The 144,179-nt window shown below is 43.2% G+C and overlaps 3 protein-coding genes and 1 pseudogene across 10 annotated transcripts; 2 read left to right on the top strand and 2 right to left on the bottom strand.

Moving 5' to 3' along the window:
• The first annotated feature begins 28,977 nt into the window (after positions 1-28,977).
• ETFBKMT (electron transfer flavoprotein subunit beta lysine methyltransferase) lies at positions 28,978-43,054 on the top strand. Of its 2 annotated transcripts, none has more exons than XM_004052941.5 (4): positions 28,978-29,174; positions 31,632-32,058; positions 37,566-37,696; positions 39,124-43,054. In XM_004052941.5, the coding sequence occupies exons 2-4, from the start codon at positions 31,745-31,747 to the stop codon at positions 39,465-39,467; spliced, it is 789 nt and encodes a 262-aa protein (XP_004052989.1). In that variant the 5' UTR covers positions 28,978-29,174; positions 31,632-31,744; the 3' UTR covers positions 39,468-43,054. The 2 variants fall into 2 exon arrangements, with proteins under 2 accessions (XP_004052989.1, XP_055213909.1); XM_055357934.2 differs by lacking the exon at positions 28,978-29,174 and adding an exon at positions 29,411-29,603 and having other exon boundaries at positions 39,124-40,564.
• AMN1 (antagonist of mitotic exit network 1 homolog) lies at positions 42,616-100,607 on the bottom strand. Of its 7 annotated transcripts, none has more exons than XM_055357939.2 (8): positions 100,477-100,582; positions 86,388-86,457; positions 80,816-80,948; positions 73,393-73,537; positions 69,286-69,503; positions 68,906-68,962; positions 60,527-60,638; positions 42,616-43,857 (listed from the first exon to the last, which is right to left on the bottom strand). In XM_055357939.2, exons 3-8 carry the CDS (start codon positions 80,930-80,932, stop codon positions 43,784-43,786), a joined length of 723 nt encoding a protein of 240 aa, XP_055213914.1. In that variant the 5' UTR covers positions 80,933-80,948; positions 86,388-86,457; positions 100,477-100,582; the 3' UTR covers positions 42,616-43,783. The 7 variants fall into 7 exon arrangements, with proteins under 7 accessions (XP_055213914.1, XP_055213910.1, XP_030856780.1 ...); XM_055357935.2 differs by lacking the exon at positions 100,477-100,582 and adding an exon at positions 90,747-90,880; XM_031000920.3 differs by lacking the exon at positions 86,388-86,457 and having other exon boundaries at positions 100,497-100,607.
• Positions 86,467-90,752, bottom strand: LOC129525840 (stathmin-like; annotated as a pseudogene).
• A 25,665-nt stretch (positions 100,608-126,272) lies between the features above and the next one.
• On the top strand, positions 126,273-126,752 carry LOC101143671 (putative dispanin subfamily A member 2d). The gene has a single exon (XM_004052942.5). The coding sequence runs from the start codon at positions 126,273-126,275 to the stop codon at positions 126,669-126,671; it is 399 nt and encodes a 132-aa protein (XP_004052990.1). The 3' UTR covers positions 126,672-126,752.
• The last annotated feature ends 17,427 nt before the right edge of the window (positions 126,753-144,179 follow it).

Here is a 144,179-nt window from a genome sequence, read left to right as displayed (position 1 = left end):
GGCGTAAATCCTTCCTTATTGGAGACAGCACTTGCTTTTTGGCCCAGAGAAGGCACCAGCAGGCACCAGCGGAAACTGGGAACAGATTTTGCTCTCTTCCCACATGTATTAGTCAGGATTCTCTTAGAGGGACAGAACTAATAGGAAAGATATAGATAGATAGATAGATAGATAGATAGATAGATAGATAGATAGATAGATAGATAGATGATAGATAGATGCATACATACATACATACATACGTAGATAGATACATAGATACATGGATAAAGGGAAGTTTATTAAGTATTAAGTTACACAGTCACAAACTCCCACAATAGGCTGTCTGCAAGCTGAGGAGCAAGGAGAGCCAGTCCAAGTCCCAAAAATGAAGAACTTGGAGTCTGATGTTCAAAGGCAGGAAGCATCCAGCACGGAAGAAAGATGTAAGCTAGAAGGCCAGGCCTGTCACACCTCTTCATGTTTTCTGCCTGCTGTATATTCATTGGCAGCTGATTAGATTGTGCCCACTAGATTAAGGGTGGATCTGCCTTCCCCAGCCCAGACTCAAATGTTAATCTCTTTTGGCAACACCTACACGGACACACCCAGGATCAATACTTTGTATCCTTTAATCCAAGCAAGTTGACACTCAGTATTAACCATCACACCACATTTTTCCGCCTTTGAAAAGACTGGAACTGCTCTCTCTTTCGTCTTGTCACTATGTAGGATTTATGGCTGTTTGTTAAACTATGATTTAAGCAAAGCCCCTAAGCCACTGCCTTGAGAGAGAAATACTTTTGAACGGAGGCCTCTCCCATGTAATGGGTATTGCATGCATTAATACATTTCTACTTTTTTTGTTGTTGTTGTTAATCTAACTTTTGTTTTCAGGAGAGTATCTCAACTAAAAACCTCAGAAAGAAAAGGAAAAAATGTTTTCTCCCCCACAATGTCCACCTGCCAAACAGACCATTTCACAGCAAAGCAATGCCTAACGCAATGGAGTGAAACAAAGAAGAGACCAGTGTGTAATCATGCCCATGCCCTCAGCACAGACAGAAACAAGTGCACGTACTGTGTAAACTACAGAAGCGACCAAACACCTCCCTTTCCTGGCTACTATAAGCAGCTGAGGCTTCTTTATCAATGAGGTTTTGAGTGGGGCTTGGTTCCTGCCACTTTCTAAATAAAAATCATTAAGATACTCAATCACCAAATTGCCCACACTATCTGACTGCACCCAGTCCAGAGCAGGCCTCACTCTGCTGAGCCCTTCCCCAAGTCATCTAACATAAACTCAAACCCTACTATAAGCCCCTCCTAATGCCCTCTTACCTAGACCACACTTCCCCAGGGTGTGTAAACCCAAATCACAAAGCTGACTCTGGCCGCAGGTGAACCAAGGGACTGGTGAGCTTCAACACAAGCTTGGCCCCATCTGCGCGCCTGAACGCAACGCTTTCCCATGCGTCTCCCCGTGGATACATCCCGTAATGGAGGGTGCTCTGACTTCAGCTGGTTCGGGAAAGGCCGCTCCTGGGATTGCGTCCTCTTTTCTGCCCAGCATTTCTTCTTCTTCTTTTTTTTTTTTTTTTTTTTGAGACGGAGCCTCACTCTGTCGCCCACGCTGGAGTGCAGTGGCGCGATCTCAGCTCACTGCAATCTCTGCCTCCCGGGTTCAAGATTCTCCTACCTCAGCCTCCATGTGCCACCACGCCCGGCTAGTTTTTTGTATTTAGTAGACATGGGGTTTCACCATGTTGGTCAGGCTGGTCTCAAACTCCTGACCTCAGGTGATCCACCTGCCTCGGCCTCCCAAACTGCTGAGATTATAGGTGTGAGCCACCACACCCAGCCTTCTTCTTTCTTCTTTACTCTCCCAACTCCTCCACTGCAACTCCCATTCTACAGAGAAGGCATTATCTCCTTTGGGCTAATGTTTTACCATACTGAAAAGACCTCTCTAAGTTAGTCCTCTTCACCTGTTTCCCAGCTGGGAAAGCTCAAGCCCAGGCATTGTAGGTCCCTGTGGCTTTACGTACACCTGAAAGTGGCAGGGCTGGGTCAGCAGAGACCCTGATCCTACCATTAGGTTCTGAATGGGAAAAGGAACTACAGAAGCATCTCCACCAAAGCTCTTCTTCCCAAAGTTTACTTCTGTATTGTTTAGGCCTTGGAGGTGAAGGATAAAATTGTCCAGACAGTTAAATTATTTTCTTCAGGTGGCTGAGGTGGGAGGATAGCTTGAGTCCAGGAAGTCGAGGCTGCCATGAGCTATGATTGCACCACTGCCCTCCGGCCTGGGAGACAGAGCAAGACTCTTTCTCTAAAAAAAAGAGGAAAAAAAAAAAGGAACGAGATTGTGTCTTTTGCAGGGACATGGATGGAGTTGGAAGCTGTTATCCTCAGCAAACTAACACAGGAACAGAAAACCAAACACCGTATATTCTCGATTATAAGTGAGAGCTGTACGATGAGAACACATGGACACATGGGGGAAACAACACACTGGGGCCTGTCGGGGGGTGGGAGGAGGGAGAGCATCAGGGAGAATAGCTAATGGATGCTGGGCTTCATACCTAGGTGATGGGATGATCTGTGCAGGAAAGCAACATGGCACATATTTACCTATGTAACAAACCTGCACATCCTGCACATGTACCCCAGAACTTTAAAGTCAAAAAAAAAAAGAGGCCGGGCATGGCTGTTCAGACCTGTAATCCTAGCACTTTGGGAGGCCAAGGAGGGCAGATCACTTGAGGTCAGGAGTTTGAGACCAGCCTGGCCAGCATGGTGAAACCCCATCTCTATTAAAAACACGAAAATTAGCCAGGCATGGTGGCAGGCGCCTGTAATCCCAGCTACTCAGGAGGCTGAGGTAGGAGAATTGCTTGAACCTGGGAGGTGGAGGCTGCAGTGAGCCAAGATCGTGCCACTGCACTCCAGCCTGGGCAACAGAGCGAAATTCCATCTCAAAACAAAATCAAAAACACATACCATCACACCGGAGATTAGGGCTTCAACAGAGAAATTTTGAAGGAACACAATTCAGTCCATAGCAAGTAGTACAGTGGTTTTTTAAAATTTTTATTTTTAATTCACATGTAATAATTGTACATATTTATAGGGTACAATGTGATGTTTTGATACATGTATATATTGTGTAATGACAAAATCAGGGTAACTAGTACACTCACCACCTCAAAGATTAATTTTTTTTGTGGTGGGAACATACAAAATCCTCTCCTCTAGCTATTTTGAGATATACAATACCTTATTGTTGGCTACAGCCACCCTACTGTGCAATGGGATGCGATAATTTATTCTTCCTTGTTAATTTTAACTTTAAAAGTTTATTTTTGGCCGGGCACGGTGGCTCACACCTGTAATCCCAGCACTTTGGGAGGCCAAGGCAGGTGGATCACCTGAGGTCAGGAGTTCAAGAACAGCCTGGCCAACATGGTGAAACTCTGTCTCTATTAAAAATACAAAAAAATTAGTCAGGCATGGTGGCAGGCACCTGTAATCCCAGCTACTTGGGAGGCTGAGGCATGAGAATTGCTTGAACCTGGGCGGCAGAGTTTGGCACTGAGCCGAGATCACGCCACTGCACTGCAGCCTTTGCGACAGAGCAAGACTCTGTCTCAATAAAAAGAAAAAAAAAGTTTATTTTTGTTGTAACATTCTTTTATTATTTCTAGAGGCATGTAACAATGTGCTATATAACAATTCAAGACTGTGGCCCAGATGAAATAATGATAGCAGCACATATCTGGAACTTCTTTGGTCACATGAATGCATAATATATGAAGTGGAAACTCAATTCTATGTAGTATGACTACAGCAGACTAAAGACAATAACCAGGCCGGGTGTGGTGGCTCACACCTGTAATGCCAGCACTTCAGCACTTTAGGAGGTCAAGACCAGCAGATTGCTTGAGCTCAGGAGTTCCAGACCAGCCTGGGCAACATGGCAAAACCCCATCTCTACAAAAAGTACAAAAATTAGCTAGGCATGCTGATGTGCGCCTATAATGCCAGTTACTTGGGAGGCTGAGGTGGGAGGGAGGTGGAGACCATAGGGAGCAGAGATCGCGCCACTACACTCCAGCTTGGGTGACAGAGTGAGACCCTGTCTCAAAAAAAAAAAAAAAAAAAAAAAATGCAATGACCACCAAAAACTACTCTCTGCAGTAACATGGCAATGAAAATAGATGCCATTGTTATGTACTTTAACTTCTACTATGATTATTTGACATGAGATTCCTTTCCTTTGCTTTCCTTTTTTTTTCTTTTTCCTTTTCCTTTCCTTTCTTTTCCTTTCTTTTTTTGGAGACAGGGTGGGTCTCACTCTGTTGCCCAGGCTGGAGTGCAATGGTGCAATCTTAACTCACTGCAACCTCTGCCTCCCTGGCTCAAATGATCCTCTTGCCTCAACCTCCTGAGTAGCTGGGACTACAGGTGCCTACTACCATGTTCAGTGATTTTTTTTTTCCTGCAGTTTTTGTAGACAGGGTTTCATAATGTTCCCCATGCTGGAGATTTCTTTCTTTCTTTTTTTGAAAAACAAAAAACAAAAAAACAAAGTCTTGCTGTCGCCTAGGCTGGAGTACAACGGCACAATCTTGGCTCACTTCAACCTCTGCCTCCCAGGTTCAAGCGATTCTCCTGCCTCAGCCTCCCGAATAGCTGGGATTACAGGCTTCGTGCCACCATGCCTGGCTGATTTTTGTATTTTTAGTAGAGATGGGGCTTCACCATGTTGGCCAGGCTGGTTTCAAACTCCTAACCTCAGGTGATCCACCCGTCTGGGCCTCCCAAAGTGCTGGGATTACAGGTATGAGCCACCATGCCCAGCCTTCTAAATTTATTTTAAAAATAAACGTATTTCTTACAGTTCTGGAGGTTTGAAAGTCCACAGTTGTTGGGCTGCATCTGGTGAGGGCCTTCTTAAACCGCAGCATAACATGACAGAGAGCATGACAGGGCAAGAGGCCATTTTCTTGTCTGAGAGTTTGATTTAGTCTAGAATCTGACCCCATCTTGACATAAACACCACTGGGTCAGATAAATATTAAGTGCAACAGTTTACCTAATTTAGTTATTTATTTGTATTCTTTTATTTTTATTGAGAGGGGTTTTGTCATGTTGCCCATGCTGGTCTTGAACTCCTGGACTCAAGCGATCCTCTCACTTTGGCCTCCCAAAGTGCTGCGATCATAGGCTTGAACTACCGCGTCCAGCTAGTTTATCTAATTTAAAGACATCAAAATCTAAAGTCAGATTCTTACTTAGATTTGGTGTTTCAGACTTCAAAGAGATGAGATGTCACCAGATAAAAACTACTAGGTGGTAACCAGGCGTGGTGGCTCACGCTGTAATCCCAGCACTTTGGGAGGCTGAGGCGGGCGGATCACGAGGTCAGGAGTTCAAGACCAGCCTGGCCAACATGGTGAAACCCCATCTGTACTAAAAATACAAAAAAAATAGCTGGGCATGGTGGCAGGCACCTGTAATCCCAGCTACTCGGGAGGCTGAGGCAGGAGAATCATTTGAACCCAGGAGGTAGAGATTGTAGTCAGACGAGATCTCACCATTGCACCCCAGCCTGGGCGACAGGGTGAGACTCTATCTCAAAAAACAACAACAACAAAAAAAAAAACGACCAGGTGGCTCACACCTGTAATCCCAGCACTTCGGGAGGCCAAGGTGGACCGATTGCTTGAGCTCGGAAGTTCAAGATCAGCCTGGGCTACATAGTGAAACCCTGCCTCTAAAACAAACAAACAAAAAACAAACAAACAAAGCTTAGCTGGGCGTGATGGCGCATGCCTTTAGCCCCAGCTACTCAAGAGGCTGAGGAGGGAGGATCACTTGAGCCTGGGAGGCAGAGGCTGCAGTGAGCTATGATCGTGCCACTGTACCCCAGCCTGGGTGAGAGAGTCCCTACCTCAAAAAAATAAAACCAAAAAACTACGGGGGCCATGTCAGAACTGAAAGAGTTCTGCAGGCCCTTCAGAGAAAGGAGAAGTGAGAGTCAATTAACCTCAAGATTACATTTAAAAGCATTCTCCTCTTTAGTATAGCGGTGTGTTAAAAAAAAAAAAAAAAGCATTTATACGAGGTATGTAAGTGAAACAGCAAAAACCTAATTATATCCCAAATAACTGGCACGCTCTAGGTTACAAATAGCAATTTGTAAAAGACCCATTGAATGAACACATTAAACAGCAGGTTGCTTATTCCTTCTCAAACCGCACTAAAAAATTCCTCTCTCGCATGTGTAGGTCCCAGAGCCAGACAGTTATGAGATGATGGTGCCCCCTGGTGGCCAATGTGGGGAGCCACCCGGCCAGGCGTGCTTCCTGGCTTTGTGCCAGCCATGCCTTTATTCTTTGGTTGGTTGGTTGGCTGGTTGAGACAGAGTCTTGCTCTGTCGCCCAGGCTGCAGTGCAGTGGCGATTTCGGCTCACTGCAACCTCCGTCTCCCAGGTTCAAGCAATTCTCCTGCCTCAGCCTCCGGAGTAGGTAGGACTACAGGTGCCCACTACCAAGCCTGGCTAATTTTTTGTATTTTTGGTAGAGACGAGGTTTCACCATATTGGCCAGGCCGGTCTTGAACTGCAGACTTCAAGTGATCCACCTGCCTCAGCCTCCCAAAGTGCTGGGATTACAGGCATGGGCCACCGTGCCCGGCCAGACCATGCCTTTACTTTTGCACATATGCACGGTATTTCTGAAAATCAAGTGAAAAAGTTGGATTTATATACTCTATGTGAGTTTACATGTTATGGGGATTTCCATTTCCAGAGAATTAAAATGGATAATCAAATTTTTAATTTCATTTCACAATTTTCAAATATTTCTTTCCTTCCCTCCCTCCTTCCTCTTTCTTTTTTCTTTCTCTTTCTTTCTTCTCTTCCTTTTTTTTTTTCTTAGACAGAGTCTCACTCTGTCGCCCCAGCTGGAGCTCAGTGGTGCAATCTCGGCTCACTGCAACCTCTGCCTCCCAGGTTCAAGTGATTCTCCTGCCTCAGCCTCCTGAATAGCTGGGACTACAGGCCTGTGCCACCATGCCCAGCTAATTTTTGTATTTTTAGTAGAGACGGGGTTTCACTATGTTGGCCAGGCTGGTCTTGAACTTCTGACCTCAGGTGATCCACCCATCTCAGCCTCCCAGAGTGCTAGGATTACAGGCGTGAGCCACTGTGCCGGGGCAGTAGGCCTTTCTTGACTGCAGATTTTCTAATACATGAAAACAGCCACCAATTGCAAAAATATATTAATTTTCGACAGGTACAAAAGGCACTTTGTGAATATCAACATGCAGTTGGGTACACTTATCCGGAATTAAACCTGTCTCTCCTGGAGCTACATGCCACAGGCATCTCACACAGGGACCGCTGTTTTGGAATACTTCTGTGAGCCAATAAAGGATCAACAGCTTCTCTTCAGGCCAGGCGCAGTGGCTCACACCTGTAATCCCAGCACTTTGGGAGGCCGAAGGGGGCGGATCACCTGAGGTTAGGAATTAGAGACCAGCCTGGCCAACATGGTGAAACCCTGTCTCTACTAAAAATACAAAAATTAGCCAGGTGTGGTGGCGGGCGCCTGTAATCCCAGCTACTCCGAAGGCTGAGGCAGGAGAATCGCTTGAACCTAGGAGGCGGAGGTTGCAGTGAGCTGAGATCGCACCACGGCACTCCAGCCTAGGAAATAGGAGTGAGACTCCATCTTAAAAAAAAAAAAAAAAAAAAAAAAAAAAGCTTCTTTTCAAGAAAAAGCCATCCAGTGAATGGGTACCACTCACAGAATGAAGTTACTCTTTTGTTTTTTGAGACGGAGTCTCGTTCTGTCGCCGAGGCTGGAGTGCAGCGGCGCAATCTCAGCTCACTGCAAGCTCCGCCTCCCGGGTTCAAGCCATTCTCCTGCCTCAGTCTCCCGAGTAGCAGCGCCCGCCACCACACCCGGCTGATTTTTTTTTTTTTTTTTTTTTTAGTAGAGACGGGGTTTCACCATGTTAGCCAGGATGGTCTCGATCTGCTGACCTCGTGATCTGCCCACCTCGTGATCTGCCCGTCTCGGCCTCCCAAAGTGCTGGGATTACAGGGGTGAGCCACCACGCCCGGCCTTAATATTAAGCTTGTTTTGCTATAGAGTTGAAACTAATTTGTTTGCAGATTGGGCACAAACTCTCTCCCCCTGCAAAACCAAATTGTTCGGTAAGCCATGAATTACCTCTTTCATCGACCTCAGGCTTATTTTGGCATATTCAATAGGCTGATTTAAGCCTTTGGAGCCACTTCTATAAGTAGTCTGTAAGAAATATACACCTTAGCTGGGCGCGGTGGCTCATGCCTGTAATCCCAGCACTTTGAGAGGCTGAGGCAGGCGGATCATGAGGCCAGGCGTTTGAGACCAGCCTTACCAACATGGGTGGGGGAACCCTGTGTCTACTAAAAATACAAAAATTAGCCGGGCGTGATGGCATGTGCCTGTAATCCCAGCTACTCGGGATGCTGAGGCAGGAGAATCCCTTGAACCCGGGAGGTGGAATTTGAAGTGAGCCAAGATCACCCGCCACTGCACCCCAGTCTGGGGGACAGAGACAGACTCCATCTCCAAAAAAAAAACAAACAAAAAAGAAATGAGTATCTTCCTTCTCCAATGCACCAAAGGGACACCAGTCACTATTCCTTTTCTTTCTACACTGAAGCTAAGAAATGCCTTTTTCAGTTAATCCACAAACAAATGATTAACATCCCTACTTATTTTTTTTTTTTGAGATGGAGTTTCGCTCTTGTTGCTCAGGCTGGAATACAGTGGCGTGATCTCGGCTCACTGCAACCTCTGCCTCCCCGGTTCAAGCAATTCTCCTGCCTCAGCCTCCTGAGTAGCTGGGATTACAGGCATGTGCCACCACACCTGGGTAATTTTGTATTTTTAGTAGAGATGGGGTTTCTCCATGTTGGTCCAGCTTGTCTCAAACTCCCAACCTCAGGTGATCCACCTGCCTCGGCCTCCCAATAACATCCCTACTTTAGGCTACACCATATATAATGAGTTTAGTTGGTTAATGGCTACCCAAATTCAAGTAGTAAGCAAAGTACCTTTATGCCTTGAGAGGCATGAAAACAGCAGCCTCCAGGCTGAAATATATAACATGGATGGCTGCCACCCAACCAACGCAATCAAACCCTCCCCTTAACTGATCAGATGTGGATAGGACAGCAAAATACATCTCTAAGATTGGGTGCCCATTCCTCTCCTTGGGGATGGTTATGGGCATGTGAGTCTCACAGTTGACCATATCCACCTTACATTTGGACTGGACAATACACTTGGGACTGTCCTTATCTCCCAGGTGTCCTTACACATCTAGATCCCCTCCCCACCAATTGGGAAACAGTGACGGCCCGTCATAGACAGAAAAAGTGGGCTTCTTGGTGATTTTATTCTATGGCTGTCTTCTCTCCTCAAGCAGTGGCTACAGATGTTGAATTACAAGTAGAAGCCCTGGCAAAACACACAGCTGCAGCTTTTATTTATTTATTTTTGAGAGGGAGTCTCGCTCTGTCACCCAGGTTGAAAAGCAGTGGTGCCATCTCGGCTCACTGCAAACTCCACCTCCCAGGTTAGCCTTAGCCTCCTGAGTCGCTGGAACAACAAGCGTGTGCCACCACACCTAGCCAATTTTTGTTTTTTTAGTGGAGACAGGTTTTCACCATGTTGGCCAGGCTGGTCTCTAACTCCTGAACTCAAGTGATCCACCTGCCTCAACCTCCCAAAGTGCTGGGATTATAGGTGTGAGCCACCAGGCCCAGCCCACTGTAGCTTTTAATAATACTCATCAGGGCCAGCAGCGGTGGCTCACGCCTGTAATCCCAGCACTTTGGGAGGCCAAGGTGGGCGGATCACGAGGTCAGGAGATCGAGACCATCCTGGCTAACATGGTGAAACCCCGTCTCTACTAAAAATACAAAAAATTAGCCAGGCGTGGTGGCGGGCGCCTGTAGTCCCAGCTACTCGGGAGGCTGAGGCAGGAGAATGGTGTGAACCTGGGAGGCAGAGCTTGCAGTGGGCTGAGACCACACCACTGCACTCCAGCCTGGGGAACAGAGCGAGCCTCCATCTCAAAAAAAAAAAAAACAAAAACAAAAAAATACTTACCAGGCTATCACCCTTCTGACAGAAGAGACTTACCAAATAAGACAAATGGCTTTACAAAACTGTATGGCTTTAGATATTTTAACTGCAGCCCAAGGGGGAATTTTTGCCCTGATCAAAACTGAATGTTGTATTTATATTCCTGAGTATTCCCATAATGTATCCCAGGCTACAAGTTCCTTGGAAACTCACATTACAGCATTAATTCTCTGTCTCAAGGCCCCATAATGGCCTGGTTTGTTAGCTATCCAGTACTTGGAAAACATTTCTTTTCAGCATGCTTGGTATTGTAATACTCGTTATTATAAGTTGCTGTGCTTTTTACTTCTGTTGCACTTGTTTAGGGTTGCAAGATAAAATAACTCAGCAACTTCTTTGCCCATCTATTTATTCATTTCATAGTTTACCTTTATAGGACCTATTGGGACATCGCTCAAGCAAGGAACCACCTGGCTCCCTGAGGAGGCTCACTGCATGCTTTCGTGAAAGGACCCTGTCCCAGCAATCGATGTCCACTATCAGCAGGAAGAAGTTACAGAAGAATGACATTCGCCCTCCTCTCCTCTTAAAATTAAGGGTTCTCTTAGCTGGGCATAGTGGCGCACGCCTGTAATCCCAGATACTTGGGAGGCTGAGGCACGAGAATCGCTTGAGCCCGGGAAGCAGAGGCTGCAGTGAGCCAAGATCGCGCCACCACACTCTAGCCTGGGTCGCAGAGCGAGACCCTGTCTCAAAACAAAACAAAACAAAACAAAAAGATTAAGGGTTCCCTCAAAAGTAGTGGGGGTAATGTTAGGGAACCAGGAGCCTAGGAGGGCCAGAGTAGCACCATTTTAAGTTCAGCTCCATCTTGAGAAATAGTAAAGCCCATTCTCTGCTGGTCACGACCCACAGTCATGGGCTGTTTACAGTGGAAGAAACAGCCTAAAGATACCTACAAGGACACACTCCTACTACAGCCAAGAGTCCAGATGTCCAATACCCATAACAATCTCTGTTTTCAAGATAATAATAGTTTTGCTTTGATGTATCCACACACTAGAATGTCAAGGCCAGTTTTCTTTAAATCAGTAGTCATACATTCTGTCATGCTGTCTGCTCACCCGCACGTGGACACAGCTTAGCTTAGCCTTTATATAGACAAGATCTCTAGAGAAGAAAAGCAAAAAACAAAGTCGAGGCGTTCCTCCTCTTGCTTTCTGAGGATGCCCTACTCTAATAGTGTAGTTTCTAATAACGTTGCTTCTTTCACTGCACTCTGTGACTCATTTTGAAGTCCCTCCTGCTCGAGATCCAAGAACGTTCTCTTGGGGTCTGGATAGAGACCGCTTTTCCGGTAACACAATCATTGAAGGTATAGAGGTCCCGGACTGCTGGGAATATTTTATATTTCCTTTTGAAGACTCTCCATCCTGCCCTTATTTCTTAAAGCTGAGTTAATTCCATTGCACATGATTTATTTCTCCCTCCTGTATACATATCTTCCTTTTGTCCTCTTCTGTCGCTTTTAATACCGTGTGGAGGTGCAAAACCCCTTCTAGTAATGGCTGGGGAAAAAAAGCCATGTAAGTCCCAGGGTGAAATAAGACTTTCTAAAAAAAATACTTGAGTCTTAACCTCTAAAACCTTTCAAGTACCCCGATATTTCTTTTCATCTTGTCACAAATTTTTATATTCCTCTTCATCCTGTTAAAATCTACCCTGTTTTTCTTAAATTACCAACTTTCAAGGTAAATAAAATGCTGCTGGTTCTCTTTTCATCAGTGTGCCATTTAATTTTCGGTTATTACAATAGAATGGTCTTAAATTTGTCTTTAAACTGAAAACATGCAACTCTCAAGTGATAACACGGCTTAGAGAACCTTTTGTTTGAGAGCCTGGAAACTAAGTGTCTCCATTACAATGTTTCCAACTCCCAAGATAACCAAGAGATGAGGTCTCCTTGTGCCAAGTTTATAAAACTCTTGGTTGTTACGTCTCATGCAGAGACACAATATTTGTTGATAGTTTAAATAATAATAATTATTAATATTAATAGAACATTTTCTATGTTCCAGGCCTTGCTTTAAGAAGTTTATAGGCATTGACTCATTTAATCCTCACCACAACCTATGAAGTAGGTACTTCTTGTTCTCTCATTTTTCAATTTTATTTTGTTTTGTACTTTTAGTAGAGATGGGGTGTCGCCATGTTGCTCAGGCTGGTCTCGAACTCTTGAGCTCAAGCAATACACCCACCTCGGCCTCCCAAAGTGCTGGGATTACAGGTGTGAGCCACCGTGCCCGGCCTTGTTCTGTCATCTTGTAGACAAATTCACCGAAGCACAGAGAGGTTACGGCACTTAATCAAGCTCACAGAGCTAGTAAGTGGTGGAACAGATTGACTTTAGAGCCACTCTGTTCTGCCCTTTAACAGAATTCATTCTGTAACATATGGATTATTTTGAGTCTCATTAGGCATATTTTGAAACTACTCAGATTCATATTAAAACTCCATGAAGGTAGGACCGAAGGCTTATTCATTTTTGTTTCTCCCACACATTCTTTTTTTTTTTTTTTTTTCCTGAGATGGAGTCTCACTCTGTTGCCCAGGCTGGAGTGCAGTGGCGCGATCTCAGCTCACTGCAACCTCCGCCTCCCGGGTTCAAGCAATTCTCCTGCCTCAGCCTCCTGAGTAGCTGGGACTTCAGGCGCACACCACCACACAGGGCTAATTTTTGTTTTTCATTTTTGTTTGTTTGTTTGAGACGGACTCTTGTTCTGTCACCCAGGCTGGAGTGCAGTGGTGCGATCTCAGCTCACTGTAAACTCTGCCTCCTGGGTTCAAGAGATTCTCCTGCCTCAGCCTCCCGTGTAGCTGGGATTACAGGGGCATGCCACCACGTCCGGCTAATTTTTGTATTTTTAGTAGAGACAGGGTTTCACCATTTTGGCCAGCCTGGTCTTGAACTGCTGACCTCAGGTGATCCATCCACCTCGGCCTCCCAAAGTGCTGGGATTATAAGCGTGAGCCACCGCAGCTGGCCAATTTTTATATTTTTTTTAGTAGAGACGGAGTTTCATCATGTTGGCCAGGCTGGTCTCGAACTCCTGACCTCAAGTGATCCGCCTGCCTCGGCCTCCCAAAGTGCTGAGATTACAGGCATGAGACACCGCACCTGGCCCCCTAGCAGGTTCTTGATAGTTGTTGACAATGGAGCTAGCTGGGGATTCTTTCCTCCGATGGTCATTATGCATTATAGACAAGGTTTCTGTGTTCTCAATATGCCCCCAAGGAACACGCTTCAGCAAACGTGAAAAATGCCAGAGCCATACTTTTTTTTTTTTTTTTTTTTGAGACAGGGTCTCCCTCTGTCACCCAGCCTGGAGTGCAGTGGCATGATCACTGCTCACTGCACATTCATCTGCCCAAGCCCAAGTTAGCCTCACACCTCAGCCCCCAAGTAGCTGGGATTACAGGTGTGCTCCACCACACCCGGCTAATTTTTGTATTTTTTTGTAGAGCTGGGGTTTCGCTATGTTGCCCAGGCTAGCCTCAAACTCCTGGGCTCAAGCAATCCTCCCGCCTCGGCTTCCCAAACTGCTGAGATTATAGGTGTGCACCACCATGCCCAGCCCAGAGCCATACATGTTGGTTTAACCAAAAGAGCTGAAGGGTGGCTTGGAGCACTGGCATAAATGATGTCCCTTTAGCTGTCAGGGCTGACCGGGAGGGAAACAACCCTGCAACCCGTAGTGGTCCTTGGCTTGATCAAAGAGCACCTTGTACTTGAGGTACCCTCTTTGTCCTGGTCCCATCCATTCACCAGCAGCCTTCACACATCTGTCCTAAAACCTTAGATTTTACCTATCTGTTGCTGCACATACAGCAGTGCCAGGGGACACTGTCGACCACGCCTGGTTAATTTTTTGTATTTTTAGTAGAGATGGGGTTTCATCATGTTGGCCAGGCTGTTCTCAAACTCCTGACCTCAGGTGATCCACCTCCTTCAGCCTCCCAAAGTGTTGGGATTACAGGTGTGAGACACCACGCCCGGCCTCAAATGTTCATCTCTTCCAGAAATACCCTCAGAGGAACACCCAGAGGAATGTTTGACTAACTATCTGAACACATTGCAACCCAGTCAAGCTGACACATACAATTAACCCTCACAGAGCCAATAAGGAAGTGGAAGAAAGTGCTTCTTTTGCTACAGGATGAGGTGGGAGCAGGGATTGTGAGAGGCCCCCCTGGCCACCATCTCCAGTGTATTGGGTTCAGCTCATTTCCTCCCCAGCACTGCTACTAATGTTCAAGGCATTATTTGTTGAAGCCAGGTGCCGTCTAAGCAGGCTGTTGAGGGAGAGCAATTTTTTTTTTTGAGACAGGATCTCTTTCTGTTGCCCAGGCTGGAGTGCAGTGACATGATCTTGGCTCACCGCAGCCTCGACCTCCCAAGTAGCTAGAACCACAAGTGATCCTCAGGTAATCAGGTGATTCTTTCACCTCAGCCTCTTGAGTAGCTGGGACCACGAGTGTGTGCCACCACACCTGGCTAATTTTCTTTCTTTTTAATAGAGATAGGGTCACCCTATGTGGCCCAGGCTGGTCTCAAACTCCTGGGCTCAAGTGATCCTCTTGCCTTAGGATCCCGAAGTGCTGGGACTACAGGCATGAGCCACTGTGGCTGGCCCTTTTTTTTTTTTTTTTTTTTTTTTTAAGGAGAGCAATTTTGGTAACTAGAGACTGCTGGGAAAGAGAATGTGGGCGATCAGAGAGTGCAAGGGACATAGAAGGAAGTCTTTAGAACTTGGATGGGAGTCCAAGTTCTGCCACTTCCAGGCCTTTGTGCATTCAGCCAGTTACTTAAACTGTTTGGCCTCAGTGTCCATATATTGCATTAACACTGGGAATAACAATTTTTACCTTACAAGATTGTTAAGGGAATTAAATGAGATCATGTGAATAAAGAGCCTGCCATAGAGTTGCACTCAATAAACACTATTTTACTTTCCCCTGAATTCCCTACCTGTACTTTTGGCACATGAAAAAATAATTAGGTAGAAATAGGCTGGAGTCCAGCAGGGGAAGACAAACTAATCTTTCCTGGACTACATTTTTACATGGATAAAAATTTTTGCCACTGCAACTCTAAGCAGCACTCAGTATCTTTGAGATATTAGTGATATTTTTCTCTGATGTTCTTTTAGCTCCTGGGGTCACTGTGGGCTAAGAGAGGTGGAGATAGGCTTTGTGCAATGCTGCCTTGTCCCCCTGCTCAGAGGCAGATGTGACTTAATAGGAAGAATCCTAGAGGCCTTCAGATGCTGTAGAGAAGATTCATGTTTGATGAGAGTTAGCCTGGATGACATGAAAGTTGTTGTTTTTTTCCAGAGAAAAGGAAAGAGACATAACATTCCCCCTACCCGCCCAAGCATCAGCTTCCTCTTCTGAACTGGTTGCTGTGGAGATTAAAAACTTTGTACACAGCACATTGCACACAGGCGATATGCGGTTGTTAGAATCTCATTACCATTGACAATGGCTAATTATAGATGTGAACATCTAAATGTGTCTGAAGGGGACAGGGAAGTTTGGTGAGGATAACTTACAATCTTTCCATCTTTTGTTTTGTTTTGTTTTGTTTTGTTTTAGAGAGGGTCTCACAATGTCGCCCAGGCTGGAGTGCAGTGGCACGATCTTGGCTCACTGCAGCCTCCACCTCCCGGGTTCAAATAATTTTCAAATCTCAGCCTCCAAAGTAGCTGGGATTACAGGCACATGACACCACGCCCAGCTCATTTTTGTATTTTTAGTAGAGATGGGGTTTCACCATGTTGGCCAGGCTGGTCTCGAACTCCTGATATCATGTGGTCTGCCCACCCTGTCCTCCCAAAGTGCTGGGATTACAGGCGTGAGCCACCTCGCCCGGCCTTTTTTTGTTTTGTTTCTTAGAGACAGTATCTTGCTCTGTCCTTCAAGCTAAAGTGCAGTGGCTTGAACATGGCTAACTGCAGCATCAACCTCCTGGGCTCAGGTGATCCTCCTGCCTCAGCCTCCTGAGTAGCTGGGATGACAGGTGTGCACCACCATGCTCAGCTAGTTCTTACAATTTTTGTAGAGACCAGGTTTCATCATGTTGCCCAGGCTGGAATTTTCGTATTTTTTGTCACAAATCCTCGCTATGTTGCCCAGGCTGGTTTCAAACTCCTGGCTTCAAACAGTCCTCACACCTTAGCCTCCCAAAGGATCTTGTGCTGAGATTACAGGCATGATCCTCCATCTTTTTATATTGTGTAATTATAAGGCAGAGTAGTTTGAGCTTGGTGATGAGAAAGCTTTCTTTTCGCCTTCCTGCCACTCATTGTTTGTATACTTTATTTTCAAAGGCCATTAACATGTCGACAGCCACTGAGCTGCTGTTTTTGTTTTATTGTTCCCTTGACCACACACCAACCAACCATGACTCCCAATTAATATTCTTAATGGAATCCAAGCCTCTAAGCCTGACAGTGCAGGCCCTCCACCAGCCTGCCTCACCCTATCCTCATTTCATCTCCCGCAACCTGGCTCCGGTGAGTGCTCTTCGTAGTCAGACTGGGCTGTTTATTTTTTCTGCAATGAACTTGTAAATCCCTGCCTTTGGCTCTGTGCTTGAAATAGCTTCCTCTTTCTCATTACCGAGTCTACGTCCTGTGTTTAAGTGCAGCTCTGGAACCAGACGACATGTGTGTCATCCCAACTCTACTGCCAGCTATTTATGAGCCCTCAGGCAAGTTACTGAACTTTCCTGTGACTTCACTTCTTTACCTCTAAAACAGAGGTCATAATAGTATACCTACATCCTATACTTATTTTGAAGCTTAAAGAGGTAATTTAGGGGCTGGGCGTGGTGGCTCATGCCTGTAATCCCAGCACTTTGTGGGACTGAGGCGAGTGGATCACCTGAGGTCAGGAGTTTGAGATCAGCCTGGCCAACATGGCAAAACCCCGTCTCTACTAAAAATACAAAAATTAGCCAGGTGTGGTGGCAGGTGCCTGTAATCCCAGCTACTCGGGAGGCTGGGACAGGAGAATCACTTGAACCCGGGAGGCGAAGGTTGCAGTGAGCCAAGATCACGCCACTGCACTCCAGCCTTGGTGACAGAGGGAGACTCCATCTCAAAACGAAACCAAAGAAAACAAACAAACAAAAACAAGTGTTGATAAGAATGTGGAGAAATTGGAACCTTCATAAATTGCTGGTGAGAATGTAAAATTGTGCAGTCACTTTGGAAGACAGTCTGGCAATTCCTAAATAATTTGAGCGTAGAGTTACTATATCACCCAGCACTTCCATTCCTAGGTATATACCCAAGTGAATTGAAAGCATATGTCTCCACATAAATGTGTACATTAATGTTCATAGTGGCATTATTCATAATAGCCAGAAAGTGGAAACCACCTTAATGTTTAACACAGATGAATGGAGAAACACAATATAGTACTGAATATTCACATAATGGAATATTATTTAGCCACAAAAGGAATGTAGTACAATTGTCCGTCAGTATCCACAGGGGATTCGTTTCAGGACCCCTGAGGATATCAAAATCCGTGGATGCTTAAGTTCCTTATATAAAATGATGTAGTATTTGCATATTACTTTAAATCATCTGTAGATTATAATGTTGCATATGATGTAAACAGTTTTTTTTTTTTTTTTTTGAGATGGAGTCTCGCTCTTTTGCCCAGGCTGGAGTGCAAAGGCACGATCTCAGTTGACTGCAACCTCCGCCTCCCAGGTTCAAGCGATTCTCCTGCCTCAGCCTCCTGAGTAGCTGGGATTACAGGCATGGACCACCACGCCCAGCTAATTTTTGTATTTTTAGTAGAGACGGGGTTTCTTTTTTTTTTTTTTTTTTTTTTTTTGAGACGGAGTCTCGCTGTCTCCCAGGCTGGAGTTCAGTGGCGCAATCTCGGCTCACTGCAAGCTCCGCCTCCCGGGTTCTAGCCATTCTCCTGCCTCAGCCTCCCAGGTAGCTGGGACTACAGGCGCCCACCACCACGCCTGGCTAAGTTTTTGTATTTTTAGTAGAGACAGGGTTTCACCATGTTAGCCAGGATGGTCTCGATCTCCTGACCTTGTGATCTGCCCGTCTCGGCCTCCCAAAGTGCTGGGATTACAGGCATGACCCACCATGCCCAGCCATGCGATGGGGTTTCACCATGTTGGTCAGGCTGGTCCTGAACTCCTGACCTTGTGATCCACCTGCCTCAGCCTCCCAAAGTGCTGGGATTACAGGCGTGAGCCACCACGCCCGACCAATAGTTGTATTTTTTTTGGAGACGGAGTCTCGCTTTGTCACCTAGGCTGGAGTGCAGTGGCATGCAATTGGCTTATGGCAACCTCTGCTTCAGCCTCCCAAGTAGCTGGGATTACAGGCGCCCACCACCATGCCGGGCTAATTTTTTGTATTTTAGTAGAGACGGGGTTTCACCGTGTTGCCCAGGCTGGAGATAGTTGTTATATTTTTTAGGAAATAATGACAAGAAAAAAAAAGTCTATACATGCTGTTCAGTACAGATACAAATTTTTTTCCCCAATTTTTTCAATCTGTGGTTGGTTGAATCTACGGATGTGAAACCTACAGATACAGAGGTCTGACTGTACTTATTCATTCTACAACATGAATGAAGAAAACATTATGCTCAATGAAAGAGTCAGTCACAAAGGACTACATATGGTATGATTCCACTCACAGGCATCCCTCTTTTTACTGTGCTTGGGCTTTATTGTGCCTCACAGATATTGTGAATTTTACAAATTGAACGTTTGTGGTACCCCTGTGTCGGGCTAGTCTATTGGTGCCATTTTTTTTTTCAAACAGAGTGTGCTTACTTCATGTTTCTGTGTCACATTTTGGTAATCCTCACAGTATTTAAATTTTTTTCATTATTATTAAAAGTCATGGCCAAAACAACAATTACTTTTGCACCAACCTAATATGATTATCTGTTCTGGTAATCTGTGATCATAGATCTTTGATGTTTCTATTGTAATTGTTTTGGGGCACCCATGAAAGATGGCGAACTTAATGGATAAATGTGTGTTCTTTTTCTTTTCTTTTCTTTTTGAGACAGAATCTCTCTCCGTAGCGAAGTACAATGGCATGATCTCGGCTTACTGCAACCTCCACCTCCCAAGTTCAAGCGATTCTCCTGCCTCAGCCCCCCGAGTAGCTGGGATTACAGGCACGTACCACCACACCCAGCTAATTTATGTATTTTTAGTAGAGGTGGGGTTTTGCCATATTGGCCAGGTTGGTCTCAAACTCCTGGCCTCAAGTGATCCACCCTCCTCCCAAAGTGCTGGGATTACAGGCGTGATCCACCACGCCTGGCCCCCACCCCCCCAGCTTTTCTTTTTTTTTTTTTTGAGACAGAGTCTCACTTTGTCGCCAGGCTGGAATGCAGTGGTGAAATCTCAGCCCACTGCAGCTTCAAACTCCTGGGCTCAAACAATCCTCCCACCTCAGCGCCCCATGTAGCTGGGATTACAGGTGTGTGCCACCACGCCCAGCTAATTTTTGTATTTTTAGTAGAGATGGCGACTCGCCATGTTGGCCAGGCTGGTCTCGAACTCCTGAGCTCAAGCGATCCACCCACCTTGGCCTCCCAAAGTTCTGGGATTCCAGGCATGAGCCACTGCACTCAGCCCTGCTGTCAGAGGCCTTTGTACCAGAGCAACTCCATCTCGAATAGGGGCTGGTTAACCTGAGGCTGAAACCTGCTGGGCTACATTTCCAGTAAGTTAAGGTATTCTTAGTCACAGAATGAGATAGGCGGTCGCTGTAAAGACTTTGCTGATCAAACAGGTTGCAGTAAGGAAGCCAACCAAAACCCACCAAAACCAAGATGGCAACGAGAGTGATCTCCAGTCATCCTCACTGCTACACTCCCACCAGTGCCATGACAGTTTACAAATGCTGTGGCAACATCAGGAAGTTACCCTATATAGTCTCAAAGGGGAGGCATAAATAATCCACCCGTTGTTTAGCATATATCATCAAGAAATAACCATAAAAAATGGGCAACCAGCAACCCTTGGGGCTGCTCTGTCTTTGGAGTAGCCATTCTTTTATTTCTTTACTTTCTTAAGCTTGCTTTCACTTTATGGACTTGCCCTGATTTCTTTCTTGCATGAGATCCAAGAACGCTCTCTTGGGATCTGAATCGTGATCCCTTTCCAGTAACACTACTAGAGGGTTTTGAGTGGAAGATTGAAATGACCTGACTTTTTTTTTTTTTTTTTTTTTTTTTTTAAAGAATCACTCTGGCTTTTCTGTTGAGAAGAGACCAAAGGAAGCAAGGAGGGATAAGGAGGTTAGTTCAAAGACCTTTGCAATGAGAGTTAAGGACGTGCCACCCCCAAATATGCCAGTTTGGCATACTGATTATTTCAAGCTGAAGGTACTTGAGAGACTGTCATTGCAGGAAGAGCTAGCTCACTGTTTCACAGTGGACAGGGTCTATGCAAACCTGCGACCAAGGAAGCTGAGAGGTGGAAGAAAGGCTGACACATCCAGTTTCTTAGGAAGAAACGTTTACTAGGGACTTAGAACAGAAGCCATGTCTGTATCTCAGGAAGCAGTGAGACAAGATGGTGGATCCCTGCACCATTACCCCTCAAACCCAGGGCTTATATACCCCAGGAGAGGAGTGATTCAGAAGGGACGTGAAGAACAACTTAAGTATGATAACATCAAGGCCACTTGACCTAAGGGCAGGATTTACAGTCAGTACGTGCTCTTACACAGGGAACAATAGATAAACTGAAAGTCTTACAAGACTTCCTGGAACTGGCGTTAATCAGAAACCAACATGGATTAGCATCCAGGATGGAGTTGCTTTGCCCTCCCCACTGACGTGTCCATTCCTACCTTTAGGAAGCTATAAAAATTCCTTTGAGAAAGATGCCTTCCCTTTTTTTTTTTTTCTTTTTTGAGACGGAGTCTTGCTCTGTCGTCCAGGCTGGAGTGGAGTGGCGCAATCTCGGCTCACTGCAACCTCCACCTCCCGGGTTGCAGTGAGGCAACCCAGGTTCAAGCAATTCTCTAGCCTCAGCCTCCCGAATAGCAGGGATTACAGGCGCGTGCCACCACGCATGGCTAATTTTTGTATTTTTAGTAGAGACGGGGTTTTACCATGTTGGCCAGGCTGGTCTCGAACTCCTGACCTCAGGTGTGAGCTAGCCGCCTCCGCCTCCCAAAGTGCTGAGATTACAGGCATGGGCCACCGCGCCCGGCCGATGCCTTCCTTTAGTAGAAAGAGAAAATAACCCTTATCTCCAGAGACTGGGAATTGATGCTACAATGGACCTATACAGATAAACTTACTAAACGAACACTTACTTTTCACTAGCTTTGCACTTCACTGATACAGGGGTTTAGAAGAAATCACTTAGGCAGATAGTAGGAGTATGGGAGTCCTCAGTAAGGCTTTTCTTTTTCATGAAAAGCAGCCCCAAATCATTTTCTAACAAAGAGCATTCTGTAAAGCCAAGCTGCAGACACAGACAAGCAAGCTGGGAGCTTGCACGAGTGAACGCAGGGAGGAACTTCGGAGTACACATGTTCCAATTGGAGGCTCCATCTTCCCTTCCCTTTGTCAGCCACGTGTACTGTAAGGAGCAGACAAGATGGTGTTGATCAACTAGAAAGTCTATTTCCATAATAAGATTAGGGTGGGGTAACCAGGCTTCCCCTGCGCACAGTGTAAAAGTCATACCTGATCAAACCAATCTATGAGCCCTATGTAAATCAGACACCGCCTCCTCAAACCTGACTATAAAATTCGGCGCATCCACTGCTGGCTGGTCCTTTCCACTCGCAGATCCGTTTCTCTGTAGAGAAAGCTGTTTCTCTTTCCCTTCTCTTCTGCCTATTAAACCTCTGCTCCTACACTCCTTGTGTGTGTCAGTGTCCTAAATTTTCCTGGGGCCTGACGACAAACCCCGGGTTTATACCCCAGACAGTGTAGCCCCTTCATCACCATATATCTCCTAGTGATTCCCCCACAATTTACTGCCCCTAGTCCAAATCTCTTTGTCTTATCATTTCTTCATAAATTTATCATTTCTTTGTCCAAAAGGTATAAAAGCTTTCTGTTCTGGCCATTTTCTTCAGGTCGTCGCCCCTTTCATCTTGTGAGAGTCTTCATGTGCAAGTAAAAATTAGTAACACTTGTATGCTTTTCTGTTAATCTGGTTTATGTCCATTTAATTCTTAGACTTAGCCTTAGACGATCCCAAGGGAGTAGAGGAGAATTTATCCTCCCATCAGCAATAATCCAGGCTAGAGATGATGGTGATTTATATTAGAGGAAAGCAATGCAGGTGGTGAAAAGTGGTCAGATTCTGCATAGACAGTGTTTTGGATTTGCTAGTGGGTTAGTTGTGGAGTGTGCACTTGTGTGTGAGAGAGAGAAAGATTGAGAGAGAATGTGTTATAGATTATACGAAATCTTTCTTAAGCTTTAAGCCTGAACTATTTATTACCAATGATAAGTATTTCCATCATATCTTACAACTAAAGAAATGTGCCAGGCCGGGCGCGGTGGCTCACGCCTGTAATCCCAGCACTTTGGGAGGCCGAGGCTGGCGGATTGCCTGAGCTCAGGAGTTCGGAACCAGCCTGGGCAACACGGTGAAATCTCGTCTCTACTAAAATACAAAAAATCAGCCGGCCTTGGCAGCATGTGCCTGTAGTCCCAGCTACTCAGGAGCCTGAGGCAGGAGAATCACTTGAACCCAGGAGGCAGAGGTTGCAGTGAGCTGAGATCGTGCCACTGCACTCCAGCCTGGGCTATGGAGCGAGACTCCGTCTCAAAAAAAAAAAAAAAAAAAAAAAGGTACCAGTGTGTAGTAACATTGTGGGTGAGAATCTTTGCTCTTTATACATAACTGTTTAAGTTTCAGTTTTGTTTTTGCTTTTACTGTTTTAGCTGAAACGCACTTGGCCGATGTTAAGCTAAATTATCAGTAGATGGCACCACAGTCTTAGTTAGCTGAAGATTTCTGGGTTTTGCAGGGAGTGAGGATTCCCTTTTGTAGCCAACTGGTCTTATATAGTGTCAGTTGTCGGATGTTTAGGTGTGACTCAGTGACCTGTGCTTAAAAGTTTGCCTGGTTACTAACTGAGGGAGCAACAAGTACAAACTGCAGATAGGGAACTGAAAAAAGGAAACACACAAATTTACACAGACACGGTGCCCATAGATTTGTTGCAAGGGCAGTTTGGTAGAGAGAAGCTAGAAGGAAGCTGAAGCTCCAGAAAACCCAAAACTACAAACTTCCTTCAAAAGTCTAGGGAGAGGCCAGGTGCGGTGGCTCAGGCCTGTAATCCCAGCACTTTGGGAGGCCGAAGTGGGTGGATCACTTGAGGCCAGAGTTTGAGACCAGCCTGGCCAACATGGCGAAACCTGTCTCTACTGAAAATACAAAAAATTAGCTGGGTGTGGTGGCGGGTGCCTGTAATCCCAGCTACTGGGGAGGCTGAGGTGGGAGAATCACTTGAACCTGGGAGGCAGAGGTTGCAGTGAGCTGAGCTAACGCTACTGCACTCTATCCTGGGTGACAGAGTGAAACTCTGTCTCAAAAAAAATAAAAAAAAGAAGACAGATAATAGCAAGTGTTGGCTAGGATGTAGAGCAATTGGAAATCTCATACAATGATGGTGGAAATGTAAAATGACACAACTATTTTGTTTTATTTTATTTCTGAGACAGAGTCTCACCCTGTCGTCCAGGCTGGAGTGCAGTTGCACGATCTCAGCTCACTGCAACCTCCACCTCCCAGGTTCAAGTGATTCTTCTGTCTCAGCCTCCTGAGTAACTGGGATTACAGGCACACGCCACCATGTCCGACTAATTTTTGTATTTTTAGTAGAGACACGGTTTCACCATGTTGGCCAGGCTGTTCTTGAACTCCTGACCTCAGGTGATCCTCCCACCTTGGCCTCCCAAAGTGCTGGGATTACAGGCATGAGCCATGGTGCCCAGCAGGCACAACCATTTTAGAAAAAGTTTGCAGTTAATCATACACCTACCATATGATCTAGCCATTGCACTTCTAGGTATTTATGCAAAGGAAAGAAAGCATAAGTCTGTACAAAGACTTGTACACAAATGTTCACAACAGCTTTATTTGTAACAGTAAAAGAAAGAAAGAACTCAAATGTCCATCAACACGTAAATGGATAAACATGGGAGCTTATCTATACGTACAATGAAACACTACTTAGCAATATAAAGGAGTGAATTATTGATGCAGGAAACATGGATGAATAAAAATAATTACTAGTGAAAGAAATAAGACAAAAACCGTATAAACTCTATACAATTGCATGCATATGAAAATCTAGAAAAAGCAAAGTAATCTGTAGCAACAGAAAGCCAAGCATGGTTGTGGTAGAAGGGAGAAGGACTGGACGGGTGCCGTGGCTCATGCCTGTAAACCCAGCACTTCGGGAGGCTGAGGTGGGCAGATCACTTGAGGTCAGGAGTTAGAGACCAGCCTGGCTAACATGGTGAAACCCTGTCTCTACTAAAAATATAAAAATTAGCCAGGTGTGGTGGCTCACGCCTGTAATCCCAGGTACTCGGGAGGCTGAGGCATGAGAATTGCTTGAACCCGGGAGGAGAAGTTTGCAGTGAGCCAAGATCGCACCACTGCACTCCAGCCTGGGCAACAGAGTGAGACTCTGTCTCATGAAACAAACAAACAAACAAAAAAACGAACAAAAAGATAAAAAAAAAAAAAAGTAGGGGAAGAACTGGAGGGAGGAATTACACAGGAGCACTGAATATATTCACTATCTTGATTTTGGTGATGGTTTCATGAGTATATACTGTAAAGGAACATAAAAACTCTCAAAACCCCCAAACTCATTATGCCAAAGGGAAAGTTAAGCCTGCTTACTTCACAACCTTGTGTCAAAGCGCTATACATTAGCCAGATCCCTACAAAAGGAAAAGGTCTCAGGCATTTCAAGATAACTGCCCTCACAAATCGCTCCTAAGAAAATTCTTTCCTGGCTCCTAAACCTTTCAAGGTGTATAATAAATCCTCCCATAAACAAGGACATGTCAACTGTCACTTTAAGTCTGTGACTTAAGTCTAACTCCTTGTCCAGGAACCTAAAGTCTGGTAAATTTCACACCGACTGTGTCAATTATCAGCCTTATCTTCCCAAGTGCAAAAACAAAGATGACATCCATTATTCTTCTACCTATCCTGAGAAGTCTAAATAATGAATTCTTCCTTTACTCCCTATTTTCGAATGTTTGCCTTATCTCATGTATAGCATAGATTTACTGGGCACTAATTAAAATCTCACAAGAATGTCATCCTTTGCTTCACGCCTATCTCCCTTTTCCTGCATGTCTTTTCTCTTAAAGAAATGTGTAAATACCGAGTCTCCTGAAGCCTTTCCCAAGGAGCACAGGCCACAGACTCATGTTTTTGTGACTCAGGGTTTTCCTGGGCACACCTTTAAGCTCTGGCTCAATAAACCTGGATTGATTGAGATTCTTGCCTCAGTCTCTCATTTGGGTTGACAATACATATGTCAGGACATTAGATTGTACTCTGTAAACATGCAAAGTTGCCAATGTGAAGTCAAATATACCTCGATAAAGCTGTTAAAAGTAAATTTTTTAAATGAGATACTGATATGTAATGTTTGTTATTTTACTCATGTATTTGCCTTTTCTTTCATTTAACAGTTTATTGAGTGTCTGTGCCAGAGGCTAAAAGAGGTATGACATGGTCTGCTTTCAAGTCTAGGCAGTGACGGTTCTGCTTGATATGCTTGTTGTACATGCCCATAGGAAGGTAAGAAAATAGGAAGATTAGTGTGTAGGCTGGCGTGTTGGGGAAGGCTTTTCAGAGGACCTTAACGTTGAACTGAGTTCTGAAGGACGAGTAGGTGGTTTGGACAGTGAGGAGCGGTTAGCAGTGGCAGCTTTCTGTCTTCAACAAGGCCTAGGGAAGAGAGAACAAGGCGCTGTGGGAGGAAAACAAATTGCAGCAGAGAGGGGAGAAGAGGAGTGTTTTGAAAAGAGGCAGGATAGGTTAAGTCGGGACTGATTAGCATGGGCCAGGAAAGCTGTGGTCAGGAATCCGGCTGTACCATTGAAGGTCTGGGGAGCTAGAGCAGGTTTTAAGCAAGGGAGAACACAGATAGCCTGCTGATGAACAGCACAGGCCAATCGAGTGGAGCAAGAGAAACCTCTTGCCCTTAGATTGGCTAGCATTACGGTTAAACGAGTGTATTTAATTAGTCTCCAAGTCCTGCTAATAGCTCATCCTTAATCATTTTCAAATGTTCCAATTCTTTCCATCCCTATTGCAGTTATCTTAGTTCTGTCTCCATTATTGTTTGCTTGGATTACCATAATATCCTCCAATGGCGGTTTCCTTGTCTTCAGTCTTGCCCCCCCTTTAACTCTTTGCTACCTGCAGCATAAAACATTTTTCTAAAATTCAAGTCTGATCCTCTCACCTTTAACTGAAAACCCGATCTGCTGCTCATCAACACTATCTCTGTGTTTCTAATAATGATCGTCACTGTAATAGCACACTTAGCAAGCATTACTACATGCCAGGAACTGGGCTAAACAAGATGTGCTTTTATCTTATTAAATCTTCCTAAAACATTATTATCATCACTATTTTACAGATGAAGAAACTGATTATTAAGAAGGTTTAGCAATGTGTCCAAGATCATATAGCTAATAAGTGTAATTGAATAACTTGTAGAAAAACCAAAAAACCCTTAAAGACAAAGTTGGGTAGGGAATAGAATTTTTTACTTGCACCTGCAAGAGGGACCAATTATTAGAGAACTGGCTTTGTAAACAAAAATGTAGGGCAGGTATTTAAAGTAAAAAAATCACAAGGATAGACAACAGCTCAAACTGTTATCAGTTCACAGGTCTGCTTGGATGTATGTGGGTCAATTTTGTTAAAATCTAGACAGTCCTTTCTATTAAGACATTACAATGCATCAACACCAAACAACAGAAAAGAAAATCCATATATCCCTGTTTTTCATGCTTTGTCTGGGACTACAGGAAGGGTAGGCCTTTTCTAGACTATGGAATCTAAGTTTCAGAAAAAAATCATTTAAGCTGCAATATAAAGAATAATTTTGGCCGGTCGCAGTGGCTCACACCTGTAATCCCAGCACTTTGGGAGGCTGAGGTGGGCGGATCACGAGGTCAAAAGTTGGACACCAGCCTGACCAACATGGTGAAACCCCGTCTCTACTAAAAACACAAAAATTAGCTGGGTGTGGTGGTGTGCACCTATAATCCCAGCTACTGGGGAAGCTGAGGCAGGAGAATGGCTTGAACCCAGGAGGCAGAGGTTACAGTGAGCCGAGATCATGCCACTGCACTCCAGCCTGGGCGACAGAGCAAGACTTCATCTCAAAAAAAAAAAAAAAAAAAAAAAAATAGTTTTAAGGAAGGCAGAATTAGAGATAGGCAAGTTATAGGAACCCAGGCAAGCCGTTATAATGCCAAACTAAGGCAATGGCAGGAAGGATAGAAAGAACTGGACCAGTTTTAAAACCATTATGGAACAGGAAAGGCATGTTGCAGTCCCTTCAGCCAAGTTGCAAGTTTTGAATGAGTTATCCAAACATTATTAAATGCATCTTCAGTGATGACTACCAAGCTTTTTTCCAGGAACCAACCCTCTTTTGTAAAAATGTTAGGTTAGCCTGTTCGTTCTGGTTTCTTGGGCAGTAACTGGGATGTTCAAACTATTAATTGGGATAGAACACAGAAGCTGGTTAAAAACAATATTTCTTATAGAAATTGATCTTGAACATGGATCAAGGTTCACTGCTAGCAGGAGAATCGGAGAGTGTGTGGTAATGAAAAGTTATAGTTGAGAAAACAAGCGTTTACATCAGCAACTAATTAAGAAAAAAGCAGCTCATAAGTGGATGAATGCAGTTCATAAACACATTATATCAGTTATTACACAGGAAATCTAAGGCAGAATACTGTGAAATGCAAGGTGTATAGCTTATCAACAAGAATGTAGCAAATACACCATTCAACTAAGAAGGAAATGATAAGGCTGCATCTGGGGCTGTTGACTGGAAGCACAAAGTTTCCTTTCCTTGTAGTAGTTCCTAAAGATTCCAGTTTACACGGAAAGACAGAAAGCTGTCACACCCATGGCAGGAGCGCAGAACCCAAGCGACAAATTCTAATTTTGAACAGGCAGGTGCCAGTGCATTTCTCAAACTGCAAACTAAAATGCAGAAACACGATTTTCCTGTTTCTTAGTTTTGGACCATTTTCCCCCCTCTAGCACGCCAGAGCAGGTTTTAATTGTTGTCAGGTCAGGTGGTGAGTTAACTTTGAGTGTTGAGTTGAGGGGCCAGTGGGATGTGGGTCCAGTTGAAAGGTGGATATATGTAGATCCAGACTCGAGTGATATAGGCTGCAAATAAATTGATAGTGAATTTATGAATTATTAGAAAAGAAAGGACATTCATTATGATTTAATCGCAGTTGAATGTAGGCAGCACAGAGGGCTTATACTGTGTCTTTTTTTTTTTTTTTTTAAATATACGGTGTCTATTTTGCTCACCACTCTATGCCCGGTGCCTGGAAGTGCGACTGGCACATAGTAGATGTTGCATAGTTTCAGAATGAACTTTTTAGGAATCAAAATTCTACAAACATTGCACACAGATTTAACGTTCCCTTGTTTTCCAGGTGAGGTCAGGGCGCCCTTTGGTTTCGCGCTTCTGTCCCTTTAAGAAAGTGGAGGAGAAAGAAAGTGCTGCTGGGAAAAAGGGCGGGGCCGCGAGGGGCCGCCGTCCGTCCCGCCCCTTGCCGGGCCGCGGCGCTCTGCTAGAGCGTGGCTCAGTTTTGGTAGCGGGACCCCAGAAATGTAAAGCATGAGCGGGAAGAGTCGCCAGGGCGAGTGACAGGCGAGCCCTGTGCTTTACTTCCGAGGGCGGTGTCAGCAAAGCTAGGTAAGGAGACAGGGGGGACGGTGCCTGCCCCTTTAAGATCGACTCCACCCCGCCTCTGGAGGAAAATGACGCCGCCGTCTATCCGTTCTGGAACGTAACACTTTTCATCCCGTCAGCTCTTCTTCTCATTAAGAGAAATACCAAGTGGTCACCACAGTCACATACTTCATAACCCATGCCTCATCGGTGCTGGGACGGGAGAGGGAAGCGCCGATCTAAATGACATGGGGTCCAAATCCCAAATAATCTCTATTTGCTCTGCGTTACCTTTAAACTTAGGCTGCGGTGTGTGATTCAAGTGACAGCCTAGTACTGCTTAACAGAATTAGTCTAGTGGGATACCAGGCCCTGAGAGACCCCTACGATCCCAGGACACTGATGTGGGGTAACTAACACCCACTGGAAGTCTACGCTGCGTTCACAGGCTATGTATGACCTGACATGCATTTTGGCCTGCCCTGTGTTTTGATATTTGAATGAGTTGCTGATGTTTACAAGCCGAAGCTGGCCGGGCGTGGTGGCTCGCGCCTGTAATCCCAGCACTTTGGGAGGTCGAGGCAGGAGGATCGCTTCAGGTCAGGAGTTCCAGACCAGTCTGGCCAACATGGCGAAACCTCGTCTCTACTAAAAAAAAAAAAAAAAAAAAAAAATACAAAAATTAGCCGGGCGTGGTGGCACGCCCCTGTAATCCCAGGACTCGGGAGGCTGAGATAGGAGAATCGCTTGAACCTGGGAGTCGGAGGTTGCAGTGAGCCGAGATCACGCCACTGCACTCCAGCCTGGGCAACAGAGACTCTGTCTCAAAAAAAAAAAAAAAAGGTGGAAGCTAATGTGTCAATATCTAGATTTTTTTGATGATTTTGAGAAATCAGAGGATCTGGCAGCATGTCCTGCCTAGCCTTGTTGAACTGTTTGAAAACAGTCTCCAGCTTGCCACAGCCCCTCTGTTATTTTACAGCCAGCCTGCATCACTCATTTATGATGTCCAGCCCCTTGTAGGGATTTGGATTTTTGACCCCTAAATACTTTAGTGGATTTAAGACCATTTAAAACATTTATGCAGAAGAGATCCGAGGTCCCCAAACAACTGGGTGTATAAGTTGTGTTTAAGTTGTTCCTCATTCTCATTTATTCTTATCCGGGTGTTTTTCTATATATATATATATTTTTTAAACAAATCTTAGTGATCAATTGCACAGGTGTTTTTCTGTTGGAGCAAATCTTTTCAGTTTAGGCTTGGTAAAATCGAACCATCAGATACTTTTACAGAAAGAGATTTAGGAGTTGATGTTCTTTTATTACAATTAAATCCATACAGTATTTTTAAAGGGAAAAACCTGAATCTTGATTGCATTGTTTTATGATACAACAATCTTTAATGAAATAGAGTAGTCAATATAATTTGTATTAATATATCTCTGCCCACAGACAATTATAAATTCATTAACCCCCAGAACTCTTGGCTAGACTTCATAAAGGCAAAAAACTGTGTTTGCCCTGTTAACTGCTTTATCCCACCAGTAGAATATAAGCTTCCTGAAGACAGAAGACTTCTGTTATTTTGTTCACAGTTACCAAGCATGCCTACTTTGTTAAATTTATGAAAGAACTTTAAAGGTACAGTTGGCCCACAATATAACAATATAGCAATATAAAATTACAACAATAAAAATAACACAAAAATAGTGTAACAACTACTTATATAGCATTTACGTTGTATTATGAGTCATCCAGAGATGATTTAAAGTAAAGTATACCACAGCATATGCCTAGTTTATATGCAAATATGATGCCATTTTATATAAGGGACTTGAGTATCCTCTGATTGTGGTATCCTGGAAGCAGGGGATACCGGAACCAATCACTCGAGGATACTGAAGGATGACTGTATGGCTGATTTCCTGTAAGAGGCATTTTCTTGAGGATTCTTTCAAAATCAAATGCTTGTATATTTGTTGTGTTAAATTACTAAAAGGATTCTCTTGTGAAAAGTATCATTTGAAAAGATTGGATTTTCCCAATTGACGCACCAAAGCTTTTATCTGAAATGAACTTGCACATGTGAATAATCAGATACAGTAATATACACTGTAATATTTTCTTTTTTTTTTTATGAGACGGAGTTTTGCTCTTGTTGCCCGGGAGTGCAATGGTGCGATCTCGGCACACTGCAACCTCCGCCTCCCGGGTTCAAGCAATTCTCAAGTAGTGAGATTACAGGTACCCGCCACCACGCCTGGCTAATTTTTTGTATTTTTAGTAGAGACAGGGTTTCACCATGATGGCCACGCTGGTCTTGAACACCTGACCTCGTGATCCACCGGCCTTGGCCTCCCAAAGTGCAGGGATTACAGGCATGAGCCACCGCGCCCGGCCAATATTTTCTTATTATGTAATAGGATCTAGAAACGTTGCTCTTCCTCAGAATTCTCAGTATTACTTTTTTTTTGTTTTCAGAGTCAGAGGTTCCGGTTGAGATCAAGTTGGGAGACACACCCTTGTTCATTCTTCTTGAGAAGCAGCCATTATCAACAGAACATTGACAGAACCTGTGTTTGGGGAAAGGACTGATGGCTTTGAGTCTAGGTTGGAAAGCACACAGGAACCACTGTGGTCTCCTCTTGCAGGTTCTGCGAAGCAGTGGTCTTCTCTTGTTTCCCTGTGGCCAGTGTCCCTGGAGAGGAGCTGGAAGCTTTTTGGACCCTGAGATAAAGGCTTTCCTGGAGGAGAACACTGAAGTCACCAGCAGTGGTAGCCTCACCCCTGAAATCCAGTTGCGGCTTTTGACCCCCAGATGCAAATTCTGGTGGGAGAGAGCTGACCTGTGGCCCCACAGTGATCCTTACTGGGCAATCTACTGGCCAGGAGGCCAAGCCCTGTCTAGGTACTACCCTAATGAAACCTTTAAGGCGCTACAGATCTTTGCTGTTTTCAGTTCCCTCCAACCTCTACAAAAAACCAGAGCAATGCTAGGCATGGTGGCTCATGCCTGTAGTCTCAGTACTTTGCGAGGCTGAGGCTGTAAGCTGTGATCCTGCCACTGAACTCTTGCCTGGCCTATCTCGAAAACAAAACAAAACAGAAACCGGCAAAACTGTCTTCTTTTCTTTTTTCTTTCTTTCTTTCTTTTTTTTTTTTTTTTGGTAGAGACAGGATCTTGCTATGTTGTCCAGGCTGGTCTTAAACATCTGGCCTCCTCAACCTCCCCAAGTGCTGGTATTACAGACATGAGCCTCTGAGCCTAGCCTCAGGTTAGCCATATTTTTTGGTTGCCTTGTTGCATAATTTCCCATTCTAACCCAAGCTTATCAAGCTATTTTCCCAAGTAACTGTCTCCCCAAGAGAAATCCTAGAGTCAGCTGTCAAGACCCTGGATAGCTATAAGTGATCCAGAAATCTCACCTGTTAGGAGGTTCATAGTTCATAGTGCATGACCATTGCAGAGTTCCTAGATGGAAGCTAAACACCCAGTCCTTCCGCTCTCCTTTAATTCAGTGAATGTCACTCCATAAACCTCACATTCCTTCCAGAGTTGCTTATTTTCCCATAAAACAGGAGCTGTGAGTGAGTGGGCTGTTCAAGGTTTCCCTCCTCTGTTGGGTGCAGTGCCTGTAATCCCAGTGCTTTAGGAAGCCAGTGCAGGAGGACAGCTTGAAGTCAAGAGTTTGAGACCAGCGTAGGCAACATAGTGATACCCCTATCTCTATAAAAAAAATTTTTTTTTTTTTTTTGAGACAGAGTCTCGCTCTGTCACCCAGGCTGGAGTGCAGTGGTGTGATCTCGGCTCACTGCAAGCCCCGCCTCCCGTGTTCACGCCATTCTCCTGCCTCACCCTCCCGAGTAGCTGGGACTACAGGCTCGTGCCACCATGCCCGGCTAATTTTTGTATTTTTAGTAGAGACGGGGTTTCACCATGTTGATCAGGCTGGTCTTGAACTTCTGACCTCATGATCCACCCTCCTCGGCCTCCCAAAGTGCTGGGATTACAGGCGTGAGCCACCGCGCCTGGCTTAATTTTGTATTTTTAGTAGAGACAGGGTTTCACCATGTTGACCAGGCTGGTCTTGAACCCCTGACCTCAAGTGATCCGCCAGCCTCGGCCTCCCAAAGTGCTGGGATTACAGGCATGAGCCACCGTGCCTGGCAGTAGCAGCTATTTAGACAGGGCATGTATGCCTCTACTTTGCCATAGTGTTAACTGGTTGATGTCAAGTCCCAGGTTCTTGGTGCCATCAACAAAGAATTGGACATGACACATACAAGTAGCAAGGCAGCAAACAGTTTGTTAAGCAGAATGCAATCAGCAACGGATCAGGCTGACCTGCGAGTGGTATCAGCCCCAGTTTGTTACAGTTCATGGCCTTTTATATGTTTTTTCCTCACTTGCTTAACCTTACTTTGTTTTTCATAAGTGAATTGCTCATCTTTGCCTTTCCCTCATTGTGCCTAAACCGCACTTTACTTCTCATAAGCTAATTGTGCATCCTTGCTTAACCTTATTTTATCTTTTCTGACAAAATTGCTCATCTTTACTTTTAGTTCTTGTAACCAAATTGCTACTGCAACCCCTTTCCACTTATTTTCCTTATCTTGCATGTTCTAACTCATTGCTTACTCCCGTATCTCTTACTGCTTACTGTCTTATTTCATATGTCCTGTTTCTGCTATCTTGTATGTTTTGCTTTTGGTATTGCTTCAGCTAGCCTATGTCCAACGGGTCCCCTTCACCCCTGACTTCCTCTGCCATTCTCCTGCCTCAGTAGTACCCACTGTTCCTTATTACTCCAATCCTAAGATCAAGAGTCAGCTGAAATTTGTTATTTCAGCGTTTCTCCATCCATCTTCGCTTGTTTGGTAACTATTTAGCTCCAGTCCAAATTCCTTCGTTGAATTGGACTTTGAGTTTTACCAGAGAGGTCATTATACTACATTTCAAGCAGCAGGAAAATCACTCTATGATGGAGTCAAGAGGAGACAGTGACTCTTGGATTGAGTTTACTTAATTTTAGTCTTTGTTTTAGCAGTATTTTGTCAGTCTTAATTTGTGGTGCTCGGTAGTTTCTGGAACATACTAAGTATTCAATACTTTGTCAGCCCAAATGAGAGACTGAGGCATGAGTCTCAACCAGTCAAGGTTTGTTAAGCCCAAGAAAAATGCAAGTCACAGAAAAGTTTGTGGCCTGTGCTCTTCTAAGAGGTTTTTAGGAGGCACAGTATTTATACATTTCTTTTTCTTTCTTTCTTTCTTTTTTTTTTGAGATGGAGTTTTGCTCTTGTTGCCCAGGCTGGAGTGCAATGGCACAATCTTGGCAGACTGCAGCCTTCCCCTCCCGGGTTCAAACGATTCTCTGCCTCAGCCTCCCGAGTAGCTGGGATTACAGGCATGTACCAACACGCCTGGCTAATTTTGTATTTTTAGTAGAGACAGGGTTTCACCCTGTTGGCCAGGCTGGTCTCGAACTCCTGACCTCAGGTGATCCACCCACCTTGCCTCCTAAAGTGCTGGGATTACAGGCGTGAGCCACCACACCTGGCCATTTATACATTTCTTTTCTTTCTTTTTTTTTTTTTTTTTGAGACAGAGTCTTACTCTGTCACCCAGGCTGGAGTGCAATGGCTTGATCTCTACTCACTGCAACCTCTGCCTCCTGGGTTCAAGCAATTCTCCTGCCTCAGCCTCCCAAGTAGCTGGGATTGCAGGTGCCCGCCACCACACCTGGCTAATTTTTGTATTTTTAGTAGAGATGGGATTTCACCATGTTGGCCAGGCTGGTCTCGAACTCCTGACCTCAGGTGATCCACCTGCTCAGCCTCCCAAAGTGCTGGGATTACAGGCGTGAGCCACTGCGCCTGGCTATAAATTTCTTTAAAGAGGAAATGGCATATAGGAAACGGTGGGATAGGCAGTGAGGCAAATGATTACATCCTTGTGAGATTTTAGTCAGTGCCCAGTAAATCTATGCTCTACATAAGGTGAACATTCGAAAATAGGGAGTAAAGAAGAGTTAATTATGTAGGTGTCTCAGGGCGGGCGAAGGAATGATTGCTCTCATCCTGTTTTTTTTTCTTGAGACAGGGTCTCACTTTGTCACCCAGGCTGGAGTGCAGTGGCGCAATCATTGCTCACTGCAGCCTTGACCTCCTGGGTGCAAGTGATCCTCCCACCTCAGCCTCCCAAGTAGCTGTGACTACAGGCATGTACCACCATAAGCAACTAATTTTTGTACTTTTTGTAGAGACAGGGTCTCACTATGTTGCTCAGGCTGTCAAACTCCTGATCTCAAGTGATTCTCCCCAGTTCAGCCTCCCAAAGTGTTGCGATTACAGATGTGAGCCACTGCACCTAGCCTCGTCCTGTTTTTATTCTGTACCCAGGAACATAAGCTTGTAATGGACATTGTTAGTATGAAATTTAACACTTTAGTTTTGTGGACAAGGAGTTAGACTTAGGTAGCAGACCTAAAGTTACAGTTGATATGTTCTTGTTTATGGAAGGAGATACATCTCGAAAGGTTTAGGGGTCTGCACAGAATTTATGAGCAATTTGCAATCTCCAGTCATCTGGAGATCCCTGAGACCTTTTCCTTTTGTAGGGGTCTGGCTAATGAATAGCGCTTTGACCCAAGGTTGTGAAGTAACAGCTATCTATTCACGAGAAAAGGACAGTGTTCCCTAACTCGGCCTCCAGGCTTAACTTTCCTTTTGACATATTGAGTTTTGCAGGTCTTGAGACTTTTTTTTTTTTTTTTGAGACGGAGTCTTGCTCTGTTGCCCAGGCTGGAGTGCAGTGGTGCAATCCCACTCACTACAAGCTCTGCCTCCCGGGTTCACACCATTCTCTTGACTCAGCCCCCCAAGTAGCTGGGACTATAGGTGCCCGCCACCACGCCCAGCTAATTTTTTCGTACTTTTAGTAGAGACGGGGTTTCACTGTGTTAGCCAGGATGGTCTCGATCTCCTGACCTCGTGATCCACCCGTCTTGGCCTCCCAAAGTGCTGGGATTACAGGCATGAGCCACTGCGCCCGGCCTGAGACTTTTTATTTTCCTTTACCACTTTTTTTTTTTTTTTTTGAAACAGTCTTGCTGTGTCACCCAGGCTGGAGTGCAGTGGTGCAATCTTGGCTCACTGCAACCTCTACTTCCCAGGTTCAAGCAATTCTCCTGCCTCAGCCTCCCAAGTAGCTGAGATTACAGGCACCCACCACCATCCCTGGCTAATTTTTGTATTTTTTATTTTATTTTTTTAATTTTTTGAGATGGAGTCTTGCTCTGTCACCCAGGCTGGAGCACAGTGGCATAATCTCAGCTCACTGCAACCTCTGCCTCCTGGGTTCAAGTGATTCTCCTGCCTCAGCCTCCTGACTAGCTGGGACTGTACACACACACCACCATGCCTGGCTAACTTTTGGATTTTTAGTAGAGATGGGGTTTTGCCAGATTGGCCAGGCTGGTCTTGAATTCCTGGCCTCAAGTGATCTGCCTACCTTGGTCTCCCAAAGTGCTGGGATTACAGGCGTGAGCCACCGTGCCCAGCCTACAACTTTTTTTTGAAAAAAATTGACTTGAATAGCATAATCAGTCAGTTGTGTGGTACTGTGCTTCACACCTGCTGAAGAGAAAGACCAAATGACTAGGTCCTTTCTTCTGCCACCTCTGCCCAGCTCTGGAGATGGACTTTTTGTGTCACTCTAGTCAGACCAAACTTGCCAAGGTTGGACCAAGTTCTTCTGCTACTTTTCACTATTTCTTTTGTCCAGTCAACCTAAAGACATCTCTTTTCTTTCTTTTCCTTTTCTTTTCTTTTTTCTTTTTTTGGATACCTCTTATTTGCTGAGACCAGCTCGGTTGGGGAGACCCTAACCCAGTGACGCTAGAGGAATTAAAGATACACACACAGAAATGTAGAGGTGTGAAGTGGGAAATCAGGGGTCTCACAGCCTTCAGACCTGAGAGCCCCGAACGGAGATTTACCCACATATTTATTAACAGCAAGCCAATCATTAGCATTGTTTCTATAGATATTAGATTAACTAAAAGTATCCCTTATGGGAAATGAAGGGATGGGCTGAAATAAAGGGATGGGTTGGGTTAGTTATCTGCAGCAGGAGCATGTCCTTAAGGCACAGATCGCCCATGCTATTGTTTGTGGTTTAAGAACGCCTTTAAGCAGTTCTCTGCCCTGGGCAGGCCAGGTGTTCCTTGCCCTCATTCCGGTAAACCCACAGCCTTCCAGCGTGGGTGTTATGGCCATCATGAACATGTCACAGTGCTGCAGAGATTTTGTTTATAGCCAGTTTTGGGGCCAGTTTATAGCCAGATTTTGGGGGGCCTGTTCCCAACATTTATTTTTCCTCATCTCTCTGAGACATGTTTCTCCTTTTTAATTTAGGTATCTTTTGGATAATCCTGATGTTGTCAGAGGAAAATCTGTGTTAGATCTTGGGAGTGGATGTGGAGCTACAGCTATTGCTGCTAAGATGAGTGGGGCATCAAGGATCTTGGCCAATGACATAGACCCTAGTAAGGATTCATATTTTAAAATATTTAAGGCTCATCTTTTTTTTTCCTCCGGGATAAATATGTACACGTGCTCAGTGTGGTAGCTTATCATTATATGTATTTTGTGATTGGACATTGTGAATCTCTGTGCACTGGGACATTATCTGTAGGAATCCCCTGAGGTCTGAGTAGATGGTGCATTTTTCCCAAGAGGATTTGTGTCTGCCAGACATCCAGAGGGAGCACTTATGTTAATTTATGGGCTAGGAATTCCTGAAATATGTAAATAGTGTTTATTTGACCCCAAACCCAAGTGAGTATTGGCCTGTCTTTGAGGGTTATTTTTATTCCATTAGAACCCAGGCTGAGACAGGTAAGTTTTTATTTGATCTGACTTTCTTCTGGCCTACCCTTTCACTGAGAATATAGTCCTTGAAAACCTTTATTTAATTTAATTTATTTATTTATTTTGAGACAGAGTCTCTCTCTGTCACCCAGGCTGGAGTGCAGTAGCACAATCTCAGCTCACTGCAAGCTCCGCCTCCCGGGTTCACACCATTCTCCTGCCTCAGCCTCCTGAGTAGCTGGGACTATAGGTGCCTGCCACCATGCCTGGCTAATTTTTTTTTTTTTGTATTTTTAGTAGAGATGGGGTTTCACCATGTTAGTCAGGATGGTCTCAATCTCCTGACCTCGTGATCTGCCCGTCTTGGCCTCCCAAAGTGCTAGGATTACAGGCATGAGCCACCGCGCCTGGCTGAAAACCTTTATTTTATAAAGGAGTCTCAGTTCTTTTTTTTTCTTTTTTTTTTTTGGATACAGAGTCTCACTCCATTGCCCAGGCTGGAGTGCAGTGGCACGGTCTTGGCTCACTGCAACCTCCACCTCATGGGTTCAAGTGATTCTCCTGCCTCAGCCTCCCGAGTAGCTGGGATTACAGGCATGCACCACCACGCCCAGCTAATTTTTGTATTTTTATTAGAGACAGGGTTTGACCATGTTGGCCAGGCTGGTGTCAAACTCCTGACCTCAGGTGATCCACCCACCTCAGCCTCCCAAAGTACTGGGATTATAGGCGTGAGCCACTGCGCCCAGCCAAGGGGTCTCAGTTCTAATTTATTGCCATGCTCAGTCAAGCCCAAGTCTCGTTTCCCTGTCCACAGTAAAAATCAAAATCTTTTGGTTAATGAAATCAGCAAATATTCCTAAAAGTCCCAGCATTTCTAGGTGTTTTGAATTGTTTGTTTTCAGGATATCCAGTCATGTATTTGGAAATTGTGGTATAGCTTATATTGGGATAACCTTTATACTTCTTTACTTTAAAAAACAACTTTCATCAAAAAGGAAGAAAAATATATTGTTAGCAGATCTTCTAAATTATTTAATCAACATGGAATTATAACAGCCTAGCATATACCAATTCATTTTGTGCTTTTTTTTTTTTTAAGTTGCAGGAATGGCTATTACACTAAATTGTGAATTGAACAGACTGAATCCTTTTCCTATTTTAATCCAAAACATTTTGAATTTGGAACAAGATAAGTGGGACCTTGTTGTTCTTGGCGATATGTTTTATGATGAAGACCTTGCAGATAGTCTTCATCAGTGGCTGAAGAAGTGCTTCTGGACCTATAGAACTCGAGTACTGATTGGTGACCCTGGGCGGCCCCAGTTCAGTGGACACAGCATTCAGCATTACCTGCACAAAGTGGTAGAATATTCACTTTTGGAGCCTACTAGGCAGGAAAACAGTGGACTGACAACAAGCACAGTGTGGGATTTTCAGCCTTGAGTTGTCAAAGTGCTTCCAAGTATGAATATAGTAATGTTTGGATCTGACTCTAAAAGTTTTCTCTATAGGAGATACTCTCCAGTTTAATGAATGTAATTCTTGTTAAATGGAAAATCTTGTTTTTACAATATGAAGGTTTAGAGTTTTGTTTACTTTTGTCATGTAACTGGTTCTGTATTTCTATGCATGCCAATTATACACATCTCTATCTGCACTTTTTTTTCTATTTTAACCGCTGAAGGAATATGATTATACAATGCCATACTCAATGGTGGCAGCATTTAATTTAAGTAATGGAGAAGAACTAAACATTGTAGCTGGATCTGTTTCTGTAGTCGAGGACAACTGTGATGTAACTTTGAATTAAACAAACAAAACAAAACATAGAAGAAGACTATATATATATTTTTTCTTTTTTTAGAGACAGTCTCACTTTGCTCCCAGGCTGGAATGCAGTGGCTATTCAGAGGCTTAATCATTGGGCACTGCAGCCTTGAACTCTGGGCTTTTTTTTTTTTGAGATGGAGTCTCAGCTCTGTCGTCCAGGCTGGAGTGCAGTGGCTCATGTCTCGGCTCACTGTAGCCTCCACCTCCCCCGTTCAAGCGATTGTCCTGTCTCAGCCTCCAGAGTAGCTGGGATTTTAGGTGTGCACCACCATGCCTGGCTAATTTTTGTATTTTTAGTAGAGACGGGGTTTTGCCATGTTGGCCAGGCCGGTCTCAAACTCCTGACCTCAGGTGATCCACCCGCCTTGGCCTCCCAAAGTGCTAGGATTACAGGTGTGAGCCACCACGCCAGCCTGACGCTGTTTTTTACTTCTATCACTTCCTTTTGATTTTTTCTTATAGCTTCTATCTCTGCTTACGTCACCCATCATTCTTGCGTGTTGTATGCTTTTTGCATTAGAGCCCTTTGCATGTTAATCAGTTATTTTAAATTTATGATCTGGTAATTCTAAAATGTCTGCCATAACTGAGTCTGGTTCTGATGCTTGTTTTCTTTTCAGACTGTTTTTTTTGTCTTTTAGCATGCCTTGTAATTTTTTGTTGATAGCTAGACATGATGTATTGGATAAATAAACAAGTAAACTAAGGTAGCATGAGGTTTTAAAATCTGGGTAGGGCTACTGTTTGCTGTAGTGTAGATATTACAGGCTAAATTTTCCTCTAGTGTCCTGGCTATTGTCTCCTCTGTTATCTTTGAGTTTCCCTAGAGATTCCTTCTTATATAGAGTCTGAAGCTTGTAGTTTTTTTCACCTGTAATTCCCTGTTATATACAGTAGCCTAACTGATGTGATAAGGTATGGGAGAAGGTATGTTCTCTAGTCCTGTGATTAAGTCTCAGTCAGTTAAGTCAGCCTGTGCCCCTGCTGTGACCTTCACAAGTGCTTTCAGCTTTTCTTTTGTCACTTTGGTGAGACAGGAAAGCTAGAGGCAGCTGGAGTTGGGTGCTTCCTTTCCCCCAGGTCAACGAGGCTCTGGTAAAATAGTTTCCCTTGAGAACTGGCTTTTGTTAAGGAGAATTGAACACTTGGGCATATTTCAAAATGGTTACTTTCCCTATCCTCATACCAGAAGAGGGGATTTTTCTCTGATCCTCACCCTGAGAACCTGGTAGGTATCCTGGAGGTAAAACTATGAAAGTGTGGTGTCTCCCCTAGGAGTGGGCCCCCTGGAGTTTGTTTGTTTTAATTTAACAAAGTTTAACTGAGCAAAGAACAATCTGTGAATTGGGCAGCTCCCAAAAGCAGAATAGGTTCAGAGTGACTGCAGGGTTGCCACACCTGGTTAGATAACGTTTATGGACAGATTCCTAGAGCTTTTGATTCTTTTTTTTTTTTTTTTTGAGACAGAGTTTCACTCTTATTGCCCAGGCTGGAGTGCAATGGTGCGATCTTGGCTCACTGCAACCTCCACCTCCTGGGTTAAAGTGATTCTCCTGCCTTAGCCTCCTGAGTAGCTGGGATTACAGGTATACACCACCAAACCCAGCTGGGATTACAGGCATGCACCACCATGCCCAGCTAATTTTTGTATTTTTAGTAAAGACAGGGCTTCGCCATGTTGGCCAGGCTGGTCTCGAACTCCTGACCTCAGGTGATCCACCTGCCTCAGCCTCCCAAAGTGCTGGGATTACAGGTGTGAGCCACTGTGCCAGGCTGGAGCTTTTGATTCTTAAGTCCATCCACATGGAGCCTCCAGCAACTCAGGAATTACAGCATAAATGTTCCTATTGGTACTGGCTCCAGCAACAGGCTTCTGCTCCCTGTAACCTATGGTTCTTTGTATTTGCGTTTCTAATTTGTGAGGCATTCTCTCTTTAACCTTAATTCTCTAATGGATCTAAGTGTTGTTGATTTTTCAGTTTATTGAGCTTTTTTCTTATTGTGAGGATGGGAATGATGACTTCCAATCTCTTTATATTAGAAAATGTAAATCAGACTAGAGACTGGAAATTTTTGTTGTTGTTGTTGGGTGTTTTGTTTTGTTTGTTTTTAGACAGGTCTTGCTCTCTCATCCAGGCTGGAGTTCAGCGATGCGACCGTGCTCACTGCAGCCTCGACTTTCTAGGCTCAGGTAATCCTCCCACTTCAGCCTCCTTAGTAGCTAGGCCTGTAGGCATGCACCACCATGATGCCTGGCTAGTTGTTTTATTTTGTATTTTTTGTAGACATGGAGTCTTGCTACATTGGCCAGGCTGGGTATTACTGGGTATTTCTTTCTTTCCTCCTTTATTTCTTTCCATATTTACTTATTCAATGAATATTTGAGTGCTTATTATATACCAGGCACTGTTCTAGGCACTGGGGATATGGGGATACAGCAATGAAAAAAAAAAGATAAATATTTTGTCCTTATGAAATTTGTATTCTAGAGTAGGGAGACATAATGAACAAATGAAAACAGGCATCAGATGGTGATAGGTAGTAAGGAGAAAAAGAAGTAAGGGTAATAGGGAATACTGGGTACTGGATGGGGTACAGATATTGTAAACAGAGTGGTGAGAAATAGTTAATACAACTAGCAACATAAAAAAGGAGAAATATCAAACTGCAAACTGTTTTAGGAAGATAAATCCTTCATAGACCCAAAGAAGCTCACAATTTAGATGTCGAAACTAGTTTCTGCAAAAAGGGGAAAATGTGATTGACTTGGTTAAATATTCAGTATTAAATTTTATTGAATTTGTGTTTAGAAAAATTTCATAGATAGAACAGGCCTAACCCATTTTGCACATATATACATATGCACCACCTTTGCAGTGGCAACATATATATCCACACTATAAACATACCACATTTATAAATCTTGTAAGGACAAGAAATGGAGTTGAATAAGTAACCCCCAACATATACGAGAAAGTTAGCATACTTACCCCGTTTTTCACTACATCAGAGGCAAAATAAGAAATCTTTTAAGAAAATCTCAAGACAGGCTCATGGCAAAATGAATATGCTAAATTTGGGGGTTGGTTTAAGCATGGTATGTGTCAGGTAATTTTGTGATTACCAAAAAGTTTTCACTTGAAAACTAAGACCTTTGCTGTTTATTTCACAATGTGAAATCAATAAACCTGAGGATACAAGTCTCTGTAGTGATATTCTGTATTTACTCATTTTTACACATTTTTGAATGCAATTTTGCTAAGGAAGGAAAGCTTACAGATGAATAAAATGTAACTGGGAAGAGTAGCCATAAAAATCAATGAATTGATGTGGCTGGGCAAGAGCCTCTGTAATACTAATATGCTGAATGGCTAATAAGTCACTTCATTTCGGTGAAACAAATACCTAAATTCTTTGGAGAATTAACAGGCTTGATGTTCAGGTCTGCTTTTGGCAAATGGGCATTTAAATACTCCAAGAAGGTAAGAGCCAGAAAATAGGAAGGTAACTATGCTTTTAGAAATATGTTTACTTAGATTCTCCCAAGGTTTATACTTACAGGTAAACTGAGAACAATAGCTCAAATACCTACATAGGAGAAGGAAATCTCAAGGGAAAACAGTTAATTTTAAAGTTATTTAAGAAACAGAATCCAACACCATAGGATCAGAGTTCATGCTAGGATTATCATTTCAAAAATAATGACTCATCCAACAGATATAGAATAATAGCACTATTAAGATGTTTAAAAGTAAAGCACAAACCATGTATATACCAAGACTTAGCTAATTCTCTGAGAGTTATAACTTAAGACAATAAAATAATTAAAAATAGTGTTAACATTAAGTAGAATGCAAATCTCTATAGATGGTTTCCTGGGAAAGTAGTTTTGATAAGCTTTCCTAGCATTGATCATCTTCAAAAAAGCATCAATAAACAGTCCATGTCACTTGCTTTAGTTTGTTTGGGCCTACTAATTGCTCCAACACTTCTCGGGAATGATCTATAAAAGAAAACAATGACAATATATTAATTGACAATAAAAAATGTTTAATGTTTCCTCATGTCTAACTGGAGGTGATGTTAATTATTATACAGTTATTTAAAGGATTAAAGGAGGTGATCTATAAAGCACAATATACAACTAACTCACTAATAATTAATTAATGGTAGCCCTCACTATCATTAGGTGTAGTGCACCTATCATGGTATTACTTGTTTAAAAAAAAAAACCAGGTATTTGTTGTTTTCTCTGTAATTTCATCATAATTCCACCAACCAGAGTAATGGTCTAATTTCACCATTAACCTGTGTTAATGGTTAATAACTTTTTTCAGGATCTTAGCCGGAAATAGATGATTCACTAAAGTGGGGTGACTGAACAGCATTTAATGAAGGGAATATTTACCAAAAAAGTAGGATTAAAGAAAGCCAATAGGTACGGTAAACCACCTTGGGAAGCTGCAACACACCCAAAGGGTTAGAGGAGGTAGTAGTCACCGAACGTGACAAGTTGACCTGTAGCTGAACATTTTTCCATGTCTGTATAATACTACTATAAAGCATGATTTTAAATAGATAACCATTATATAAATACACTGTAATTTAACCAATCTATATTATTGGACATTTAGATGTTTTCAGTTTTTCACAATGTACAGTCGTGATTTTGATATAGTTTCCATCCTCGTTTTAGGATGTCTTTTAAAAATTTGAATTAAAGCAAAAATACTGATAAAATTTTGTTAGTTTAAATATTACTCATAAGTTTAATAAACTTGTTTCCATAGATACAACCTATGTTTTATGTACAACATATCTCTAACCTAGTCTTGGAAATCCTGTAATTTGGTGGTTCCTAGACAGATTTCACAGACCAGTAGAAAAAAAAAAAAAGATGGGCCCAACATATACAGTGACAAAATTTTATTTTAAGTTAAACAAAATTAAGCAAAAATACCAAGGTTTATTGCCAGCAAGAGAACCGGAGAGTGTATAGAAATGAAAAGTTATTATCATTGGGAAAATAAAGGTTTACAATTTTTTAAAAAAGCAGCTAGTAAGATAAATGCAGTTTTATTCATGGTCATAAAAATATTATTGGTTATTGTAGAGGAAATCTCAATCAAAGATAGGTTCAAATTATGTTGAAAGTAAAAGAATGGACAAAGACATACCATTTAAATGGCAACCATGACAAAGCTGGGTGGCTATAGAAGAAGGGGGAAACACTTTCCCAACTCTTTCTGTGAGGCCAGTGTTACCCTGATACCAAAGCCAGACAAAGACATCACATAAAAAAGAAAACTGCAGACAAGGATCTTTTATTAATGTAGACTAAAAAATGCTCAATAAAACACCAGCACACCAAATCCAGCCACTAGAAGAAAGGATTACATACCATGACCAACTGAGATTTATCATAGGAATGCAAGGTTAGTTTAACATCTGAAAATCAATTAGTATAATATACTGTGTTAATGTCCTATTGCTGCTGTAACAAATTACCACAAATTTAGTGGCTTAAAGCAACAAATTTGTTATTGTACAGTTTTGAAGGTCAGAATTCCAAAATGGGTCTCACTGGGCTAAAATCAGGTGTGGGCAGGTCTGCGTTACTTTTTAGAGGAAAGTCTTATCTTTTTTTTTTTTGGAGGCTCTACAGGGGAATCTACTTCCTTTACTTTTCTAGCTTCTAGAAACTACCACATTCCTTGCATTCCTTCCTGCTTATTTAAAGTGAACAACATTGGGCTGGGTGCGGTGGCTCACACCTGCAATCCCAGCACTTTGGGAGGCTGAGGCGGGCAGATCATGAGGTCAGGAGTTTGAGACCAGCCTGGCCAACATAGTGAAACCCCCATCTCTACTAAAAATACAAAAATTAGCCGAGCATTGTGGCATGCACCTGTAGTCCCAGCTACTTGGGAGGCTGAGGTGGGAGAATTGCTTGAACCAGGGAGGTGGAGATTGCAGTAAGCCAAGACCATGCCATTGTACTCTTGCCTGGGTGACAGAGTGAGACTCCATCTCAAAAAAAAAAAAAAAAAGTGGGCATCATTGAGCACAGTCCTTCTCAAGCTGCCATCTCTATGGTCCTCTCTCCTTCTACTTTTAAGGACCCTTATGATTATTTTGGGCCTACATAGATAATACAGGATGATCTCCCTACTTAAAAATCAACTGATTAGCAACTTTAATTCCATTGGCAACCTTATGTAACATAACATACTCACATTTTGGGCATTAGAACGTGGATATCATTGGGTGGGTGAGAGCATTATTCAGCTTACCACCTACACCATTCTAATAGAACAAAGAACTAAAACCACATGATCATCTCAATAGACAAAGAAACACCAATTGGCTGGGTACGGTGGCTCATGCCTGTAATCCCAGCACTTTGGGAGGCTGAGGAGGGCGGATCACCTGAGGTCAAGAGTTCAAGACCAGCCTGGCTAAGATGGGAAAACCCCGTCTCTACTAAAAATACAAAAAAAAATTAGCCATGCATGGTGGTGGGTGCTTGTAATCCCAGCTACTCAGGAGACTGAGGCAGGGGAATCGCTTGAATCCAGGAGGCAGAGATTGCAGTGAGCTGAGATGGTGCCACTGCACTCCAGCCTGGGCAACACAGCAAGACTCAGTGTCAAAAAAAAAAAAAAAAGAAAGAAACACCAGTTGACAAAAACCAATGCTCATTCAACCAACTAGGAATAGAAGATAACTTCCTCAACCTGATAAAGGGCGTCTATGAAAAACCCATAGCTGGCAGGATGCAGTGGCTCATGTCTGTAATCCCAGCATTTTGGGAGGCCAAGGCAGGAGGATCACTTGAGCCCAGGAGTTCAAGACCAGCCTGGGAAATATAGTGAGACCCTGTCTCTGCGAAAGAAATTTAAAAATTAGCTGAGTGTGGTGGCACATGCCTGTAGTCCCAATTACTTGGGAGGCTGAGGTAGGAGGATCCACTTGAGCCTGGGAGGCAGAGGTTGCAGTGAGTGTGTTCACGCCACTGCACTCCAGCCTGAGCAACAGAGCAAGACCCTGTCTCAAAAACAAACAAGAAAAACCTATAGCTAATAGTGAAAAATTAAATGTTTTCTCCCTAGGATCAAGACAAGGATATCCACACTTTTTTTTTTTTTTTTTGAGACAGAGTCTCACTCTTTGCCCAGGCTGGAGTTCAATGATGTGATCTTGGCTCACTGCAACCCTGGCTTCCAGGCTCAAGTGATTCTCCTGCCTCAGCCTCCCGAGTAGCTGGGATTACAGGCGCCCGCAACCACGCCCAGCTAATTTTTTGTATTTTTAGTGGAGACGGGGTTTAACCATGCTGGCCAGGCTGGTCTTGAACTCCTGACCTCAGCAGTTTGAGACCTGATCCACCCGCCTTGGCCTCCCAAAGTGCTGGGGTTACAGGCGTGAGCCACCGTTACCCGCCAGGATGTCCACTCTTGCCATTTCTATCCAACATAGAAATGGCATGTACCAGAGGTTCTAGCCATGGAAATTAGGCAAGAAAAAGAAAAGGCATTCAGGTTAGAAGGAAGAAGTAAAACTATCTATTTGTAGATGTTATACTGTGTATACAATATCCCAAGGAATTCACTAAAAAAATAGAATAAATGAGTTCAGCAAGGTACAAGAACAATATATAAAAATCAAATGTATTTCTATACATCAACAATGAATAATCCAAAAATGAACTAGAAAATAACTCCATTTATGTTACCATCAAAAAGAATAGAATACTTAGGAATAAATCAAATGAAAGTGAAAAACTTATACTCTGAAAACTATAAGACTTTATTGAAAGAAGTTAAAGACCTAAATAAAGAAATCAAACCAGAAGGCTTAATATTATTAAGATAGCAATATTTCCCAAATTACCTATAGATTCAATGAAATTCATATCAAAATACAAGCTGGCTTTTTATTTTTTGCAGAAATCAATAAGATGGGGCCTGGTAAGGTGGCTCACACCTGTAATCTCAGCACTTTGGGAGGCCAAGGCAGGTGGATCGCTTGAGTTCAGGAGTTTGAGACTAGCCTGGGCAACATGGCCAAACCCCGTCTCTACTAAAAATACAAAAATTAGCCAGAATTTGGCCCCCCCAGCTAATTTTTTTGTATTTTTAGTAGAGACGGGGTTTCACCATGTTAGCCAGGATGGTCTCGATCTCCTGACCTCGTGATCTGCCCACCTTGGCCTCCCAAAGTGCTGCAATTACAGTTGTGAGCCACTGCGCCTGGCCAACACTTCCCAATTTCATTTTAGCTGGTGTGTCTACAATCATTTTGGCATTTTTCCAAGTTGTGAATATGTTATCAAACATATATAAAATTTGTCTTCTGTTTACATTTGTCACTATTCTGTTTTGAATTTACTATTGCACATTATAGGAAGATGCTTTTCCCTCCAATAGTAAGCATGTAACATTTTTATGTAATTAAAAATTTTTGATGCCAGATGGCAGTATTATATTACAGTCTCCTTAGGCAGCTTCTTCCCATGAAGATAGAGTATTTAGGACTGTGGGTGTAAATAAGAATATTCAATGCCTTTATTATGCTACAGGGAAAAACTATGGGGTCGCTAAGTATTTCATAATCTCTTGGCAGAACATTTTATAGAAACACATACTCTCTTGGCTGGGCGCGGCGGCTCACACCTGTAATCCCAGCACTTTGGGAGGACGAGACGGGCGGATCACGAGGTCAGGAGATCGAGACTATCCTGGCTAACATGGTGAAACCCCGTCTCTACTAAAAATACAAAAAAATTAGCTGAGCGTAGTGGCGTGCACCTGTAGTCCCAACTACTCGGGAGGCTGAGGCAGGAGAATGGCGTGAACCTGGGAGGCGGAGCTTGCAGTGAGCCGAGATCGCGCCACTGCACTCCAGCCTGGGTGACTGAGCGAGACTCCGTCTCAAAAAAAAAAAAAAAGAAAAAGAATCACATACTCTCCAGACTGAAAAAGGGCTAACGGGTCATTTATGCTAATCACCCGACTGATGCTTGATGTCACCTTCCTATTTGTTTCCCTATCCTAGTAACAGTTAAGCCACTTTACATTAAAGGCTCAGGAAGGAATTATAGATTGTGGTTCAGATGACTTAGGTTTTACTTCCAGTTCTATCAACTATTTCTAAGATGTGGGGCAAGCCACTTAAATCAATTGTATCTCTGTTCCCTTATCTTTAAAATGAGGGAGTTGTATAGATGACCTTGTTGGGGCTCAGAAAAGGATTCCCCAAAGTATGGCACTTTGGCATGCTGAGTACTTTGAATAAAGGACATTGGAAGGCCTCAGAATCCACCTCAGAACCAAGGTCTCTGACCTTCTCCTGCCCTCCTATCTCTTACCCTTCATTCTCCGCAAGTGAGTCACAGAAACCAGGATTCCTCTTCCCCAAGGTGGGTCACAGAAACTAGAACCCTTTTCCCCAAAGGAAGACATAAAACCTACAAGTATTACTCTAAACTTCCCCAGCCTTTCTGCCTAGGAGCTGGCCATAAAGAAATTCTCTGATGTACCCTTGTCAGATAGGAGATCATAAGGCCCTCATTCCAGAGTGGCCCCGCCCTATACCCTGGAAAAAGGAAGGTCACACAGAAAGGCCAAGAAGAATCTGAACAGGCCTTGCTGGGTTTCTCCACTCTTACTATTAGTTCATTCTCTTTTCCAGTCACATCTCTACATGGCTGTCCATGCTTCATAAGCATAAAAACAAGCAGTTTTCCCTAGGTGTTTGGCTCTTCATTTCTGAAGTCTCTTATAAATCTTTGACCAAATAAACCTGTTACGCCTTTCTCTTATTAACCTCCCTTTTCGTATGGGATTGTCAGCCTTGACCCTTATGATGGGTGAGGAAAGGTATACCTTTCTGCCTCCCAACCTCTAAGGAACTGTTGACCACCTCTGTAAAAATCTATGACAATATAGATGGAGAGCATTTTTTGAAAGATTCATGGCAGGAGCACTTGGAACACCAAGAAGAAGAAGAAACTATGGGAAATACAAACTTTTTTTTTTTTTTATGTTGAGACAGAGTCTCACTCTGTCGCCTAGGCTGGAGTGCAATGGTGTCATCTCAGCTCACTGCAACCTCCGTCTCCTGGGTTCAAGTGACTCTCCTGCCTCAGTCTCCCGAGTAGCTGGGACTACAGGTGCCCACCACCATGCCCGGCTAATTTTTGTATTTTTGGTAGAGATGGGGTTTCACCATATTGGCCAGGCTGGTCTCGAACTCCTGACCTTGTGATCCGCCCACCTTGGCCTCCCAAAGTGCTGGGATTACAGGCGTGAGCCACCACCGCGCCCGGCCAAAAAATACAAACTTTTAACAAAGTATTTTTTTCAAATGTTCAAAGAAAATGTAATTTAGACATTTTTATAGAACACACAGTGAAAAAAGTATGGCTGAACACATTTTTACAAATAATGATCAAAGTCCTAATGTTTCATTACAGTGATCTGGCAAAAATAAACATGTCATGTAGGATTAGTAATGAATGAATGAATAATGAGGAAACAGAATAATACAAGATTAAGACAAATATGAAATAAAAAAATGAGTTCTCCTTTAAGCAAGGAACCAGCTTTAATTAAAGGGAAACCCTGAAGCAAACCACTTGGGTCTTAAAATACTGTTTTGGCTGGGCATGGCAGCTCACGCCTGTAATCCCAGCACTTTGGGAGGCCAAGGTGGGTGGATCTCTTGAGCCCAAGAGTTCAAGACCAGTCTGACCACCATGGCGAAACCCCGTCTCTATTTATAAATAAATAAATAAATAAATAAATATTTAAAATACTGTTTTGGCTCTTTGTGGTAAATCCTGACATCTACATTATCCAGAATCTAAGTAAAGAACTTGCTGGCTGGGTGTGGTGGCTCACACCTGTAATCCCAGCACTTTGGGAGGCCGAGGCAGGTGGCTCACCTGAGGTCAGGAGTTCAAGACCAGCCTGGCCAACATGGTGAAACCCTATCTCTACTAAAAAAATACAAAAAAATTAGCCAGGCATGGTGGCACACACCTTTAATCCCAGCTACTCAGGAGGCTGAGGCAGGAGAATCGCTTGAACCTGGGAGGCGGAGGTTGCAGTAAGCTGAGATGGTGCCACTGCACTCCAGCCTGGGCAACAGAGTGAGACTCCATTTCAAAAAAAAGAACTTGCTTTTAAATCAGGTTGAAACAAATCCTCAGATAAGATTAAAATTCAAGTCGACTAAATTGAAAGCAGCAGATTTCCTGTTGGATTCTCCTGCCTCTCAGGGTAAAACATAAGGACTCTCTAACTGCTTTATTGCCCTTCTCAAATCCTCCATGTCTTTGAATACTGTCAAACATGCTTAGATAACTATGAGAAACGGCAATGCATGTCTGTTGTAGGAGATTAGCAAAGGTATGTGAGGTGAACTTACTGATAATCATTGAAGACCTAATTGAATTAAAATGCTTTAGTAAGTTTTAGGACAGGCTTGGTGGCTCACACCTGTAATCTCAGTACTTTGGGAGGCTGAGGTGGGCAGATCACCTGAGGTCAGGAGTTCGAGACTAGGCTGGCCAAAATGGTGAAACCCTGTCTCTACTAAAAATACAAAAAATTAGCCGGGTGTGGTGGCACCCGCTTGTGATCCCAACTCAGGAGGCTGAGACAGGAGAATCGCTTGCACCCGGGAGGCGGAGGTTGCAGTGAATCAAGATCGCACCACTACACTCCAGCCTGGGCAACAAAGAGTGAAACTCCAACTCAAAAAAAAAAAAAAGATTTAGTAAGTTTAAAAATTATTTTCATGCTGTTGTAACATCTATAAAACTATAATTTTCTTTCCTTTTTTTTTTTTTTTTTTTTTTAGATGGAGTTTTGCTCTTTGTTGCCCAGGCTGGAGTGTAGTGGTGTGATCTTGGCTCACTGCAACCTCCGCCTCCCGGGTTCAAGCAATTCTCCTGTCTCAGCCTCCCAAGTACCTGGGATTACAGGCACCTGTCACCACGCCCGACTCATTTCTGTACTTTTAGTAGAGACGGGGTTTCACCATGTTGGCCAAGCTGGTCTCAAACTCCTGACCTCAGGTGATCCGCCTGCCTCGGCGCCCCCACAGTGCTGGGATTACAGGCGTGAGCCACCATACCCAGCCAAAACCATAATTTTCATATTTCTAATAGCAGCTTAGTTTTTCTCTCTTCTGCAGAAACCAACTCAGAGTACTTCTAACAGTTTCAAGTCCTAATTCATAATGTGAAGTTATGTTTTATTCTAACTAAGGTTAAGAAATTTTATAAATACTTAGAAACATAGTCGAGAAAATAGGTTAATTCAGGAGATCTGATAGGAAATTACAGTGAGCAGTGCTAATCTGGGAGTCAGGTTGCTTTGAGGGTAACAATATTATAATTGCACATGCATATGCAAGTATAGTAAATACTTGCTATATAATATAAATTTTATGGTCTTAAATACTCATATGTGAGCAACCATATGAATATATAAGAGGAATCATGTTATATAAGGTGTCACGAAAGAAGAAAGGCCTTCCATGTATCAAACAAAAAACCCCCACAAACACAACCAGCATTTATCTTCCTTGGAAAAAGAAGAAATTAAAAATCAAATATAAGGTGAACATGTTAGCCCACTTTACTTCCATTCAATGATGTTAGCAAAAATATATCATTATAGAAGATTTAGGGGTACTGATGGTTAAGTGGGAAGAGTAGAAGTGATCTGGGTAGTTAAAATTTCTTCAGCTTTTTTCTCTTTAGGTTATTAATAAAAGCCATTTTATATGAACTATTTTAAAAAATTTATCTTTTTTGATGTGATGACTCAAGGTAGAATATTTTGTATGAACTCTTGCATTATTATTTTTATTTATTTATTTATTTTTGAGATGAAGTTTCGCTCTTGTTGCTCAGGCTGGAGTATAGTGGCATGACCTTGGCTCACTACAACCTCTGCCTCCTGCGTTCAAGCGATTCTCCTGCCTCAGCCTCCCGAGTAGCTGGAATTACAGGCATACATCATCACGCCTGGCTAATTTTTGTATTTTTAGTAGAGACAGGGTTTCACCATGTTGGTCAGGCTGGTCTCATAGTCCTGACCTCAGGTGATCCACCTGCCTCGGCCTCCCAAAGTTCTGGGATTACAGGCGTGAGCCACCATGCCCGGCCTCTTGCATTATTATTAATATTAGATCTCTCAATGTTATGATAATTGGCCATTATGCACAAGGCAAAGTCAAGATCCATAAGAGTTAAGTGATTTATTCGATGTTCTGGAGAGATGGCGGGGATGGGATCAGTGTTCGTTTTACTATATCTTAAGATTTTAGTTTTAGTCTTAGCACTATTATTATTTTATTAGACAGCAAGTCTCAGTTAATGTTGTGCAGGCTAGTTTCAAACTCCTGGGGCCTCAAGCTATCCTCCCACCTCAGCCTCCTGAGTAGCTAGGACTATAGGTGTGCACCACCATGCCCAGCTAATTAAAACAATTTTTTATAGAAGCAGGGTTTCTCTATGTTGCCCAGGCTGGTGTCAAACTCCTGCATTCAAGCGATCCACCCACCTGGGCCTCCCAAAGTGCTGGGATTACAGGCATGAGCCACCGCACCCTGACACAAATAACATTTCAATATCTCACTTTCCTATTCTGTGAAATCAGGGATCAGAAAAATAACATTTTAAAATGTGATGGAGTTGGCTAGGGTAATCAAAAAAGTGTTCTGTGCTAGAAATTTGGAAATGCTTGGACAAACGAAGTTAAACAGTTTCTTAGCTATAGTATTTCTCAGAGCCTTTGACAAATTAACATTCATAATAGTGGCATGTTGCCCTTCACAAACTTTTTGGACATATAAACACTTTTTGTTTTATGTTATGGCACACCATGTAACTGTAGTGAATCTGAAGGATTTCAGGGCAGAACAAAGAAAAAGATGTGACCACAAGGTGGCAGTGGGACACAACAAGCTCTCTTTGGACAGCGCTTTGACAGGTTTGTATGCCGGGAAGTCCCTCACAGCATGAGACCTTCCAAAGGCAACAACAGTGTAGGGCGGCCACTACTCAGAAGGGGGAGGGTAAGAGAATTCCTGGAGGACTAGAGAGAGGGTGTATGTGTCATGACGTTGTTTAGCAGCAAGATCGGGGCGGGGGGCGGTGGTGGGGGGGTGTCTCTGGGTTAGAGAGCTCCAAAGGGCAGCAGTGGTTTGGGGTCTTTTATAGCCTGGGGTTTTTATCTATGGATAGTAGACGCTGGGTGTAGTTTGCAGGGTATGTAAAGCAGGTGGGCTCTAGATAGATGGCTAATAATTTGGTTGTTTAGGCTATACTTAAACAATTGGATGTGTAAACATTTGCTTTGGTGATGATGGGCTTTTGAGCTGACAGTCCTGGTTGCTGTGAAGAAGTAAACAACACAGGGCCCCAAAGGTCATTTTTAGATGATTTATGTAACAGTAACACCTAGTCCGGCATTTACCAACTGTGATCTTCCAGATCAAAAATATTTTTATTCTATTCCAAATATTTTGAACTCCTGCCATTTCAATGTCTACTTCCACCACTTTTGGCAGCCACACACAAATATAAGAAGTGATTTGAAAGGGGTATGCTATTCTTTTTTTTTTTTTTTTTTTTTGGGACAGTGTCTCACCTTGTCACTCAGGCTGGAGTGCAGTGGCACAATCTTGGCTAATTGCAACCTCTGCCCCCCAGGCTCAAGTGATCCTCCTGCGTCAGCCACCAGAGTAGCTGGGATTACAGGCGTGCGCCACCATGCCCAGCTAATTTTTGTATTTTTAGTAGAGGGGGTTTCACCCTATTGGCCAGGCTGGTCTCAAACTCCTAATCTCAAGTGATCTGCCTGCCTTGGCCTCCCAAAGTGCAAGACTACAGGCGTGAGCTACTGCACCTGGCCAGAAAATGATATGCTATTCTTGCTGCAAATGTTGAAGTTGACTGATAATTTTTCTTTACCATAAAGCAGTGGTTCCCAAAGTGTAGTCTGCATATTCTGTAGTCTGAGACCCTTTCAGGGTTGTGAACTGAACTAGTTACTTTTTTCATGGAACACCATTTTTACTTTTTAAAAGAATGATTGATATGGTTTGGCTGTGTCACCACCCAAATCTCATCTTGAATTGTAGCTCCCACAATTCCCATGTGTCGTGAGAGGGACCCGGTGGGAGGTAATTGAATCATAGGGGCAAGTCTTTCCTGTGCTGTTCTTATGATAGTAAATATGTCTCATGAGATCTGATGGTTTTAAAAGGGGAAACCCCTTTCTCTTGGCTCTCATTCTCTCTTGCCTGCCACCATGTAAGACGTGCCTTTCGCCTTCAGCCATGATTGTGAGGCTTCCCCAGCCACATGGAACTGTGAGTCCATTAAACCTCTTTTTCTTTATAAGTTACCCAGTCTTGGGTACATCTGTATCAGCAGTGTGAAAACGGACTAATACAATGACTACAGTGTAAGGTTATTCTTATTTGAGTACTTGGCAGACTATTTCATGAAAATAGAAGAAATGAGGCTGTCATTTCAAAGAAAACAAATGACAGAATTTGTTGTCAGTGATAAAGCTTTAGCTTTCAAGTGAATTTTGGAAGCCTCGTAGCTGCCACTGTGATCTTGAAAGCTATCCAGGACCTTTCTAATGACCAGTTATTATATTAACAACTGATTTTTGTTTTGGATAATAAAATGTGTCAATATTTAAAAGATCTATATAACTCAGAGAACCAATATTTTCCGAACTGCCAATGCATGATGTTACAAAATCATGCATTGGTAAAGATCAACTCAAAATTCAAGACAGACTAGTGCATCATAACACAAATGTATGAAAAATGCATCATAACAAAATGTATGAAAAGTTCATTGATATGTTTTCAAGTTCCACATTGCAACAACCCATAAGAAATTACCACTTGCTGAGTTTTGGGGTATCAAAGAAGAGTATCCACAATGATCTGAAAAGTGATGATCTGAATGAAAATATATCTCTTTTCTAGGTAATAGATTTATGATTTTTAAAAAATGAATGTCTATTAAAAATTTATGTTTTAATAGAAATTTTAATTTAACAAATATACATAAACAAAAACTCTTTGGGATCCTCAATGATTTTTTTTTTTTTTTTTGAGATGGAGTCTCACTCTGTTGCCCAGGCTGGAGTGCAGTGGTGCGATCTTGGCTCACTGCAAGCTCGGCCTCCCAAGTTCATGCCATCCTCCTGCCTCAGCCTCCTGAATAGCTGGGACTACAGGCACCCACCACCATGCCCGGCTAATTTTTTTGTATTTTTAGTACAGACAGGGTTTCACCGTGTTAGCCAGGATGATCTCGATCTCCTGACCTCGTGATCCACCTGCCTCGGCCTCCCAAAGTGCTGGGATTACCGGCGTGAGCCACCGCGCCCAGCCTGGGATCCTCAATAATTTTTAAGAATGTAAATGGGTCCTGGGGTCTATTTGAAAAATACTATCAGAAAGTATTATTTCAATTACTGAAACCTACAAATGGTTGTTTTCTCATCACCAACATAAAAATACGAAGGTAAAACCAATAGAATTGCTCTGAAACATACGGGGAATACAAAATCTAAGATGCTTCTTAAGTGAGTTACATTTATATCACATATCTTTTAGATTTTTATAAATTTTGTTTTCCATAATTTTTTTTTTTTTTTTTGAGATGGAGTCCTGCCCACTCTTGCCCAGGCTGGAGTGCAGTGAGGAGATCTTGGCTCACTGTAACCTCTGCCTTCCAGGTTCAAGCTATTCTCCTGCCTCAGCCTCCCAAGTAGCTGGGATTACAGGCGCCCAGCCCCACACTCAACTAATTTTTGTATTTTTAGTAGACACAGGGTTTCACCATGTTGGCCAGGTTGGTCTTGAACTCCTGACCTCAAGTGGTCTGCCCACCTCAGCCTCCCAAAGTGTTGGGATTACAGGTGTGAGCCACTTCGCCTGGCCTATAATGGTATTTTAATTTGTATGTTGAACAAAGATGGCTCTTAAGGTTCAACATTAACAGCAACTCTACTTTTGTCTCCCTTGGTCCCTCCAAAGCTGTCCATTGAAGGATCATTCTTCCCACACTCTTAAATGAAAATTTAGTTAATACCATGACTTTCACATTTTTTCCACTATAGAACGCTCAAACAGCTGGGTGCGGTGGCTCACGCTTATAATCCCAGAACTTTGGGAGGCCAAGGCGGGCAGATCACCTGAGGTCAGGAGTTCGACAACAGCCTGGCCAACATGGTGAAACACCATTTCTACTAAAAATACAAAAATTAGCCGGACCTGGTGGTGGGCATCTGTAATCCCAGCTACTTGGGAGGCTGAGGCAGGAGAATCACTTGAACCTGGGAGGCGGAGGTTGCAGTGAGTCGAGATTGCACCACTGCACTCCAGCCTGGGCGACAGAGTGAGACTCAGTATCAAAAAAAAAAAAAAAGAAAAAGAAAGAAAGAAAAGAATGCTCAACCGCATTTGTTATTATTATTATTATTTTTGAAACAGAGTTTCACTCTTGTTGCCCAAGCTGGAGTGCAATGACGTGATCTCAGCTCATTGCAATCATTTAGTGTGATTAAGCTCATTGCATTCATTAATCATTTAGTGTCATTAAGCTTTCCTGGTGTCTGGAATCACACCAACTAGGCATTTATCTTAAATCCATGATCTGTTAACATATCTTTGGTTACTAGTGATCTCCATAATGACATAATTTATCTCAAAAGACTCCTTGGTTTGAAAATCTGATTAACCACTCCAGTATATTTTCCAGACTTGAAAACTGGTATTTAGGCCAGGCATGGTGATTCATGCCTGTAATCCCAGCACTTTGGGAGACTGAGGCAGGTGGATCACCTGAGGTCAGGAGTTCAAGACCAGCCTGGCCAACATGGTGAAACCCTGTCTCTACTAAAATACAAAAATTAGCTGGGTAGGGTGGTGCAAGCCTGTAATCCCAGCTACTTGGGAGGCTGAGGCAGGAGAAGCACTTGAACCCAGGAGGTGGAGGTTGCAGTGAGCCAAGATCATGCCTCTGCACTCCAGCCTGGGTGACAGAGTGAGATTCTGCCTCAAAAAAAGAAAAAAGAAAATTGGTATTTATTGCTTCTCTCTACAGATGCTTCTCAATTTATGATGGGGTTACACCCTGACAAACTCATTATAAGTCGAAAATACACAAAAATCGAAAATGTGTTCAATATACCTAACTTACTGAACAACATAGCTTAGCCTAGCCTACATGCTCAGAACACTTAAATTAGCCTACAGATGGGCAAAATTTTCCGACACAAAGCCTATTTTTTAATAAAGTGTTGACTGTCTCATGTAATCTATTGAATATTATACTGAAAGTGAAAAAAATGCTTGCACAGGTTCTTGAAGTATGGCTTCTACTGAATGCATATGGCTTTTGCACCATTGTAAAGTCGAAAAACTGTAAATTGATCATTTTAAGTCAGGGATCATCTGTGTGCTGACAGCCACCATGTCCAACCAATTAATTTTTAATAGTTTAAAAATAATCCACATGATATAAAATTCAAAAGATACAAAAGGGTATACAATGACATGTTTTTTCCTACTCTTGTTCCTTCACAACTTTCTGTGGAGCTAACCCCAGTTAACAGTTTCTTTTTTTCTTTTTTCTTTTTCTTTTTTTGACACAGGGTCTCACTCTGTTACCCAGACTGGGGTGCAGTGGGGTGATCATGGCTCACTGCAGCTTCGACCTCCCAGGCTTAAGTGATCCACCCACCTTAGCCTCCCACAGTGCTGGGATTACAGGCGTAAACCACCGCACCCGGCCACCAGTGTCCTTGCTGGCTCTAGTTTCTTAAGAAATGTCTTTGCATAAAGATCTAATCTTCACTACAGATGTCACTGATACCCAGATACAATCTATGGTTACAGCCTTGGTTAAGGCTGGCAACCTAAAAATAAAAAAGAGAAGTTGTCAAAGGGACTTCCTAAAAATAAAAGAGAAGTTGTCAAAGGAACTTCCAGGATAATAGCTTAACCTACAGAATAATTGTTTAGACTGGCTGGGCATGGTGGCTCACGCCTGTGATCCCAGCACTTTGGGAGGCTGGGGCGGGTGGATCATGAGGTCAGGAGCCTGGCCTGGCCAATATGGTGATACCCCGTCTCTACTAAAAATACAAAAATTAGTTGGATGTGGGGGCATGCGCCTGTAGTCCCAGCTACTTGGGAGGCTGAGGCAGGAGAATCACTTGAACCTGGAAGGCAGAGGTTGCAGTGAGCCAAGATTGCACCACTGCACTCCAGCCTCGGTGGGTGACAGAGCGAGACTCTGTCTCAAAAAAAAAAAAAGAATAATTGGAATAATTATTTAGACTGTAATAAGAAAAATGAGCTGGAAGGACTGGGCATAACTACTGATTTACAAGTTAGATCCAGTTTATATTACGGTGTGGACCTATTATAGGGGTAATATGAAAGGGTGCCGTGGTTTCTAGGGTAGGAGGATATATACCATGGCTCTTATACAGGCAAAATGGGCTATTGCTATTTTGTTCTCCTCCAGTGAAGAGCCACATTAGCCTAAGAGTCCAAATTTTTCTGACTTTTTGTTTGTTTGTTTGAGACGGAGTTTCGCTCTTGTTGCCCAGGCTGGAATGCAATGGCGTGATCTCAGCTCACTGCAACCTCCACCTCCCGAGTTCAAGTGATTCTCCGTCCTCAATCTCCCGAGTAGCTGGGATTACAGGTGCGCACCACCACGCCTGGCTAATTTTGTAATTTTAGTAGAGATGGGGTATCTTCATGTTGGTCAGGCTGGTCTCAAACTCCCAACCTCAGGTGATCCACCCGCCTTGGCCTCCCAAAGTAATGGGATTATAGGCATGAGCCACCACGCCCGGCTATTCTGATCCTAATGTCTACAGTTTGATAATAGTTAACAAGTCATTTAGTGTATTCGATAGATGTAATATTATAAACTTGAAATTTTCTTATTGTTTACATGAAGCATCATGTTCAATATCATGAACACAACCACTGCTGCCATCATAATCCTCTTCATAGGTGACATTTATTGAGCACTGGCCACCACTACCACCTTCATTTATCGTTATCATGACTAACATTTATTGAGCTCTTACTATGTGCAAGGCCACCACATAAGGAATTGTCAGAGGCCGGGCGCGGCAGCTAACGTCTGTAATCCTAGCACTTTGGGAGGCCAAGGCAGGCGGATTGCCTGAGCTCAGGAGTTCGAGACCAGCCTGGACAACACGGGGAAATCCCGTCTCTGCTAAAAATACAAAAAAAATTAGCCTGGCATGGTGGCGTGCGCCTGTAGTCCCAGCTACTCAGGAGGCTGAGGCAGGAGAATTGCTTTAACCCAGGAGGTGGAGGTTGCAGTGAGCTGAGATTGCACCACTGCACTCCAGCTTGGGTGACAGAGCAAGACTCCGTCTCCCAAAAAATTAAAATAAAATAAAATAAAGAATTGTCAGATAATCATGACTAAGTCTATGAGGTAGGTACTCTCATTATGCCTGTTTTACAGATGAGGAAACTGAATAATGAAATGGGTTAAGTAATGTACTCAAGGTCACACAGTAAAAGATGAAGCCAGAATTTGAACCCAAGCAATCTATTGCACTAACCTGTTATCAAGGGGCATCCATGGAAGAGTAATATACGTATTTGAGGACAGTAAGTAAGGACAGCTTCGACAGCCCCATCAGTCAGATTTACACAATGTCCCATATGAATCTCCTATGCAAAAATAAAGTCAAATGAAAACAAAGATGTATAATAACAGTATGAACAATTTTGAGAAACATTCTGATACAAAAAGAACCAGATATCTACTTGCAAAAAAAAAGTATATAGAAAAGACCAATATAAGTCTGAAGTAATTTGGAAGGAGCAGCTTAAAAAGTTAAATGCCCAACCATTTTATAAAGTAATGTGTAATAGCTATTAAAGCTGAAGATGAGTATGCCCCAGAACCCAGCAGTTCCAATTGTTGATCTACAGAGAATCTCTTCTACATGTGCACAAAGAAACAATTTATAAATATGCCCTTTGCAGTATTACTTGTAATAGTAAAAAAAGTGGAGAACAGGAAAAGCAATGCTTTATAAATAGAATAGAATAAGAGAAAACAGCTAAAATGAAAAATATCTACTTGCATTAATAGACATAAATCTCAAACATGTTAGTTCAGACCCTTTGGCAAACAGTATGGTAGTATCTTATAAAGCTAAACATGTATTTGCTATATGACCCAGCAATTTCACTCGTAGGCATTTACCCAAGAAAAATAAAAACGTATGTCTACACAGAGGTTTGTATGCAAATGTCTGCAGCAGTTCAAAATTGGAACCCAAATGTCCATCAAATGATAAAATTATTTTTAAATTTTTTAAAAATTTCCATAGGTTTTTGGGGAACAGGTGGTATTTGGTTACATAAGTAAGTTCTTTAGTGGTCATTTGTGAGATTTTGGTGCACCCATCAACCAAGCAGTATACACTGAACCCGATTTTTAGTCTTTTACCCCTCACCTCCTTCCCACCCTTTCCCCGAGTCCCCAAAGTCCATTGTGTCATTCTTATGCATTTGCATCCTCATAATTTAGCTCCTACTTATGAGTGAGAACATATGATGTTTGCCTTTCCATTCCTGAGTTACTTCACTTAGAAGAATAGTCTCCAATCCCATCCAGGTTGCTGTGAATGCCATTAATTCATTCCTTTTTATGGCTGAGTAGTATTCCATTGTATACATATACCACAGTTTCTGTATCCACTCGTTGATTGATGGGCATTTGCATTGGTTCCACATTTTTGCAATTGCAAATTGTGCTGCTATAAACATGTGTGTACAAGTATCTTTTTCGTATAATGACTTTTTTCTCTGGGTAGACACCCAGTAGTGGGATTGCTGGATCAAATGGTACTTCTACTTTTAGTTATTTAAGGCATTTCCACACTGTTTTCAATAGTGGTTGTACTAGTTTACATTCCCACCAGCAGTGTAGAAGTGTTCCCTGTTCACCACATCCACACCAACATCTATTTTTTTTAATTTTTTTTATTATGGCCATTCTTGCAGGAGTCAGGTGGTATTGCATTGTGGTTTTGCTTTGCATTTCCCTAATCATAAATGATGTTGAGCATTTTTTCATGTTTGTTGGCCATTTGTATATCTTCTTTTGAGAATTGTCTATTCATGTCCTTAGCCCACTGTTTGATGGGACTGTTGGCTTTTTTCTTGCTAATTTGTTTGAGTTTGTTCTAGATTCTGGATATTAGTCCTTTGTCAGATGTATAGATTGTGAAGATTTTCTCCCATTCTGTGGGTTATCTGTTTACTCTGCTGACTATTCCTTTTGCTGTGCAAAAGCTGTTTACATTTAATTAAGTCCCAGCTATTTATCTTTGCATCAAATGGTAAAATTATAAATAAATTATGGCATATCCATACTATGGAACACTACTTAGCAATAAAAAGGGGCTGAGTGTGGTGGCTCATGCCCGTAATCCCAGCACTTTGGGAGGCCAGGGTGGGTGGATCATGAGGTCAGGAGACCGAGACCATCCTGGCTAACATGGTCTCTACTAAAAATACAAAAAAATTAGCTGGGCATGGTGGAACATGCCTGTAGTCCCCACTACTTGGGAGGCTGAGGCAGGAGAATCACTTGAACCTGGGAGATGGAGGTTGCAGTGAGCCGAGATCATGCCACTGCACTCCAGCCTGGGTGATAGAGTGAGACTCCGTCTCAAAAAAAAAAAAAAAAAAAAAAAGGAATGAAATATTAACATATGCAATAACATGGATCAATCTCACAAACACTATGCTAAGTGAAGGAAGTAAAATAAAGAAATAAAAACCAAAATAGTATATTATATTCTGCAGAATTCCATTATATAAAATTATATTTATATAAAATTGAATTTATATACAATTATAGAAAAGCCAAAACAATGACAAAGTAAATCAGTGGTTACCTAAGAGAGGGTCACAGAAGGGGATCAACTACAAAGGACCAGAGACAAAAAAACAAAATAAAACCACAGAGAACACAGACAACTTTTTAGGGTGATGAAAATGTTCTATACATCAATTGTGGTGGTGGTTATATGGCTGTATAACAATTACCAAAATTTATCCAACTATGCACATAATATGAGTGAATTTTCTTGTATGTAAATTATACCTCAATTACACCTGAAAAATTTCAGAAAACATAATTTTGAATAACAAATTGTAAAGGGACATATATTATGAAGCTATTATGTAAAATTTGAAAGCATATAAAACAAGGCTATATCTTATTTATAGATTTGTACATAATAGAAAAAGTATCCATTTCTGTCTGAGCAGGGTCCACAGGAAGAAAAAAAAGAAAAGGTATCCAAACATGCAAGGAGAGATACATAATCATATTTAGGATAGTGGTTACTTCTGAAGGCAGAAAGGGAGAATAATTGAGCGGGGCTTTAGATGTAACATTATTTTATTTTATTTTACTTTATTTATTTTTTTGAGACAGAGTTTCATTCTTGTTGCCCAGGCTGGAGTGCAATGGAGCAGTCTCGGCTCATTGCAACCTCTGCCTCCAGGGCTCAAGTGATTCTTCTGCCTCAGCCTCCCGAGTAGCTGGGATTACAGGCATGTGCAAACATGCCTGGCTAATTTTTGTATTTTTAGTAGAGACAGGGTTTCACCATGTTGGTCAGGCTGGCCTCAAACTCTGACCTCAAGTGATCCACCCGCCTCAGCCTCTCAAAGTGTTGGGATTACAGGTGTGAGCCACTGCACCCAGCTGTAACATTATTTTAGAAAAAGAACAAAATCCAGCACTTTGGGAGGCCAAGGCGGGCAGATCACCTGAGGTCAGGAGTTCGAGACCAGCCTGGCCAACATAGTGAAACCCCGTCTCTACTAAAAATACAAAAATTAGCTGGACGTGGTGGTGTGCACCTGTAGTCCCAGCTACTTGGGAAGCTGAGGCAGAAGAATCACTTGAACCCGGGAGGTGGAGGTTGCAGTGAGCCGAGATCACTGCATACCAGCTTGAGTGACAAAGTGAGACTCTGTCTCAAAAAAAAAAAACAAACGAAAAAAAACATATTAAATTAAGGCATTAAAAAAAAGAAAATATTTCTGGCAGATTAGGGTCTTACTGAAATTGCATACTCATAGCATAACTTTTATGGAAAACAATTTAGGACTGTTAAAAAATATTCATACCTATTAATCCATTTGTTCCATTTTTGGGAATTCATTATAGCAACGGAAGGAAAAGTGACTGTCCCAATATATAATTATTTCTAATAGCTAAAAACCAGAAACAATCTGAATTACCAACAATAAAAAACAAGTAAAGTATGTTACATTATACGGACAGTCTGTTCTCTGATATGCCAGGATCTAGAACAGTAAATGCTTAATAAATATTTATTAATAAATGAAATTTTATACAGCAAATTAAATTTTAATTATAAGGATTAAAGAAACTTATGAAATGACTGTAATATAAGGCTAAGAATGTGATAACATTTATTGAGGTACTACCACATATCTGGAATTGTATTAAAAGCTGAGGATAAAATGAACAAAATGATGAACACAATGATCAACAGAGATTTCAGAAACGATCATGATATTTGCTAAATGCTGTAACATAAGTTTGTACTAAGTGCTTGTTGATCTTTTTTTTCTTTAATTTTATAATTTTTTTGAGACACAGTCTCACTCTGTTCCCCAAGCTGGAGTGCAGTAGTGCAAACACAGTTCACCGTAGCTTCAACCTCCCAAGTTCAATTGATCTCCCCACTCCAGACTCCCGAGCAGCTGGGAGTACAGGCATGCACCACCACCTCTGGTTAATTTTTTCTTTGAGATGGAGTTTCGCTCTTGTTGCCCAGGCTGGAGTGCAATTGCGTGATCTTAGCTCACTGCATCCTCCACCTCCCAGGTCAAGCCTCAGCCTCCTGAGTAGCTGGGATTACAGGCATGCACCACCATGCCCAGCTAATTTTGTATTTTTAGTAGAGACGAGGTTTCTCCATGTTGGTCAGGCTCGTCTCTGAACTCCCAACTTCACGTGATCCACCTGCCTCGGCCTCCCAAAGTGCTGGGATTACAGGCGTAAGCCACCATGTCCACCCAATGTTTGTATTTTTCTTTTTTCTTTTTTTTTTTTTTTAGATGGAGTTTTGCTCTTGTTGCCCAGGGTAGAGTGCAATGGTGCGATCTCAGCTCACCACAACCTCTGCCTCTTGGGTTCAAGCAATTCTCCTGCCTCAGCCTCCTAAGTAGTTGGGATTACAGGCATGCGCCACCACACCCAGCTAATTTTGTATTTTTAGTAGAGACGGGGTTTCTCCATGTTGGTCAGGCTGGTCTCAAACTCCCAACCTCAGGTGATCTGCCCACCTCAGCCTCCCAAAGTGCTGGGATTACAGGTGTGAGCCACCGCACCCAGCCTGTATTTTTCATAGAGACAAGGTTTCACTGTGTTGCCCAGGATGTTCTTGAAATCCTGAGCTCAAGGGATCCACTTGCTTTGGCCTCCCAAAGTGCTGGAATTACAGAAGTGAGCCACCACATTCAGCTTCTTGTCAATCTTTAGGAAAGGTCCTTAGACCTTTAATCAAATTGATTTCCAAATTATAAATAATTTAGCAACATTAATAATTTAATTTCCCAGAATGGAACAAATTAAAAGCAACAGATTAAAATGTGATGAAAGGTAGGCCTCCGCATTACCTATGAGAGTAGTTAGTAAAAAAAAAAAAAAAAAAATTAGGGCTGGGTGCGGTGGCTCACACCTGTAATCCCAGCACTTTGGGGGGCCAAGGAGGGTGGATCACCTGAAATCAGGTGTTTGAGACCAGCCTGGCCAACATGGTGAAACCCTGGCTCTACTAAAAATACAAAAATTAGCTGGGCATGGTGGCAGCTGCCTATAATCCCAGCTACTTGGGAGGTTGAGGCAGAAGAATTGCTTGTACCCGGGAGACGGAGGTTGCAGTGAGCTGAGATCACACTATTGCACTCCAGCCTGGGCCAGAAGAGCGAAACTCTGTCTCAAAAAAAAAAAAAAAAAAAAAAAATTAAGGCCAGACACGGTGGCTTATACCTGTAATTCCAGCACTTTGGGAAGCCAAGGCAGGAGAACTGCTTGAGTCCAGGAGTTCGAGATCATCCTGGGCAACATGGCAAGACCCGTCTCTACAAAAAATAAAAAAGTAGCCAGGAGTAGGGGCACATACCTGTAGCCCCAGCTATTCAGGAAGCTGAGGTGGGAGGATTGCTTGAGCCAGGGCAGTCAAGGCTGCTGTAAGCCATGATCGTGCCACTGTACTCCACCCTGGGTGACCCCTGTCTCAAAAAACAAAATTTAAGTTTGTCCTTCAGTTTGAGTCAGAGGATGCTATAAACCAAAGGTTAAAGTATATTCGCTCAGGCCAAGCATGTGGCTCACACCTATAGTTCCAGCACTTTAGGAGGTCAAGACAGGAGGATCACTGAGGCCAGGAGTTTGAGACCAGCCTGGGCAACATAAAAAGACCCTGTCTCTACAAAACAAAACAAAACAAAACAAAACAATTTTTTAAAAAAGTATATTCACCCTACTTTGTTTAAGTAAGGCATTAAGTTCTAATAAATTTTAGAGACATTTCCATTAAAATGTTTTGGCACTTTGGAATAATCTTTAGAAAACTGAAAAAATAAAAAATGTAATGATATGGCACTATAATCACCAACACACTGGTTATTGCATTTTTTTCTTATTCTACTTAGGTTGGTGCTCTTAATTTTATAATGTTGAGGTAAATAGGTCAGTATATTTACTATCATGCATAACAACTAATTTCTTGGTGGTTTTATTTGAAGGTGATAAACTAATTTAACTGAGAACTTTATTTAAAATTATAGTAATTACAAGATAATGTTGTAAGCATTACATAACCTAGTGAATATAAGGCAGTTAGTATACAGCCTGGCATATCAGTAAGTGCTCGACAAATGTTTGCACTTAAAATACCAAAAATTACTGCTCCTGCATTTAGGATGCAATTTGGAATTCAAAACTTGGTATAATAATAAATATAGTAATTTCTTTCTTTCTTTCTTTCTTTTTTTTTTTTTTTTTTTGAGATGGAGTTTCGCTCTTGTTGCCCAGGCTGGAATGCAATAGTGCAATCTCGGCTCACTGCAACCTCCCACCTCCCAGGCTCAAGTGATTCTCCTGCCTCAGGCTCCCAAGTAGCTGGGATTACAGGTACCTGCCACCATGCCCAGCTAATTTTTTGTATTTTTAGTAGAGATGGGGTTTCTCCATGTTGGCCAGGCTGGTCTTGAACTCCTGGCCTCAGGTGATCCACCTGTCTCGGCCTCCCAAAGTGCTGGGATTATAGGCGTGAGCCACCATGCCCAACCTAATATGGTAATTTCTTAATAAAATATTTAAAATATATATATGCTACCAAGACCCAGATATACAAAATCACAAAAAAGAATCTCTTTGGGCAATAACTCAAGGATAAATATTTTGGCAAAAACGTGGCATTGTCATTCCATTACAATAGTTGGCTTTTTAAAAAATGTATTTATGGCAGGGCACGGTGGCTCACACCTGCAATCCCAGCACTTTGGGAGGTCGAGGGGGGTGGATCACCTGAGGTCAGAAGTCTGAGACCAGCCTAGCCAACATGGCAAAACCCTGTCTCTAATATAAAAATTAGCTGGATGTGGTGGCACATGCCTGCAGTCCCAGCTACTCAGGAGACTGAGGCTGGAGAATCGCTTGAACTTGGGACATGGAAGTTGCAGTGAGCTGAGATCACACCACTGCACTCCAGCCTGGGCGGCAGAGCAAGACTCTGTCTCAAAATAAATAAATAAATTAATTAATTAAAATTAAAATAAAAAAGTATTTATTTATTTATTTATTTAAGATATAAGGTCTCACTATGTTGCCAGGCTGGACTCCAACTCTTGGGTTCAAGGGATCCTCCTGCCTCAGCCTCCCTGAGTAGCTGGGACTACAGGAATGCACCACTGTGCCCTATTAAAATAGTTATTTTTACTAACATTTTTATAATTAATTTACAGCCTGCCTACTTCCAAAAAGGATTTGATGTAGCTTACTGTTAAATAGTATAGTTATATTAAACCACTTGTCAACTGGGGAAGACAGAAACCAAAATCCTGGGATGAAAGGCTTCTTAATATATTTAGAAATAGGTTACAAGTGCATTAGTGATTCAATTCAAAGGATGAACACAGATTTAAGATCTTTTTTAGGCCGGGTGCAGTGGCTCACTCCTGTAATCCCAGTACTATGAGAGGCCGAGGCGGTTGGATCACCTGAGGTCGGGAGTTCGAGACCAGCCTGGCCAACATGGTGAAACCCCGTCTCTACTAAAAATACAAAAATTAGCTGGTGGCACACATCTGTAATCCCAGCTGCTTGGGAGGCTGAGGCACGAGAAGTGCTTGAACCTGGGAGGTGGAGGTTCCAGTGAGCCGAGATTATGCCACTGCACTCCAGCCTGGGCAACAGTGTGAGACTCCGTCTCAAAAAAAAAAAAAATTTTTTTTTAAATGATCGTACAATGTGGCTATCAAGAAAAATAGGATGACAGGATGTCAAGAGAATTAATACTCCTGGTAGAAATATCATTAAGACCTGAAATTCTATTATAAATAATATCACTTTACACTGATAAACATTCATAATCTTCATCCATAAGATGATTCTTAAATCTGTTAGAAGCTAAAACTTCTGGGAAATAAGGCCTTTTATTGGAAGTAAAATGAGTTTTTATTTTAAAGCACCTTTATTTTATATCCTAACAATTTTTATTTACTCTGGCAGTAAAGAGATAGAACACCCACCAACAAAGTCCCTAAAATACGTAATTGATAAAGCATTGGTTATCTGCTAGGTTTTAAACATAATTTCTGAGAATATAAAAATTTAATCACCACCATCTTTATAATTATTTTAAAATTACCTCTAATTTCTTCGCACAAGGTCCACTAACAAGTGCAATCACACCACTGTCAGATACCTAAGCAAAGGGAAAAAGAAACACAGTCCGTGAATCCAGACAACGGAAGCAGAATTTTTCCAAAATGTATTCATTATTTAGATATAGTCTTAATGCCTCCCATTCATCAAACATGTGTTTTAGTCATATATACCTTTCACCCTTGCTACTTAATTGAGAGGAATATGCCAACATATATCGCAATTACTTAACCACAAAAAGCATGAAGTGGTCAATAGTTTCAACAAAAACAAAATGAACTCCTTATGATATGTTCTCATTAGTCATGAAAATACATTTGGTAAACACATAGTCTATATGTTTGAAGCCTATATGTCATTTACCTGAGTAGCTGAAAAGTCAACACACTGCAAAAATGGGCAGTTTTTTCCTAATGCATGTAAGGACACATCAGTAATACTTAAGCAGCCACCTAAATCGATGATCTTTAGCAGCTGGCAATTGAGTGCAAGAGCAACGACTCCTTCGTCAGTGAGATTGCAGCATCTTTTCAAAGAAGCTTCGTGTAGGTATGAACAAGATGAAGCCACAGCTTTTATTCCTGAGGGAAAATATAATTATATATCAATAAGCTATATGTGTGTATATGTATACATGAGAAATGTGACTGATTTTCATTTTAGCAATCACCAGTTCAGTGTTAGCCCTTTTCAAAGTAGTCCACCTGTGAGGAAATACTGATTTTCCAGTGATGCTGTCATTATTCAGAACTCTTTTGGAATGTTTCAGGAATTCTCTACACAGTCTGTAGTATCTGCAATTAATGGCAAGGCTTTATTGTCCACAGGTTGAATTCCTTTTAGGAAATAGGCAAAAGTCATTCAGAATCCAATTAGATAGTGAAATAGTAGGCGATTCTCCTTTTGGTTAAAACAAAAATTTTCAAGTAATCAAATTACTTTTCTAGTGGACTTTGGAGGGAAACCAAAAGTTAAACTGCCCAAATGGTTTCAGTCATGATCTTCATGCTTGCGGTTAGAAATTTATAGCTATGCCTATGTGTTCTCTCTCGCTCCACTTTGACTCTGTTCTCAAAAGTGAATTTCTTTTCTACCACCATGCTCCTTCTGTTAGCCTGGACCCATCTTACATTTTCCTGAGGGTCAAAAAAGAGAAGTCTTTAAATCCAGTTAAGCTGATATAAGTGCCCATTGGAGATGGGTGCACATAAATAAAAGAGTACTTCGGGGATCCTGGGCCCTTTGGTCATAAACAAACATGGTAGCACTGTTAAAAGGTACCTTTATGGGCAAAATACACAGAAGGGAAGATGGTAAATTCATAGGTAGGTCATTTTTACTGTTTTCCATATCTTAAGAAGGAACTTTTTTTTTTTCTTAAGACCAGTTATTTTATTTATCAGTGTCCAGCATGGAAGTTGTGATACAATAAGAACTGTATTTGATCTTTGTTCCCAGTCCCTGACACAGAGCTACGAAAAGCCTTATAATTTCCTGAGTGACCGGAGTGCCTTTTGTTAGTCATAATAAGCCCCTTTTGATCATACCTGAGTTTAAGCTAATGAGGTGACAGCATGTGACCCCTAGATAGCCTAAGGTTGGGGCCTGTCTCCAGAAAAATCAAGTGAGTAGAGGGTTAGAACATTCAGCTCAGTCCACAGACCTTTGGCGAGGTGGGGGTCAGGGACGGCAGGGAATAGGGGATGGGGATTAAGCTCTATAAAAACTCTTGGGCCGGGTGTGGTGGTTCACACCTGTAATCTCAGCACTTTGGGAGGCCGAGGCGGGCAGATTACTTGAGCTCAGGAGTTTGAGAGCAGCCTGGCCAACATGGTGAAACCCTGTCTCTACTAAAAATACAAAAATTATCTGGGCATGGTGTTACATGCCTGTAATCCCAGCTACTCCGGAGGCTGAGGCAGGAGAATCAGAATCACTTGAACCCCAGAGGTGGAGGATGCAGTGAGCCGAGATGGCACCACTACACTCAAGCCTGGGCAATACGGTGAGACTCTGTCTCAAAAAAGAAAGAAAAGAAAAGAAAAAGGAAGAAGAAAAAACAAACAAAAAACCTCTTGAACAAGGAGACTTGATGAGCTTCTGGGTTGGTGAATGCATCCACATGCTGGGAGGGCAGTGTATCCCAACTCCATGGGGACAGGGGCTCCTGCGCTTCCAGACCTCACCCTATGTACTCTTCATCTTGCTGTTCATCTGTATCCTTTATAATCTCTTAGAATAAACTGGTAAATGTAACAAAAGTGATTCCCTGAGTTTTGTGAGCCTTTCTGACAAATTATTGAATGCAGGAGGAGGTCATGGAAACACTCCATTTATAGTTGGTCAGTCATATGTACCAGAGGCCTGGCCTTGCAATTGGCATCTGAAGTGGGGATAGTCTTGTGGGACTGAGCCCTTAACTTGTGGGATCTGATGCTAACTCCAGGTAGATAGTGTCAGAATTGAATTAAATTGTAGCGCACTCAGCTGGTGTCCAGAGAGTTGGAGAATTGTTTGGTGTGAAAAAACCCCACACATTTACTGTCAGAAGTGTGGTGTGAGTGTAGAGAAATGTGGTTTTATTGGAGAAGTTCTTTTTTGTGAGTTATTATTTATGTAAACATATTAAAACTTATGCGTGTTTGCAATATTATGAATATCCTAACTCGCTAACCAAGATGACTGCAAAATATACTCAACTACCCACACAGTTTTCCAGAATTCTAAGAGGCCAAAAAAGTCCCTCTTTCTTATATTTAAAAAAAAAAAAAAAAAAGCCTGGGCAACCTAGTGAGACCTCGTCTCTACTAAAAATAAAAAATTCGCAGTGGGTGGTGGTGCACATCTGCGGTCCCAGCTACTTGGGAGGCTGAGGTGGGAGGATCGCTTGAGCCTGGGAGGCTGAGGCTACAGTGAGCCAAGATTGTGCCACTGCATTCCAGCTTGGGTGACAGATCAAGACACTGTCTTAAATAAATAAATAAAAATAAGTATAAATGCAAACCAAATATTGAAAAAAAGAGGTCTATAAAGAGGAAAAAAGGTAAAGATTCACTAACTCATGTAATAGTGACACTGAACAATGCAGTTTGTCTAGCTATAAAAAGCTATGCATTACACAAACTGATAGGAGAGTACCTAGTAAATTTAATCTGATGATTAATTCTTTTGTAATATGGCATCAAAAAAGCCTTAACAAAATATGAACTGGTCATTTCTTGTTCCACTATACCAGGCAAAATATTTAAAATACAGACGTATGTATCCATGTTTTGTTTTTTTTTTAGTTTTAATTTTAATTTTATTTATTTTTTTGAGACGGAGTCTTGCTCTGTTGCTCAGGCTGGAGTGCAGTGGCGCAATCTCGGCTCACTGCAACCTCCACCTCCCCAGTTCAAGCGATTCTCCTACCTCAGCCTCCCGAGTAGCTGGGACTACAGGCACGTGTCACCATGCCCGGCTAATTTTTTGTAGTTTTAGTAGAGACGGGGTTTCACCATGTTAGCCAGGATGGTCTCGATCTCCTGACCTCGTGATCCACCCGCCTAGGCCTCCCAAAGTGCTGGGATTACAGGCGTGAGCCAACACGCCTGGCCAATTTTTTGTTGTTGTTGTTGTTTATTTTTGAGAGAGTTTTGCTCTCATTGCCCAGGCTGGAGTGCAACGGCACAATCTCAGCTCAATGCAACCTCCATCTCCTAGGTTCAAGCAATTCTCCTACCTCAGCCTCCCAAGTAGCTGGGATTACAGGCATGCACTACCACGCCTGGCTAATTTTGTACTTTTAGTAGAGACAGGGTTTCTCCATGTTGGTCAGGCTGGTCTCGAACTCCTGACCTCAGGTGATCCACCTGCCTCGGCCTCCCAGAGTGCTGGGATTACAGGCATGAGCCACCGCACCTGGCCCTATTTTTTATTTCTTTGTGATAGAGTCTCCCTATGTCACCCAGGCTGGAGTAGTGGTGCAATCTCAGCTCATTGCAACTGCTACCTCCCAGGCTCAAGGGATTCTCCTGCCTCCACCTCCTAAGTAGCTGGGACTACAGGGTGCACCACCGTGCCTGGCTAACTTTTGTATTTTTTGTAGAGATGAGGTAGGGGTCAGGGGCAGTTCATCATGCTGGCCAGGCTGGCATTGAACTCCTTGGCTCAAGCAGTCTGCCGGCCTCCCAGCTAAAAAAGTGCTGGAATGACTGGCATAAGCCACCTAGCCTGGCCCATGTTTATTTTACATATGTTTAAAATACAAGGTTGTGACTTACCCAGTGTCTTTCTTAACTTTGAGCACTGATTATAAGCAAGAATTCTAACTTGGATTATTTTCTTAGTCTGAATGTTTTTACTGATAAATATAATTCATATTTCTTTGACTTCTTCATACTCTCTTTTGACGTATTTTCTCCCTTACTCCACAATTTTACCAGATAGTGAATAGTAATCTACCAATGTACTCAGTGTTAATAAACATACCTTCTGAAGTTACAGAAACTCGGTTCCCTTTTGAAGCATTTAAATTTAATTTCTTCAGTTTTCTACAGTTAGACAGGTGCAGGAGAGCAGCATCTGATATATCGCAGCTCCGTAGATCTAGAGTTTGGACTTCAGGATGTAAAATCTATAACAAGTGATTTTGAAAAAATTATTTCTTTCTATAAATACAAATATTTATTCCATATTCAGTGTTTTGGTGGTCGTAACAGACAAGTGGCTGATGTAAAATACAGCAAAGAATACAGAAGCATATCCATGTGCAGACAGACACACAAAGCAGGGGAAAACCACATCTACTTCCAGCAGGAGGTGCAGCTTTCAGTGCTGGCAAAGTCCTTCTTGGGACACAAAGCACTGTTGAGATGGCTAATTCAGGGGAAGGATCCGTAGACCTGAGAAGCTTAACCAATGTGGCAGTGAGTAATAATCTTCTGGTAGCTGCTAGCATTAGAGACTCTCCCTGTGGGCCTCTGTGCTTAGGAAGTATGAGTCTTTAATCACTTGTGTACCAAGCGCTTACAGAGCACTAGTACTGCTTATCTAGAACATCTACCTTCTATATCATTATTTTTGGGAGCTAATACAATACCCCAGTATTATTGGGTGTTTTCTTGAGGTTGACAAATAATAGATTAATTCCTAAGCATTCTGAGCTCTTTCCTGTGAGTATTTTTCTGTTCTTTATTTTTTTTCCAAAATAGAAATGGCTTTACCTTTCTGAAAATAAAATAAGGTATTATTATTGTAAAACACTCAGACAATTTAGAAAAATTATAATAAGTTATAAGAATAATGATTTCTATTTATTAGATGCTTACCAGGAAGGGTACTGTCATATACATTATATTATTTTTTATTTTATTTTATTTTTGAGATGGAATTTCACTCTTGTTGCCCAGGCTGGAGTGCAATGGCGTGATCTCGGCTCACTGCAACCTCCGCCTCCCGGGTTCAAGCGATTCTCCTGCCTCAGCCTCCCAGTAGCTGGGATTACAGGCATGCACCACCACGCCTGGCTAATTTTGTATTTTTTAGTAGAGATGTGGTTTCTCCATGTTGGTCAGGCTGGTCTCAAACTCCCGGCTTCAGGTGATCTGCCCGCCTTGGCCTCCCAAAGTGCTGGGATTACAGGCGTGAGCCACTGTGACTGGCCTACATTATGTTATTTAATATTCTCTCTCCCTCTCTTTCCACTGCCCACCACCCCCCCGCCCGCCCCCAAGGGATTGGTCATTGCCATTTTACAAATCGGGAATTAAGACCCTGAGAGCTTAAGTAGCCAACATAAAGAACATAGCCAAAAGGAGCGGAGCTGGGATTGGAACCCAGGTCCTTTTAATTCCAAAGCCTAAACTTTTAACCTCTATAACTAAAATTACCCATAATACCAATACCCAGAGATAAAATTATATTAGCTTTTTAAAAATGTTAGATTCAGGGGGTACATGTGCAGGTTAGTTACAGGGATATACTGCATGATGCTGAAGTTTAGGCTTCAATTGAACCCATCACCCAAAGAGTGAACACAGTACTTGACAGGTAGTTTTTCAACCCTTGCTTCCCTTCCTCCTTCCTCCCTTTTGAAGTCCCCAGTGTGTATTTTTCCCATCTTTATGTCTGTGTGCACCCAGCGATTGGCTCCCACTTATAAGTGAGAACATGCAGTATTTGGTTTTCTGTGTCTGCATTTATTCATTAGGATAATGGCCTCCAGCTGCATCCATGTTGCTGTAAAGGACATGATTTTATGGCTGTATATATTCATTTTGATGTTTTTTGAGTTTAAAAAACGCTTTGAAGAACAACAGGATCAGATCACATATAAGATGAGCACTTTTTATAAAATCAATAGATTGTGGTTGTATATTATTCCATTTTCTGCAAGTATCATAACTTATTAAATGCATCCTACACTGGCAAACACTTGAGTTGAACATTTAGGTTGCTTTAGGTAGGCAATATTGTGCCGTGATTAAGAACATGTGCTTTGCAAGCAGACTGCCCAACCTGGAACCCTATGATTGCCATCAAGCTCAGTTTTCTCTCTGTGCTTTACTAGCCTTATTACTAAAACGGGATATGTTGTGAGAAATAAAGGTGTCTTGCTTATAACATATGCTATACATAACTATGCTTATTATCATAAATGATATTATAATGAATATATGTGTGTACTTTTCTATTATCTTCCTGAGATTTCTACAGGAAGTAAATTGTTGAATTAATAATAAGCAAATCTTTAGAATTTTTAATAATGCCAAACTGTCCGTCTAAAAGGTTTTTTTAAATCAATTTACACTCTCACTAGCAGGAGATAAAAGTGACAGTTTCTCCACACTATTGCTAACATTGGGTTTTGGGATTTTTTTAAAGTCTCTGCCAAACTGAAAGGCAAACTGTCACTTTGATGACTAGTAAGGTTAAATATCCTTTGATATGTTATTGGAGATTTGTATTTTTTCCTCTGAGTATTTCCTGATTCTTCTGGTTTTTTATTTGGTTGTTTTGTTTTTTCTTATTGGTTTGGAGGGGTTCTTTATATTGTCAAGATAAAAAAGCCCCTAGATTTTCATACATACTGTAAATATTTTTCCAAGTTTTTTACTTTGTTTCTTTTTTTTTTCTTCTTGCCATAAGGAAGTCTGTATTTTTATGTAATCAAATCCATCCATCTTTTTTTCTTGGTTTCCAACTTTAGTATCATGTTTAAAAAGGCCTTCTCCATCCAGAGAGTATAAAAAGATTTATGAAATACTTCAAAAACAGCCATCCAAAGATGTGTGTCACTTTGTATCGGATGTTGTATCTGGCTTTTTGAATAATGTCATAAGCAAGACTCTTGTTAAGGATGGAGACTAGAGGGAGAGTACCCAGAAAAATCATGTCTTGTTTTTCTATCTCATTCACCCTCTTCACCCCTCCTTTTAAATTCAGCTAAAATTAGGCTTAAAAAATGGTAAGGATTGCCATCAAACAAAAACCTAAGTCACTGAAGGATAAGCTAAAGGGATAGAAAGAAATGTGGATGGTGGAAAAGTGAAGAAAACCACCATTTTTCTACAGTGTCATCATGGTTCATCTATGAGTCACATATAACATTACATACTTCAACAGAACCATCAACAATAAGAACCTGGAGATATTATTCTACTTCCACAGAGCCAAGCAAACTACACCACTAAGATATCTATGTTCAAATGCAAGCTAACATGAAGAAAATAAAGCATTATAATAAAGATATATCAGGTTAATGCAGAAGAAACATTAAAGACAGGTTGAAGTGCAATTCCAATGTAAAGTCACAGGGTTAGTCACATGCTCTAGCATGTAGGCTGGGCACTGTGGCTCACACTTATAATCCTAGATCTTTGGGAGGCCAAGGTGGGCAGATTGCTTGAGCCCAGAGGTTCAAGACCAGCCTGGGAAACATGGTGAAACCCTGTCTCTAAAAAAAATACAAAAATTAGCTGGATGTGGTAGTGGGTGCCTGTAGTCCTAGCTACTCAGGAGGCTGAGGTGGGAGGATCACCTGAGCCCAGGAGGTTGAGGCTGCAGTGAGCCATGATTATGCACTCTACCCTGGGTGACAGAGTGAGACCCTGTCTCAAAAAAAAAACAACAGACAAGCAACAACCACAGAAAAACATATGCTGGAGTGCTATCATCAGACCTTGCTTCCTTTTGATTACAGGCTTTAGGCAGAAGGTGAAGTGAAGTCAGAGCAATTGTGGAGTCCTAATTAGGGAAAAGGAGTCAGGCTGGCAGGACAAGGGGAAAGCAAATAAGCTACAGGTCTGCCTTTCTTCATGGTCGAGAACATATAAACAAAAAGAAGCAGCAGATAAGCTATAGGTCTGCCTTTCTTTATGGCCCAGAACATATAGCCCTCCTGTGCAGACAACATACAAAACTCATAAACCTCCTGCTTATCACCAAACACTTTGATCTATCATCAAACACCTCGGCTGACAGAAGGATGCAAGTTAGTTCCCTCCTACCTTGGTGCTGTCAATCAGCCCAAGTTCCATTCTATAAAATCCCCAGCAAGCCTTTGTCTCCTGGCAGTTGGGTCCTCTCTTGCTGGTTCTGCCCGTTGCTCCCTTGCAATGTATTTTCATATTTTCTCTAATAAATCTGCCTTTCTTGGCCGGGCGCAGTGGCTCACGCCTGTAATCCCAGCACTTTGGGAGGCTGAGGCGGGCAGATCACAAGGTCAGGAGATCGAGACCATCCTGGCTAACATGGTGAAACCCCGTCTCTACTAAAAATACAAAAAATTAGCTGGGTGTGGTGGCGGGCGCCTGTAGTCCCAGCTACTCAGGAGGCTGAGGCAGGAGAATGGCGTGAACCTGGGAGGCAGAGGTTGCAGTGAGCCAAGATCATGCCACTGAGCTCCAGCCTGGGTGAAAGAGCAAGACTCCGTCTCAAAAAAAAAAAAAAAAAAATCTGCCTTTCTTTACCTACAACTGTCTTGGTAAATTCTTTTACCACCATTCCACCAGCCTGGATAGATGCCGCTCACCCCCAACAGCAATTGGCAGTTCTAGTCTCTGCAGACTAGATGGTGATGGCTGCAGAGTGGTGGTGGCTGCAAACCCAAAGACAATATTTAAATGTAAGTAGTGTAGAAACTACTAACTAGCATTTTCACTTTTTGAAACACAAATAGCAAAAATACAAAAGATAACACAGGAGTAGTATCGAAGGAAATTATCTACTCTGCTATTTCATAACCTTTAAAATCAGAGGCTGAAGGTTAAGCCCTAATCTCAGGGGCTGTTTAGCAGAACAAAGAGTGATTAACTACCTTTTTCTAGTGCTTGGGGCTCTCTGCCTTGGAGCTCATCACTCCAGCCCCTCTCCAGGCCTCCACCCCCTATGTCAGCTCAGTAGGGCTGAAACAGACTTGGGTCTGGCCTCCTTTACTCTTACCACTACCAGAGAGTATACAGAGATATGTTCACAGGCCAAAACAAGACATCTAGAGAGCACCACTATTTCAAAAGAAAAACAAAGATTACTGATTCCATCAGGAGCAGAGGAATTAGAACAGAGAGGCCAAATATATTAATAAGCATAATAATATGCTAAAAGAAATAAGAAAAGATTAATAAGATAAAACAAGAAACCATAAAAAGGTGAATTGGAAATATTAAATATGAAAAATATAGCAGTTGAAAAAAGAACAGTATAGATGAGAAGAGTGATTTTTTAACTACTGGTCATTATCCATGAATGGATTACAAAATCAGTTTAGCAGACTGTGATCAATATTTTTTCAGTAAAATAAGACTAAATAGAATAAAATTAAATAGAAAAGACCAAAATGTACTATACATTATACTGTTACACCTAAGTGTGGTTTGTGTACTACAGTCACAATGTAACGTATATTTCTTATTGTGAGTCTTGATCAAAAAGTTTTAAACTTTTTGAAAACACAGAGGTCAAGGGTACAGGTACCATGAAGACAAGTGTGTATGGAAGGCTAATGGGAGCTGACCAGAACAACACCATTTTGTTCCTGAATGTCATTCTGCAACTGCTTGACTGTAGAACGTACTTGCTGATGCTGCAGATGAAATTGCTGCCACTTCTGAAAAGACTATGCTATGCTGATGACCGAACTTTTTCCAAACCCCTGAATCAAGGACTTCTGCCTAGAAACCCTTATTCTAACTAATGAATTGTTTGATAACCCTCTCCCACCTTTCTCTTTAAAAGACCTCATATATCTCTTAGGACATATGAATTAAATAGTTAGGACATGATTTCAGATGCCTCTGGAATCTGTGTTCCTTGAATTCAATTCTAAAACCACCAATAAACCTTTTTGCTTGGATTTTCAGTCTCCACGACTCTGGTTGACACAAGAGAAGTAACTGAGACAATGGTAGAAGATGTTTTAGGAACTATTACATGTTGCGGGAAGTCAGGGACCCCAAATGGAGGGACCAGCTGGAGCCATGGCAGAGGAACATAAATTGTGAAGATTTCATGGACATTTATCACTTCCCAAATAATGCTTTCATAATTTCTGATGCCTGTCTTTATTTTAATCTCTTAATCCTATTATCTTCATAAACTGAGGATGTACGTCACCTCTGGACCACTGTGATGATTGCATTAACTGTACAAATTGATTGTAAAACATGTGTTTGAACAATATGAAATCAGTGCACCTTGAAAAAGAACAGAATAACAGCAATTTTAGCGAAAAAGGGAAGACGACCATAAGGTCTGACTGCCTGCGGGGTCAGGCAAAAAGAGCCATATTTTTCTTCTTGCAGAGAGCCTATAAACAGATGTGCAAGTAGGAGAGATACTGCTAAATTCTTTTCCTAGCAAGGAATATTAAGACCCTAGGGAAAGAATTGCATTCCTGGGGGGAGGTCTATAAATGGCCACTCTGGGAGTGTCTGTCCTATGGGAGTGTCTGTCCTATGCGGTTGAGATAAGGACTGAGATACGCCCTGGTCTCCTGCAGTACCCTCAGGCTTACTAGGATTGGGAAACCCCAGCCCTGGTAAATTTGAGGTCAGACTGGTTCTCTGCTCTCGAACCGTTTTCTGTTAAGATGTTTATCAAGACAATATGTGCACTGCTGAACATAGACCCTTATCAGGAATTCTGATTTCGCCCTTGCCCTGTTTCCTCAGAAGCATGTGATCTTTGCTCTGCTTTTTGCCCTTTAAAGCATGTGACCTACTCCCTGTTCGTACATCCCTCCCCTTTTGAAATCCTTAATAAAAACTTGCTGGTTTTGTGGCTCAGGTGGGCATCACAGTCCTACCAATATGTGATGTCACCCCTGGAGGCCCAGCTGTAAAATTCCTCTCTTTGTACTCTTTCTCTTTATTTCTCAGACCAGCCGACACTTAGGAAAAATAGAAAGAACCTACATTGAAATATTGGGGGCAGGTTCCTCTGATAATTACATATGGACATCTTGGTTATCTGGAGGGAAAAAAACAAACCCTTATACTTTATAATATTCTAAAATGTGGGCCAGGCATGGTGGCTCACACCTGTAATCCCAGCATTTTGAGAGGCTGAGGCGGATGGATCACTTGAGCTCAGGAGTTCGAGACCAGCCTGGGCAACATGGTGAAACCCTGTCTCTACAAAAAATGCAAAAATTAGCCAGGCATGGTGGTGTACACCTATAGTCCCAACTACTCAGGAGGCTGAAGAGGGATCACCTAAGTCCAGGCAGCGGAGGTTGCAGTGAGCTGAGATTGCACCACTGTACTCCAGCCTGGGCAACGGAGCATGACCCTGTATAAAAAAAAAAAATTAAAAATGATTACCAGTCTTACCATATACCATTGTTCCAAAAATCTAAAACCATATCTAAACAGAAAATATAACATGCTTGCTTTACAGTTATTCATACTCTTACCTCACTTATATTTGAATCTGTTATCCGTCCCTGCATACTCATTATTTTAATCAGTCTGTCTTTTATGTTGGGAGGCAAAGGCTTAATGTCTGTGAGATATCTGGAAATATTCTTCATGAAGCACCAAAGGCATCTGAAATACAAATACAATATAGTAAATCACACTGGGCCTGTACTGATTCCTAACACTTGTCTTAATGCTATTTGTTAGCACTTAGCCCTTTCATAAAAGTGTGTACATTTTGGCTGGGTGTGGTGGCTCACACCTGTAATCCCAACACTTTGGGAAGCCCAGGCAGGAGGATGGCTTGAGCTCAGGAGTTCGAGACCAGCCTGAACAACATAGTGAAACCCTGTCTCTACAAAAAAAGAAAAAAAAATACAAAAATTAGCTGAGCATGGTGATGTGGGCCTGTAGTCCCAGCTACTTGGGAGGCTGAGGTGGGAGGATCGCTTGGGCCCAGAAGGTCGAGACTGCAGTGAGCTGTGATTGTGCCACTACGCTCCAGCCTGGGCAACAGAGCAAGATCCTGTCTCAAAAAAAAGTATATACATTTTATATTAATACTATATTTACAACTTTAGCTCTGTAAGCTTCAAAAACCTAGTCTGTGTTAAATTACGGACAAGATGCTCTTCCTCTACAATTTTTTTCTATGCATACCTCATTTATCAAAATGCATTTTAAATGACCAACAAGAATGTTTTTCCTAAGTGTCTAATTTCTAAGACACATACTCCTAAATAAGCTTTATATTGGGACCCACTAATTGAAAAGTTTTATCTGTTAATCCAGCAAACTTGTTTTTACTATTTTTCTTGAAAACTATGTGGATAATGAAATCACTAGAGAAAGAACCATAACCACAAAGATTCAGCAAATATTACAAATCACAGAGATATCAAACTCAGTGCCAGGGTTGTATAGGCAGAAAGTAGAGTTATCAGGCAACAACCAAGAATCTTATGACCAACATATCTTATCTGTGTCCTGAAATTCCAACCATCTGAAAAACTCATACTTTAAAGAAACAAATACAAATCTTATTAATTTCTGTCTACAAATATCCCCACATATACAAAATTTTACATTCATGAGTGAATGTGATCATATACCTGTGATTAATTTTTTAGTGCAATTTTAATTTTTTCTTTTTCCTCTTTTGGTTTCCTACACAGTTTCCTCTCTTGTCCTTCCCCCTCCATTAGCTCTCTACACCAATGTAGCATATATTCTTTCTTATTTTTCTCTGTTCTTGTACACACACACACACACACACACACACACACACATTTAAAGGCTTGTGTGGGGGAGGGGTCATTGTTTCCTAAAACAGCACCACAGTACACTTACTTTTATACACCGCCTTTCATTCAGTATCTTATGAAATCCCTTCAAGGCATCCGACACAGTACTGATTCTCCCTTAATGGCCACATCATATTTCACAGTACGGATGATCTATTTAGTGACTTGTATGCTGACAAGCATTACCACTATTTCTAGGATATGTTGTCGGATTATTTTTCAGAAAGTCTGGAAAACACTTCATATTTCTATTAGTAGTGTCAGAAAGCTCCTTTCCCTCTACATCCTTCCAGCAATAGATATCATGGCTAGTTTATTTATTTTTTGAGACAGAGTCTCGCTCTGTCACCCAGGCTGGAGTGCAGTGGCATGATCTCAGCTCACTGCAACCTCTGCCTCCCAGGTTCAAGCAATTCTTCTGCTTCAGCCTCCCAAGTAGCTGGGACTATAGGCGTGTGCCACCATGCCTGGCTAATTTTTGTATTTTTAATAGAGATGGGGTTTCACCATATTGGCCAGGATGGTCAGAACTCCTCACTTGGGATTACAGGCATGAGCCACTGCACCCAGCCCTATTTATTTATTTTATATTTAATTTTAATTTTATTTATTCTTTCCATTTCTTTGTTATCTCCATTTCCCACTCCCATTCCCCACCCCTCTAGGAAACCATTCTCATGTTTAATGTGTATCCTTTCATTGTATATTTCCTTTTAACATGTTTATTGTATGCATGCATTTCTAATTTATAAACATGGGACTTGTCATAGATTTGTTTAGTTTTTCACTCAGCACTGTTTTCAAGATCACCTACTCTTAAATGTTGGAAGGCCTAACAGGTGAAAATGATGTCTCACTATTACGTTAACTTGTATTTCTCTAATTACCAATAAACTTAACATCCTTGCATGAGCTTGCTGGCTATCTGGATATGCTTTTCCATAAACAATCTATACATATCCTTTGCCTGTTTTGTTATTTTTAAAAACTGATACATAATAGATGTACATATTTTCAGGGTACATGTGATAATTTGATACATTCATATAATGTGTAAAGATCAAATCAGGGTAACTGGGTTATCCATCACCTTAAATATTTATCTTTTGTTTATGCTAGGAACATTCAAATTATTCTCTTCTAACCATTTTGAAGTGTATAATAGATTATTGTTAACTATAGTCACCCTACCCATCTATTGAACACTATTTTTTATTTGTGTATTTATACCCATTAATCAACCTCTCTCTATGCCGCCATCCCCTGCCCTTCCCAGCCTCTGTTAGCCACCCATCTACTCTTTATCTTCATGATATCCACTTTTTTTAGCTCCCACATATGAACGAGAACATGTGACATTTGTCTTTCTGTGTCTGGCTTACTTAACAAAATGACCTCCAGTTCCATCCATGTTGCTGCATATGACAGAATTCATTCATTCCCTCCCTCCCTCCCTCCTTCCCTACCTCCCTCTCTCCCGAGATGGGGTCTTGCTCTGTTGCCTAGGTTGGGGTGCAATGGTGCAATCACGGCTCACTGCAGCCTTAACCTCCTAGGCTCAAGAGATCCTCCTGCCTCAGCTTCTAGAGGCATGCTTACCACACTTGACTAAGATTTCATTATTATTTTATTTTATTATTATTTTTTTTCAAGGTGGAGTCTTGCTCTGTCGCCCAGGCTAGAGTGCAGTGGTGCAATCTCGGCTCACTGCAACCTCTGCCACCCAGGTTCAAGCAATTCTCCTTCCTTGGCCTCCCAAATAGCTGGGATTACAGGCACGTGCCACCACGCCCAGCTAATTTTTGTATTCTTAGTAGAGACAGGGTTTCACCATGTTGGCCAGACTGATCTTGAACTCTTGACCTCGTGATCTGCCTGCCTTGGCCTCCCAAAGTGTGGGGAATACAGGCGTGAGCCACTGTACCCAGCAGATTTCATTATTTTTTAATGGCTGAATAATATTCCATCATGTATATGTATTATACCACATTTTCTTTATTCATTCATCCATTGATGGGCACTTAGGTTGATTCCATATTTTGGTTATTTTTATTTTTTTGAGACAGAGTCTTGCTCTGTTGCCAGGCTGGAGTGCAGTGGCACAATCTCAGCTCACTGCAACCTCTGCCTTCCGGGTTCAAGCAATTCCCCTGCCTCAGCCTCCCAAGTAGCTGGGACTACAGGTGCATGCCACCACGCTCAGCTAATTTTTTCTTTTTTAGTAGAGATGGGGTTTCACCATGTTAGCCAGGATGGTCTCAAACTCCTGACCTCGTGATCCACCCGCCTCGGCCTCCCAAAGTGTTGGGATTACAGGTGTGAGCCACCATGCCCAGCCCATATTTTGGTTATTACAAATAGTGCTGCAATAAACATGGGAGTGCAGATATCTCTTTTATATATTTATTTATTTTCTTTTGGATATTTACCCAGTGGTGAAATTGCTGAATCATAGGGTAGTTCCATTTTTAGTTTTTTGAGGACCATTTTGTTATTTGTTGACAAATTTGTAAGAGCTCTTTGTTGTGGCCAAATACATGCCCTATATATTCAGAGAATGTATATTATCTACATGAGAGATGTAATGTTCTCTCTGTGTGTTATATATATATGTGTGTATAAGTATCTCTCTCCATGTATGTATATGTGTTTGCACATAAATATGTTTAATGTATATATGTTTATTTACAGTATTATCTAATTCTACTGTATTCTTATTTTTCTACTAAATATGTGGAATTTGTAGTTTATGATATTTGTAATTTAAAATCAAGTCTTCTTTTCATTTCTGCAAGTTTTTGCTTGTTGTTTTATAATAAAAAATTTCAAAAATACAGAAATATAAAACATGGTGATATACATCTATGTACCTCAAACCTAGAATTTTGTTACTCTTTTATCATATTTGTGTCCAACATCTCAAGACATAAAACATTTCTGATTAAGGCTGAGCATGGTGGCTTATGTCTATAATCCCAGCACTTTGGGAGACTGAGACAGGAGGCTCACTCGAGCCCAGGAGTTCAAGACAAGCCTGGGAAACATGGCAAAACCCTGTCTCTACAAATAATACAAAAATTAGCTGGGTGTAGTGGCATTCACTTGTAGCCCCAGCTACCTGGGGTGCGGGGGTGCTGAGGTGGGAGGATTGTTTGAGTCCAGGAGGTGAGGCTGCAGTAAGCTGTGATTGTGCCACTGCGCTCCAGCCTGGGTGAGAGAGCTAGACTGTCTCAAAAAAAGAAAAAAAAAATTTTCTGATAAAATTAAAGCCACTTTTATATACTTGACTGGTTTACTCTATGTATCTCTGTTTGTAGAGACAATTACTACCATAAAGTTTTAAAAATAGTTCCTGTCCATTGTTTAATTATACTTTTAATACTAATGTATATATCTATAAATAAATTATTGATTTTTAAAATATAAATAAAGTTCCCTTAAATCATTTCACAGGAGTTGCTACAGCAGCATGGAAAGCTTTTTTAATATTATGATATTCTCAAAGCTGTACTATGAGTCGGGGGTAAAGAAAAAAGCCCAAAAAATTTTCCAATTCTCAAATTATAGCTTTTATGGCAGGAAAGCATTAGAATACACCTCCACCTGTAATATAAAGCAAGCAAACCACCAGATATCTCCAACTAGGATCTTAAGATTCCCTCTAAATTGTTCTCTAGAAACACCATTTGTGCTTTTAATCTGCCTTTAAAATTTTTATTTATTTATCTTGAGACAAGGTCTCACTCTGTTGCCCAGGCTGGAGTACAGTGGCACAATCACAGCTCACTGCAGCCTCAACCTCCAAGGCTCAAGTGATCCTCTTACCTCAGCCTCCCAAGTAGTTGGGACTACAGACATGCACCACCACAATCAGCTAATTTTCTGTATTTCTTGTAGAGATGGGGTCTCTATATGTTGCCCAGGCCGGTCTTGAACTCCTGGGCTGAAGTGAGCCTCCCGCCTTGGCCTCCCAAACTGCTGGGATTACAGGCATGAGCCCTGCGCTCGGCCTTAATCTGCGTTTTAAACAGGAACACAGAACAAAAAAGATTGTTTGCAAATAAACATTTGAAAGAATAGAGCAACAGCTGATCAGGGTCCAGGCATTGAAACAAAGCAACGATTGTAGAAGACAATACAAACAACTCAAGCAAGAAACTCAAAAGCAGAGACTTTGCAGTAATGTGTGTGCTGGTTATTTCCATTGACCTAAAAGCTCTACCTGAAACAAATATAAACTAGGAGGATCTTTTTAACTTATTACCTGAACAGAAAGAAGTCACTGCCACCAACAACATTGTGCAATTTTATTAACCATTCAAGTCCAGTAGCATCTGGTAAAATTAGGACAGAATTGGGATTAAAAAATGAACAAATATTCAGTATCAAACAGTTCAAAAGAAGCCACTACATACTCTTTTCACAAATACGTTTCACAAAGCCAGTACAGTACTAGCCATTAACCCAAGTGTACTGAAGTAGCAAAGATGCAACAAGAAAAATAGCTATGTTAGAAAGACCAACATTTTAGAAAAAGAGTAAAACTCTTTCAGTTTCTTCCCTTTAGCTCCTAAAACAACATTGTACAGTCTGGATTTACCTATCTAGTCCTACATCAGCTTCTAGAATATTCGTCAGGAGCAAAAAATAAAATGACACTGGCCAGTATAGTCTGAATATCTAGGAAGAAGAGCGGGGAGAAAGTCAGTTCTTAGAACGAATTAGTCAGCTTCAGCCTCATCACCAGGATCTCTGGATTCTTTGCTCTTCCGCATTTCTTCAACGTGCTTATCTTTCTCTGCAAACACTCCAGTGTGGTAGTCATTTGCGCCTTCCTGTTCTCTTTGTTAGCTTCCATTTTGTGGGTCAGTCTCTCTTCTGCTATTTCACTGAAGCTGTTCTTTTATTGATTTCTGAAGCACTTCTTTCTCCTGCTCTCATTTTTCAGCAAGCTGCTTCAAGACCTCAGCTTCGCAGGGCTTGTGTCTTTCTTCTGAAGCTTCTGATTTATTCTGAATTTCCTCCAGGGAAAGATCTTTCTTCTTTGGAGGGGAAATAAGGAACTCTGGGATGGATTCTTTTGATGGTATCTGAGAATCAGCTCAAAAGCCTAGCCTGAGGCACACTTCTCCAGTGCTTTCACCTGGATATCAGAAATAGCCATGATGAATGAAAGACAAGAGACTGGCAGTGTATTCTACAAAATCCACTGGGATAAGGAAAACTCTGCTAGATCTGAGCCACCTGACCACACTCTGAGCTGTTTTCTGTATTTATAAAATGTAAGAGTAGTTTATTAAGTTTCCTAACGTGACTAAATTTGACTAAACTACATGACAGGTTTCCTTTTTGTAAGACTGGTGTTAGTTGCAAATTCATGATATTTTCTTGTGGAATATTCCTTTTATCATTAAGTAATGTCTCTCTTTATCCGTATTCATGTTTTTCACTTTAGAGACTATTCTGTTTGATTTCAGTATTGCTCCATCATTTTTCCATGGTTTCTTTTGCTCAACATTATGTTTGTGAAATTTATCTGTATCGTTACATGTAGCTATAGATTATTCATTTCCATTTTCACGTTGTTCATTTCCATTTTCACTAACGTATAATATTCTGTTGTTTGACCAATTTATTCTACAGTGAATACACAGTTGGGTCGTTTGTAACTCTTTATTATTATGAATATCAATATGAATATTCTTAGACATGTCTTTTGGTACACACGTATCTGTGTTTCAACTGAGTGTATATATCTAGTAGTGGAACTGCTGGCTCATAGGGTAGGCATATGTTTAGCTTAATGCCAGTTTTTCAAAGTGATTGTACCCAATCACAATCCTACCATTGGTGAATGAGCATTCTTGTGGTCCATATCCTTGCCAACACTTGGCATTGTTAATCTTTTAAATTTTAGTCATTTTAGTGGGTATATAATAGCAATGCAATGTGGCATTAAATTGCAATCTCTGATTAATATGGGTACACATTCATCTTTTTATTGTCTGGTTGGATATCCTCTTTTGTGGAATATCTACTCAAGTATTTTGCCATATTTCATTTTGGGTTAATTATGTTTCTTACTGATATATAGGAATTCCTGTTATATGCTGGATATGAACCTTCTGTTTGTTATATATGTTGCAAATATATTCCCCCATTCCGTGGACTGCCTTTCCACTTTCTTAATCATGTCTTTTGCTGAAGAGAAGTACATTCTAATACAGTCCAATTTATCAGTGTTTTCCATTACAGCAGGTGATTTTTTGTCCTCTTCATAAACTTTCCCTGTCCTAAGTTCATGAAGATATTCTCCTATGTTTTCTTCTACAAGAATTCACTAAGTTTATTGTTTCACCTTTACTTTTTGACTTACAAACCACCAGGAACTGATTTTTTTTTTTTACATTTTTATTTTACTTTAAGTTCCGGGATATACACCTAGGTATTAAGCCCCACATGCATTGTCTATTTGTCCTGATGCTATCCTTTCCCTTGCTCCCCGCAACCACAGGCCCCGGTGTGTGTTGTTCCCCTCCCTGTGTCCATGTGTTCTCATCATTCAGCTCCACTTATGACATGCGGTGTTTGGTTTTCTGTTCCTGTGTTAGTTTGCTGAGGATGATGTCTTCCAGCTTTATCCATGTCCCTGCAAAGGACGTGATTTCATTTCTTTTTATGGCTGCATAGTATTCCATGGTTTATATGTACCACACTTTCTTTATCCAGTCTATCGTTGATGAGCATTTGAGTTGGTTCCATGTCTTTGCTATTGTGAATAGTGCTGCAATAAACATATGTGTGCAATAAGCAAACATTCATTGTAATAGAATCATTTATATTCCTTTGGGTATATACTCAGTAATGGGATTGCTGGGTCAAATGGTATTCCTGGATAAACACATTCGTTATGAAAAAAGATTAAATAAATTCTTCTCTAGTGTCAAGCTACTTTAAACTTGTTTTAATTCAAGACTCTTCCGTGGTGCCTTCTAATCTGTCTACTGACAGTCTAATTTAATTCAGTCTTATTTAATTCACAAGAGGCAGTATCAGAAACTGGGATTTCTTGGTAACTAAGATTTATAGTTAACTTTTTTTTTTTTAATTTTACTTTAAGTTCTGAGATACATGTGCAGAACATTCAGGTTTGTTACATAGGTATACATGTGCCATGGTGGTTTGCTGCCCCTATCATCCTGTCATCTAGGTTTTAAGCCCTGCATGCACTAGGTATTTGTCCTAATGCTCTCCCTCCCCTTGTCCCCAACCCCCCGACAGGCCCCGGTGTGTGATGTTCCCCTCCCTGTGTCCATGTGTTCTCATTGTTCAACCTGAATTTGAATGTTGGCCTGTCTTGCTAGGTTGGGGAAGTTCTCCTGCATAATATCCTGAAGTGTGTTTTCCAACGTGGTTCCATTCTCTCAATCACTTTCAGGTACACCAATCAATCGTAGGTTTGGTCTTTTCACATAGTCCCATATTTCTTGGAGGCTTTGTTCGTTTTCATTCTTTTTTCTCTAATCTTGTCTTCGCCTCTTATTTCAGTAAGTTGATCTTCAATCTCTGCTATCCTTTCTTCTGCTTGATCAATTTGGCTATTGATATTGTATATGCTTCATGAAGTTTTCATGCTGTGTTTTTCAGCTCCATCAGGTCATTTATGTTCTTCTCTAAACTGGTTATTCTAGTTAGCAGTTCCTGTAACCTTTTATCAAGGTTCTTAGCTTCCTTGTGTTGGGTTAGAACATGCTTCTTTAGCTTGGAGAGTTTGTTATTACCAACCTTCTGAAGCCTACTTCTGTCAACTCGTCAAACTCATTCTCTGTCCAGTTTTGTTCCCTTGCTGGCGAGGAGTTGTGTTCCTCTGGAGAATAGGCGTTCTGGTTTTTGGAATTTTCAGGCTTTCTGCTCTAGTTTCTCCCCAACTTTGTGGTTTTATCTACCTTTGGTCTTTGATGTTGGTGACCTATGGATGGGGTTTTGGTGTGGATGTCCTTTTTGTTAATGTTAATGCTATTCCTTTCTGTTTGTTAGTTTTCCTTCTAACAGACAGGCCCCTCAGCTGCAGGTCTGTTGGAGTTTACTGGAGGTCCACTACAGACCCTGTTTGCCTGGGTCTATAGACCTGTCTGCTGCCTTTTGTTCAGATATGCCCTGCCCCAGAGGTGGAATCTAGAGAGGCAGTAGGCCTTGCTGAGCTGTAGTGGGCTCCGCCCAGTGTGAGCTTCCTTGCCACTTTGTTTACACTGTGAGCATAGAACTGCCTACTCAAGCCTCAGCAATGGCAGATGCCCCTCCCCCCGCCAAGCTCCCACATCCCAGGTCGATCTCAGACTGCTGCGCTAGCAGCGAGCAAGGCTCCGTGGGTATGGGACCTACCAAGCCAGGCACAGGAGGCAGTCTCCTGGTCTGCCGATTGGGAAGACCGTGGGAAAAGCGCAGTATTTGGGCAGAAGTGTACTGTTCCTCCAGGTACAGTCACTCAGAGCTTCCCTTGACTAAGAAAGGGAAATCCCCCGACCCCTTGCACCCAGGTGAGGCGACGCCCTGCCCTGCTTCAGCTCGCCCTCCGTGGGCTGCAGTCACTGTTCAACCAGTCCCAGTGAGATGAACCAGGTACCTCAGTTGGAAATGCAGAAATCGCCCATCTTCTGCGTCAATCTTGCTGGGAGCTGCAGACTGGAGCTGTTCCGATTTAGCCATCTTGGAAGTGACCCCCCAATTTCTTTTTAATGATATAAAATCTTTCCTAAGCATCACTAGGATCAGAAAAGCAAATTTTTCAGAAATTTCAAAAATGTAGAGAAAAGGTTAGACATTTTGTTAGGGAAGTAAAAATATATACAATTATACACATATAAAATTATATTTGTTCTGGAATATACAATATGTTATTTGTATTGCTCACTGTAGATCTAGTGACTGTAAGAACTTATGTAGCATTTTATCAAGCCTCCCTATCTCTTTAGAGACTTCAAAGACTTCAGAAAGGTATGGAGAACATCAAGTGTTGGTCAAGATGGTAGTCAACAGGAACTCTCAAACATTGAGAGTAGGCATGTAATTTGGTACAAGCATCTGGGAAAACTGTTTGGCCTTATCTAGTAAAGCTAAAGATGTATAGATCCTAAGATCTAGCAATTCCAGTTGGAGGTATCAACCCTGGAAAACCTTGCACTTTTGAGTCAGAAGATGTAGACAACAAAACTCACAGCAGCATTGTTTGTAACAGAGAGAACTAAAAACAACTCAAATTACCATCCACAGTAAATAGAATGAATTACAATATAGTTATACAATGGAACCTTTTGTTTGTGCAATTTATTCAAGTGGTTGCATGCGGCCACAGTTCATTTCATTCTCACTATATGTTATAATACATAGATGATACATGTATGTGTGTATACATATATTTCATTGTGTGAATATACTACATTTAATTTTTCCATTCCGTTGTCATTTGACATTGTCAACATACATTGCTTTACTTCTTTTTTCTTTTAAAAAGTTGAGATGAAAGATAATATGAAATTAATCATTTTACAGTGTGCACTTCAGTGGCATTTTGTACATTTACAATGTTGTGCAACTACCACCTGTATCTAGTTCTAAAACATTTTCACCAGCCCAAAAGAAAACTTATCTCTATTAAGAAGTCAGTCCCTGCCGGGTGTGGTGGCTCCCGCCTGTAATCCCAGTACTTTGGGAAGCTGAGGCAGGTGGATCATCTGAGGTCAGGAGTTCGAGACCAGCCTGACCAACATGGTATAACCCCATCTCTACTAAAAACACAAAATTAGCCGGGTGTGGTGGCAGGTGCCTGTAATCCCAGCTACTTGGGAGGCTGAGGCAGGAAAATCGCTTGAACCATGGAGGAAGAGGTTTCAGTGAGCTGAGATCGTGCCACTGCACTCCAGCCTGGACAACATGAGTGAAACTCTGTCTCAAAAAAAAAAAAAAAAAAAAAAAAGTCAATCCCCATTCCTCCTTTTTCTCACAAATACCAATTATGGGTTGTAATACCTCAGAACTACCAATTTGCTTCCTGTCACTATTGATTTATCTGGATTTATACAATATGTGGCCTCTGTGTCTGGCTGCCTCCAATTAGCATCATGTTTTCAAGGTTTATCCACATTGTAGTATGTATCAGTATTTCATTCCTTTTTACAGCTGAATAACATTCAACTATACAAATATACCACATTTTGTTTATTGATTCATCAATTGATGGACATCTATCTGGGTTTTTCTACCTTTGGCTAATGTGAATAATGCTGCTATGAACATTCATGTACAAGTATTTGAGTACCCAGTTTCAATTCAATTGGGTATAGACTTCGAAGTCAAATTGTAGCAGAATTGTAGGCCAAGTGTAGTGGCTCATATCTATAATCCCAGCACTTTGGAAGCCAACGTGGGAATATCTCTTGAGTCCAGGAGTTTGAGACCAGCCTCATTTATTTGGTTGAGCCACAGGTGAGCAGTCTCTCAAAACAAAAGTGAATGCAGAGCCTTGCCTAACAGTGCAAAGCCAGCTGCTTATATATCTGGCTCCTGTGACAGTCTGATTTGATTGGTGAGGATGATGGGGTGCTGGGCATATGGGTGGCCGAAATTATCAAGGACCGTGGAGTAAAATGTAGCGGTTTCCACTGGGGCAGAAAAAGAAGGACTTCCGGGTTTGGATGCTCAATGGGAGGTACCCAGGGAAGGAAGCTGGGTATCTGATGCTCAGGTATCAATACTGGGGTGGCATCAATACAGGAGTGGACAGCAAGAGGGAAATATCCTCAACACCCTCAGCATTCCCTGTGAGCCAACCTCCCTGCCACTCTGCATTCCCCACACTTCCAGCTGGTGAACAGCAGTCTCCTGTTGGCTGTTGCTATAATTCATAACTTGGGCACACATTAAGCTCCTTGGTCTCTGATCCCTTAGGGGAAAAAGGCAACCAAATGCAACTGATGGGGTCTGGGTAAAGTCTTCAGTGGGGAAGAGAGGCTAAAGTGACACTGCAGGTGGAGCCTACAAAGTTTGCCAATATCTATCTTAGTCAACAAACAACACGTCCTTGGTCAAGGCATATTATATTTTTACTGACTCTTGGGCTGTTGACAATGTTACCTGGTCTGCCACTTGGAAGAAAACAAACTAGCGGATTACAGACACTCCTCTTTAGGACTGTGAACTGTGAAAACAAATCACAGCAGAGAATCAGACAGATGTCCATGGTAATGGCTCATTCTCTAATGGAATAGACTGCAATGATGCTGCTAATCAAGTATACACCATCCAGACTGCTGCCACTGCTGCCAGGATCAGCAGTCTGCACACTGCAACAACACACTGCACATAGCAACATTATCTGCCATCATGGCCTAGGAACAGAGTAAAGATTACATGTATCTGATGCTACCATTGCATGCTGGTCTTGTGCTTCCTTTCAAAAGTCAGCCTGTTTTGTCTCAGTGAAATAGACCATATTTTATGGTGTGTGGTCCCTCTTACTTCTGACAAGTTGACTATATCAGGCCTTTGACACACACACACACACACACACACACACACACACCTGGGGCTATTGTTAATGTGTTACAGTTGTTGACATTTTTTCGGGTTATGGTTTCATTGTTCCAGTCTGTTCAACCAACTCCAGTCACACTGATCAAAATGTGTTATGTTTTTGGTTTTCCAGACCACTTTCACTCTGACAATGATATGTCTTTTACTGCGCAGAGATTCCTCAACAATGAGCCAATAAGTCAAGGTATTCAACGGATATTTCACGCCCCTTATCATCCTTAGGGTGTTGGCTCCAACAAGAAGTAAAACGGACTTTTACAAAATCCACTAAAAGAAATTTCTGACTCTACCTCCTTCACACTCTCCTGGTCCATGCATCTTAGTAAGGTAGTTTGGTCACAAAAAAGGCACCCTGAAAGGGTTCATAGTCTCCTAGCCACCTCCTATATAATGATCAGGATGAAAAGGGGAGGGTTCGCTAGACTTAGTCTGAAATTCTGGGATTCCACTCTGACAATTCCTGGGCATGATATGCAGCTTTCTTTCTCCAAACAATGACTCCAAGTCAGCCTGGTTGGTACACTCTCTGGGTGGCAGTCTGGCAAAAGGGAACTTAGGAAATTCAAACTTAATTCTGGTTCAGCCACCTGGATTCTCTTGTTGTACTGAAACCTGGATCAGGGGTCAGCAAACTATGACCTGTGGGACAAACGTAGCCAGCTGCTAGTTTTCAGAAATCAAGCTTTACGCCTGGCACGGTGGCTCACACCTGTAATCCCAGAACTTTGGGAGGCTGAGGCAAGCAGATCACCTGAAGTCAGGAGCTCAAGACCAGGCTGGCCAAGCTGGTGAGACCCTGTCTCTACTAAAAATACAAAAAATTAGCCAGGTGTGGTAGTGCATGCCTGTAATCCCAGCTACTTGGGAGGCTGAGGCAGGAGAATCACTTGAACCTGGGAGGCAGAGGTTGCAGTGAGCTGAGATCGGGCCACTGCACTCCAGCCTGGGCAACAGAATGAGACCTTGTCTCAAAAAACAAGAAAGAAATCAAATTTTATTGGAACACTGCCTTTGACTGACACACACACAAACACACACGCACACACACACCACCCCTGGGGCTATTGTTAATGTGTTACAGTTGTTGACATTTTTTCAGGTTATGGTTTCATGGTTTCAGTCTGATCAACCAACTCCAGCCACACTGATCAAAGTGTGTTATGTTTTTGGTTTTCCAGACCACTGCGATCTCGGCTCACTGCAAGCTCCGCCTCCTGGGTTCACACCATTCTCCTGCCTCAGCCTCCTGAGTAGCTGGGACTACAGGCGCCAGCCACTATGCCCGGCTAATTTTTTGTATTTTTAGTAGAGACAGGGTTTCACCATGTTAGCCAGGATGGTCTCGATCTCCTGACCTCGTGATCCGCCCATCTCGGCCTCCCAAAGCAGACCACTTTCACTCTGACAATGACAGGTCTTTTACTGCAAAGGTTGCTCAACAATGAGCCGATAGTCAAGGTATTCAACAGATGTTTCACACCCCTTATCATCCTCAGGCTGCTGTCATTTCTTTATGTGTTGTCTGTGGCTGCTTGTGTTCTACAATGGCAGAGCTGAGTAACTGTGTCAGAGGGTGTGTAGCCTACAAAGCTGAAAATATTACTATCTGGCCCTTCACAGAAAGGTTACCAACTCCTGCCCTAGATAACAAAGATAACTACCACTTGGTTGAGGATACTGCTCACCAAGTACCCCTACAGTGACCCACACCAGTCAAGCAAGGAAACAAGGTAAGTCTGTGTAAACTTTATAAAAATGCTCTTGTTCCTCTTGCACATGACCTCTGTGAGTAGGGGATTAGAGAAAAGTAAAGCATTTGAAGTGACTGACAATCACTCCTGTTATATAGCAGATCCCCCTTATCCATGGGAAATACATTCTAAGACTCCCAGTGGACACCTGAAATCATGGATAGTACTGAATCCTAAATCCTATATATACACCCTGCATTTACTATGCAGACATACCTGTGGTAAAGTTTAATATATAAATTAGGCACAGTAAGAGATGAACAACAACAACAATAAAATAGAACAGTTATAACAACATCTACAGGGATTGGGTGGAAAAATAAAAAATACATGTAACAATATGCCAGCATCAGTACTCTTGTGCTCTGGTGCAATTGTTAAGTAATATCAGGGTTATGTGAATGCAGTAGCCCTGCGACAATAGCTCTGATAACCAAGAAGGCTACTAAATGGACAGCATGGATATGCTGAACGAAGGCAGAATTCACATCCTGGGCAGACAGGGCAGGGTGGCATGAGATTTCATCATGCTACTCAAAATGGTGCATAATTTAAAATTTATGAATTGTTTCTTCCTAGAATTTTCCATTTAACATATATATATATTTTTTACCATGGTTGACTGCAGGTACCTGAAACTGCCGAAACAAAACAGCACATAAGGAGAGACTACTGTATTTTGCTTTATGCAAGATTTCAGGTATATTTCAATATGTTACCTTTTTCCTACAACATGGCTCTCTGCCCCCCACCGCCACCTTTTTCTCTCAGTCTCTCATCTTAGCCCTTTAGTATGCTCTTCTCTGAGCTCAGCAGTGCAGAGGCTGTACCATGTGTTTCCCAAAGTAAATGGTTTCCTCTTTCTGCTCCAGTTCCCTCCAGCTGCAATAGCAGGGAGTTGGGACAGAAACAAATCAAATAGTTCTTAAAATTCTGGGAGGACTATTAAATGGCCACAAAGCCCATCCAGAAACCCTGCTGGTCAAACAAATTGATTAAATTTGTCAAATCATGTATTACCTTTACTACAGCGAGGGAGATCATCTTGACAGGGTTTTGGTAGCATTTCAATAGAGGAATATTAGGCAAGAGTATACATAAGTTTCTGGGATATAAACGCCACCAGTTTAAGTGGGTGCTTCTCCCCCCACAGTGGCGAATGGGTAAGGATTAGGCAAAGTTTGTGACTTAGTTTAAAACGGATGGACACAAAAAGCCAGCCTTGATGAGCAATCTGTCCAGATAAACATAATGTTTGTCCTAAAAATCAAAATGTTTGTCCTGATAGCTGTTTATTTAGATAAACTGATTTGCAAAAATTTCCTAGAGCAAAAAGTTAGGTTGACATAAGTGGTGTTGATTCTCAGGCCCCACAGTTGGCACAGGCAGTCTCATTTCTCAAGACAAAATAAAAAGAAGTCAGCTAAAACTTATAATCTTTAAAAGCTGTAAAACAATTGGGGAGACGGGTGGATATCCCAAACAATACGTAGTTGCTCTACGTTTTATACTTAAAAGAAACAATCTATTACTATTTGGCCAAATCATCATATGGTGAATTGATCTAACAAATAAAAGAGTTTTGGCAACATGGACTGCTTCTAATGTAAGTGTTACATAAAATTTTGTCCTTGACTTTCTTTTTTTCTCTCTATAGCCCTCTTTTAAACTTAACCATGGCTTCCTATCATCTACAAAGTTATACCCCCAATCTTAGTTTCAATCCTTGATCTCTCTTCATTTTATTTGTGTATTTATGTATTTATTTATTTAGAGACGGAGTCTCACTCTGTTGCCCAGGCTGGAGTGCAGTAGCACCATCTTGGCTCACTCCAAGCTCCGCCTCCCGGGTTCAAGCAATTCTCCTGCCTCAGCCTCCCAAGTAGCTGGGAATACAGGTGTGCACCACCATGCCCAGTTAATTTTTTTTGTATTTTTGGTAGAGACAGGGTTTCACCATGTTGGCTAGGCTGGTCTCGAACTCCTGACCTCAAGTGATTCACCTGCCTCGGCCTCCCAAAGTGTTGGGATTACAGGCATGAGCCACTGCACCCAGCCTAATCCTTGATCTTTCTTTCAGATTCAAAATTATATTCTAACTGCCTGCTTGATATTTCTACTGGATATTCTGATTCATTTTCCCCATAAGACACTTCTTCCTCCATAATAGTCTAATCACCATTCTATCTGTCAAAGAAGCTAAAAACTAAAAGAGTAATTTCTTTTTTTTTTTTGAGACGGAGTTTTGCTCTTGTTGCCCAAACTGTAGTGCAACGGTGCAAGCTCAGCTCACCGCAACCCCTGCCTCCCAGGTTCAAGCAATTCTCCCACTTCAGCCTCCCAAGGAGCTGGGATTACAGGCATGCACCACCACGGCCGGCTAATTTTGTATTTTTAGTAGAGACAGGGTTTCTCCATGTTGGTCAGACTAGTCTTGAACTCCCGACCTCAGGTGATCCACCTGCCTCGGCCTTCCAAAGTGCTGGGGTTACAGGCATGAGCCACAGCCCCCAGCTAAAAGAGTAATTTCTAATTCTTCTCTTTCCTTGGTCCCGCTATTCAAAACTATTCATGTCCCAGATCCAAAGGATTCTCTAAGGCAGTGTTAAAGTGCTGGTCAGTGAGGAGATAAGGAGTTTATGCAAGAACATAAACCAAGCCCTGTTTCCTTCATGGAGAAAGCCTCATCAGCTGGACTAAATAATGTGCTTAGTGACACAGTTAATTACTAGTCTGGCTCAAGCTTCTTACTTTGTTACAAACCAGAAATAGCTTGCTGACCAACTGCCAGTCTCAGACTGTACCTTGTCCCAGAAGGGTACAAAATTAGGTTCTAAGGGCAAATATGGACCTTTACCTAGGGACCACACTCTAGCATGACAATGAAGATCATGTAGTCATCCCTTTGTCTTAGCCCCAAGTTCTGAAGAATTTTTCTTAACATTGTTAGTCTGTTTCCTCTTTTTTTCACTAAGCACTGTGTTTTAAAATTCTATCCAAATGAATCTACCCTTTGCTTTTCTTTCATTTATTTATCTATTTATTTATTTTGAGACCAGGTTATGAGATTGGCTAACTTTTTATTTTTGGTACAGACATGGTTTTGCCATGTTGCCTAGGCTGGTCTCCAACTCCTGGCCTCAAGCAATCCACCCTCCTCAGGGTCCCAAAATGTTGGGATTACAGGTGTGAGCCACCATGCCTGGCCTACCCTTTGCTTTTCTAACAGCTGCATAATATTCCATGGTAACTCTCCCATTCCAGCTCCATGCCACCAGAAATAATTCTGCAAAGAACATCTTCACGTGTCTCCTGGTTTGGGCTCTTCACCTCTTAAGATTTTGTAACAGTCTTCTAAGTGTCTCCCTATTTCCAACTTCTGCCTAATTCAAATCTCTCTCTGCTCACAGTACAGTTCTAAAACCTTTGATAGCTCCCCATGACTAAAAGAGGAAATGCTCTTACTTCATCCTGGTCCCTAAGATTCTATTCCCAATGACTTGGCTTTATGTCTCACTACTGTGCTATTCATACTGTATCTTCCATTCACATTGGAGCGCTACTTTCTGGTCTTCTCTCATATTTCTACCTTTCCTGCCCGTCAAACCTTTACTCTTTATTTCACTCTCTCCATTTCCTCCCATTTGCAACCGTCAGATACTACCAATGTTCAAAAATAACCCCCTTGACAAAGCTTTCTCCTATTCTTTTCCTTATTAGAAATTTCAAAAGTTTGTTACTCTCCCGCTTGTGATATTATTCTACATATATTATAGTTATTTATTTTATTTTTTTGAGACAGTCTCGCTCTGTCGCCTAGGCTGGAGTGCAGTGGCGCGATCTCAGCTCACTGCAACCTCTGCCTCCTGGGTTGAGGCGATTCTCCTGCCTCAGCCTCCGGAGTAGCTGGGACTACCGGCGCCACTACTACTCCTGGCTAATTTCTGTATTTTTAGTACATGCCGCGGTTTTGCCATGCTGGCTAGGCTGGTCTCCAACTCTCCTGATCTCAAGTGCCTCGGCCTCCCAAAGTGCTGGGATTACAGGCGTGAACCACCGTGCCCAGCTAATTTTTGTATCTTTAGTAGAGGCAGGGTTTCGCCACGTTGCCCAGGCTGGTCTCGAACTCCTGAGCTCAAGCAGTTCTCCCACCTCGGCCTCCCAAGTTTAATGTAAAATATCAGATGCCATTGTTTCAGAAAGCCTTCAGTAGATTAAGGAGATTGTTCTCCTTATCCTTAAGATGTCTATTTTTTACATGGCAATATTAACGGACTGAAAGCTCCTGGAGAGACGCAATTGCCCTTGTAACTTCCATTTCCGTACAATTTCTGGTAGGAAATAATAATAACAATAACACTTAGTGGTGTTTATTATTTGCTGGGCATCCTTGTAAGGGTTTTACGTGTTTTAAATTCATCCCTCAGGACAACTCCATGTGATGGGTGCTGTTATCACAAAAATTTTATAGATAAAGAACCTAGGCACAGGGAGAGGTTACGTTACCGGTCCATGGTCACGTGGCTGGTGAATGGCAGAGCCGGGGGCTGAACACAGCAATCTCAGCCAGGGATCCGTGGTCTTAACCACTTTGTTACCTTTATCCCAGGGTCTGTCAATGTTTATTCCAGTTACAGGGGTGGAATTCTGCTAGAAGCTTTTGAGAACCTCATCTAGCGTTGTGTTTTTTTCTACCAAGGCTTTTAGCTGCTAAGAGAGAGGCCACTGCCAGTAACAGCCGGGGCGCCGAGCTGTCAAGGCTGACTGAGGAATGGACGCTCATCGCGCAGCGGAGTGTTGGAGGGGCAAGCCCGCCAAGAGACCCACTTTGCACAACTGTCCTCAGCCAGGAAACGACAGATCAGGAACCCAGGGACAGAAACACACGCGGGGCCTCTTCAGAGGTCGGGGGGGCAGGTGGGAAAGGGGCGGGGAGGAAGAGCAGCGCAGGGCCTGGCCGTTTGGAGGAGGTGCTGGGGCGGCGCGAAGGGAGGCGGGACAGGGTAGACTCACAGATCCAGGAGCTGACTGACCCGCCGTGGGCGAGGCATCGCTGCAGCGTCTGAAGCCTCTTCCGCGGTCCCAGGGCCTCCACAACCCAGCTAGGGACCGTCCGCCAACTCCCGCCCACCGCGCGACGCGTAGGTTTTTGTGACGTCACACGGATTTTTCCGGTGACCGGGGCGTGGCCACGCTTCGGACTCCACAAGGAAAGAAGAGAGCCCCTTTTGGGGCGGAGCCACTGAGGGCTGCGCGGAAGAGGCTGAGTGTGATAAACTATAAAGAGGCCCTAAACTCGGATGCAACGTGACGGGAGTTGTAGTTCTTTCACCTGGCGGGCGTCTGCTCCGGTTCAGCTGCAGGAGATTTCTTGGGAGTTCAGCGCAGCGCGCAGCCCCGCCGCAACGCCGCGAGCCGAAAACTCTCGTGGGGCGAAGGGAGCGCTGAGAAGTCGCTGCTCTTACTAAAAGGATGCGTTGGATGCTGGGCCATACCCTTGGTGATGCACACTGGAGACCCGCTCGGATACGGACTCCATTAACATCAAACGGAGCGTGTTAGAGGATCCGAGTTTACTGAGCACTTTCTAGGAAGCGTGCACTGAGCTACGTGCTTTCTAGGCCTTAGTTCAATACTTAACCATATTCATTATAATCCGGTGAAATCGTAATTATTTAGCCTTATTTTACAGATGAGGACACTGCGTACCAACAAGTAACCTCACTAAGAATTTCGTCATGGAGGAGAAGGGAACCTGTATTCAAATTAGGAAGGATCCTGAAGAAAGGGCACCTTTAGGTGGAATTTTATCTTTGGTTCTGCTGCAGAGTACTTGCTGCTTTTTAGTGCTCCCTCCACCCCCCCTCATTCTTCCTTGTAGATTAGTCTGTTGTTTATATGCTGAGTTCCTTTTTTAAGCTCCTTGAAAATTGGAACCCACTGCTGTTCGCCTGTTCAGGATGCTGCACATTCAATCAACATGGATTTATTAAGCGCTGAACGAGGGCTAGGGATCGTGCTGGGTGCTGAGGATTGAGTGGCGAACACTTGGGTCAGACAAGTAAAAGGGCAATTAGAATAACTGTTAAATGCTTAGATGGGGTTAGTTCTATGGAAGCACCCATGGTTGGGGGGGTGGGATACAGATCAGAGAGAAAAGGGTGGTCTGCAAATAGTTTGGGATGGCTACACTGGAGAGTGATCAAGAGTGAGTGTAGGGCAGGGGTTGGCCGACTTCTTCCATAAAGTGCTCTGAAAATTGCAGATTCCAGGAGAAGTAACTATTGTCAGACCCAGACAAATTGGAGCCTAGAGACCAGAAAGGAAGGGAACTCATGCTTGTATGTCTGAGATAAGAACTGTCTCAAGGCCGGATGCGGTGGCTCACACCTGTAATCCTAGTACTTTGGGAGGCCGAGGCGGGCGGATCACGAGGTCAGGAGTTTGAGACCAGCCTGGCCAACGTGGTGAAATTCCCGTCTCTACTAAAAATACAAAAAAAAAGAAAAAAAAAACCGGGTGTGGTGGCGGGCGCCTGTAATCCCAGCTACTGAGGAGGCTGAGGCAGGAGAATCGCTTGAACCGGGAGGAGGTTATAGTGAGCCGAGATCGTGCCACTGCACTCCAGCCTGGGCGACAGAGCAAGACTCCGTCTCAAAAAAAAAAAAAGAAAGAACTGCCTCAAGGACTTTAAAAAATAAACCAAAAAACCCACAATTTCTTCACATCTTTCATGCATTTAATGTTTTGCACAACTTGCTTGTTTTGCAAATATGCGCACATTTCTATGACAAGATTTATTGCTAAATATTCTTTAAAACTGCAGCAGTTCAGATAAGATACTGTCGAAAGGACGTTTGGCCCAGCAGCAGGACCTCCACCAATGAACGGACTCCAATTCTTGATTTGAGCCTTGGGAACCAATCAACTTTGTTTCCAAGACGTTTATGTGAACTTCCCTCCTTTACCAGTAAAATCTTCCCCCTATTCTTCCCTTCTCCATACCCGTGGCTTGCCATAGCTGTACATCTTGGATTATAATTCTTTTTGTTCACTCCCAAAGAAACTCAGTATCTTTGGAGAATTCTTTCTTTGTTGTCTTTTAGCTTCCCAGAGCCAAACAAGAAATATTTTAGGTTTTGTGGGTCATGCTGGCTTGGTCACAGCTATTCAACTTGTATCTTAAAATTAGCCATAGACAGTATGAATGGGTGGGTCTGTGTTCCAATAAAACCTTATCCTAAACACTGAAGTTTGAATTTTATGTAATTTTCAACTGTCATGAAATACTCATATTTTGATCTTTTTCAGCCACTGAAAAATGTAAAAGCCATCCTTAAGTTGCAAGCTATACAAAAACAGACAGTGGACTGGATTTGACCCTTGAGCCATTTGTCCATGTGCCCTCACCTGATCTAGAAAGCTAAAATGCACATGCCTCACGCCTGTAATCCCAGCATTTTCGGAGGCCGAGGTGGGTGGATCAGCTGAGGTTAGGAGTTCGAGACCAGCCTGGGCAATATGGCGAAACTCCGTCTCTACTAAAAGTACAAAAAAGGTAGCTGGGCGTGGTGGCAGGTGCCTGTAATCCCAGCTACTCAGGAGGCTGAGGCAGGAGAATTGCTTGAACCCAGGAGGCGGAGGTTGCACTGAGCCGAGATCACACTACTGTACTCCAGCCTGGGCGACAAGAGTGAGACTCTGCCTCAAAAAAAAACAAAGAAATTACAAATTTTAAGATGGTGATAGCAGAGCACTAAACCCAGAGTGGGGCCTGTGTGACTGCACATTTTGCCCACCCATGAAGCCAGCCCTGGGTGCGTCCAACTTCAGGATTTCCCCCCCCCAAAAATCAGTTCAGGAACCCTTTGTCAAAATAAAATTCAAAGACAAATATGAGCACAGAGAGACATTTTTACTTGCAGTTCAAGAAAATCAGACTTTCAGAGAGTGGCTCGCTAAATAGAATAGAGGAATTTATAGCTCAGATGAAATGGCAGATATTTATAGCTCAGATATGGCAGTTCATTCCAATTGGATAAGAACAAGATGTTCCTGTTTTGTGGTAAGGAAAACAGGATGTTCTTGTTTTTGTGGCTTATCTCTGGAGGCAAAGCTTTTAGGATTTCCCGTTAGTCAAGGCTTTTAGGAGGTTCCCACTATTCATGGTTTATCTTTGAATGCAAAGTTATTGGGAATGAAAGTCTTTTCTAGTGTATGGTAAGTGATTTGTAGGCAGGGTTAGGCCAAGGGCAAGATATTTTCCTTTTCTCCTCTCTGTTTGCTGTGCCCACTTTAATATAGTTTCCTCTAACTCAGAATCTCCTCTACTTCCTACCATAGCTACCATACAAAGTAAACGTTATCATAGATTGTTGCTGTGGGTTTGTTTTACTTTATTTTACTTTTTTTCTTTGAGACGGAATCTCGCTCTGTCACCCAGGCTGGAGTGCAGTGGCGCAATCTCGGCTCACTGCAACCCCTGCCTCTCGGATTCAAGCAATTCTCCTGCCTCAGCCTCCCAAGTAGCTGGGATTACAGGCACGTGCCACCATGCCAGGCTAATTTTTTTGTATTTTTAGTAGAGACGAGGTTTCACCATATTGGCTAGGCTGGTGTCGAACTCCTGACCTTGTGATCCACCTACCTCGACCTCCCAAAATGCTGGGATTACAGGCGTGAGCCACCGTACCCGGCCTCTGGGTTTGTTTTATAAAAATAATTAACAAAATTACTTTTCTTAAATCATGCTGTTAATTCATAATGTAATATATGAGCTGTATGTGGACCCATGTTTTAAAATACAATAAATATATATAAAACAAGTATATCTTATTTATATTAATGTGTGCTTTCGCAAGAACAGAACGGAGCTAAGCCAAGTGAGCCCCTACTTTATTATCCTACCATGTGTAGGTTATTTTCAAATAGGATTGCTCTTAACTCTCAAAGTGTCCTTTGAGAAAATAACACGTCTTTTTATTTAGTTTCTTTTCATAGCTTGTTTTATAATATCACACTCCAAATTGGAAATAACAGTGCCCATGCTCATGGATTGTTATACATTGTTAAAATTTCCCATTGGCTAGAAACACTTGCTTTGTTTCTAGGTTAGAGATCTGTGACTTTCAAATTCTCAGGAGTCTGAGTCATACAATGGATGACTCAGGATCCAAGCAGGTTAAGAGTTGGGCAAGTTCAAACAGGAGAAGCAAGGAGATGTTAATAAAGGAGCTGTTCCCAAAGGTGTGGACAGAGTTAGGGCAGAGCAAGGGTAAGGGTAGTTCAATACTGTAGCGCTACAATAGCAGGAAGCCCTTACCTCTTCTAGTCCTGGAGGGCAAAACCAAAACCTTGCCAGAGTGACCACAGGTGAAGCCACCTGAAAGGAACTGTGGCCTTTGAATTTGTAACCGCCTAAGGGGTTCACCTTGCCCCCTGCCTAGAAAGAACTGATTCATCAAGATGGGGGAATTACAATAGAGAGAGTAATTCACACAGAGCCAGCTGTGCGGGAGACAGTTTTATTATTACTCAAATCAGTCTCCCCAAGCATTTGAGGAGCAGAGTTTTTTTTTGTTTGTGTTTTTTTTTTCAGAGTCTTGCTCTGTCACCCAGGCTGGAGTGCAGTGGCACTGTCTTGGCTCACTGCAACCTCTGCCTCCTGGGTTCAAGTGATTCTCCTGCCTCAGCCTCCCAAGTAGCTGAGATTACAGGCATGTGCCACCACGCCCGGCTAATTTTGTATTTTTAATAGAGATGGGGTTTCACTATGTTGGTCAGGCTGGTCTCAAACTCCTGACCTCGGGTGATCCACCCACCTCAGCCTCCAAAAGTGCCGGGATTACAGGTGCGAGTCACCGCGCCCAGCCAGGAGCAGAATCTTTAAGGATAAATTAGTGGGTTGGGGGAAGCCAGTGACCTGGGATTGGTCAGGCCGGAAATGAAATCATAGGGAGTTGAAGCTGTCTTCTTGTGCTGAGTCACTTCCTGGGTGGGAGCCACAAGATCAGATTAGCCAGTTTATCCATCTGGGTGGTGCCAGCTGATCCGGCAATTGCAGGGTCTGCAAAATATCTCAAGCACTGAGATATTTGAAGAAAATCTTGAAGCCTCCAGTTGCATGACTCTTAAACCATAATTTCTAATCTTGCAGCTAATGTTAGTCCTACAAAGGGAATCTAGTCCCCAGGCAAGAAGGAGGTCTGCTTTGGGAAAGGGCTGTTATCATCTTTGTTTTAAACTATAAGTTTCTCTCAAAGTTAGTTCAGCCTATGCCCAGGAATGAACAAGGAGGTTAGAAGCAAGATGGAGTCGGTTAAGTTAAAACTCTTTCACCGTCTCAGTGATAATTTTGCAAAGGCGGTTTCAGTTTGATAAGGCAACCTAGCCAGCCTGTTGTGATCCAGCCAGGAAGGGGCTAAAGGAATACCCTTCAAGCTCCATTCTTCATCCGCTTTTTGATGTCCTGCTGTCGGCTGTCATTGCTTCAGCCAACCAGAAGTTAGAGCTCAAAGCATCCCCGTTTATGCAGTCAATAAAAGTCAGCTTCTCAGAGCCTAGAGTAGAGAAGGAGAGAAATTGGAAAATAAGTAACTCATCAACAGATTACTGATTTTTTTGGTAAAGCGATTAAATATCAAAAACATTTTGAAAATTAATAAGAATAGCTTCATCTGAGCCAAAATAATAATTATTATAGTTTCCTTTTTTTTTTTTTTTTTGAGACAGCCTCACACTCTCGCCCAGGCTAGAGTGCAGTGGCGCGATCTTGGCTCACTGCAATCTCTGCCTCCTGGGTTCATGCGATTCTCCTGCCTCAGCCTCCCAAGTAGCTGGGATTATAGGAGCCCACCACCAAGCCCAGCTAATTTTTTTGTGTGTTTTTAGTAGAGATGGGGTTCCACCATGTTGGCTAGGCTGGTCTCCAACTCCTGACCTCAGGTGATCCTCCCGCCTCAGCCTCCCAAAGTGCTGGGATTACAGGCGCGAGCCACTGTGCCCAGCCTATTATAGTTTCATAACAGTGAGAGGGATGACAATTGTGGTCTTTCACTAAGATGCTGGGAGCCAGTGCAATGACAGCTTAAACCACTGTCTTTTTTTGATTAGCTTCACTTGTTATTTTTATTTTTAGAAAGTTATGTAATTCCTAACTCACAATTACTGGTTATTGCAATGGAATCAAATGCCTGGTATTTCTGTCAGATAATCAGACTTTCAAACCCCATTACTTACATTCATTCAAACAAATATTTAATACCTGTTATGTACCAGGTGGGATGTATCAGTACATGAATATGTCCTCTAGGAGCTTACATTCTAGTGCGAGAGATAGAAAAGCACACAAACAAAACAGCATATGGAGATATGAACTATAAAGAACAAGATGGGAAGGACGGATTGAGAGAAAGAGAGAGATTTGCTTTTGCTCAGGTGGTCATGGAAGGCTTCTCTGACGCTGTGACACTTTTGCTGAGATCTGAGGATTAAAAAGGAGGCAGCTATGCAGAGATTTAGAGACAGAGGGAAAAGAAAGGCACTGAAGTAAAAATGTGCTTGATAGCATTTGAAGGACAGGAGGAGGTCAGTGTGGCTGAATGGAGCAGGGAGTAGGAGGAAATGGGATTGGCTGAGCCTGGGCCCAAATCAGGTAAAACCTTGACGATCAAAAAACTGTCTTTGGGCCAGGCCTGGTGTCTCACGCCTGTAATCCCAGCACTTTGGGAGGCTGAGGCAGGTGGATCACTTGAGGTCAGGAGTTTGAGACCAGCCTGGCCAACATGGCGAAACCCCATCTCTACTAAAAATACAAAATGTAGCCTGGCATGTGGTGGCAGGTGCCTGTAATCCCAGCCACTCTGAAGGCTGAGACACAAGAATCTCTTCAACCTCAGAGGCAGAGGTTGTAGTAAGCCAAGATGGCACCACTGCACTCCAGCCTGAGTGACAGAGCCAGACTCTGTCTCAAAAAAAAAAAACAGCTGGGCGCAGTGACTCATGCCTGTAACCCCAGCACTTTGGGAGGCTGAGGCAGGCAGATCACTTGAGGTCAGGAGTTCGAGACCAGCCTGACCAACATGGTGAAACCCTGTCTCTACTAAAAATACAAAAATTAGCCGGCTGTGGTGGCACACACATGTAGTCCCAGCTACTTGGGAGGCTGAGGCAGGGGAATTGCTTGAACCCGGGAGGTGGAGGTTACAGTGAGCCAAGATTGTGCCACTGCACTCCAGCCTGGGTGACAGAGTGAGACTCCGTCTCAAAAAAAAAAAAGAAGCCAGGTGCAGTGGCTCACACCTGTAAACCCAGCACTTTGGGAGGCCGAGGTGTGCGGATCACGAGGTCAGGAGATGGAGACCATCCTGGCTAACACGGTGAAACCCCATCTCTACTAAAAATACAAAAAATTAGCCAGGTTTGGTGGCGGGCACCTGTAGTCCCAGCTACTTGGGAGGCTGAGGCAGGAGAATGGCATGAACCTGGGAGGCGGAGGTTGCAGTGAGCCGAGATCGTGCCACTGCACTCCAGCCCAGGCAACAGAGCCAGACTCCATCTTAAAAAAAAAAAGACAAAAAAAAACCCCAAACAAACTGTCTTTGATTCAGGCATGGTGGCTCATGCTTGTAGTCATAGCTGAGGTGGGAGGATCCCTGGAGCGCAGGAGTTTGAGGTTGCTGTGAGTTATGATCATGCCACTGCACTGTAGCCTAGAAAACAGAGTGAGTGAGGCCTTCTTTTTCTTTTTTTCTTCCTGAAGTCTTTGACAGAGCAGAGAAAGACCTTATCTCTAAAAAAAAAAAATAGCAACAAAAAAAACCCAAACTAACTTTGATGCATCAGGGCTGTGAAGAAGCAACACACACACACAGACACACACACTCACTTGCACACCTGACTTTGAATCTTATTCAAAACAAAATGACAGTATTGAAGTTTTAAAGAAGGGTAATGATACCCGTGCAACACAGGTGAGCCCCAAAATTGGGGCTTAGCCTGGTGAAGTCCTTGGCTTTACCCAGGAAATAATTCAAGGGTGAGCTGATAGTAGAAAACAGGTTTGTTTGTTTGTTTGTTTGTTTTCGAGACATGGTCTCGCTCTGTCACACAGGCTGGAGTACAGTGGCATGATCTCAGCTCACTGCAGCCTCCACCTCCTGGGTTCAAGAAATTCTCGTGCCTCAGCCTCCCAATTAGCTGGGATTATAGGCGCTCCCCACCATGCCTGGATATTTTTTGTATTTTTAGTAGAGATGGGGGTTTCACCATGTTGTCCAGGCCGGTCTCGAACTCCTGACCTCAGGTTATCCGCCCACCTTGGCCTCCCAAAATGCTGGGATTACGGTGTGAGCCACCATGCCCAGCCAGAAAACAGCTTTTCTGATGTGGCAGTGTGACAGCTCCGTGACTGCTCCTGCAGAGCGGAGCTACCCCATAGGCAGTGTATTGAGAGGAGCAGCTCAGAGGCACTTCTCTAATCATGTTTATACCCACTTCTAATTACATGCAAATCAAGGGGCAGGTAATTCAGAAATTTTAGAAAAGGGGTGGTAATTTCCAGGTCATTGCCAGAGAAAGAGGTGCTAACTTCTAAGTGTTGCCACTGCAATGGTAAACTGTCGCGTCACTGGTAGGAGTGTCTTATGAAGAAGTGCTTTCCATGCTTCTCTGTTTCAGCCAGTCTTCAATCTGGTCTGGAGCTGAGTCCCACCTCCTACCTCAATACCATTTGGGAGGCAGTGTGAAGAATGGAGGGGGCTTTGGGGAGTGAATTGCGCATGTTTTGAATAGGTTAGAGCCTGGTGGTGCTTCCCCGAAGGCTATGCCTCTCCTTAATCCCCTCTAGAATCTTTAGCTTCCTCACAAGGTGGGAAGCCCTTCAGGGACCGAGAAGGAGGTGATGGTGGTGGCAAGCAGCATTGCATCTGCAGGACCTTTGGGCCTGGATCTGTTGCCTTCAATCTTGCCTTGCTGTGATGACAGTGATAGCACTTGATATCTTGGTATCACAGGCTCTTGAATCTCAGAACCACAGAGCCTGTGTCACTAAGAGCTTGGTCTCTGACTACAGCTTCTGAATCCTTATTTTGGCCTAAAATGAATCACTTGACTCCTTAGTAATTCTATTTTTTCACCTGTAATATGAGGATAGTAATATAAAGCCTTATTCAAAGTGCATGAGGACAGGCAATTCTCAGAATTCAAAATTTTCAAGATTTTAGAAAGCTATTATGGTACATATGACCAGATATTATGAGACACCCCATTTTGAGTTGGGTTTTCAGCCACATGTATTCTTCCTAAAAATCTGTTACATCACCCTCTTTTACCTTTCTCTTAGCAGTTAACACTCTGTAATATCTTGTTTGTTTGTTGCTTGTCTCCATCAATTAGAATGTAAGTTCCTTGAAATCAGGGACTTTTCTTTTGTTTGCCACTGTGCCTGAAACACTTTAAACAGTACGTGATACCTAGTGAATAACCAATAATTACTAATTGAAAATGAATGAATGAACAAAGCTTTGATTTGTCTCTTTCCAATCTCTACCTCCTTGCCTCTAATCCTTCAATGAGTTTCTGGGCTCAGTCTTCAAAATGTACTCAAATTTGACCACTGCTGAACATCTGTGGGGCTGTCAACTGAGTGCACGCCCAGGCTGAAAGTGTTGTCTGACTCTCCTGTTCACCTGGTAAACTCCTCACTCCTCTTCCCATTTGTTCATTGATTCCACATTTATCGAGGTGCATGCAGGGTGCTAGGCGTGAACTCACAGTCTGGTGGGGGAGGTAGGAGAGGAACACTGATAGAGATCATTACTGCATAAGAAATGGGGAAGCAGTGGCTCACGCCTGTAATCCCAGCACTTTGGGAGGCCGAGGCGGGCGAATCATTTGAGCTCAGAAGTTCCAGACCAGCCTGGCCAACATGGAGAAACCCCGTCTCTACTAAAAATACAAAAATTAGCCGGGTGTGGTGGTATGCGCCTGTAATCCCAGCTACTTGGGAGGCTGAGGCAGGAGAATTGCTGGAACCCTGGAGGTGGAGGTTGCAGTGAGCCGAGATCGTGCCATTGCACTCTAGCCTGGACGATAGAACGAGACTCTGTCTCAAAAAAAATAAATAAATAAATAAATAAATAAATAAGGAAAAATAAGAAATGGGGAATGCAGAGGTGGGTGTGGTGGTCTGGACAGGTGAAGACCTGCAGCCCTCACTCCAATTGCACAGAAGACTAGGCCAGAGACAAGCAGTCACTCCTCTCTGCTCTGTGCTGGGGTGGAGATGGGGGTTGGGATTAGGGTGGTGGGGGGTTCTTTTGTGTATATGAGGAGAAGCCAGGCAAACCCTTGCATCTGTTCTTCCCCTCAAATGATATTTTAAAAAACAAACAAGCCCAGTCCAGAGTGAGTACACCTTGTCCTGCCTCTTTTCTCATGTGTTTAGGTGGGAGTGACCTTCTGGCCCCACTTGACAGTAGAGAACCTGAGATTAGGCAAGGAGAAGCCATTTCCCCAGGCTTGCCACAAACTAAGGCCGCAAACAGACTGTGCACCATTCACTCAGGAGCAATTCGTATTGCAGCTCATGAGCACCCAGTCCAGAGCTGCCTCCAGAACAGGAGCTCAACCCTCTTTTTGAGAGCTTCTCTGAGGGGCCCTCCTATTAAAAATGGGGAAACTGAGGCCCAGAGAAAGGAAGTGACTTGCAAGGAATAACACAGCAGCCAGAGAGACCTGCCCCAGGAGTTCTAATTCTAATCACCATAATAGCTATTATTTATTGAGCCCTTCCTGTGTGCTGAATCTTGTTCCAAGCCTTTACAGATAGTGTCTTGTCCCATCCCCCAGCGATTCTATGGCTATATACTAAAAGCCCACAGTCCCTTATCTGCAATTTGGAAGCCCAAAAAACTCTGAAGCCAAAAGACTTTTCCTGTATTTGCTGCCCAGGCTCTTCTGTGTGAAGAGTGGGTAAATGTGGAATCAATTAATGAATGGGAAGAGGAGTGAGGAGTTGAACAGGTGAACAGGAGAGTGAAGCTATTTAAATTATATATTTTTTTGGTTTGTTTGTTTGTTTGTTTGTTGAGATGGAGTCTTGCTCTGTCACCCAGGCTGGAGTGCAGTGGCGCGATCTCGGCTCACTGCAACCTCTGCCTCCTGGGTTCAAGTGATTCTCCTGCCTCAGCCTCCCGAGTAGCTGGGATTACAGGCGCCCACCACCATGCCCAGCTAATTTTTGTATTTTTAGTAGAGATGGGGTTTCACCATGTTGGCCAGGTTGGTCTCGAACTCCTGATCTCAGGTGATCCACCCAGCCCGGCCTCCCAAAGTGCTGGGATTACAGGCGTGAGCCACCGTGCCCAGCCTATTAATATTTTTTAATAATAATTTTTATTGACAAATTTTAAAAATTAGGGGGAAAAGGTGTGAATAGCCATACCCTTATTAGCGTTTCATCGTTTTGTAACAATACACATTTACCAAGTAGCAGGAGTCTGAGCACGGCTTGACTGGGTCCTCTGCTTACGGTCTCACAAGGCTACAATCGAGCTGTCATCAGGGACTGCAGTCTCACCTGGGTTCAGATGGGGAAGGACTCACTTCCAAGTTCACTCATGTTAATGGCAGAATTCAGTTCCTTGAGGTCGTAGGACTGAGAGCTTCAGGTTTTTTGTTGGCTGTTGGCTGGAGGCTGCCCTCAGCTCTGAGAGGCTGCCCGTATTTCTTGCCATGCAGAGTCCTCTAACATGGCCATCTGCGCCCTCAAAGCTAAACTGGGGGAGGGGGAGAAAGATGGGTGCTACCATCTTATGTAACATGACCCCAATCATGTACACACAATCACATACATCCCATCATCTTTACTGTTTCTTTCAGTTAGAAGCAAGCCACAGATCCTGCCCACACTAAGGGGAAAGGATCACATAAGGGGAGGCAAGGATCATGGGGCCAACTAAGAGTCTTCCCACCACAAACCACAAAGCCTTCCACTGCAAATATTATTGTGTTTGGTTATGTTCTAGAAAAAAATAAGGTTTTTATCTCACATGAAAAGTCAGAATGCCAGCCTGGGCAATTTGGGAAAACGTCATCTCTTCCAAAAAAAAAAAAATTATATATATATATATATGTATCCAGCTGTGGTGGCACATGCCTGTGGTCCCAGCTACCTAGGACGCTGAGGTGAGCGGATCGCTTGAGCCTTGGGGGTCAAAGCTGCAGTGAGCCAAGACTGTGACACTGCACTCCAGTGGACAACAGAGTGAGACACTGTCTCAAAAAAAAAAAAAAAGAGAGAGAAGGAATGGAAAAGGAAGGAAGGAGAAGGAAGGGAGGAAGAGAGGAAGGGAGGGAGGGAGGGAGGTCAGAATAAGAGGAGGGAGGTCAGAATAGGATAGTTCCAGGGTTGGTTGTTCAGTGGCTTAATGACATTATAATTTCTGCTCAGAACCTCTGTGATTCCCTTGAGTTTTCCTCTCATGCTTTCAAGATGGCTCTGCAGGTCCAAGCAATACATCCTTGCACTGAGGATGCAAGTTAGGAAAATTCTAGTTCATTGCTTCACTTTGAGCCTCTTATTTGACTTATTTTACTTGTGAAATATGCATGTGACAGCTGAAATTGGCATTAGACATGTTAGACAGAAAGTAAAATTGAGTATATTTCTGATTCTCAAGTATTTGTTTTTGCTACTGTTTAAGAAATAAGCAATGCATTGTCACATACTAAGCACTCAGTTGTTTGTTGAATGAAATATAACACTGTAGGGTAGGGTAGGAGAACACTAAAGTTTCTGGAGGCAGGTAACATGTACTTGTGTTTTTCTCACATCCCTCTTGTTAAGAACACAAAATCTTTGCCTAGAAGAACTCACAGCAGCATCCTCAGTACTATGGCACTTGCTATGATTAAACCAATCATTACCAAGGGAAATGAGATATGACTTAGATCAATCATAATTCATCCCTCAGGATGGGCATGAGTCTGAATACCCCTATAGCACATGGCCATCTGATACCTGAACAAAATCAGGATTCCGTTAAAAAAGAAGAGGAAGGGAGAAGGAATGACTATAAACAACAAGCACCATCCTCCACAGATTCAGGGAAGAATTAAAAGGGGTAGTAAGGTGGTCTCTCTAGAGAGGCAATGTTTTACTTGAGATTTGCCAAGAAATTGTCAGACTTGTGAAATCTGCGGACTAGCAATCCATGGGGTGGGTAAAGAAGAGCAAATGTACTGCTTAGGGGTACAAAGTTTCTTTTTGGGGTGATGAAAATGTTCTAAAATTGATCATAGTGATAATTGCACAATTCTATGAATATACTAAAAATATATACTTTAAATGGGTGAATTGTATGGTATATGAATCATACCTTAATAAAGCTGCTATTTAAAAAAAGAATAGTAATGCAATACCTTGAGACAAGACAAGCTTGATATGAATTATAAGAATGGTTTGACTGGGTCAGATTCAGTGAAAAATTTTCATAATAGACCTTTAATTATTGTTAATCTGTTAAAAAACAGTATGGAACTTAAGTACCGAGCTTCTAATGGAAGATAGAGAAATACCCTATATTTTCAGGTGGGATATTTCCTATTGGTGTTTCTTTCCCAGGAATGCAGTTTTCCTAGGCTTCAAGCTGCTCAGAATATGTGGCCTTCAATAGACCTGCAGCCAGGATTAGGTGGGACTTTGCCTCATCTGAAGGGCTTCTTCTTATTTTATTTATTGTAATTTTTTGTAGAGATAGGATCTTAATATATTGCCCAGGCTGGTCTTGAAATCCTGGACTCAAGTGATTCTCCCGCCTCAGCCTCCCAAAGTGTTGGGATTACAGGTGTGAGCCACCGCACCCGGCTTACAGGGCTTCTTCTATACTTAGTAATTCTCCTAATGTGTGACATCTGGTCTACTACTTAAACTGGTGCTTTTCCATTGGCTGTAAGCCTTAGCAATAGATATTACCTAATTTTCTCTTACCTTTTTATGGGTGGGGTTATTTTCATTATAATTTTTTTTTCCTGGGTTTGCACAACTGCAAGAAAACATTTTATCAGAGCTAGGTTATGAACATTGCAGGTGGGCCTTTCAACTTCCTGCAGAAGTGCAGAGGTGCAACTGAGCATTCACTAAGAACTGGCACTTGTCCAAACTGTGCAAAAGAGGGAGTGCAAGTCTGTCTCACACACGTAATTGAGGAAGGAAAAGAAGGCCAGTGTTGCTGAAGCTTAGGGAAGGAGATAAAGACAGAGAGGTAGGCAGGGACTAGATCACATAGTGCCTTGAGAATCATAAAGATTTGGTTACAGCTAACTGCAATTGGGAGAATGTTGGAGGGTTGCTCTGAGCAAGGACATGACAGGATCTGATATGCATTTTTAATAGATTAATTTTGGGGAAAATATATGTAACACAAGTAACTGAAGAGGATGTGTATCTAGATTTTAAAAGGTACTGCAAATCAATATGATGAAAACACACACACACACACAATCGGAAAATCAGCAAAATACTTAAGCAGGCACTTCTCCACAGAGGAAATCTAAATGGTCAAAAGCATATGAAAAATGTTCTGTCTTGTTAATCAACCAGGGAAATACATGTTCGAACTTCCACATGTTGGCCGGGCGCAGTGGCTCACGCCTGTAATCCCAGCACTTTGAGAGGTGGAGGTGGGTGGATCATGATGTCAAGAGATTGAGACCATCTTGGCCAACATGGTGAAACCCCGCCTCTACTACAAATACAAAAATTAGCCGGGCGTGGTGGCACGCACCTGTGGTCCCAGCTACTTGGGAGGCTGAGGCAAGAAAATTGCTTTAACTTGGGAGGTGGAGGTTGCAGTGTACCGAGATCACGCCACTGCACTCCAGCCTGGTGACAGGGCAAGACTCTGCCTCAAAAAAACAAAACAAAAAACGAACTTCCACATGTTAAAACTTGTACAAGGCCGGGCATGGTGGCTCATGCCAGTAATCCCAGGACTTTGGAAGGCCGAGGCTGGCAGATTATGAGGTCAGGAGATTGAGACCATCCTGGCCAACATGGTGAAACTCCATCTCTACTAAAATACAAAATATTAGCTGGGTGTGGTGGCACGTGCCTGTAGTCCCAGCTACTCAGGAGGCTGAGGCAGGAGAATCGCCTGAACCCAGAAGGCAGACGTTGCAGTGGGCCGAGATTGCGCCACTGTACTCCAGCCTAGCAACAGAGCAAGGCTCTGTCTAAAAAAAAAAAACAAAAAAAAAACAAAACAAGCAACAACAACAAAAAAACTTGTACAAAAGCCAGGGGCGGTAACAGGAGCCTGTAGTCCCAACTACTCTAGAGGCTGAGGCAGGAGGATCACTTAAGCCCAGGAGTTTGAGGCTGTTATATATAAAGGTTCGGTGCCGCAAAAGAAATAGCACTCGAATATAAAATTTTTTTTTTAATTCTCAGCAAGGCAAGGTACTTCAATAGAAGGGTGTGCCCTTACAGATGGAGCAATGGTGAGCGCACACTTGGATAAGGGAGGGGAAGGGGTTCTTATCCCTGACACACGTGGCCCCTGCTGCTGTGTGGTTCCCCTATTGGCTAGGGTTAGACCTCACAGGCTAAACTAATTCCGATTGGCTAATTGAAAGAGAATGACAGGGTGAGTGCTTTGGCAGGAGTCAGGGCAGAGCAGGTAGCAGGTAATCAGAATGAGTTAGGGTGGAGTAGGTGATCAGAATGAGTCACAGTGGAGTAGGTAATCAAAAAAGGTAGCTTTACGAGGAAGTTAAGTTTAAAAGTAGAAGGCAAATAATTGAACATACTGACATTAATTCTTTGAAAAGAAATTTAGAACTCATATCTAACAAGGCTATGGTGCAATATGATTATGTCTGTGAATAGCCACTGCACTGCAGCTTGGGGAACATAGCAAGACTCCGTCTCCAAAAAACTCCCCCCAAAAAACTGTACAAGCCACTAGGATGGTAAAAGTAGGAAAAACAATCTGACACTCTCAAGGAACTTTGACAATACCAATGGAAACTCACCCTTTGGTAGAGCATTAAACTGGTTGTAACCATTTTGGAAAAGAAAGGCTGTGCATCTTCAAGTTTATTAGACAGTCTGATATCTACATTCTCCTAGTTATATATCTTAGAGAAACTCTTGCATGTAAGTGCCAGGAAGCATGTATCAAAGTGTTTATTGTAGCACTAATAATAACTGAAAACACCCAAAAGTCCATTAAAGAGTATAATAAATTATGATATTAATTACAATATATGAAATTCTATACAGAGCTACAGCTATATGCATAAGGACAGATGAAGCTCACAAACATTATATTGAGCCAAAAAGCAGCAAGTCACAGGAAAAAAAAATACAGCGAGATTCCATTTATATAACGTGAAGACGGGTAAAACCTAAACTATATTGTTTAGGTTGTAATATTGGTGATATTGCTTATGGATATAAGTGTGAGATAAAACTAAAGCAAGAGAATGATCATCACGCACACACACACATACACACACACACACACACACACACACAAATACATGCACACAAAGAACTGCATTTATCTTTGCAGAAAGGGAGGAAATGTGAGCAGGAAGAGGTCTTATGATGTCCTGAAAGTGTTCCGTTTCTATGAAGCATGAAAATTTTTAATTTTGTTGAAGTCCACCCTATCTATTTTTTTTCTTTGATTGCTTGTGCTTTGGAGGTTGTATTTAAGAAATCCTTGCTAAATTCATGGACACAAAGATTTACACCTATGATTTCTTTGAAGAGTTTTATAATTTCAGCTCTTACATTTAGATCTTTGGTATATTTTGAGTTAATTTTTGTATATGGCATGAGGTAGGGGGTCCAATATTATTCTTTTGCATATTGTGTTCCAGTTCTAAACCTGTGTGTTTGGATACATGGATATTTACTTTACAATATATTTTATATACTCTTATGTATGTATATTTTATAGATTGAAAAGTATAAGAGACAATGGCTTTGGGTACTGTTTGGAGTATCCTGTCTGTGGAGAATAAGTTGTGAAACAGAGAAAATCAGAAAGACCAATTGGGATGTTTCAAAGGTTTCTGGCTAAAGTAACAGTATGGATGGTGGTGCCATTAACTAAGACAGCAATGAATGCAAAAAGAGCAAGTTTTGTGGGGAGACACAAAATTATCTTTAGGATATGTTAAATTTGAGAAGCATTTTAAACATCCAAGTGGAGAAGTCAAAATGTAATTGGAGCCTGGTGTGGTGGAACCTCAGTCCCAGTTACTGAGGCTGAGGTAGGAGGATTGCTTGAGCTCAGGAGTTCGAGACCAGCCTGGGCAAAATAGTGAGACCCCCCATCTCCACAAAAATTTAAAAATTAGCCAGCTATGGGTGTCATGCACCTGTAGTCACAGCTATTCTTAGGAGGCTGAGGCAGGAGGATCACTCAAGTCCAGGCAGGAGTTCAAGGCTGCAGTGTGCTACAATCACACCTGTGAATAGCCACTGCACTCCAACCTGGACAACGCAGTGAGACCTCATCTATAATAATAATAATAATAATAATAATAATAAAGCAAATGATATATGAATTCAGAGTTCAGGGAAGAAAACAGGGCTCTAGGTATTCATTTGGGAATCCGTAACATGCTTGTCATAAAGCTATGGGACTGACTGAGATTAAATAGGGAAAGAATGTACACAAAAAACAGAAAAGCATCAAGGACCCAGCTCTAGAGAGTCCTAATATTTAGAAGATGAGGAGAAAAAAGAGGCAGGTACTAGCAAGGAGATTGAGAAGGAGCAGCCAGTGATAAAGAGGGGAAACAGTGTGGCTTCAGGAAAACTTCAAGAAGAAAGTGTTTCAAAAAGAAAATAATGGTCAGCTACTACTGAGAAATTAACTATGATTTGGATAGAGAACAAATCATTAGATTTGGCAAGATAAAGATGGTTGGCAAGCTTGATAGGGGATGTTTTGTGGCAGATGGCAAGTGTCGGTGGCTTTATCCAATTCTGAACAGGATATTTGCTAGCATGCACACAAGACCGTAATTCCTCTTTCATAATGAATGCTACTAATGTTACACAATGTCAGATGAGTCACTTGACAATGTAATTTTCCAGTAGCAGTGTGTTTTGCTTTCTCTCTGAGCATATTTTGAATAATTTCACATCAGGTTTTTACAAACCTTTTGACAGCAGTAAGAACCGTCTGTTTTAGGATATAAGAAGTGCAAATCTGAATGGATATCTGTAGTTTTGGCCTCTTTCTGACTTTAGCAAAAGAATTATTTAATTTTTTACTGTGCTGTTTTGTTTTAGAAATGAAAAATTTAATTGGTTTACCAGAGCTCAGTGTTTTGTTAGAAATCAAAATGAAGGTCGGGCGCGGTGGCTCACGCCTGTAATCCCAGCACTTTGAGAGAACGAGGCGGGTGGATCACAAGGTCAGGAGATCGAGACCATCCTGGCTAACACGGTGAAACCCTGTCTCTACTAAAAATACAAAAAATTAGCCGGGCATGGCGGCGGGCGCCTGTAGTCCCAGCTACTCTGAGGCAGGAGAATGGCGTGAACCTGGGAGGTGGAGGTTGCAGTGAGCCGAGATCGTGCCACTGCCCTCCAGCCTGGGCAACAGAGCGAGACTCCATGTCAAAAAAGAAAAAAAAGAAAGAAAAGAAAAAAAAGAAATCAAAATGAAAGCATCATTAACTTCATGTCAAAACTTGACAGACTTACTTAAAAGATAAACATGGTGTGAAAAAAAAGAGTAGCTGGATTGCTCATTTTCAGATATCCACTTTCATACTTCTATTCACATTTTCTTTACTTGTTTCTATAAAATTATCATATTCACCTATTTCCTCAATGAAAATGGGGCTCTTGTTAATTTTTTATATTTGTGACATTCTCTACTTTAATATTCACATTACTATTTTCATCACTATGTTTTGGTTTAGTGAAACACTTTCAAAGTCCTCGATAACATTTTTTTCTATAAATTTTTTATTTTTTAATTATCTGGGCATGGTGGCTTCGCCTGTGGTCCTAGCTACTTGGTAGGCAGAGGCGGGAGGATCACTTGAGCCCATGAGGTCGAGGCTACAGTGAGCCATGATCACACCACTGCATTCCAACCTGGTCAACGTACGTAGCAAGACCCAGCAGTGTTGTCTTAAGCATGTCACTTAACCTCTCCAAGTCTGTTTCCTCATCTTTCTTTTGCAAGCACAGCAAGTCCCTGTAATAAGATAGGCACAACTGTCTGATCCAGATAGGCACGAGTTGGCAAAGACTGGAGATCTACCTTCTGCTTTGATGACTTTTCTGCATTAATCTTCTCATTTTCTACTATCCTCTGGCCAGGCACGGTGGCTCACGCCTGTAATCCCAGCACTTTGGGAGGCTGAGGTGGGTGGATCACGAGGTCAGGAGATCGAGACCATCCTGGCTAACACAGTGAAACCCCGTCTCTACTTAAAATACAAAAAATTAGCCAGGCGTGGTGGCGGGCACCTGTAGTCCCAGCCACTTGGGAGGCTGAGGCAGGAGTCCATAACATCTTTTTAAACATTGGCGATATAAGGCCACACTGGTAACCACATGAAAAATTAAAGTGTGAAAATATTTTAAACCAAGATGACTTTTACCTGGTAAATTTTTTTTTTTTTTTTGAGACGGAGTCTCGCTCTGTCACCCAGGCTGGAGTGCAGTAGTACCATCTCGGCTCACTGCAACCTCCGCCTCCCAGGCTCAAGCGATTCTTCTGCCTCAGCCTCCCAAGTAGCTGGGACTACAGGCGCTAGCCACCACGCCCAGCTAATTTTTGTATTTTTAGTAGAGACAGGGTGTCACCATATTGGCCAGGCTGGTCTCGAACTCCTAGACCTTGTGATCTGCCCACCTTGGCCTCCCAAAGTGCTGGGATTACAGGCGTGATCCACCGCGCCCGGCCTTACCTGTTAAATTAATGTTAGTGGAAACACATTGCCAAACTCAATTTTTCAAGTACATGTATCTTCAAAATACAAATATACTTCAAAGCTACTGTACTTTGAAATATGTTATCTTCAAAAATGACATTATCACTAAGAATATAGGAAGCCTTAAGAATTGAATATGGTAGTTCAAAGTTAGTATTTTTCCTCTTTGTAGGGGGAAATCACCCAAAAGTAACAATCAGAATTGTTACCACCTGACTGGTTCTTGCCCACTGCACAGATAAAACCAAAACACTGAGCCAGCAGGAGTTGCAGCAGAGAAAGAGTTTGATTATTGCAAGGCAATAGAGTGAGGAGGACGGGATACATTTCCCAGATCCACCTCACCAAGAGTTCAGAGGCTAAGGTTTTTAAGGATGATTTGGCAGGTAGGGCATTAGGAAACAGATGTTGTGGATTGGTTGGGGGATGAAATCATAGGAGTGTTGAAACTGTCTTCACGTGCTGAGTCATTTCCTGCAGGGGAGTGGTCAGAGGACCGGTTGAGTCAGTTCCTTTGTTGCAGTCACAGGTCACTGTTCAAGCTGGTGTCAGTTGATTCACCTGAAGGCAAAGTCTGAAAAATATCTCAGAGATCAGTCTCAGGTTTCACAATAGTGCTTGTGACTGCCTGTTACATAACTCCTGAGCAATAAGCAATTATAGAAAAGCAAACAAGAGAACAATGATGGGCTATCATTCAACTACGCCTACAGCTTAAGAGGTGAGCTCCCTGGTGATTGAAACTGCTTGCACTCCTCAGTTGATCCAACTTCTGGAACAATACAAAGGCAGTCTGCACGACTTAAAGATCATTGTTTCTTTTTCTTTTTTTTTTTTTTTTTGAGACGGAGTCTCGGTCTGTCGCCCAGGCTGGAGTGCAATGGCACAACCTGGGCTCACTGCAACCTCCGCCTCCTGGGTTCAAGCGATTCTCCTGCTTCAGCCTCCCGAGTAGCTGGGATCACAGGCATGTGCCACCACGCCTGGCTAATTTTTGTATTTTTAGTAGAGGCGGGGTTTCACCGTGTTGGCCGGCGGTGGCTCAATGCCTGTAATCCCAGCACTTTGGGAGGCAGAGGCTGGCAGATCACCTGAGGTCAGGAGTTCGAGACCAGCCTGGCCAACATGGTGAAACCCCGCCTCTACTAAAAATACAAAAAATTAGCCGGGCGTGGTGGCACACACCTGCAATCCCAGCTACTCGGGAGGCTGAGGCAGGAGAATTGCTTGAACCCGGGAGGCAGAGGTTGCAGTGAGCCGAGATCGCACCACTGTACTCCAGCCTGGGCGACAGAGCAAGACTTCATCACAAAAAAAAAAAAAAAAAAAAAGGACTATGTGTAAGTAATCATGCCTGGTAGATGAAAATGTCAAAGGGAAAGAAAGTAAGTGTAATGAACATCTATTAGCTGTGCCTCTATTTTAACAAAATTTAGGCCTCTCTAAATTACAAAGTAAGTGGAATGGTTGAGTGTGGGAGGGCATTGGGGTGCAGATTTTAGAAGTATTTTATTAGATTTAGGGCTTGGGATTAGATTAGATGAGGGGTAATAAATGATTGCTAGGGAGAATGACTGGATCAGGGAACAGAAATTAACTTGTAGGTGGTTCTCTTTGGAATTTAAATGATCCTTGGAGAGAGTCAGTCATTATCTTGAAAAAGGGTCTGTTCAGGTGTGGTTACATTTTTGGTCTTACAGATGTTACCAAAACACCCAAGATTCAGTCTAGGTCCTGTTGCTCCCCTCACAGAAAGCCAATCATTAACACAATGAGTATTGCCAGGGAAGAAGGCTGTAATCCAGTGCTGCAGCAGAGGAGATGGGAGATGAGTCCCAAATCCAACTCCCTGACTGTCTAAAATTTGGGATTTGTATAGCAGGGAAGAAATGTAACTATGTGTGGAAAAATGGGAATTTTAGGGAGGGGTAAGGAAGAGAAAGTGGTCAACAGGAAGCAGGCAGTCATGATTGGTGAGGGGTCTGACTCCCTTTGTCCAGATGTGATGATCTGGTAAGTTTCAGCTCCTTGATACTGTCTGGGAGGACTGATGGTTTCTTTTCTGAGAAAGCAACTCAGATAAGACAGATGTAATTTTCTCAAGTTTTAAGACCAGGAGGATAAATTTCTATGTTTATTAAAAGGAACCATAAACATCACCTCTACAGGACAATTGGGCAGGTTTCCCAGGGAAGGGAAGAAAACTATTGTTCTCCTTGGTGGGTCTGGATCTTAGGCAGGTAAAGGAACTTGAGCCTCTTTGGAAGAGCTGGTGAGGGGTGGGTAGATCAGAGAGACCTTGAGTCTTCTTCGTTCAGGATGTAAAAATGCCATATTTTGGGGAATTGGTTTCTGAGCCTCAACATTACAGACAGGAATGAAAACCAACCTTGCCTGGAGGAGAACTTTCCAAGTTTGGTACAGAGGACTCCCACAGATTATGATGAAGCCATCAACTCACAAACAGGATTATCAAACACACAAGAAGGCAATCACTGTGAGAGTCAGCAGAAACAACTGATTTAGATTTCTCAAATATTTCTAGTATTAGAATTATAATTACATATATACGACATAAAACAGCTGTGTATGAAGTGTTTAAAGAAGTAAAGTATATAATTTAAAAAGTGAGCCTTCAACTAGAAACAGGAATGAACAGAAACATTTTGGAAACAATCCAAAAAGAACACCAGGAATTAAAAATATAATGGGGTGACTCACATCTGTAATCCCAGCATTTTGGGAGGCTAAGGCGTGTGGATCCTTTGAGGTCAGGAGTTTGAGACCAGCCCAGTCAACATGGCAAAACCCCGTCACTACTAAAAATACAAAAATTAGCCAGGCATGATGGCACATGCCTGTAATCCCACCACTTTGGGAGGCCGAAGGGTGGATCATTTGCGGTCTGGAGTTCAAGACAAGCCTGGCCAACATGATGAAACCCCATCTCTACTAAAAAGACAAAAATTAGTCAGGTGTGGCAGTGTGCTTATAATCCCAGCTGCTCGGGAGGCTGAGGCAGGAGGTTGCAGTGAGCCGAGATTGCACCACTGCACTCCAGCCTGGCCACAGAGCGAGACTTCGTCTCAAAACAAAACAAAACGAAAAGAAAAATGAGGTCGGCGATGGGGAAGTGGTGGTAAGAACTCAGTGGAGGGATGAACTAGCAGATTAGATAACTCAAGTGAGAATTTGTAAACCAGAAAATATATCTAAATAACTGATCCAGAATGCACAGGGAGAAACAAGGAAATGGAAAATATGAAAAAAAGGTTAAAAGATATGTAAGATAGGATGAGAATGAGACAGGATAGTTCCCTTGACCTTGACCCCCTTTGTGGGCAGGAACTGGAGTGGCTCGTTTCACTCAGCCTGCAGTCCGTGGATGGCTAAGTGTTAACAGCCCAGGCTGACAGCCTTCTGCACCTGCCCTTCTTGACACCCGAATTCTTGTTCAGAGTCCAGGAAGAATCAGGTCACATAAACTTTTTGAAGGGTAGTGTATATGGAAGATTTTATTGGGCAATAAAAGTGGCTCTCAGCAGGATGGGGAATTGGAAAGGGGATGGTATGGGAAGAAAGTGCTCTTTCTCTGAAGCCGTGTCTATCTGTAGTTTCCGATGCTCAGCTGCATGTATTCCTGATGCTCAGCAGCTTGTATCCCCGACCACTTGCATCAGCTGCTGGGGTTGCTCTTTTTCTTCCTTTTGTTCTGCTAGCTGGTCTGGTATTTATAGGCATATGACAGGGGGTGGGGCGGGCCAAAAAAGCAATCATTTGGGTGGAAAAATGGGGTCAGCTGTTTCACTTAGGACTGAGGTTCCAGGCTTGAGGGTGAAGTTTAGCCTGGAGCCCAGCAGTTCTGCATCAAGAAGATTTAACATACACTTAGTTTCAATTAGAAAGATAGTGAGAAAAGAGTAGAGGCAATGTGTAAAGAGATAATGGCTGTGAATTTCCCAGAACTGGTGAGAAGCATATACCCACAGATCTTGAGAGCAAAGAAGAAAAAAAAAAAATAAGGAAACAGGGAAACAAATTTAAAATATAATTTTTTAAAAATTTCAGAGAAAAAGGAAACTTGAGTCTAAAAATGTAAAATGGCATATTACTAAAAAAGATTCCAAGTAGTCAAGAGCAATCTATGTCCTGATAAAATTATTAGATTTCAAAAATAATTATTTAAAAGCCAGAGAATAAATCACTTATAATGAGAAAAACAGGCTAATTTCAGATTTCTCCACAGCATTTGTTCTTAGAAGACATTATGTATACATACCAATAAAATCCTCCAGCAAAGAGATGTGACCCAGGAATTTTGTATGCAGTCAAACTGTTGCTTAAATATAAAGGTAGGTGGTGTGGTGACTCACGTCTCTAATTCTAGCACTTTGGGACGCTGAGGCAGGAGGATTCCTTGATCCCAGGAGTTCAAGACCAGCCTGGGCAACATGGTGACACCTTGTCCCTACTAAAAATAAAATTTAAAAAAAATGTAGCCAGGCATGATGATGCATGCCTACAGTTCCAACTACCTGGGAGGCTGAGGTGGGAGGATCACTTGAGTGCAGGAGATTGAGGCTGTGGTGAGCTATGGTTGCACCACCGCACTCCAGCCTGGGTGACACAGTGAGACCCTGTCTCAAAACAAGACAAAACAAACACACACACATATATATATTTGTTTATATACATACATATGTATGTATGTATATAAAGCCAAACAGTTTTGAAAACACAACATCTTAAGGGTATTGTTTGTATTAACTCACATGAAGAATCCACCAATGGACAAATGTTGTCAAACCAGAGATGACTAGAAAGCACTGGGTAGATAGCATAAGCGCTGCTGGTAAATTGGCTTAAAACTAAAATAAATGTGGGATTGTTGTTATTAAACAGAACAAATATAAACATTAAGAAACATAATATAATTAACAAAAATTGAGAAGTTGTAGAGAGAAAAAGGAGGTGGAAGGAAGAAGAAAGCTACTAATTTAATTATTAGCAATTATCAGAATAGGGCATTGATAATAGTGGTTAAAGAAAGAAGATCAGGGCCGGGCGCAGTGGCTCATGACTGTAATCCCAGCACTTTGGGAGGCCGAGGCAGGTAGATCACAAGGTCAGGAGATGGAGACCATCCCGGCCAACATGGTAAAACCCCGTCTCTACCAAATACAAAAATTAGCTGGGCATGGTGGTGCACACCTGTAATCCCAGCTACTCAGGAGCGTGAGGCAGGAGAATCGCTTGAACCTGGGAGGAGGAGGTTGCAGTGAGCCAAGATCGCGACACTGCGCTCCAGCCTGGGTGACAGAGCGAGACTCCATCTCAAAGGAAAAAAAAAAAAGAAAGAAGATCAGACATTTGACAAAATACAAACATGCATAATTATCAGAAGAAATGGACATACAACAAAAACATCTCACATACGAAAATATTTTTAACCTTGAAACCATGAATTATAACATGAAATAACATGATATAGTCATGACCAAACATGTCTTTCATATCAAAAATTTTAAACAATTGTAATAATTGTAAATGAGTTTAATTCATCTAGTAAAAGGGGAAAAAGTCAGATAGAACCACAAATAAAAAATAATTCAATACCATAAAAACAAAGACAAGCCTAAAACTAATAGATTCAGAAGGACAGAAAATGAAGAGGAAAAAAGATAAATGGGCAAACCTGTACTAGGCTAATGCAAATGAAAGTAATTGTTATCTTAATTTCAAATATGGCGAAAACGAAACTACTGGGGAAACGGAGGGTCCGCTGAGAATCATCCCAGTAACCCAACCACGGCTGGTCTTCGCTGGACACCATGAACCACACTGTCCAAACCTTCTCTCCTGTCAACAGCGGCCAGCCCCCCAACTATGAGATGCTCAAGGAGGAGCACAAGGTGGCTGTGCTGGGGGTGCCCCACAACCCTGCTCCCCCGACGTCCACCGTGATCCACATCCGCAGCAAGACCTCCGTGCCCCACCATGTCGTCTGGTCCCTGTTCAATACCCTCTTCATGAACTCCTGCTGCCTGGGCTTCATAGCATTCGCCTACTCCGTGAAGTCTAGGGACAGGAAGATGGTTGGCAACGTGACCGGGGCCCAGGCCTATTCCTCCACCGCCAAGTGCCTGAACATCTGGGCCCTGATTTTGGGCATCCTCATGACCATTCTGCTCATCGTCATCCCAGTATTAATCTTCCAAGCCCATCGATAGATCAGGAGACATCATTGAGGCCAGGAGACCTACCCATGACCTGTATCCTTTGTACTCCGTACTCAACCTTCCATTCCTCGCCCTGCTCCCGGAGCCAAGTCCTGTATCAGCCCTTTATCCTCACACACTTTTTTACAATGGCATTCAATAAAGTGTATGTGTTTCTGGTAAAATAAATAAATAAATTCAAATATGACTGAGTTTGGGGGAATAAGTGCTAAATAAGACACGGACACTTTATATGCTAAAGGTTGAAATTCACAAAAATAACAGTTATGAATATCTATTTACAAATAACATGGCATTGATATAAGCATAGCCCTTAAAGCAAAAGTTAAGGTGGTGGAGGCCATGGGCTGTTGACCCCCTAAAGGTTTGCTAAAAAATCACCGACATGAAGCAGATTGACGAATAGAAGAAAAAGTGTACAAATTGATTTAACATGTATACACAGGAGCCTTCAGAATGTGGACCCAATTTCCCAATAAGTAACAGAAGCTTATATACCACCTTGAAATTGCAGAAACAATGCGGACTCAGAGTATGTCCAAAAACAGGATTTAGTGGCAAGGCAGGTTATGGGAGGAAGAAAGGAAGGAAGAGGCTTTGCTAGCAAGGGTGGCCTTGTTGTACAGAGAAGCCTCCCTCAGAGGGAATACATGGTAAAAGTTTATTTCCACACTTTTAAAGGTGCCAGACTGTCAGTCTCTCCTGGATCGGGAAAGGAATAGAAAAGAGAGGCATGGCTGCATTAGTGGAGATTCTCTACAGATGCAAATTTTCCCCACAAAGGACAGCTTTGCTAGGCCACTTCCATTTTCTGACCAAGGGGCAGCCATTTCAAAATATGTCAAAGAAATATATTTGGGGGTAAAATATTTTAATTTCCTTCAAGGCTTACAACAGAAAAGTAGAGAGAAATACATTAATGGTGGGATACTTTAACTCTTCTCAAAAGTATGCAAAAAGCCAAACAAGGGTATAGTGAACTTATAATTAGTAAGGTAGATATATGTCAAATTCTGTGCTTCTGAAAACAGAAAATACACATTTTTATATTTCCAATAAAAAAATAAACTTCAATAAATTTCAAAAAGATGAAACAGTACAGCTGGGCACACTAGCTCAAGCCTGTAATCCCAGCACTTTTGGAGGCCGAGGCAGGTGGATTGCCTGAGGTCAGGAGTTTGAGACTAGCCTGGCCAACATGGTGAAACCCCATCTCTACTAAGAATACAAAAATTAGCCAGGCAAAGTAGAAGGCACCTGTAATCCCAGCTACTCCGGAGGCGAAGGCAGGAGAATTGTTTGAACCTGGGAGGTGGAGGTTGCAGGGAGCCGAGATAGCGCCACTGCACTCCAGTCTGGGTGACAGAGAGAGACTCTATCTCAAAAAGAGAAAAAAAAAAAAAAAAAAAGGATAAAACAGTACAGACAACTTTATCTAGTACCAAGGCAATAAAACTAGAAGACAATAATATAAGGAGGAAACCAAAGCCCCTACATATTTGGAAATAAAATATCTTGGTTTTAAATAGCTCTCGGGCTCTCCCTCTCCCTCTCCCTCTCCCTCTCCCTCTCCCTCTCCCTCTCCCTCTCCCTCTCCCTCTCCCTCTCCCTCTCCCTCTCCCTCTCCCTCTCCCTCTCCCTCTCCCTCTCCCTCTCCCTCTCCCTCTCCCTCTCCCTCTCCCTCTCCCTCTCCCTCTCCCTCTCCCTCTCCCTCTCCCTCTCCCTCTCCCTCTCCCTCTCCCTCTCCCTCTCCCCTCTCCCCTCTCCCCTCTCCCCTCTTTCCACGGTCTCCCTCTGATGCCGAGCCGAAGCTGGACGGTACTGCTGCCATCTCAGCTCACTGCAACCTCCCTGCCTGATTCTCCTGCCTCAGCCTGCCGAGTGCCTGCGATTGCAGGCGCGCGCCGCCACGCCTGACTGGTTTTCGTATTTTTTTGGTGGAGACGGGGTTTCGCTGTGTTGGCTGGGCTGGTCTCCAGCTCCTAACCGCGAGTGATCAGCCAGCCTCGGCCTCCCGAGGTGCCGGGATTGCAGACAGAGTCTGGTTAACTCAGTGCTCAATGGTGCCCAGGCTGGAGTGCAGTGGCGTGATCTTGGCCCACTACAACCACCTCCCAGCCGCCTGCCTTGGCCTCCCAAAGTGCCGAGATTGCAGCCTCTGCCCGGCTGCCGCCCCGTCTGGGAAGTGAGGAGCGTCTCCGCCTGGCCGCCCATCGTCCGGGATGTGAGGAGCCCCTCTGCCTGGCTGCCCAGTCTGGAAAGTGAGGAGCGTCTCTGCCCGGCCGCCATCCCATCTAGGAAACAAGGAGCGCCTCTTCCCAGCCGCCATCACATCTGGGAAGTGAGGAGCCTCTCTGCCCGGCCGCCCATCGTCTGAGATGTGGGGAGCACCTCTGCCCTGCCGCCCAGTCCGGGATGTGAGGAGCGTCTCTGCCCGGCCGCCCCGTCTGAGAAGTGAGGAGACCCGCTGCCTGGCAACCGCCCCGTCTGAGAAGTGAGGAGCCCCTCCGCCCGGCAGCCACCCCGCCCGAGAAGTGAGGAGCCCCTCCGCCCAGCAGCCACCCCGTCTGGGAAGTGAGGAGCGTCTCCGCCCGGCAGCCACCTCGTCCGGGAGGGAGGTGGAGGGATCAGCCCCCCGCCCGGCCAGCCACCCTGTCCGGGAGGTGAGGGGCGCCTCTGCCCGGCCACCCCTACTGGGAAGTGAGGAGCCCCTCTGCCCGGCCAGCCGCTCCGTCCGGGAGGGAGGTGGGGGGGTCAGCCCCCCGCCCGGCCAGCCAACCCGTCCAGGAGGGAGGTGGGGGGGGTCAGTCCCCCGCCCGGCCAGCCGCCCCGTCCGGGAGGGAGGTGGGGGGGCCAGCCCCCCGCCCGGCGAGCCGCCCCGTCCGGAAGGGAGGTGGGGGGGTTAGCCCACCGCCCAGCCTGCCGCCCTGTCCAGGAGGGAGGTGGGGGTTCGGCCCCCCGCCTGGCCGGCCACCCGGTCCGAGAGGTGAGGGGCGCCTCTGCCCGGCCGCCCCTACTGGGAAGTGAGGAGCCCCTCTGCCCGGCCAGCCGCCCCGTCCGGAAGGGAGGTGGGGGGGTCAGCCCCCCGCCCGGCCAGCCACCCCGTCCGGAAGGGAGGTGGGGGGGTCAACCCCCCGCCTGGCCAGCCGCCCCGTCCGGGAGGTGAGGGGCACCTCTGCCCGGCCGCCCCTACTGGGAAGTGAGGAGCCCCCCCCGCCCGGCCAGCCGCCCCGTCCGGGAGGGAGGTGGGGGGGTCAGCCCCCCGCCAAGCAAGCCGCCCCGTCCGGGAGGTGAGGGGCGCCTCTGCCCGGCCGCCCCTACTGGGAAGTGAGGAGCCCCTCAGCCCGGCCAGCCGCCCCGTCCGGGAGGGAGGTGGGGGGGTCAGCCCACCGCCCAGCCTGCCACCCTGTCCGGGAGGGAGGTGGGGGGGTCAGCCCCCCGCCGGGCCAGCCAACCCGTCCAGGAGGGAGGTGGGGGGGGGGTCAGTCCCCCGCCCGGCCAGCCGCCCCGCCCGGGAGGGAGGTGGGGGGGCCAGCCCCCCGCCCGGCGAGCCGCCCCGTCCGGAAGGGAGGTGGGGGGGTTAGCCCACCGCCCAGCCTGCCGCCCTGTCCAGGAGGGAGGCGGGGGTTCGGCCCCCCGCCTGGCTGGCCACCCGGTCCGAGAGGTGAGGGGCGCCTCTGCCCGGCCGCCCCTACTGGGAAGTGAGGAGCCCCTCTGCCCGGCCAGCCGCTCTGTCCGGGAGGGAGGTGGGGGGGTCAGCCCCCCGCCCGGCCAGCCACCCCGTCCGGAAGGGAGGTGGGGGGGTCAACCCCCCGCCTGGCCAGCCGCCCCGTCCGGGAGGTGAGGGGCACCTCTGCCCGGCCGCCCCTACTGGGAAGTGAGGAGCCCCTCAGCCCGGCCAGCCGCCCCGTCCGGGAGGGAGGTGGGGGGGTCAGCCCACCGCCCAGCCTGCCACCCTGTCCGGGAGGGAGGTGGGGGGGTCAGCCCCCCGCCGGGCCAGCCAACCCGTCCAGGAGGGAGGTGGGGGGGGGGTCAGTCCCCCGCCCGGCCAGCCGCCCCGTCCGGGAGGGAGGTGGGGGGGCCAGCCCCCCGCCCGGCGAGCCGCCCCGTCCGGAAGGGAGGTGGGGGGGTTAGCCCACCGCCCAGCCTGCCGCCCTGTCCAGGAGGGAGGTGGGGGTTCGGCCCCCCGCCTGGCTGGCCACCCGGTCCGAGAGGTGAGGGGCGCCTCTGCCCGGCCGCCCCTACTGGGAAGTGAGGAGCCCCTCTGCCCGGCCAGCCGCTCTGTCCGGGAGGGAGGTGGGGGGGTCAGCCCCCCGCCCGGCCAGCCACCCCGTCCGGAAGGGAGGTGGGGGGGTCAACCCCCCGCCTGGCCAGCCGCCCCGTCCGGGAGGTGAGGGGCACCTCTGCCCGGCCGCCCCTACTGGGAAGTGAGGAGCCCCCCCCGCCCGGCCAGCCGCCCCGTCCGGGAGGGAGGTGGGGGGGTCAGCCCCCCGCCAAGCAAGCCGCCCCGTCCGGGAGGTGAGGGGCGCCTCTGCCCGGCCGCCCCTACTGGGAAGTGAGGAGCCCCTCAGCCCGGCCAGCCGCCCCGTCCGGGAGGGAGGTGGGGGGGTCAGCCCACCGCCCAGCCTGCCACCCTGTCCGGGTGGGAGGTGGGGGGTCAGCCCCCCGCCTGGCCAGCCGCCCCGTCCGGGAGGGAGGTGGGGGGGTCAGCCCACTGCCCAGCCTGCCGCCCTGTCCGGGAGGGTGGTGGGGGTTCGGCCCCCCGCCTGGCCAGCCGCCCCATCCGGGAGGTGAGGGGCGCCTCCGCCCGGCCGCCCCTACTGGGAAGTGAGGAGCCCCTCTGCCCGGCCAGCCGCCCCGACCAGGAGGGAGGTGGGGGGGGTCAGCCCCCTGCCCGGCCAGCCACCCCGTCCGGGAGGTGAGGGGCACCTCTGCCCGGCCGCCCCTACTGGGAAGTGAGGAGCCCCTCTGCCCGGCCACCACCCCGGCTTGGAGGTGTACCCAACAGCTCATTGAGAACGGGTCATGATGACAATGGCGGTTTTGTGGAATGGAAAGGGGGGAAAGGTGGGGAAAAGATTGAGAAATCGGATGGTTGCCGTGTCTGTGTAGAAAGAGGTAGACATGGGAGACTTTTCATTTTGTTCTGTACTAAGAAAAAATTCTTCTGCCTTGGGATCCTGTTGATCTGTGACCCTACCCCCAACCCTGTGCTCTCTGAAACATGTGCTGTATCCACTCAGGGTTGAATGGATTAAGGGCGGTGCAAGATGTGCTTTGTTAAACAGTTGCTTGAAGGCAGCATGCTCGTTAAGAGCCATCACCACTCCCTAATCTCAAGTACCCAGGGACACAAACACTGCGGAAGGCCGCAGGGTCCTCTGCCTAGGGAAACCAGAGAACTTTGTTCACTTGCTTATCTGCTGATCTTCCCTCCACTATTGTCCTGTAACCCTACCAAATCCCCCTCTGCGAGAAACACCCAAGAATGATCAATAAAAAAAAAAAATAATAAAATAAAAAAAATAAATAAATAGCTCTCGGGCCCAAGAGGAAAATCCAAATGAAATTGCAGACTATCTAAAAAGTAATGATAACAAAAATATTGCACATCAGACTCTATATGATACTGCTGAAGCAGTGTTCAAACATTGTATTTTAAATATCTTTATTACAAGTTATGAACAATGAAATAAATTTCTGAAATTCTTTTCTACACTTATCTTAAAGAATATTATATCGAATTGCTATAATCACCTGTTGACTCCTTCCAGCCCACTGCACAGACAAAAATCAATTTACTGAGACCTCAGCATTGCAGTAGAGAAAAATTTGACACAAGGCCAGGCACACAGAAGATGGTGTTACTCCTCAAGTCAGTTTCCTTGAAGGCTCAGAGATTAGGGTTTTTAATGGACAATTTGGTGGGCAGGGACCTAGGGAATGGGTACTGCTGAGTGGTCAGGGATGAAATCACAGGGGTGTGGAAAATAGTCCTTGTGCACTTAGTCCACTTCTGGTGGAGCCACAGGACCAGCTGAGTCATGAGTCACGAGTCCAGGTGGAGTCAGTCTGAGAAAATCTCAAAAAAAAAAAAAAAAAAAGAAAACACCTCAGGTTTTACAGTAGTGGTGTTATCTATAGGAGCAATTGGAGAAGTCACAAATCTTGTGACCTCTGGCCACAGGACTCCTGAGCAATAAGAGATTGTAGAAACTATGCCTACATTTTAGCAGAACTCAGGCCCCTCCCATAACCCTAATCTTATGGACTTTCATTAGTTTTACAAAGGCAGTTTCAGCCCCTGAACAGGGAGGGAATTCATTTTAGGGAAGGATTATTATAATCTTTGCTTCAAAGCTAAACTATATATTTTTATTTTTGAGACAGAGTCTCACTCTGTTGCCCCTGAGCTGGAGTGCAGTGGGGCAATCTTGGCTCACTGCAACCTCTGCCTCCTGAGTTAAAGCGATTCTCCTGCCTCAGCCTCCCAAGTAGCTGGGATTACAGGTGCACACCACTGTACCCGGCTCATTTTTTGTATTTTTTGTAGAGATGGGGTTTCACCATGTTGGCCAGGCTGGTCTTGAACTCCTGACCTCAGGTGATTTCCCCGCCTTGGCCTCCCAAAGTGCTGGGATTACAGGCATGAACCACCGCACCTGGCCCGAAGTTAAACTATTGACAACTATATTCCTCCCAGAGTTAGCTTGGTCTGTGCCCAGGTATGACCAAGAACAGCTTGGAGGTAAGAAGCAGGATGGAGTCAATTACATCAGATTTCTTTTACTGTCATAATTTTGCAGGGGCAGCTTCATTACAAATGCAGAACTTAGTAATAAAAGTCATATTGTTGGCTGGGCGCGGTGGCTCATGCCTGTGATCCCGGCACTTTGGGAGGCTGAGGCGGCTGAATCACGAGGTCAGGAGATCGAGACCATCCTGGCTAACATGGTGAAACCCCGTCTCTACTAAATGTACAAAAAATTAGCCGGGCGTGATGGCGGGCGCCTGTAGTCCCAGCTACTTGGGAGGCTGAGGCAGGAGAATGGTGTGAACCCGGGAGACGGAGCTTGCAGTGAGCCGAGATCGCACCACTGCACTCCAGCCTGGGCGACAGAGCGAGACTCCGTCTCAAAAAAAAAAAAAAGTCATATTGTTAGATATGAATTCTAAATTTGTTTTCAAAGAATCAATATGTCAGTATGTTCAATTATTTACCTTCTACTTTTAAACTTCCTCATAAAGCAACCTTTTTCAATTACCTGCTCCACCCTGACTCATTTTGATCACCTGCTCCACCCTGACTCATTTCAATCACCTGCTCCACCATGACTCGTTCTGATTACCTGCTCCACCCGGATTCATTCCCATTACCTGCTCCACCTTGACTCATTCCCATGACCTGCTCCACCCTGACTCATTCCCATGACCTGCTCCACCCTGACTCATTCCCATTACCTGCTCTGTCATAACCATTTTTCCCACCAAACCACTCGCCCCATCACTCTCTTTAAATTGACCAGTCGGAATTAGTTTAGCCTGGGCGGTCTAACCCTAGCCAATAGGGGAATGACACAGCAGCAGGGGCCACCTGAGTCAGGGATAAGAACCCCTTCCCCTTCCTTGTCCAAGTGTGTGCTCACCATTGCTCCATCTGTAAGGGCGCACCCTTCTATAGAAGTACCTTGCCTTGCTGAGAATTAAAAAGAAAATTTTATATTCGAGTGCTATTTCTTTTGCGGCACTGAAACTTTATATATAACAATATTAATAAACAAAGCAAGGCCGGGCGCAGTGACTCAGTCCTGTAATCCCAGCACTTTGGGAGGCCGAGGTGGGTGGATCACGAGGTCAGGAGATCGAGACCATCCTGGCTAACATGGTGAAACCCCGTCTCTACTAAAAAAATACAAAAAAATTAGCCGGGCGTGGTGACGGGCGCCTGTAGTCCCAGCTACTCGGGAGCTGAGGCAGAAGAATGGCGTGAACCCGGGAGGCGGAGCTTGCAGTGGGCCGAGATCGCGCCACTGCAGTCCAGCCTGGGCGACAGAGCGAGACTCTATCTCAAAAAAAAAAAAAAAAAAAAAAAAAAGAAACAAAGCAAAAAATTTGACTGGGCATGGTGGCACACGCCTGTAATTCCAGCATTTGGGGAAGCCGAGGCGGGTAAATTGCTTGAGCCCAAGAGTTTGAGAGTAACCTGGGCAACATGGCGAAACCCTGTCTCTACAAAAAAATACAAAAAAATTAGCCTGGCGTGGTGGCGAGCGCAGGTAGAACCAGCTACTGGGAAGGCTAAGGTGGGAGAATCACGTGAGCCTGGGAAGTTGAGGCTGCAGTGAGCCATGATTGCCCCACTACACTCCAGCTTAGGTGACAGAGCAAGACTCTGTCTCAAAAAAAAAAAAAAAAAAGGAAGAAACAAAACAAAAAATGTAAAAATAAATACTTTAATAATATGCCATAATGATATGTATACTGATCCGGATTTGTAGCTAGGGATTGTACTGTGGGAGTCCAAAAACCTGCTGCATATGTAAAATATTTATACTATTTAATAAGCAAAAGTCACTAGCAGCAAAATTATCCAAAAATCAGTGGAGTTCTAGGAATAAAGTATCTCTTGTGGTGCCAAAGCAAAAATGCAAGTCTAGACCTCAGCAAGGCAAGACTTTATCAAAGGAGGCTATGACAATAGGAAGACACTCAAAGCCTGAGCTAGAAACCTCTCAGGGAAGGGGTGTGTGAGCAGAAACTGTAGCAAAGGCAGCTGTGGAAAGAGAAAAGAGAAAAGGGTGTATTCAGTTTGCTAGGGGAAGTCTTGAACTTAATGAACTGTGTCAAAAAAGAAAAGGAAGGACAAGGCAGCACAGTTTAGTTGGTGGATAGGTATATGGAGTGGGGTTTGGGTCTGAGAGAGAGCAAACAAGTTACAATGCAGAAAGTTTGCATAAAGCTGAGGGCCTAGCTGTCCTTGTCAAAGCAGACTGAAGTTACATGAAGCACTAAGTTTAACCATCCCTGTTACTGGCTATCTGTGCACACTTAAATGATTTTGGCTTTTAAGCAGATATAAATTGCATATATTCCAAGTCATGTTGACACAAACATATCTTAGAATCTGGCTCTACAAATATTCAAAGTAGGTCACATCCACAGGTGAACAAATCGTAAGGCAGCTGGAAAACTTCACTGTATTAGTTAATAAGAGAATAGGCCAGGTGCAGTGGCTCACTCCTATAATCCCAGCACTTTGGGAGGCCAAGGTGGGTGGATCACTTGAGGTCAGGAGCTCAAGATCAGCCTGGCCAACATGGTGAAATCTTGTCTCTACTAAAAAAGTAGGTGAGGAGCGGGCACGGTGGCTCATGCCTGTAATCCCAGCACTTTGGGAGGCTGAGGTGGGTGGATCACGCGGTAAGGAGATGGAGACCATCCTGGCTAACATGCTGAAACCCCACCTCTACTAAAAATACAAAAATTAGCCAGGCATGGTGGCACATGCCTCTAATCCCAGCTACTCGGGAGGCTGAGGCAGGAGAATCGCTTGAACGCGGGAGGCAGAGCTTGCAGTGAGCTGAGATCGCGCCACTGCACTCCAGCCTGGGCGACAGAGGAGACTCTGTCTCAAAAAAACAAACAAACAAACAAAAAACAGCTGGACATGGTGGCGGGCACCTGTAATCCCAGTTACTCACAAGTCTGAGGCAGGAAAATCACTTGAACTCAGGAGTGAGCCAAGATTGTGCCACTGCACTCCAGAGCGAGACTCCATCAAGAAAGAAAGAAGACGAAGGAAGGAAGGAAGGAAGGAAGGAAGGAAGGAAGGAAGGAAGGAAGGAAGGAAGGAAGGAAGGAAAAGAAAGAAAGAAGGAAAGCATCAAAATGAATGAAGTTAAAGATCAGCAAAACAAAGCTAAGAAAGCAAAGAAATTGAAAAAATAAAAATAGAAACTACTTAATTAGAAAAAAGTAGAATTAAATATATAATCCAAGAGCTGGTTACTTGAAAAATAAAAAAGATAGGCTTTTAGCTAAGTTAACTAGGAAAAACAGCTAAAATATACTTGATGCAATAATTTGGAAATTCTAGATAAAATGGATTATTTTTAAAGAAAGTATGATTTGCCAAAACTGATCTTAAAAAAAAAACAGAAAATCTAAATAAACAAATAATTACCATAAAAGAAGTACAAAGAGCTATTCCACAAAAGGAGTACCAGGTCTAGATATTTTCATAGGTGGTTATATTCCACCTTTAAGGAAACAATTCCAAAGCTATGTGAGCTTTTCTAACACATAAAAAAAGAGAAAGAAACCATCTAAAATACTTCTATGAAGCAAGAATAGTTTGACACTAACTCTAACAAGGTGTGTAGAAAAAAACCTGAGCACTACTCTCATTTATACATATTGATGAAATAATACTAGGTACTAGGAAAAAGAATCCTGTAATACCTTAAAAGAATGAAAGGACAAAAATGGGGATTATTTCAGAAATACAAGGATAATACATTATTAGGAAATCTATTTTATAAATAGACCCAAGGACAATCAACTCAACAGACTTTGAAAAATAATTTGATTAAAAGCTTTTGGGAGGCCAAGGTGGGCAGATCATGAGGTCAGGAGATTGAGACCATCCTGACTAACACAGTGAAACCCTGTCTCTACTGAAAATACAAAAAATTAGCCAGGCGTGGTGGCAGGCACCTGTAGTCCCAGCTACTCTGGAGGCTGAGGCAGGAGAATGACGTGAACCCGGAAGGTGGAGGTTGCAGTGAGCTGAGATCACACCACTGCACTCCAGCCTGAGCAACAGAGTGAGATTCCATCTCAAAAAAAAAAAAAAACCTTTTAACATTTATTTATTCATTTATTAATTTTTTTAGACAGAGTTTCGCTTTGTCACCCAGGCTAGAGTGCAGTGGTGCGATCTCAGCTCAGCTCACTGCAACCTCCGCCTCTCGGGTTCAAGTGATTCTCCTGCCTCAGCGTCCCAAGTAGCTGGGATTATAGGCGTGCATCAGCATGCCTTGCTAATTTTTGTATTTTTAATGGAGATGGGGTTTCACCATGTTGGCCAGGCTGGTCTCGAACTCCTCACCTCAAGTGATCCATCTGCCTCGGTCTCCCAAAATGCTGGGATTATAGATGTGAGCCACAGTGCCTGGCCCATCTACTTTTCAATCAAAAATGATCATAAAAGAATAAGAATATAAGATGACAGCAAGAATGAGGAAATAAAAAATTTTTTTTAATTAAATTTGAAAAATAAAAAAATAAGAATAGAAGACTTTTTCTTAATATGAATCTATTTTAACCTCAAGACAGCTTATGTTCAAAGGAAAATATTAGAAGTACTCCTATTAACAAAAGATTTTAAATAATGATGACTACTATTATCAGTAATATTTTTCTATCTAATGTGGTTATCTTTATATTTGGGGGAAAATTAGAAGTTAAAAGTTATTGGAAACAAGACAACAATGCCTGCTGTCATCACTTGCATTCAAAATTGAACTGGAAGTTCTAGCCAAGGCAATTAGGCAAGAAAATAAAATAAAAGGCATCTAGATTGGAAAAGAGGAGGGACAACTATCTTTTTTTGCAGATGAGATAAAAATCCCTAAACAATTCACAAAAAATCCATTAGGGCTAATAAACAAGCTCAGAATGGTGCAAGAATGCAAGATCAATATACAAAAATCAGTTGTATTTCTATAAAGTAACAATGAACAATCCAAAAATAAAATTAAGAAAATAATTCCATTTATAATACCATCAAATATAATAAAATACTTCGCAACAAATTTAACAAAAGAAGTGGATGACTCAGCCAGGCAAGGTGGCTCACACCTGTAATCCCAGCACTTTGGGAGGCCAAGGCAGGCAGATCATGAGGTCAGGAGTTCGAGACCAGCCTGGCCAACACAGTGAAACCCCATCTCTACTAAAACTACAAAAAAATTAGCTGGGTGTGGTGGCGGGCACCTGTAATCCCAGCTACTCGGGAGGCTGAGGTAGGAGAATTGCTTGAACCCGGGAGGTGGAGGTTGCAGTGAGCTGAGATCATGCCATTGCCCTCCAGCCCGGGCAACAGTGTGAGACTCCGTCTCAAAAAAAAAAAAAAAAAGAAACAAACAAACAAAAGAAATGGATGACTCATACTGAAAAAGAGATCATTGAAAGAGATGACTCAGGAGGCTGAGGCAGGAGGATCAGGAGTTTGAGTTTGTAGTTAGGTATGATCACGCCACTGTACTCCAGCCTGGGTGACAGAGCAAGATGCTACTGAAAACAAAAAAGAGGAGCAAGAAAAAGAGAAAAAGAAAGAAGACTAGTTGAAACAACATCTGTTTTCATGGATTGGAATATCTAATATTGTTAAGATATCAGTACTTCTTAAATTAATCTGCAGACTCAACACAATCCCTGTCAAAATTCCAACAGCATTTTAAATTTTTTCAGAAATGTAAAAGCTGATCCTCAAATACATATAGAATTGCAAGGGGCCCTGAATAACCAAAACAATCTTGAAAAAGTTAAAAATTGAAAGACTCACACCTCCCCATTTCAAAACTTTGCTTAAAGCTATAATATCAAGACTGTAGTATGGGCATAAGAATAGACATGTAGTTGAGGACAATGAACTGAGAGTCCAGAAATAAACCCAGACTCTTGCATCAATTGATTTTCAACAAGGCTGCCAAGACAGTTCAATGGAGGAAAGAATAATCTTTCAACAAATGGTTCTGAACAACTAGATATCTACATACAAAATAATGAATTTGGCACCTGAGTACCATACACTATATACAAAAATTAACTCAAAATGGATCAGGACCTAAACATAAGAGCTAAAATTATAAACTCTTAGAAGAAAACATAGATGTAAATCCCTGTGACCTTGGATTAGGTAATGTTTTTTTAGTTATGGCACCAAAAACACAAACTATAAAAGAAAAAAATAGAAAAATTGATCTACTCCAAAATTAAACACTTTAGTGCTACAAAGGACATTATCCAGAAACTGAAAAGACAACCTATAGAAAAGGATAAAATATTTGCAAGTCATTCTAGTAAAGAACTTGCATTGGCTGGGCGTGGTGGCTCACGCCTGTAATCCCAGCACTTTGGGAGGCCGAGGCAGGTGGATCACAAGGTCAGGAGATAGAGACAAGCCTGGCTAACACCGTGAAACCCTGTCTCTACTAAAAATACAAAAAATTAGCCGGGCGTGGTGGCGCATGCCTGTAGTCCCAGCTACTCGGGAGGCTGAGGCAGGAGAATGGCGTGAACCCGGGAGGCGGAGCTTGCAGTGAGCCAAGATCGTGCCACTGCACTCCAGCCTGGGGGACAGAGTGAGACTCTGTCTCAAAAAAAAAAGAACTTGTATCTAGAATATATAAAGAACTCTAACAATTCAGCAATAAACGACAACCCAACTAAAAAATTGACAAAGGATTTTTTTTTTTTTTTTGAGATGAAGTCTTGCTCTGTCCCCCAAGCTGGAGTACAGTGGCGCAATCTCCACTCACTGCAACCTCCGTCTCCTAGGTTCAAGTGATTCTCCTGCCTCAGCCTCCAGAGTAGCTGGGATTACAGGCGCCCACCACCACGCCCAGCTAATTTATTTTTTATTTTTTATTTTTAGTAGAGACGGGGTTTCCCCACATTGGCCAGGCTGGTCTTGAACTCCTGACCTCAAGTGATCTGCCTGCCTCGGCCTCCTAAAGTGCAAGGATTACAGGCATGAGCCACCCACAGGCCAAGACAAAGGATTTGAATAGGCATTTCTTCAAAGAAGACAACAAATGACCAATAAGTATATGAAAAGATGCTCAATGCCGCTAATCATTGGGAATTACAAATCAAAACTAGGAGATACTAAGTCATACCCACTATGATGGCTACTCTAATTTTTTTAACTTTTAATTTTTTATTTTGAGATGGAGTCTCACTCTGTCACCCAGGCTGGAGTGCAGTGGTGTGATCCCATCTCAGCTCACTGCAACCTCCGCCTCCCGGGTTCAAGCAATTCTCATGCCTCAGCCTCCTGAATAGCTGGAACTACAGGCATGTGCCACGATGCCCAGCTATTTTTAAAATTTTTAGTAGAGACAGGATTTCACCATGTTGGCCGATCTGGTCTCAAACTCCCAACCTCAAGTGATCTACCCGCCTTAGCCTCCCAAAGTGCTGAGATTACAAGTGTGAGCCACTGGGCCCAGCCGTATAATAATTTTTTAAAACAATTACAGGTGTTGATGAGGTTGTGGAGAAATAGGAACCCACGGAAATTGCTGGTAGAAATATGAAATGGTAGTAAAAAAACAGTTTGGGAGTTCCTTTAAAAGGTTAACCTAGAGGCCAGGTGCAGTGGCTCACGCCTGTAATCCCAGCACTTCGGGAGGCTGAGGCAGGTGGATCACGAGGCCACACGGTGAAACCCCATCTCTACTAAAAATACAGAAACCAAACTAGCCGGGCGTGGTGGCAGGCACCTGCAGTCCCAGCTACTTGGAAGGCTGAGGCGGGAGAATGGCGAGAAACCAGGAGGCGGAGCTTGCAGTGAGCCGAGATCGCGCCACTGCATTCCAGCCTGGGCAACAGAGGGAGACTCCGTCTCAAAAAAAAGAAAAAAAGTTAAACCTAGAGTTGCTAATATGATGAGCAATTTCACTCCTTGGTACGTACCTTAGGGAATTGAAAACATATGTTCATATAAGATAGCAAAAAAAGGAAACAACTGAAATGTTAATCAACTGATGAATGGATAAACAAAATGTGGTATATCCATAAAATCGAGTATTATTTAGTCATAAAAAGGAATGAAATATGAAAGATGCTAAAACATAGATGAACCTCAAAAACATTGTGCTCACTGAAAGAAGCTATATACAAAAAGCTTCCCTTTTTATAGGAAATGTCCAAAATAGGTAAATCCACAGAGACAAATAATAGACTAGTGGCTGCCAGAGCTTAGGGGGAAGGAAGGATGGGGAGTGACTAATAATGGCTACGGAGTTTCACTTTGGGATGATAAAAATGTTTTGAAACTAGTGGTGATGTTTGTACAACCTTTTGACTATACTAAAAATCACTGACCTACACACTTTAAAATGGTGAAATTTATTTGTGCTTGAATTATATCTCAAAAATATGGTTAAGTTTTAAGTTTATTATAACAGAATTAAACTTTTAGAAAAGGGAAAAAATGGTTTTACAGGGAAAGGATGTGGCAATTTTATAAATTATTTCTAGATGATATGATTATATACATGGAAAAACTTGAGAGAAAAACACAAAATTTTATAGATCATAAGAGAATTCAGGTGGACTAGCATGACATTAACAGTCAAAATCAATCATTTTCATATATACAAACAATAAGCAGTTCAAAAACATCTATTTACAATAGCAACAGAAAAATAATTTCTGGGAATAATCTAACAATAAATGTGCAAAATCTAAACGAAGAAAACTTTAAACTCGCTACTAAAGGAAATAAAAGATGGTTTGTAGCCAGGCGTGGTGGCTCACACCTGTAATCTCAACACTTTGGGAGGCCAACGTGGGTGGATCACTTGAGCTCAGAAGTTTGGGACCAGCCTGGCCAACGTGGTGAAACCCTGTCTCTACAAAAAATACAAAAATTAGCCGGGCGTTACTGGCTTGAGCCTTTAGTCCCAGCTACTCATGAGGCTGAGGTGGAAGGATGGCTTCAGACCAGAAAGCAGATGTTGCAGTAAGCCAAGCCTGTGGCACTGCACTCCAGTCTGGGCAACAGAGCCAGACTGTCTCAAAAAAAGAGAAGGTTTGAACAAATGAAAAGGCATAACTTGATAATATAGGATGCTTCAACATGATAAAACTTCAATTCTTTCTAAATTAATTTATAATAACTCCTCTCCCAAATTCTAAGGATTTTTTTTAAAAAAAGACAGGCTGATTTGAAAGTTCAAACAGAAAAAAATAAAAATTCAACGTACGTTTGATGAAGAAGGCAAATGATAGAAAACTAGTCAAAACGAAGAAGAAAGCCTAAATTGACATTTGTACAAATCTATTTATTAAAATCTTCTTTGTAATTACGAAAACAGTCTTTGTATCCATTCAAGAATTCTCTGCAGCTATGAAAAAGAATGAAGCTGTTCCTTGTCTACTGATATGGAAAGTGTCCTAGGCCAGGTATGGTGGTTCATGCCTGTAATCCCAGCACTTTGGGAGGCCAATGTAGGCAGAATACTGGAGGTCAGAAATTCAAGACCAGCCTGGCCAACATGGTAAAACCCCACCTCTACTAAAAATTAAAAGAAAGAGGAGGGGAGGGAGAGAAAGAGGCCGGGTGCGGTGGGTGGCTTACACCTGTAATCCCAGCACTTCGGGAGGCCAAGGCGGGCAGATCACTTGAGGTCAGGAATTTGAGACCAGCCTGGCCAACATAGTGAAACCCCGTCTCTACTAAAAATCCAAAAAAAAAAAAAAAAATTAGCCAGGCATGGTGGTGTGTGCCTGTAATCCCAGCTACATGGGAGGCGGAGGCTGGAGAATCACTTGAACCCAGGAGGCAGAGATTGCAGTGAGCCGAGATCACACCATTGCACTCCAGGCTGAGCAACAGCAAGACTCCATCTCAACAAAAAAAAAAAAAAAAAAAGGAGAGAAAGAGAGAGAGAGAGTCCTAGACAAGAGAGAGAAAGAGAGAGGGAAGGAAGGAAGGAAGGAGGGAGGGAGGGAGGGAGAGAGGGAGAGGGAAGGAAGGGAGGGAGGGAGGGAGAGAGAAGGAAGGAAGGAGGAAAGGAAGGAAGGATAAAAAGAAAGAAAAGAAAGAGTCCTAGATGAGAGAGAGAGAGAGTCCTAGATGAGAGACAGTAAAAGCAAGAAAGAAAGAAAGGAAGAGAGAAAGAAAGAGTCCTAGATGAGACAGAGAGAGAGAGAGAGAGAAAGAGAGAAGGGAAGGAAGGGAGGGAGGGAGGAGAGTCCTAGACCAGGGGTCCCCAATCCTACTGGTCTGTGGCTTGTCAGGAAGTGGACCCCACAGCAGGTGGTGAGCAGTGAGCAAGCAAGCAGAGCTTCATCTGTATTTACAGCTGCTCCCCATCACTCACATTACCACCTGAGCTCCACCTTCTGTCAGATCAGCGGTGGCACTAGATTCTCATAGGAGCATGAACCCTATCGTGACCAGGGCATTCAGGAATCTAGGTTGAGTGTCCTTATGAGAATCTAATGCCCGATGATCTGTTACTGTCTCCCATCACCCCCATATGGGACCATCTTATTGCAGGAAAACAAGCTCAGGGCTCCCACTGATTCCACATTATGGCGAGTTGTATAATTGTTTCATTATATATTACAATATAATAATGATAGAAATAAAGTGCACAATAAATGTAATGCTCTTGAATCATCCTGAAACCATCCCTCCCCACCCTGATCCATGGAAAATTGTCTTCCACAAAACCAGTCCCTAGTGTCAAAAAAGTAGGA

This window comes from Gorilla gorilla, chromosome 10 (assembly GCF_029281585.2).
Source record: "Gorilla gorilla gorilla isolate KB3781 chromosome 10, NHGRI_mGorGor1-v2.1_pri, whole genome shotgun sequence".
Lineage (NCBI taxonomy): Eukaryota > Metazoa > Chordata > Mammalia > Primates > Hominidae > Gorilla > Gorilla gorilla.
This window is presented reverse-complemented; position numbering and strand designations above follow the sequence as displayed.

Bases quoted from the DNA above. Each gene is read 5' to 3' on its own strand.
- ETFBKMT (XM_004052941.5), top strand. From the start codon at position 31,745: ATGGCTTTGAGTCTAGGTTGGAAAGCACACAGGAACCACTGTGGTCTC. The intron at 32,059-37,565 runs GTACTACCCTAA...TTTTTAATTTAG, and splicing joins GGAGGCCAAGCCCTGTCTAG to GTATCTTTTGGATAATCCTG. The intron at 37,697-39,123 runs GTAAGGATTCAT...TTTTTTTTTAAG, and splicing joins GGCCAATGACATAGACCCTA to TTGCAGGAATGGCTATTACA.
- AMN1 (XM_031000918.3), bottom strand. From the start codon at position 100,514: ATGCCTCGCCCACGGCGGGTCAGTCAGCTCCTGGATCT. The intron at 60,639-68,905 runs GTAATTTTAAAA...ATTTTTGCATAG, and splicing joins CTTGTGCGAAGAAATTAGAG to GAGATTCATATGGGACATTG. The intron at 43,858-60,526 runs GTTAGTGCAATA...TTTCTTTTATAG, and splicing joins TGGATGCCCCTTGATAACAG to ATCATTCCCGAGAAGTGTTG.
- LOC101143671 (XM_004052942.5), top strand. From the start codon at position 126,273: ATGAACCACACTGTCCAAACCTTCTCTCCTGTCAACAGCGGCCAGCCC.